The sequence below is a fragment of the Anopheles stephensi genome, unplaced genomic scaffold, assembly GCF_013141755.1.
Source record: "Anopheles stephensi strain Indian unplaced genomic scaffold, UCI_ANSTEP_V1.0 ucontig378, whole genome shotgun sequence".
Taxonomy (NCBI): Eukaryota; Metazoa; Arthropoda; class Insecta; order Diptera; family Culicidae; genus Anopheles; species Anopheles stephensi.
The window spans coordinates 1-106,343 of NW_023405322.1; the positions used below are offsets into that span (position 1 = coordinate 1).

General features: G+C 43.9%; 1 protein-coding gene across 1 annotated transcript; it reads right to left on the bottom strand.

Moving 5' to 3' along the window:
* Positions 1-49,578: 49,578 nt before the first annotated feature.
* On the bottom strand, positions 49,579-89,920 carry LOC118516700 (neural cell adhesion molecule 1-like). Its single transcript, XM_036062647.1, has 12 exons — positions 89,781-89,920; positions 87,283-87,491; positions 63,093-63,410; positions 62,871-63,022; positions 62,613-62,757; positions 62,340-62,470; positions 62,068-62,227; positions 61,766-61,936; positions 61,255-61,377; positions 54,286-54,597; positions 53,922-54,202; positions 49,579-53,220 (listed from the first exon to the last, which is right to left on the bottom strand). Exons 1-12 carry the CDS (start codon positions 89,897-89,899, stop codon positions 52,672-52,674), a joined length of 2,670 nt encoding a protein of 889 aa, XP_035918540.1. The 5' UTR covers positions 89,900-89,920; the 3' UTR covers positions 49,579-52,671.
* Between the last annotated feature and the right edge of the window lie 16,423 nt (positions 89,921-106,343).

A 106,343-nucleotide genomic window follows, 5' to 3' on the forward strand; every position in this document is an offset into this window, starting at 1 on the left:
TTTTAATTTAGAACCGAACTTTGTGCCACACAGTTTCGGATGTTCTGTATGAAATTGTGAGCTTGATTGATTAAATCAATTTATTGCCAGGCGTTCCCGACGTAATGAAAGGAACGCAAATGAGTGCAAGAGTTTTTAATTGAAGCTTAAACACCAGGCGCCTCCATCGAGTTTGTAAATATTCCGAGCTGTGCCGGATACAGCAGGATGAAAGCGCGTTTCGAATGATTCTATAATTATTGCGCGGTTTTATATTCGCGAAATTATTTTACGAGAATGAAATATTCCTATAAAAAAATATACCTGAGCGCTTCATTAAGCCCCTAAATGAATCCTTGGTGAGCAAATACTACGTAGGAAGCAATAAACACGTAAGTTATGATCAAATATATCTGCAATAAAGGATAATATTACCTTTCATATGAGATTTTGTTTTATTCACAGTGGATTCACTCCTCACTGATTTTGATTTATGCCAGATCCAAAAGAAGCATCCCCAGTCAACAACGGTCGGCTCGTTGCAGGCTGCAGAAGCTTCGCAAGGTTAGGTGCCGCTGCCACAGCTAAAGCACCCCTATTCAACACAATCCATCCACAACAACCAACTCGGCAGCATATGTTTACCTAACAATAATCCACCCATATGGCATCCAAAACTCGAGATTCGCGTACCACCCGCCTCAGAGGCAAACAGTAATACAACCTCTGTCGACTGTGCGCTACCTTTTGCTGCAGTATGTCACAGCACAGCACACTGCACGTCCAATCTGGAAAAGCGCACTAGTGCCAGTGCACACCTTATTGGAAGCCAGCCGCTTAAGCCCCTTTAATCCTCGCTCTCCCATCACATCTCGCGCGGGCTATCTCACTCATTCATAGTTAATTAAATTGCTGTACATATATAGATCATTTCCCATTTTTGGCTCCCGGATGTGGCTGGTCGTACCGCCCGTGATGAGCATCGGTGCAGTCGCGTAAATCGCGCCATGTTTAGGTAATTGTGTCACAGGACTAATTGGTTACAATTTAGATTTAATTAGCCAAAATGAAATGATTATCAGCAAAGTCATCGTCAGCCCGGTTGCACCGAATGCATGCAGGGTTGTAATTAACGTAATATTAGCATTTTTGTGTATTTTTGCACCAAACAACTCCACACACACACTCCATCAATTTGAGCGGTCACATATGTTAGGATATTTTATGGTTGAGTTCGTTCACTGTGTGCGTGTGTGTGTGCACGGTAACTAATTGATATTATTGTACGGTAACGGGGTAAGTTTTGATGAGCTACATAACTACCGGTTATGACTATCGTTAACGTAGCATTTTGAAATATAATTTTAGAAGTTTCAAATGTTAAAATTTTTCGAGATTTCTTATAAGATATTGATATCGCATAGTTGGATAGTCAGTTCTCATGGGGAACGACTCAGATGGACTTTATCCAGGTCCTGCCGTGTGAAGACTGGCGTCGCTGTCGCATCTAATACCGGTCATCTCCCTTTAATTAATAACACCCTTTAAAATGATTAGCATCGCATTTTTGCGCTGCCCATATTTCTTAAATCAAATAATGCCTCTTTCAACTAATTGATGAACATTAAAAGGTTTAATTTTCAGTTGTGCTAGTCTGCAGATTTTGGTACAGAACCCTAACTTATTTAAATAATTTTGTAATGAATTATTAAAACTCCAATGCTTTTTTTTCGTGTGAGACTAATCGTGAAGACCTGAAAAAAAAACCATAACCACTTTAATCAAATGTAGCAGCTGTTTTGCGTTGAGTTTTGTAGAGAATGAAAGCAAGATAGATCACAGATTTGTAAATACAGAGAGCCTAAAATGTGATAAGCACTCTTAAAATGGTCTATTATCGAGCTATAAACATTTTTAAGCAGTCGTGGATGGCATCTTGTATGGTTTGATTTTAATTAATTTTAATTAATAAGAGAACATTCCTTAATACATTCACGCCGAACGGTCAGTTTAAAACCGTGAACCGTTCTGCTTTTAATTCTGAAAAAAAAATTAAAATATCACAACGTAGAGCTCGGTCATGAACTAAATTATCATTCCCAATTTTATTTGTAAATGCATTTTAACAGCAACTAATCTCTTCCACATTCTCCAGTTTAACCATCGATAAGCATTCCCGCTATCAAAACCACGGACATTTATTTCAACATCATTCACAAAACATTTTCGTCACAAAATTGTACATTTTACAATCATTCCCAATTTATAGTAACAAAACTGTTGAAACTTTTAATGCAAACCCTACACGTATCGTTTCCAACATCTCTGCGAGCCTCCCGAAATCAATCAAAGCCAAACCCGCGTCTGCTTATCACATGTTCGATGCGCTCTTTGCTCCGTTACCAATCCACGTTAACAGCACATTTTATGAGTTCGTGTGACATTTTCGCCAAACACCGAACTCGCTGATGTGTGCAGTCACAAAACACAAACAGCAACTATTCTCATCAACCAAATGTAAAGGGCGCACCCAGATAAAAGCTGTGAATGGGTGGGACAGACCCAACCCAACCCCATCCAAAAAAAAAACGAAATCATACGAAAAAAACAATCCACCCAGCATCTCGCCGAAGAAAAAAGGGATAAAATTTGCCAATGCTCGACACGTCATAATGCAGGGACAATTTTAGTGCTGCATCGGGCACCGGCAAAGATCGCTCGCCTGGAAAGCTGAAGAAATCTTGCAAGTAGATTATCTTTGTTCGCGCTGTACGAGATTTGGGCCAAGTTGTCTCGCTGTTCTGCCGAAAACAAGCAGAACATAACATTTCCCAAAGTGGTGCATCCCAGATCCCCCTACTGGCTGTGTGTGTGTGTTTTTAGTTTACAATCATGAACCTTTTGTTGTTTTCTCTCTCTCTCTCTCTCTCTCTCTCTCGCTCGTCTTTCTAACATGGTATTTGAGAAGAGCTTAAGTGTGTGTTCGTTCGCGCGGTTGTTCCAAGGTTCTCCGATTATCGTGAGAAAAGATAAACGATTCGGTGAAGAACGGTCACGGTGCCCACCCACTCACATCGCTCTGGACTCCGGTGGTTGACAGTTGGTTCGGCGGTAGCCAAAGAAGCAGCAACACCGAGCGAATCATACACGGGCAAATGTCATCGCCAGCACCCATTTCGCCGCATGAAAAGCGTGTCCGGGCGAAATGTGTGGGAACGGATCGGCGGGGATTGAAAAGTGCATGGAATTTAAAAGCATTATTCACAAGTGAGTTAAGTGCTTTTCCAACTTTTTTCCTGAACCAGCGTGGTGGTGGTAATCGGTGACGGTCGGAACGGTGAAAATCGCGCGCCAAACCCCGTGTACGCGTGGCGTGCGGTTGCATTGTGAAACGTGACGTGAAAGGGAAAATGGGCGCAAACATGCTGGTTCCACTTTCAGGAACATGGTACCAAAGGGGGGGGGGGGAGAGGTGTGGTCTTCAAAATAAATTCCATCCCACTCACTCTTTCCATGTCTCTTTCTCTTTCTTGGAAAAGAGTGTTGTTTTGCTTGGTGAATTAATTCACTGGAAACAATTTTTGTGCGAGACTTTTGCTAAAATTTATGAAATTTCTAAAAAATATAGAATTATTGAACTGCAAAGGACTGAAAATTGAGCATCAAAAACTGTATAATTTTGCCAATTTTCCATAAGCTCATCATCTTCAAATGGAAAACTTTCTTTTGCTGATAATTTATTGAATTGAATTTGCTATCCATTGAACACGGGATGAATTGCACAATTTACTTATTTACTAGGCAACTGGTCGACAACCGCAGTCGACACAGTTCGGTTCGGACTCGATGCTCACTTCCGCTGCGTGCTGTTTCCATTTCCTTCAATTCCAGCGCCGGTCCATAAATTCCATCGCACTAGACTACCACAACTCGGCTCACTCAAAACAGGTCGGAACCCATTCGTCGTCACCGTTTGAGTGAGACTTTTTTCTCTCTCTCTCCCTCTCATCTCTCTCTCTCTGTTCTCCGCCGGTGTGTTCGATTGTTCGGGATGAAAATTCTCGGTTTAATTTTCAACATATTTTAAGCAAAAGTCCATAAATTGAGGCTTGATAATATTCGGCCTGCGGTGAAACGTTGGCATAGGGAGCGCGATCGCCCACCGTATTGGAAGGTGTTCCAACGCCCCAGGCAAATTGGGGACCGTACCGAAGCCTGGCTAAAGGTGGAACAGAAGTTGTGTGAGTCCATGCGTGTGGCGGGCCCCAAAAGCCCGTTGATCGGATTCATGTTTTCTTTTTCCATTTTGCTTACCGTTTTGCGTACTGTGTCAAAAGTTTAAACCCCAAATTTTCCAATTTTCCATCCATCCGCTGTGCAGAAGGAAAGCGGCAACATTTTGTGGCACCATCCCCCGCCGCTCGCGCACAAAGCCCTTTTTCGGGTCGTTCGGTTCACCTTACTCGCTTCGGTCGTCTCGCCTCGAACCGCCCCGCTGTAAACCTTTTAGATCCAGTCCGAAAAGGGGGAGAAGGGGGGGGGGAAGGGTCCCGCTATTCAGGTTGCCCGTGCGCGCCACCAGACCGTGGCGCTCGTTCCATTTGAATAGGTTTCCAATTGAATTGAAGATGAAATATGATTTTGCGGTTCTCAGGTATATGCATATTGAATTATGGCTTGTTATCGGTATTACCGGGAAAATGAGAACTTGTTGAAGGTTATTGATCATCGATGTACCGGTGTCGGGAGGGGGAGGGGGTGGGGTTTTTTTTTCGTTGGCCGTAAGTGTACGTACTGTTGGTGGGTCGATCGGTCGCCACCGCTTGGAAATCGCACTTCAGGAAGTTTAAAAGTCTGTTTTTCGATTTTATACGGAGCAGTGCTCGGTACTGCGGTTGGCTAGAGGGCTAGGGGATATCGAGTTCACGGAGAGGTGTTTTTTGTTTTAATATTGAAATTATATTATATCGCGTTAGAAATAATTCGGAAAACATATTCCATACGGCCTTGCAGTATTGCTTTGGATCACGATTTGATCTCGAGGTTAAAATTTAACTAAAGGTGAACGTTTAAACTAAAAAACGGATATACATTCTTTAAATGAGGGGGCTGAAGTTCATCGAAGAACAAAGGAAACGCTTGATATCAGTTAAAGCTTAGTTAATGATTTGCTTCATATTCTCATTTTATTAAATGGATTTTAAATGGGACTCCATTTGTTCGAAACCCCCGATTGGAAATCACTCTACGCCTGCAGTTACAGCAGTTCTGTAGCAAATTGCTGTTCTAGCGAGAGTAAAATTTCGTTGCTACACTAGCCTCTCCATGATCTGAGAGGAAATTCAAGTGTTTCAAGCGATGAAGTAACATCGAAACAAACAATCAAACAGTAATGAAGAGCTTGGGGAAGCAAATGTTCAAGATTTGGGAAGATTTTAACCTCACATTCTTGTATAAACTGGGTCAAAGTATGGCTTAAGGGAATTTTACCAGTTGCTGAACTTGCTGCTGGACTAGCTGATGAATGGACTGTAACGAACCAGGAACTTACAAATTCCTACCAAAAAGGATACAACAAGTTTGAGCTTAAAGACTCAGAATATTTCCATTTTTTTAGTAATGCCTTGCAATTCTTACATTCCATTTCATTTGTGAGAGTGACATGCATTTTGTTGATGCTTCTATAAGATTAGTTGAAGTTCCAGGCGTTCTAGGACTTACTTTCAATTTATCGGTCATTTAGTTTGTCCGGAATGCATTCCAGTGCTCAAATCCGATTTCTACTATATTTATAACTAACAATATAAATTATAAGGACACTAAAGTTAAGAAATGTTTGGAAAGCATTTCCAGTTATCAAGCTTAATTGCCTAAAGCATATAGCAGTTTAATAAATTGTCTATCCGCAAACTACTCCTAACCTCACAAAAGCACCTACGCATCCTGCACCAACCTGGAGCAGGAAGTTTCCGGGACGGGATCGCAGATCTCAGCAATATTTTGCACCACCACTTCGCACCGACGGCGCGTTACGCACGCAAACCGGAACACCGGTCACCAATAAATTCACACGTGCCATAGCAAACAGGACACTGAAAGAGGGAACTAGTAAGCGCGGTCCTAAACGTTGAAGGCGAGATGTGCTGCTAGAGCTTTAGCGCACCACCAACTGGCCAGTTCACCGAGCTCGAAAGTGTTTATCGAGTAACCGGGCAGAGTGTGAAGCAAAGAAATGCTCTGGTTCGCTCTGGTCCGGGGGTTGGCGAACCGACGCCGGGCACCATCGTTTTTCCTCGCGCGTGTGTGTGTGTGTGTGGGAAAACTATCGTGTTGAAGGGTGCAATTACCACTTACACGGGGCGCCAACTTCGGATCATCGGTGGCGCAAAAACCCTAACGTGGCGCACAAAGCGCATACGGTCGGTCAATTTGTTGATGTCGCCGGCAGGATCGGAAGCGAAAACGGGGAAGCGGAAACACATTTTTGCGGGAAATTGTTCCAAGAAGACAAGTGGTGGGATGGACGGGGGGGAAGTGTAACGTGGAGTAAAAAGCGACGAAAACAGTGATTCACTAGTGGACCTACTAGTGGACTGGTCTGAAGTGAAAAACAAATGAACGAGAGCAATTGATGGCTTCAGAGGGTGAAAAAGAAAAGAAAAACGAATGGCTCAAGCTTTACGTAAAAGCGTCATCCCAGCATATGATGGGGATAGTGCCTGACCTAAATTCTACAACGTTTTAGTTTGTTCTGGTGGTGTTTTTACGCTGCTGCTGCTCCTATGGTAAGAAAAGTTTTCAAATTTATTTGAACCATTTTTTTTCTCTTGTGCCCGCGTGTGCGATGTTGGTTTTGGGCTTTGTTTTGCTTCTGTTTTTCTAATGATTGTTTCCGCCCGTGAGTTATTTTTTCCGTGAGAAGGAAAATATTTCGCTTTAACCAGCCACCCGTCGTTGAAAGGGTCTACGATCGCGTGTTCCAACCAGTGATGGGAATATCCGCTCACTAATGTGAGATGAATCGGTGTCAATCAGAACCAGAGTTAAAAATGAGTTAAATTTTTTAATCACTATTTGAGAGTTAAATCTAGATGAATGAGTTAAATCTTCTTGTCGACTTTCAAATTACTGAACAAGATTTGATTCACTTTTTCATTACAACCTTCTCATTCGTTTTAAATCACTCACTTCGTTTTAACTCACTCTTTTCGGTTTAAAATCAGTTGTTAAATGAGTTTAAATGAAGTGAGTGAAGCTTAACGAATAAGTGAGTCACAACGTATCAGTAGATTAAAACGAATGAGTGAGTTATAACGAAATGAGTGACTTAAAACGGAGTGAGTGAGTTGAGACGAAGTAAGTGAGTTAAAACGTAGTGAGTGACTGGTTAGTCGCAAGGAGAGTCAAATATCATAAGTGAATCGAAATAGCTCTTCGTGATTATTCAAATTATCAAATTCATTGCTAAGATTTAACTCATACACTCACTTCAATTCAGTTAGCACATCACTAGTTACAACTTATGCGTTTAATAGAGGCTGTTTTTTGCTGTTGTTGTTCAACTTTCAAAACACTTTCAACCTCCTTAAGTTTAACCATTTTTAACGCCACCAGTTAGCGCAGAGCGAGCTTAAGTGTTATGGTGAAGAATATAAATTGTGTACGCAAATAATTTTCACGAGAACGTGCGCAAAGTGTGAACGAAATGTACCCCCAACACACGCACCAACGATTCGCAGTTAGTTATTGTCGGCGTTTGCGCTTAAAGCGTGTGTACACTTTAAATCTACATAATTTGCTTAACCGTAATCCTTAGCGACTTACTCCGGGCTTCAAAGTGAAACATTTGCAATTTAAGTCCATCGAAAATCCTGAACCGGCCCTTGTCCTTTCGACCGTTTGGTCCAGCGCATATTTGTTTCGGTGAGTTAGTTTTTGCTCTCCCCTTACCCGGTTGATGGTTTATACGCCCGGATCAAACAATTGTACCGAAATGGAGAAAAAGCACCCACAACACACCACCTTAACCTGCCAGGGATTGCTGTTGAAACAAAGATCTACTGCCAGCATTCCGTGCCGTGTACTGTGCCTAAAACCCGTGGAATGTGAGGCTGGTTTCACTGTGTTTGGGGTTAAAATTATTTTTTCAACTCTCTTCCCGTGAGTCCGCCCTCTATCCGCTTCCTCAGCCACTTTGCTTTACACTCGAGAAACCCTCCCGAACTGGGTTGCGTCTGTCACCCGACAGGCCTGCCGAAGGCCTTTTTCCCAAAACAAAAACAAAAAAACCCGGGGTAGCATGGAGACGTTTGAAGGCTTTTCGCAAAATGGTTTCTCGTGCCATAAATTTCTGAGAGAGCGTTGAAATATTAAAATGGGTTCGCCTACAAGCAATCTACGTGTACGGGTGGTGGCTGTCCCGGTTACCTAGGACCGATTGGCTAAGGGGTTGGAGTGTTGCCTGTGACTTACCGGGTCGGTCGGTCGGTCAGCTTGATCCTTTTGGCGCTAAACCTGCAGGGCTACTGTAACCGATGCGCTAAACCGGTCGAAGATTTTTGCACACACGCACGTACGCGTGACGTGGCGTTTGATCCGGAAAACTAGTTTCCATTTTCTAGAACAAGCAAACAACATTCATAGTTTCCATTGTTGAAGGAAAAGGGACCGGAAAAGGGGACGGGCAACCGAAGTAAGGGTGTTTGCCCGAGAAGGTAGACTGTGTTTTCACTGGTTTATGAAACAGCTAGAAGGGATGAGGAATCCAGCTCTACCCGATGGATTTAACAATTGAAAAGTATTCTTGTGCAAAAAGTGTTGTAATTTGTGTGCCGTTCATTGATTAAAAACTCCAGGATGTGGGTTTTATAGAAGGCAGGTCTAGGAAGTGATAGGCAATTTTTTTTCTTTGCTATGGTGAAATCTTTTCTGGTTTCTGTATAGGATATACGCTCCTGAACAAATTATATAGTTACAAAATCTCAGTTTAATAATAATAGTTAACCCTACAATAGAAAGTTAAATTAAAATAAGAAACTTTTTAACGATTTTTTTAAAGGCATTATAATAGCAAAGAAAAATATTTTCCCTATGTGTTTATTTAACAGTGTGTTACATGGAGAAATTTAGGTTGTGACAAAAAAAGTTAGTGTAAAAAAACTAAATGTCTCTTTGTTATTCTCTATAACTTACTCCAGCAACAATATTAGCAATCTTTTCTAGTGTTTTTTATTCAAAAAACCAGGCGCTCCTATAGTTCGGTCAAGGACTGTACTATTGTTGTGAGGGGGATATGAAAATATTCTTATAAAATTTTGTGAAAATAGTACGATTAAACTTAATACAACACAAAAATGTTTCTTCATCAAGGATATTTGTATTATTATTTTGATAGTTTTTTGCCTGGCAATGATAGCTGAAAGGTAATAGTTTTCAGGAAGTTCATTGAAAAATTATTAAAAGTTATCCATTTCATACTTGCGGCAAATTATTGTAGTTATAACATTATACGGCTTTCCTACTTTACTAAGCACACGGATCCGTTATCAAGGTTATTTATCGTGTTTATCAAGGTTATCAAGGGGCCTCGCGGCAAATATACCTCAAAAACGGTTTTTTTGAGTCTCTTAATGTTCTAAGAATAAAATGTCAAGAGGTGAGTGTGTTCCTTATACACGTTCTAGTCCTAATCCTAAATCAACTCCCAATAGTTCATTCCAAAAAATTCATCCCATTGTGATCGACTTGGGGAATGGTATGCGGATTGCCTACATATTAGGCGCAAACAGTTTTCAACCGGAAAAAAAGTCATTTGCAGGATGCCTACCATGGCCGGGCTCTTTATAACTGCATTGAACTGTTAAATATTATCTCTTTCTCACCTTTTCACAATCATATTTTCTGCAGAATCAAATTATGCAAAATACGTTGAAACATAAACCTTTTTGCAAACATTTTTTTAGAACCGTACGCAATAAGCGGAAGCATCCTAGGTTACGCGTTCTCCTCTCGGGTCCCCGTGTGCAGGAAGGATGAAGGATTTCCCTATTAAACATTAATTAATTAACATAGCAGTTTCTTGGAAAAAACCGTGCTGAGCCAAAGAAACTAGTTTTAATATTACCATACAAATGGCGGCACTATTCTAATTAACTGTACAGCGCCTTCTCGCAAACTCGTTGTAGCGGTAAGGTTTTATTTGCAGGTCGGATTTCTATGCATTCCCACCCCTTGCAGAACCTTGGTCCCTTGGATAAGCTTTCCTAACTGCTCCTCACTCGTTCGCACTCCCCCCCCCCCTGCATTCACCCTTGCCTTCCCTCCGCATCAATTCTTGTGGGAATAATTCAAACGGTTCGGTTTAAAAGTCAACGCCGGCAATGCTGCTGCAACATCGAGCAAGGCCTGGAAGCCATAGAAAGCATTCTCGCCATTCTCATCCACCCGGCTAACAAAATATTTGCGCGTAGTTTCGTTCGGCACACAGGTTGATACCATTGTTCCTGGAAAAACAATTCGAAAGAAAAGTACGTAATTAATTTAGCTAGAAAATTGCATTCCCGCCCAATCTCTACCCTACCCCGTGTTTTCGATGCAATGCAGCTCGAGTGCAGGGTGCGTTTTGTACAAAGATTTACGCAGCCAAACTCCACTGCTTACAGATCCTGCTAGCCTTATTTCCCATTTGTTTGGTCCCCTGTTCCATATCGGGCTGAACCACGTGCAAGCTCAGGCCACTTGCCAGAGAGTTCCGCTCGCATAAATAGTATCCGCGCGAGAAGTTATGCATCAACACCGAAAGGCAGGACACCTCCCGTTGTGTCCGATTACTACACCGCAAGGCCCCACGGTCAGAAAACGACTGGGCCAGTTTTATTTTTCCAGCGATTTCGTTTCCACCCAGCAACGGGACGGTGTGACCCATTCGCGAACCGCTTAGCCGGATGTTTTTGCCGTTGCCTTGAAGATGAAAGGGCTACTAAGGTCCCGGGCTACAGCTAGGACTCGCGGGCAAAGGATTGATGCTGATTGCATAAATTGTATTGTTCGTTGCTTCCATGCGGTGGGCACGGGGTTGAGCGTCACCAAGGCGGGAGCGAGGGCGTTAGGAACGGAACGGTGCTGCTGCTGTAACGTAACCACCCTGAAAAACGTGGCGCACTCACACACACACACACACAACGCAGCAGAGTCTTTCCCCGTGGCAGCGAACCGGGGGTTCTATGCGTTGGGGTGGATAGGACGACGGAAGTGAATTTAATTAACACTACCTTTCATTTCTCATTTCAATATTTTTCCGCTTACAGGTCACAACCGAGGAGGGGGGGGGGGATGGGAGAAGGGCGTGTTGGTGTAGCGGAAGCATGGCAAGAGTCGCACGTTGGTTGGCAGCTTCCCTGGCCGTGCAAGAAGCTTACAGAAGGCTACATGCTTACAAGGTTTGGTAAGAATGTTGGTAAGTATTGTGCTAACCTGGTTCGTTCACGAACCGACTGCTTCAAACAAGCGTTAATGTTGTTTGAAGTTTCCTATTTTCACGCTTTCCATACTAAGAAAAAGAAAAATTTGTTGCGTTGCATGAAAATTGAATTAAATTAATTAATAAGGTAGTATGTGGTGATGGCGAGTCTGAGCAATGTACGAGAGTGGGCTGATTCTTGGTTGTTGATTTTAAATGATTAATGTGCAAAATACGTAGAACTAATCGAAAAGGAATGAAAAGAGAGAGAGAGAGAGAGAGAGAGAGAGAGAGAGAAAATAAAATGATGAAATATTTTGTTGTATTTACAGTGTTTGTCAGTTCGTAGAGCAAGTGTCTCAATGATTAACACAATGTGCGATAGGAGACCCTGGAGAATTATTTAGATTGTAGTGCTGATCACGGCTCTCTAAAAGCCAAACTCTCATAAAAAAAAACCTTGTTTAATGAAATATCGAGTGGATCTGGAGGCAACTGAGGTCTGTTAGACCCAAAGCCTATTTAAATAAACTATCAAAAAGTTGGGGGACCGTAATGCGAATGCTAGAGTTAAAGCTTTCGTCAAGTTTCAAGCTTATTGCGCTGTCTGCGCTGTAGGTGAGGCAATAAGAGAACGATTGGAAGTATAATTAGGACACATGTAATTCTCGGGACAAAGTATCTTCTTGGGTAGCAAATCTCATTTAGATTTTTATTATTAAAGTGTTTGCAATCGTTCCCTTAAACGTACATCATTCGTTATTGCAGGTGGGACAAAAAATCAGCTTCAATGCGAAGGTAAAGGAAAGCAACAGAAATTTTTCTTTCTACTTGCTTTAAGACTGCAACTTTCATTTGCCTTTCCGTAGCTATAAATAGAAGAAAATGTAAAACAAAGTGCTCCATAATTGCAATTTTGATAATGGGTACTGCCTATTGATTTATTGCTTGCCAAATGTTCAAAGAAGCACATAAACGTGCGTAATGTGCATCATTACTCAAGCATGATTAAATACCTTAAGGTGCCTTTAGCGTTAAAGTGGAAAATATGGAAAATGTGGAGCTTGATAAAGAGCTTCAAGTGAGAACTCTGAGAAGAAATTTGAAGGGGCGCAGGGTCGCAATTCAACACTGAAATAAGTAAAGATTAACCGTTCATTGCTATAAAGAGGAAAAATTCCCGAAATTGATTGGTTCTTTGAAGCTGTTAGAAGTTTTTTTCTCTATAAGGTTATGGTGAGAAGTGCTTCTATAAAATAAAACATACTTTTGTTTTACATCGAGGTAACTATCCATAATAAAAAATATACGTCTACACCAACTAGAATGGATTGCAACAGCCGCAGAAAAAAAACCCGGTGCACTCACACCGCACCAGCTTGATTGAGTCATTGCGAAGAGCGACCACGTTTGAACGCTTATCCTAAAGACCAGACGAACGCGTCGCCACCGTATGCAGCTGCTGCTTTATGGGAGTAACATGGCGAGCAGCAAGTGTGCCACTGACAGCTTTCACCGATACGTCACGGAGAGTGCAGTAAATTCCCTACAAACCCGGCACCAACAGCGTCCATATGACGGCAGGATGAAACCAAGTATCGGACCCTGCCACCGTCCCAGTAGCGGTAGAAGTAGTGGTCCCCCCCACCAACGCTCTGGCCACCAACAACGACATCGGAGTCGTGAAGGACGCCCGTTAAGCTTGGCTCTCCTGTGTAGCTCAAAATGATAAATTGCTTCAGTGAGATTAAGAATGTGTGAAATTAGATATACATCGCGCAGATGGTACGAAGAGGAGGAGGAAGCCGTTGGAAGGGGAGGGAGAAAAAGCGTGGAAAAAACCCGGGCACTACAGCACTGGTAGCTGAAATCCGGAGTTTCCGTCAAAACCGCGTGCAACTTGCCACATACACACACACACACTTACTTTGACTCCCGTCCAAGGTCGCTTCCTGTTGCCGATTGCCAACATTCACAGGCGTGTTTGTCGAGTCGAAAATCCGTGTTGCTGGTGGGTGTCGCTTTTTCACGCCCTCGTGCAGGTTTTCCACCAAGTTTTTTTTGTTCTTTCGCTTTCCACTACTACGCTACTGCATTAGAAATGTAGAGAAGCTGCGTTCGGGGTGGTCCATTTTTTTGCTGTTGGTTGTATTTCATCATACCTCCACGCCATGGCCAATGTAGCATCCGTAGCCATCGGGTGGTTTTTTTTCCAGTGAACACAACACCGGGTGCCTCGGCGAGCAAACTGGGGAGAAGAAGTTTGCAGTTGTCTCGCGTGATACATACGCTGCCTGTTACCGCGCGGAGTGGCAACGCGATCGTGTGCTTATCGGTGAATGTGCTTACGCTCGCCCCTGCAACTCACTTGACTGAATGTGTGTGTGTGTGTAGGTGCACCCGCCCTTGACGGGAAAAATTCGGAAATTATTCCCAACCGAAGCGCGAATGCAAATGATGCCAAGTGCATGTGCGCAGCTAAAGAAGATAAAGTGTTTGGAAAAACGGATAGATTGAAGCTGCCAGGCGTGGTGAATATATTCGCGTCTGGTTTTTTTTTTCTCTTTCGTTTGCTATGTTTTGCCTCCCGTGTTTGTTCATTCGGTACGCTTTCCGCTGTACATTTGTGTACGGTGCTGCCTTCCGAAGCATCATCTAAGCACCGGGCCAGAGAATCGCCAGGAAATGGCAACCCACACGTGCTTTAGATAATGAAAGACACAAAACAAACAACCGGCAATCTATTGTCTTGCGTCGTCGGATATACGTATCGGCCCTGTTGGGGGGGTGTTTGTTGTGATATAGGCGGGAAAAAACCGGAGCAAATAGCATTCAAAAGCGGAAAATTAAGCGAAGCAGTACAAGAGCTAATCACAGCAATGATATTACGTTCAGTTTTATTTCATTTCAACCGTCTTTTTTATTTTCAATTTTAGCCTCTTTGTGAATGATACGATGATTTGTTTTATGGGGTTTCTTAACAATCTTGAACAGTTACTGGTATTGAGATTTTAAGCAAGTTTCGGAGAATTTGTTTCAAATCGACACTTCTTGAACAAGTTTTCTCTTCATTGGCACAACGATATCGGAAGGCCTTGGCCTACCATGAGAAAGCCTTGGTTATCTGTGTCTTTCTGTGGGTCGGCCTGAATGGGATTTGCTCCCTGGACTTGCCGTGTGAAGACTGGAGCCACAGTCACCTTGGTCTCCAGTTCGGCCCTAAATCAATATATTTTTTATGCTTCTCATTTGGCTTCCAGTGTACTATCCAGTGTAGATTTTTGCCTTTTGTAATATAAAAATGTTGAGCTTAACCTTCTACAGTGATGGACAAACAAATGCGACCACTTCTTTATCCGATTTTCATACTTTAAATTATACTTCCGTCATGATCCTGGTGGCGATTGGAATTAAAAATCACTTCACTCATTACCATAATAAAACAAAAATTGTATCGGGTCATGAACAATAGTTCGAGATTTTATTTTCTTCCCTCAGCTGAAAGTTGATCCTGTAATAACCATAAACAAGAAAAAAAATGAAAAAAGCTGATTCAATTGTTTGCTCTTCAGCGGAATTATTTACAAAACATCTAGATCCTACTTACGCTCCTTAGGCTGAATGCAACTTTAAGCGAACGAGCTTTCCACCTTCACTGCACACCCAACTTGGCAAACAGAACCTTTCAGCGTACAAATCAACTGCACTCACGGTTGACGAAAGAATGCGTTTGTGACGCGATGGGAACAAATATGTTCCGCATGCATACTCTCTCAACCGTCGACGGCAGCCATCGATTTCATCGATTGTGTATGTGTGTGTGTGTCGTATGATGGCTTTTCCTACCTTCAAGTCACCGTACGTCGCCGTCGTTACCACATTTTGCATTTTGCTTCTGACAGTTTCACTTTGACCTTCTGCAAGTTCTGAGCTTTAGTCATGCACCCATCCACTCTCGCCACGACGGTTCTGTCACAGCTTAACATACTCTGATGTGGGTTATGGAATTTCCTAGTTTTACAAATACCGCTCCACCAACCCTCCCTTCTTTACCACGCCCCGTCTAGCAGTTGGTTCAGGTTGGCGCCTCAAGAAGGCTACCACGGCAAATTCTTCGCTACGATGGTTTCCTTTTACAGTTTCCATTACCTGCGAAAAAGGTAAATACGGGACGGAAATTTACTCTAACCCAACGGAAGTGGAGCAGGGGGAGCTTGAAGCACAAACCCAACTTTCGTCACTAAGGCAGCCACCAACACGCCGTTATCCGTGCTGCCATCAGACGCACACACACACGGAAGGTAAAAGTGCTCCCCACATATACAAACTATGCTTCTTGCACGCCCCATTCGGTCTTGGGTAGCATTCTTTCCGAGAAAGCATACCTTTTCCCCAATCCAGCTGCCAGATCGCTCGCATCTCGGTTATGTGCTACTTCCTTACGGCGTACCCTTTCAACGAAACCCGGCTGGGGTTCCGAGGTTCCTTAGGTGCTGTTCCTGCACACCGTATAAAGGATTGTACAATTTGCTCGTCTTGAAGAGACAATAGGCAAACGAGACTACAGCATTCCACCTTGCACGTACTGGTGCCCTTCATTCAACAGTGCGCTACTTCATCATACGTTTTGCGGGATGACGGGAAAAGGTGGCCCAAAGAAAAGAAGATGCATCATCGTGACCCCAAGAAGATAAAAGCGTAAGACTGATGCTTGATCCACGAAACTACAGCAACCGAAGATGGAGCTAAGGATGGGTAGATTTACGCACCGTATCTACCGATGCTGTAGATGAAAAAATGCCAAATCAGTGCGCTAACCCCAGGTGAACCTTTCTGAGTGAGTGTGTATTTTTGTTCCAGGACTAGGACGGACGAATATTGTTGTACGATGCCAGAGTACAATTAAACGAAAGAAGCTTGCAACAATCAAGCTTTCAGTGGGCGTGCTGGTACCTTTTTTATGCTCTCGAGCTGCCGTCCTTTAAAGGTGAAAGGTTTTTTGATGCCAGTCAGAGCGTCCATTTCACACCAATATAGTTCTTATACGCAAAGGAATTGTCTGCACATGGGTCAATTCTCACACAAACTATGAGCAGAACGTTCGTATCAACCTACGTATGGCTATGCAAGTCTTTTTGCCACAGCTGGTGAACATAACCTTTAATTCTGCTCAGTCATCTGCTCTGGACAGTTGGTTGCAGTGTAATTTAGCTAGGAGCGGAATGGTTGTTGTAACCTCAATGAGGTGCACTTACATTATTCGATTTGTCACAGGCTTTGAAAAGGATTATTATTAGCCTTTATTGAATGTTGTAACTTTTCTGAGCTTTCGACAGGCTCTAGAAATCTAGATATTGGAGATCCTTTAGTTTCTGAACCAAGAATTCTAGAAAAACTGAGGCATTATTGTAAAGCAGTTATTAAGAAAATCAAATTATCATGATTCCAAAAATGTATAGAAATGAGACTCGTCCCATCCGCTGAGGCAAAGTTAAACTTGATAAATACATCTGCTTCGGATATTAACAGAGAAACCCGCAATATTTGGCTTTAAAAAGCAGATTAAGTTCAAACATCGGGGTATGATGCTTAAGACGCATATCTTGGACACCAAGCAATCTGAAGAATTTTTCCGTGCTGCATCTTCTTCTGCATAATTTATGCAAGCCATATGATGGCTTTAAAGTCTTCTGAAGCCTAGAGGACGTAGTCATAGATTTATAGATGTATATTGCTACCAAGGAATGCCCGGATGGGACTAGAATCGTGGTCATGGCGTGTGAAAGTTCGGCACTCTCTGTGTGGCTACTGCTTGATAGTCCGTCCGTATCACCTACGATTCTGAGAAGATCTTCTTACTGTTTTGGATTCTGTTTTTATTTCGTTCACCAACATCACAAGTAATAAAATATTTATAGTAGTTCTAGATAACATTTTATTGAACGTTGCAACGCATTAAAACATCATTCGTTGACGACGATCGTGTCTATCCCACAATCTCCTCCACACACATCTGTAACTGTTCTCAGAGCCCAACCGGCCTTATCATAGATTAAAGCTAGTTGCATAATACATCCACACATCCACACGTCCACTCAACCGAATTCACCCTAATCTCCCAGCCAAGAAAGCTTTACCCACGCCAGTCTCTAGCGAATGCTGACATAAAAATGCAACTTGTATCCCGCGAGACAAAATGGATCGCGTCTCGGCCCCCAATCCCACGTTCGGTGAACAAAACAATTTTCCGCACCCAACGCCCAACATCACAAGACAGCAGCACGCCCGTTTCGAGGAGCAGCTGAGTTTCGGTACATTCTCACCACATGATGCCACCGGACCGGTTTGCTTGTTTCGCGTTCTTCCCACAGAGCTTCCGTTACGGTTACGTACGCCGGCTGCCGCCCCACGGATGCTAATATATTCAAATTTAAAATAATGTGCTTCATTATAAATTTTTATGATTATGTCTGTTGGGATATATTTTCAACCGTAAATTTGAATAATTACAAAAGTCGTCTTTTGTGTGTGTGTGTGTGTGTGTGTGTGTGTGTGTGTGTGTGTGTGTGTGTGTGCGGCACCACTCGGAGAGATGCTTGTTACTTTCGCCTTTCGCGTTTTGGCGTACAGCATTCGTCTCGTGGATGGGGTCCGCCACTCCCTCCCCAGGCCGAAGCTTCCATCTGTTATCTATTTTGGGCAGGATGGTTTTTATAGCGTCACGCGATTTAATTTTAACTCTTTTCACAGCCGCCACGCCATTCAGCTGCTGCTGGAAGGAGTGCGTCGCTGGAAGCACGCTTCTCGGGCGCATAACGTTTGAAGGATCGTTCGCAGTCGATGTCCCTTAATGACTAGATTATGGCGAACGGGGTACGTGATTTGATTGCGGGAGCATGTGAGCCTTTTCCTGTGTGTGTGCGTGTCTTATGCTGCGAAAGAAAGCGCGACACAATGGCATGCATCGAACAAAACGTTCACCATGCCAATCATTAGCTCCGGCCCGGCAACATTACTTTATTTCTTCGACACCGAGCGAACACGCGACGGCCTGCCCGGGACTGAGCGTGAAGAAAATGTCCTTTTAATGACAGTTACGAGGGCGATAACGGATTTGATTCGGAATTAGCTAACAAACGTGTGATACCATCCACCGTCGTACGATTGGCGCTGCCGTAGTCACGCACATGATTCATTGCACGGATTTGTTGAAAAAGCTTATTCCTTAAATAGATGGCATTAGCGGTGTCAAATTGTATGGAACGAGAAGTGGAAATCCAAAATTGCACGAGAAAACACATGAAATAATTAATGCTGTAGAATATCTGTGTAAATATATTGTCATGCCACACTGAAGGGACATATTGTAGAACTTTTTGTTTAATTTACCGAATACAATTGGACATTTGAGTGCAGAAGTTATAGTTTTGCTTCATCCCTTAGAGGATTTCGAATCAAATTTCAGCGTTCAAGTTTTCGGTGTTATAAAAGTGTTAAAGTACATTAACTTTCAATGACAATAAATGCCTTGCTAGTGCTCGTCAGAGATTTCTATTTGCTTGCCTTGGACTGATTTCTCTTCATTGTATGTCCTTACCAAGGTGGAAACCGTAGCATAAAAATTGGCAGCTTACTGTATCCCCACCCAAAAAGCTTGAAACCCAAAAATACGCCAGCGCAAAACGTACGCCCATAAATCAACCAATCTTATGTGTACCAGTGGCACCGACTAATATCGCCCAAAAATTTATGATCTATTTCAACCAGCGCAACACAATAAATGGGTATGGTGAGTGTAAGGGGTAGCGGGTGTTCGCTTATTATTATTTCATACAGGTCAAAGCAGTAACGATCGGTGCACGTTGCTGCAATTTTGATTAATCGTTAAATTTGTCTGATAAACGCAAAAAAAAAACAGGCAAACAGGCGACCATCATCATTTTATAATCCAGCTTCGATCCACCGTCACGCTCTCGCAGTAGAACGCTGCCTTAACCGTTGTTAACGGTGAACCATGCTGTGTAAGGGACATTTTTAGACCGCACGCCGACGTGTCCCGGACAGAGCAGACGGAAAACACGCCTAAAGTGGTGCGTAACAAGCCACAACCAAATCGGAACGGCTATGGTCAATAAATACCGCATTGATTACAGCCGCCGGCAGTGCTCTGGACAAAGTCAAACCACACCGGCATGAAACGGTATGAACACACAGGCATGCACGCACTCCCGTGATTGGAATGGAAAACGGTTCATTCCCGAGGACATGGCAAACGCAACGCAACCAGCAACCGGCATCTGTATCTGGGAAAGCCATTTTTCCTCCTCCGGTATCTTCCGGTGGAAACGACACAAACATAATGCATGATATTTTATTGCAGTAGTTGTAAATTATTTTTGATTCCTATCAGGTATCCGCTTAAAATTATGTTCCACTCGATATAAACTGCCTAAAGATTGGAGCTGCCGTTGCTGTGCAAGTAACTTACCGGCACACGGCGAGCAGCTTTGGCGCACTCAAGCTCATTTACTGCCTGCTCGCACCAGTGTCTACCAGTCAAACACCGAGCCCGGCTAAATGGTACGGAACTAAAATGCAAAAGCAAAGGAACAGGCCAAAAGGAACTGGAAGTCCCATTCCCCGGGAGTAGGGTGTGAGTAGCTCGCAAAGGGCACAAGAGCACAAAAACTCTGCCCGGGCAAGGGACCGGGGACACGCTTCGGGAATGGGCCAGAGGTCATCGTGATGGCAAATTTTATGGATTGCGGACCGCTCCATCCAGTCGTCTGCTCCGTCGTCGTCGTTTTGTTCTCCTGCTTCAAGGAAAAGCTATGGAAAGGACACTGCAGTGCTGATAGACGGTAGTTGATGCGTTGTTGTACCGTTTTTCTCTGCAGTAGCAGCCGCATCAGCATCTTCCCTTAATCAGCTTCACCCAAGCAGCGAGACGGATGCATACACTTACCGAAACTTTGACTTCTTTAAAGAACACACAGAGTGCCACGCTTCCCTCGGTTCGGTAGGCTACCAAGCGCGATAAACCCATTTTCCCGAGTGGTAGTTAAAAGTGTTGCCCACCCACCGTACAATCCGTGTGATACACAATCCATCGTGGAAAACATAACCCTTCGGGACGGGACGGTGAGTCTGACGGTGGTCGCGGATGCCGGACCACCGTGCAGGAAACACTGAGGAAAGCGAAGGACATGCTCACTCACGTCGTAAAATATGTATAAATTTTCACTTTGTTTGCCATTGCTCTTATCCGCCACTGTCCTTCGCCGGGCGCTTTCCGGTTTGATGGGTGCTGGGAGGGTTTGTGCTTTGTACAAATGGGCGAAAGAAAGGGCGTGTTTCAACTCTTCATCTTAAGCCCTGCCGGATAACCGTTGGACCGTTAGGGAGAGTGGTACGCCACCCGTCCCAAACGCGGTGTCCGAAGAGGATCTGGAATGGAACGGGGAAGAGAATTTAGTACGAGTTGGGGTTCCGGTAAACGGAGCCGGTAGCCTACGGCGTCCCACGCGGGGAAAATGGAGAGTTTTTGGCGTACATGCACTATGGAGGAACCTTCAAAAAGCCTGAACCTGGATAAATTCAACTAGAAAATTTAGACTTCTATTCCAGATTCTGCCAAAGAAGCTCGAAAAATCTAATTTTTGGCGTCAATTGTGATGACGATGGCTTCTTGTAATAAACAGTTGAAATGGTTGTATTTCAGCTGCTAGGTTAAGTCATTTTGCACCCAAAGATTGTTCTTACATAAACTCATTTCAATAATCATATCAATCGGATATAATTTTTAATTGCCTGATCAAAGTACTGGGCGTCTCCACCAGTGAATATTATGAATGAATATTTATCACACATTTAACGGCTGGACGCGACTTCTTCTGATCGACTATACAGTTTTTGTCAGCATTTGAGCTGCTTGTTTATGTTTTTTTGAACCAATTATTATCGTTACCTAAACCCGTTTAAATAAGCAAATCATTCGGATATCATTTTTATTTGCATGAACAGAGTACTGGGCGCCTCCACCAGTAAACATGTTAAATCAATACTTACATATAAAAAAACTAATTACAGAACGATACTTGATCGAAAAAATTTAAAAATATTTTATTTGTAATAAGGAGAACAACAAAATAGTGAAGAATTTGTCATTGAAATCATAATCTAAACCGTAAAAAGATTGTGGCTAATTATTTTTCTTTATGTACATATGTCCTCATCTATGCGACAGTGCTCTTCTTCCAAGGATTGTGTCGATTAGGGTGTATCTGTGTGAGTGTATTGTTGGGCGAAAATTAATTTCCCTCTTGCGCACGCCAAGATCGGCTGTCCGGATAAGGACAGAGTTAGCTGGCGGGCATCTTTAGTGACAACCTTCCCGAGCGCAAGTGGTGGAACGTGGTGGCCACGCGGCGTGGAGGTTCACTTCTTCGGTTAAGAACCGATTGAAAAACAGAACACGCTTACAAACACACACCTGCCCAGTGATATGCATGTCCTGAAGCTGTCTTCTTCTTCTTCTGCAACACCCATACCGGATTTACAAGATTTGCTCCATCCCATCGCTGTCCAGGGATGAATGCTGTAGCATTATGCTTGCTTCGCATGGTTCGCTTGCTTCGGTGGGGTTCATTTTCCGCTTCAAGTGCCACTTCATGGCAAACGGCTTACCTACATGTGGAACGATCACTTAGAACGCTGGCCCAGAAGCAGTCTTACCGAAGGCAAGTTTGGCAACTGGCAGACGAAGTTCTTGTGTGCAAACCGCTCCAAACACCAAGGTAAGGCTGATGATCATTTTCTCAGGGCAAACAATACGCGTGGAGTCTGGTTTTTGTTTCCAGGGACAAGGGGGACCTGTATCTTGCGTTGTTCGAAGCAAACGCACCCATCCGTAGTGCAGTGTGTTGCAATGCCGTCGTAACACCACAAACGCTAAGCCTGCATTAATCGGTAAGTGCACCGACGGTAGAGTAAATAGCCCGGCTGCAAGAGGTTGATGCTCACGGTCGGTACGAAGTTGGGCTTGGCTTTTTCCATGTCCCGAACACACAGATCACAAAGCTCGCTTTCCGTAGCTTTACAGCCTACCATACTCCTTAAAGCAAAATTTTAACGTCGTAGCATCAGTGAGTGTGTTTGTCGCCATGCTGTGCCGCTGGCCAGAGAAGTGCCGGAGAATAATTAGCAAAACGCACCACACTTCTACACTGCGCTCTGCGGCAATCGCAAACAAAATGAAACTAATTTTAATAAATTAAACCCGAGACAAACAGCCCGGATGGATTTGCTCGGTTTGGTCTGGTAGGTTTAGGTAGGAAACAGTGTCCGCTTAGAGCGAACTCTTGAGCATCCGATGCGGAACTGAAGTCTTGTTCAAGCAGCACTATCTTGTAATGCCTTTTGCAATATTTTGCTTCAATGTTGCAGCAGACAGGCATCTCAAGCGCACTCTAACATTGTGTCGTAGCTTTCGATTTTGTTATTGAACGCTGTTGCAAACGTTACATGCGCAATAAAATCTGTTCCGCGGGTAACCATTCGATGAACGATCGGAAATCGCTGTAGGTCACGTAAAAGTCAGTAAGTGCTACGTTTTACAAGAGGTCCTGGTTGAATATTTTTGCATCGTTCCAACAGGAAACTTTTGAAAAAATTGTTGCATCTCTAGAGCTCTTGAAAAATATTTCTCTGTCGCTCTTTGGTACTGATGATAACAATAACCGGTAAGAAAGATGAGTTGAATAACACATTTTTCTATTTACATAGCACTTCTAGAATGGTTTAATCGATTGACACTCATAACGTTTTGGGATAAATGATGGGGGCATTGTTTCGGCATGTATTTTTCACCTTAATTTTCCTTCCTTCTGATCACCCCCGGTTCGAATAGCGCTGACATTGAAGCTTACCAACCGATCGCTCCGAGCATCACTTCCCGGCGCATTACAGCGCGCTCCATCATGGAAGTGAATTATTTTTCGAAACAATCTTCTGCAATATCCGTTATCAAAGAGAGTCGCGATGCCGTACGCGCACAGTACATTAGGGTAGGTTCCGGCCCCTATAGCCCACACCTCATTCCAAGCCATGCGGAGCGACACCAACAACAACAACAACAGGCATGAAAGAAAACCACAGCGACCGAGAAGCCGGCAGAGAATGGGAGTTTTCATGGGATGTCAAAGGATCTGACGAAAACTAATCATCAAATGAAACCACCATCCTACCAAGCCACATGCCCTCGTTGCCCGGGTGAAGAGTTCTTTTAACTTGGATGTTGTTTTCTTCCCCCCAAATTTCACCCTCTCCCTTCCCCGTCCACTCTTCCAAAACATCTGGCTGATCACCTGGGCCGTATCGTTGGGAGTGGGATGCTCGAAACGTATCATGACATTCGCCATCATATCAGCAACACCCATCCTCTATACCTGAGGAGTAAGCGTACGTGTGTGTGTGTGTGTGCGTGTTTGCCACACTTCTGGCCTTAGTCCTTCTCAACCCGGCGCCGGAGCTCATCTTGATGCGGTGACAAAGCACATTGCCGGCATCCCATTTCCGGTTCGCTCTTAATGCTGTGAAGCATTCTATTGGTTAGCGGGTGTAACGCGAGCTTACCGAAAACCCTCATTTTCATGCTATGGTCTTTGTTTTTGTTTTTTTTTTGCTGCTGGTTCTTGTTTCTTCTGTGTGTGTGTGTCATTGTCGCCTCAAAGACGGCCCCTTCCATCGGCAATCACAAACAATGTCTTGCCGTCTGTCAGCGGTACTCCGCCCAACCACTCCGAGCGCCGAGTGTCACTTCGACCCCGGACAAGAAGCTCAACAACTCCACGACAACCTGCTGCTGCTGCTGCTGCTGTTGTTTGTGGCCGTCATTTGAGCCCAGGCACAGGACAATAGGCTGTCATACGGGCGGCAAACCGAGCAGCCGGCCGAAAAGGTTCCCATCGAGTTGATAATTTGCTAACCCGGTCCCGTGCCACGGCATTTACGAGAAGGTGGAAGCAACAAATTTACACCAGTTTATGGGGCGGATGGGCATGGCCTACAACCGCCCCAAGATGGGCGCCAAACGTAACAGTATAACGCACCGTATAATGTGTGCGTATATAAAAGCAGTTCTTTGTTTCGGTAATGGTTGGCAGTATAAGAGGTTTCCCTAATGCTTGTCGTGACACATCTACGGGAGTAGCGAATGAAAAAAGGGATTCGATAAAATACAAAACATGGCTATGTCCACAAGCCATCAGTGTGAAGTGTGATAAATTACTGGTTGAAATACCTTCCAAGCATTTCCCATTTAGTTCCCATTCTTTTAAGGTACATTATCGTAATAATTAATCATTCGGTGTTCGGTTACTAAAGCAAACCTTTCGCTGATCTTTCACTCAATGATACTTTCCTCTTCCCTCGCCGTTTATCGTTAATCAAGTTCATCGAATAGCAATGCTAATTATATGCACTGCATATTTTAGAAAGTACCGCTCACTTCAAACTTCACCACATTCGATTGCCCCTCAACAATACCATTTACCTGGAACTTTAGTAAGCGCTTCGCAGCAACGCTCCTTCACGTACGCGAAGACTGAAAAACAGAGCACCGAATGAAAATTGCTCAATTGTAATCATTTTCACAAGACCGTTTCGTAACAGTGTGATTCTTTTTTTTGTGCGGGCAACAGTCTAACTTAATTTTTGAGATGTGAGAAGGTTCGGTGCAAGACCCAGCGCCAGGGATCCTTCGTCTGCGCTGATGGGTTTTATCGTCTTTTTATCCGCCGAACCGCAGACATGCCATTTTTATGAATGTTTTATATCTTTGGTTGGACGCTTTTTTTATTGTTTCTGTGGTGCTTTGTTTCTACCATTAACGGGGAAGTTTGGTTCGGCGGGTGGCGGGTTGAAGGTTTCGCAATTCTATCTCTGCCAACACTGGGTCCATATGCCCAGAATGATGCCCATTTTATGTGGTAGCTTCGTACGGTTTTGCCTTGTGAGTGGGCTTAAAGAGAGTTTGAGCGGAAGATTTCGAATTTCTTGTCCGTTTTGACTGTTTATTCTGTATTGTAGATTTAATAGGCAATTACTTAGCAATGGTAATTCTATTGCTCGTATGATTGCTAGCTCTACAATTTGATGCTTTCTATGTAAAGTTTGCTAATATCTTACACTTGCTGATGCAATTTTTGCTACAACATTATCGCAAAAGTTTGTTGTTCAAATTTAAATACAAATTTATTCCATCGATGCAGTTTTCTCTCTAATGCTAAGGTAAAGCTACTTAGATTCCCTTAAACCTCAAATATTCATAATTCTGCACAACATGTTGAACCGTCCGTGTAATGACACATACGAATTGGTTACAGTGACAGAATGTTTGAAGCATTTGCACTCTTCCCGATGCGCAATTATTTAAATCAATCATTAGTTTTAAATTTGCATGGCAACTATTGGGAGTGGACAAAGTACCATCGCGACGGCCATTCTTTTGAAGTGGTGTCTGGTTGCATTGTGGGCATTCTGTTAATTGTCATAATTCCAACAGCAAGTGCATACATGTGTCAAAAACCGCACCCATGCCACACGTACATTTTATTGAACTCGAAATTCTCGGAACCTGGAAGATATTTCTACTCTCAATGGACACCAATGGAGTTGCTCAATGTTTCCAAAAAATGTTGCAAATTCCTCAAACCAGCAGCAATGTTTACCACAAGGGGCACAACTACAGTCTCCAGCCTTCCTTACCCTAGATCTTAAACAAACCTGACTGGTACCACACAAATATTCACACACGGCTCTGGATGACACCAATTACTTTAAAAGTATTCCATTGGCTTTCCCAAACACTATCGAAGAGTGGCACAAAAAGTAGCTTGAAAGTTGTTTTTATTTCACCGCTTCATTTGGGAACTCAACCCAGTACGGGCAGCCGCTATTCTCTTTTCTTGCTTCACATTCCTAGCGAAGCCAACGATGGTTCGTGATTTTTCACCACGCTGCTGGATGGTGTTACAAATCGTGTTGCTGTGTGGGTAGGCGAACAAACAGGCGAACAATGCACGGCCGGAAAGGCTGGTTCACGCTTATTTATAAACATTTAATGGCAAGCAAACATGCAACTGCATACATGCTTTAAGCTAACTAGCAGTTTTGTTTCCATATCCTGTTTTTTTTGTCGGTTCGGTTGGTTTGCAAGCCTACGAGGTACGAAACACAACATCGGACATCAGCTGGCGTCTACGTGGCTGCATGGGAAGTAGGTTAACCGGTGCGTGGTACAGGTAAAGAGGGTAGAGCATGCAGATGAAATAATTTAAATAATTGCTTCATAAAAATCTAACTTTTGCATGTATGCAGGCAATTGCACGCTACGGGGTGAAAGTGTGTCAGTAATGTGCATGAGGTGTGCTATCGATATGGTTGCTATTTAGGGAAGAAAGGTAAATAACTCTTTAATGGGAATTTTGATAGAAATTGAAGTTAAATAAATAAAAATCTCCTCCTTGGAAGCTTTGTGTGTGATTCATACCAAACGCAACTCCTTATCCTTAAAATTTTACCTTAAAATCTCTCCATTTACAGGATCCAAAATTTAATAATTTATCTCATTCGGTTCGCATGATGAAATTTAATATATTTTCTCTAAGAAATCCATCCCCAGGACGTATCAAGCTGGTACGAGCCAATCTGCATTGGTTGCGATATTTGAAACTTTGTAAAGCTTCATGATTAGCATCGCATAAAGTTCGTCTACCAATCGTAGCTTTTCTTCACTGGCAACCTTTGCTTGGCTCTTTTAATTCTGTACCGCCGTGCTCGCTCACTGATTTGGATCTTTCGTCTGACGGCAGCGCGATTAAGATATGATCAACATTTTTCATCAACATTTGCTTCTCATGAAACGAGGAACATCTTCATTACTATTCTTGTACTAATATAAAATAATGTGTTTCAAAAATAAAAATAAATCATTTTCATTGGAAAAGTTATCAAAAAAAACTTTTATTAAAACACTAGTTAAAGCACAAAAAGATAAACCAAAAACTTAATAACGAAAGTTGAAACCATTCCAATCGGCCACATTTATACGTGTCGTCTTCGTTCAAGACAATAATTAATAAAGATGAGCTAACGCGTTGCCCTTTTTTGCTGGTCGCCCTGCACCCATTTTCTGCACACATCATGCACAGACGCTCGTCGCTACCACCGGCACTGCAGGATACTATATTCCTAATTAAAAGTTTCATCGCATCCGAAAGCAGTGCTGATGTTTGATCCCCGAGCCACACACACACAACTCGGGATGGTCGGTTGATACTCATTACTCTACGCTTCCAGCAGGCGGCCACGTTACCAAGGTGAGCGAAAGGTAACTAAACACACAAACACTTTTCCCACAGCACTGGGGAAAAAAGGATCAGAAAAGGGGAAGATGGGAAAAAGAAACAAAAAACAACCCCGCAGTAAGTAGTTGGGGATCGATCTTTACCATGACCGTACACTTCCGGGGTTTTTCTGTTGTGTGTATGCGACCGGCTTTTCCCACGGAAATCAGCAGGAGGCCTGATAATAAAAGGGCTACCCCACTAGACAGCTTTCGCCACGCATTAGGTGTTTGGTTTTCTTCCTTCCACTCTCTCTCTCTCTCTGTCTCCCCTAACACCTGAACACCTTCTCCTCTCGCTCGGCGCGGAAAACAACCACCCACTGGCGATAAAGCCGGGGGCAAAACGGATAATCCCCGAAGGGCGGCATTGATACCAATATAAACAACACCCATTCACAGAGAACCCACTTTCATTTTCTTTCCCAAAGGTTCATTTGCTCTTTTGCTTCCCGCTTGTTGTCACAACAATTATCTCCACTATCAGGCCAAGGTAATGGGCCTGCTTCCTGCCACCCAGTTTCGGTGGGCTGATGGGTTCGTCTTTGTCGTGCTATTCGCACTTCACAGATGACAAATGACTGCCACAAAATAACGTTTTATTAATTTTCCTTTGCACCAGTGAAGCCAAACAAACGTACCAACTCATTCCCGGTCGGTTGCTTCCTTTCGAGATGAGGCTTCGTTGCCGACCAACGGCACGGCAAACCAGCTGGGCCGAGTCATACCAAACCAGCACGGACGCGATGGGAAGGTGTGATCAACAGAATGGAGATTCGGTCACGAAGCATCCGGCGCCCAAAAGATGCTATACGTCATTGCAGAAGGCCGCTCTGTGTTGGTACCCGGGTAAGGTTTCCCTGGTCCACTGACCAGCCACAGCAGCTACTGCTTGACCAGGAAGGGTCTGCGTCACGTAGCTGTTTGCGGGTTTTGTTACAAAACTGAAAACCTTTTCGTGTTTCATTACGCTTCCGCATCCACAGTTCGTGCTTGTGTTAGCGAGACTACATCCCCCTGAATGGTGTATTGTTTTGTGCATTCGAAAAAAAGAGACAACCAAAACAAACTCCTGTCTATCCTTATTTTTTGGGGCAAAAGCAAGTGAAGCAACAGCGAACAAAAAACCAAGGCCTCATTCCCGAAACAGTTCGGCGTGACTGATAGACTCAATTCATCTCGATGCAAATGTGACAGCTGAACGACGAAAATCACCAGTTTTACCGTCGCTTTATGCTATTCATTATCCCACTTCCACTTCCAACACTGGCTTCCAACGTGGACGTTACACTGAAACATGGAAGGCATGGGAGTTATCGACGAGTTTCCGCCATTTTGGTCGCTCTTCTGTTGGGTGCCGCACCCCCTTTTTTTCTCTGGCTCTCTCTCTCTCTATCTCTCTCTCTATCTCTCTCTCTCTATCTCTCTCTCTCTCTGGGTGACAAAAGATCGATCGGGGTTTTTGCTCTCAATCAATACCCCGAAAATGGTTCGCTTTAGTAATTTTATGTGTCGAATTTCAGATGAAATTGGAATTGCATCACGAAAGTAGAAACCGGGGATGGTGTTTGGTGCTTTTTTTCTCTGTTTGGTATTATGACCTTTAGTTCGCCAATTTCAGTGGACAGCTGCGCTTTGAAACATTTTGGCAGGCTTTTCCTTTATTTTAGAAAATAACAAAAAGTTTAAGATTTTCCCTAGATGAATTCACAGTAAAATTTTCAAGCTCTCTTTTAATCATCTTCTTCAAACTCTTGGTCAAACAATAATGTAGCTACGCAGGTACCACAGCTCAGCTTTATCTTCTGATTAAGAAGTTCTAGGCCAAATATATCCTCACCCTTTCATAATAAATCAGAACCGTCTGATGAAGATCAGATTCCTACCAGAAGAACCAGAATGAACTACAGCAAAGGATGTTTAGGAATATCCTTGTCCTAAAGGCATTTTCGCTTGTATATCACTGGCTCGGCAGACAAACCCACCGCTTGAATTGTGAAGCAGATCTTGGACCAAATGAACAATGTTGCGCAGAAAGCCCATTCAAGGTCATCGGCAGCTTCACTCTGAGCATGCGGTTGAACCTAGAAAACCAGCATCTTTCCAGCGGTGGCACGTGCCGTTGTGGTTATCTTGGATATTGATTCCAGCTTGACGTTGGACTCGATTGAATATCATTGACTGATGGTAATAGTTGACAACAAACCAGGGTTTTGAAGAAGGTTCATTTGAGTGGCTTGGATTCCCTGGAGGCTGAAGTGAAGTTGATCTGGGGGCATGTAGAGAGCAAAATAGCTGTCACAAGTTGCCACCTTCATTAGGAAGTATCACGCGAGAGGAGTCTGACATTTTTGACTTCTTGGTCACGACTGGTCGCTAAACTTTCTATGACGTCCTCAATTAGTGGAAAACGGATGGAGCACCACAAAAAAGGGCTGCTGATCTCCAAGGTTTTGCAGTAGCTAGCACTGAAGCGAAACATGCAAACATTCATCATTACCATCTTGCAGTTTCTTCAGCAGACTAGAAAATCGTAACAATCAATGAAACATTAGTCCCGTCAAACTATTCAAAACTGTTATGAACGTTACTTTTTGAGATATTTGTGTATCTACCAATATATCTCCGTTTTGAAACCAATCTATATCTTCTCTCCAATCACTTTTTTTTTGCGGGCAGATGCACCGTACCATACCCATACCCTGGTCTAGTTGTTATGCAAAACAACTTCTCATGCGATCAATATCGAAGCTTTTTACCACCTTCGCCAGCTTCACACTGTCACAACCACATGGGAGCCACAACAACGCAGCGAAAGAATCAAAAATGTGCTTTCAATCGGCGTCTCTCGAACTAGCTGTCCTGTTGCTGTCCGTTCGTCTTGTAACACGAACACGGCGTGGTGATATAGACGCCACCAGCACAGAACGAACGAACGGCATCCGGGCGCTGGGGCGGTGTTGGTGGTGGGTGGTGAATTGGCAAAAAATAAACATTACCCTGCCATGCACATACATTCCGTCGGTGGGAAATGTTATGGGAAGTCGGCACGCAACGGCAACTTCAGTTCCTGTGCTGGAAAAACGATAGATTGGGTCGGGTTGGGTGAGAGTATGTGTGTTATGCTTCTGTTGAAAATTTCATTTCACGCTTCAAGTCAACTTATTCATCTCGTCTTCAGCATGATATGTATAGTCGAGATGTAACTTCTTTACCCGTCCTTACCCCGGGTTTTTCCCCATACTTTTGTACTGAGTTTTGTACACCGGTTACTGTATGGGTGGGAAAATATTCTCCCTTTAAAATGTTCAGCTTAAATCTCGTCAGAGTTAGTAGTAGATAATTCACAGGAGATATTGAAACAAGTATTGAAAGCAATTATCTTTATCGTTAGAAGCAATATTTAGTTTAACGGATAACTATGATAACTGATGGTGTAAAACCAATCGTCATGAAGGGGTACAACAATATTTAAAATACATTTTAGTGTGTAAAAATTACACAAAAACATTAAATTCGATGAAAATTTTAGAAATTTTGTCCAGTTCAATTTTGTAAAATAATCAAACAATTTTACTTCAGTTAAAAATCCTTTATTGCAGATTCAGGCGAATTCAGGTGGTTTAAGGATTAAGGCATGCTTTATATGCCTAAGGGACCTAGTAGGATACTACGACCCAGGACATTTTTAAAGACAGCTTTTCATTTATATGAAGCTGAAAGTTCAATTATGCTTCCTGGTCGTCATCATCGTCCAGCAAAGCTGCTGATTGCCAAGTACGTACACTGCAGCATTTCGTTCAGTAAAACTTTGTTCGGCTAATGAATCACCTTAACGATATTAATTGACCGATGAAAGAACGCTCAAGAGACGGTGTAAGTTATTTTCCTGGGATGCACAAACCTTCCAAACTCCTCCCGATGCTCTGACACAGCCAACACATAAACAGTTCCCAGAAGCTTGAGAAACTATTCGAAAGACACGAAAGGGAACAGTAAAGCGCTAGGGCCAAAAACAAAACCCTGCGAATCGGAAAGTGACTGTGTCACGAGCAAATATCTAGGTTTTGTGATCGCTATTTTTGGATTTGTTTGGTATTTTCCTTACATAAAACCGGACATAACTGGAACTACACGTTCAACTGGCTGGGTTAAGTTTTACGCTCGCATATCACCCGGGTAAGACGAGACGAAATTTGGTTCTCCCCATTGGGGGTTCAACCAAACGATTCTTCTACGACGATTCGTTGACATTCCGTACACACATCCTGCAAGCCCGGCATTCTTCAGGCAGAAACGCTCCCCCTCCGGCATTCCCGAAGGGTTCATCGTTTGTACTCACCGTTTGGGGTAGCTTCCGGTCAATTTTCGGGTCAGCACACGTTCACAACACGCCGTTCACCTAGTAACGACACGCACACGTTCTTCTCGTCGTGCGAAAAACTGACCACTCGTACGAAACGAGCTTTAACGTGCCATGATTAGCCGTTGTAGAGAATATCTTGAACGTTTTCCCGACCTTCCCCCTTCCCCCCAACTCGGCGAAACCCAGCGGGGGAGTCTGTCAGTAGCAGCGTAATAACAAACGCTTCTGACGGTCTTGCAACGTACAGTAACGGTTCAGCACTGCGAGCGAACGACCCCGGGAACGTGGTGTCCGTTCCGCCAGAGTGGAAGACAATTAGTACAACGACCATTTCAAATAAATGAGCCTTTAACGAAGCGAGTCAAGTGGGAGCCACCACGCTACCGACACATCCACAGGTTCAACACCTCACTCTCTCTCTCTCTCTCTCTCTCTCTCTCTCTCTGGCGGATGTCCGGAAAGCGTCCACGGTGTGATGTAGATACCGTACGAAGTACGACGATTTACACTGCCTAATTTCTTTCCGCCTTTGGTGAAGAGGCTAGAGACCGGTAAGGGTCTTCGGTTGGGCTCGAGAACAAATCCGAACCGCACTGCAACGCACTGTCTCTGAGTGTCTAGCAGGGAGAGTGGGAAAGCAACAGCAGAAAAAGCACTGCCGATCCATCTCGGAACTTTTTCGAAACGAAGGGAACTGCTGTAATGGATCCGATTCTGGGCAGCGAATGCCTGCACGGGACGGCAGATCTCCGAAAAACTCGGCATGAGCATCAGTCGGTCGGTGGTGGTGATTACTTTTGTTTGTCACGTCACGACTGGAAGTGACTAAAGCAAAGTTCGCTTCAGACCGTCGGTGGTCACCATCGCTGGTGCCGGGTCGAGCTCGATTGGCGTCGGTGCGGCCAATCCCGGCCGCAATGAAATCGAGATTGACGGATCTAATTTTCTGGTTGAAATTAAAATAAATTGATGCGTCCGAGGTTTGGGCGACAGAGTGATATTGATCGCCATAACATCCTGACGTCACTAATCTTATCTGCATCTATTATTGACTATTGGCTGGATCTGTTTTCACATCCAAGTAGTCAATTTAGAGCATTCGTGATGGCATTACAATTGATTCCAGAAATAAGGCTCGGAAACGTTACTTAGTTACTCAAAATTTGCCTAATTCTCGAATAAAATTTTGCTTTAACAAGAACCGCTCATATTTTGCCCATCCGGGACGGGAGCCCAAAACCCTCCCCCAGAAAGGATATCACATTCAGCTTGGGAGTTTCTTCTAACAAGGTGCTATCTTTTCTGACGGTTTTTCTCCATCCCCGAAACCGCTCCATAATCGTTGAGCACAGATGGGGTAAGCCGGTCCCGTTAGACACACACACACGTTCCCAGGCATAAGTGTAATTGTTTGCGCTCGGGCACATGTCACCCAGAGGCTTTCAAATTCAAAGCCATGACATTTCTCAATCTCTCTTGCTTCACACACACACACACACGTACGGTTCCTTTGTTGCGAAATGTCACCCAACTTTGTACCCGACACTACGCGCTACAGAACCCGATCTCAGGTGTGCGTATTTTCCGGACCAAAACGAAAAAAAATGTAAGAAATGGAAAATCATTCGCAAAACTTTTCCTTACACACAGTTTCTCTCCTTTTTCTTGTTGCCTTCTGTCGTTGAGCAGTGTACAAAAAAAACACGAACAAACTCGACGCCTCTCGATGGTGATGGGTAAAGAAATGTGTTTTCGTTTCGTTAACTTACGTCTTGCGTTTGTCCACACACGCGCGCGCGCGCCCGCTTGTCTTCAGTTTGTCAACAGCCCGATGCGGTGTACATGTGAACAAACTGTGACATTCGTAATGATAGGAAAAATGATAAATTATTCACAGTGGCAATTTTTTTCAATTGAACTTTTCCAACCAAACGCACCTGATGCCGGTGCGAGCCGGAACAGGGACGGAAATTGCCTAACAGCGGATGGAGGCGCCCGGTTGCTGGTGAAGCGTTGTGTTGCCTTTGTCGTTTTTTTTCTCGCTTTGCTTTTCGGGGTTGATTTGGATGGAATTGACAATTTCCTTCACATTCAGCTCAACCGACCACAGTGTAAAGAACTGCGTAACGACGGTTTCGGGCCCGATGATTGACACAGTTGGTGTACGTCAGAAGGCACACAAACACACGTGCGGGCACATGATTGGTATGCTAAACAGGAATGCTTGATTTGCCATTTAAATTGATATGACATTCGCACTACTGACCGGGTCACGCGTTACACAAACGACACCACGCACCGGGATCAATGCACGCCCGCGACAGTTCGTTGTGCTTGTTTGCTGTTTGGATGGGGAGATTGCGTATTTAAAGTTGAACGAGCGATTCTTTTGTAACAAAACGGACGTGCATATTCATGAAGCAGTCCATCTTGCTTATTTTGGTTAAAGTTTCAATACAATATCTTGAAAATAACAGAATCTGATAGAATCAATTATTAAAATGGCAATAATCGAACAATTCAGTGTAACTGTTCGCAAATCGTGGCATTCACATTTGGCAAAGGTCGAAGATAACGAAAGGGTTCAAGCATTACTTGGGGATAATTCAGCCAATTGCTGTAGCTTTTATTGTAATCTGTAGCATTTATTTATTGTCCACATGTTTGGATGAAGTCATATAAGTCCAAGTAAGTGAACTATTATCCATTGTCTATTTAAAATTTCCTTCCTTCAAAATACTGGAACCTTCGATGGTTGGATGAGCACCATGATACCAAAACTTTTGTCATACAAAATATAATATTGGATATTCGTTTTTTTTATCCGAAACACTTTCACCCGAAAAACAAGTTAGAAACGCTCGCACAACAACTCACTCATCTGTTCACCCACCAAACGGTCCAATACCAATATCGTCTAGTGAAATATTTAAACGCCAAACATCAAAGCAAAAATGCCTTCGCCAGTAAGTAATATAATCTCGACACGTAAACATCATGCTTTCTTTACGTACTGCAAAAACAACTTGACGTTCCTTGCCCTCCCCCCACGTGAACTTCCCACTTTTCCCTTTGGTTCTTTACCGTTTTCGGTTCTGTTGTTGAGCTTTGCGAAAACATCATTCTAACGATGGATTAAAGCTATTTATATCGGTTTTGGTCGTTGAATTTTTGTCCAAAACACTTTTTTCGTTCTACGGGCACCTGGGAGAAGGCGTGAAAAGGTGGGTAAACAATGTAGCTGATGGGGAAGGTTTGGGCGAAAAAAGTAAATTGCCTGTAAAAAGCTCGCCCGCAGTGTTCAAAAGCTCCTGCGTGAAGCGTAAACATCGCTAGAGACAATTTCTGTTAACATTAGCCACTGCTCGTCGAGTGGGTTGCTTCTTGTTGGAGAACCACAGTTTGGTTTAGGAAATGGTTTGAGCTTTTTAAGGTTTTTTTTTTGGGCTAGCAAATTTCTAGCAAAACTAAACGAACACCCATAGAAAATATTTTTATTCACTTTTGCAGTGGCATCTTATGACAACCTTTTTTTAAAATATTTTTGAAACATTTTTGTGTACGTTTTTGGCTCACTGCCTTGCAATTTTTATGGGGCATGTACGATTTGGTTAAATTGTTAATTTAATTATATTTTTGATATCGCTTGTAACGTGTATGGTGTCGCAAATGGTGTATTAAACAAGTTATTAAACAAGCCACACCTAAAAGCAGCGCGAGGAATTGATGAAGAAACCGATCAGTAGAAAAATATCGGACATACTTTGTTTTGCATGATAATCGATTTACCAAAGTCGGCTAGACACTTCTCTAGCAAAACAGCTAATATAATAATCAATTTTCTTTTATTCAAAAACCACAGGTATACGTAAAGTTGTGACAAGGACTAGCTGTATAAAACTGGATCCTTTGATGCATTTACCACAAGCAAGCAGGAGTACTGTTCACTAACATTTGCATTTTCTGCATTGTATTTACATCAACACTTGGCAAAAGATTTTTCTACCGTTGGCGAAGATGAACCATTACAGTCACCCCACAGTTCAGGTTGCATTAAACCACCCTTCCATCCCGTGATCTACCTTCCAACTCTCTTCGAATTAAAAAGCAATTGTGTTTGGAAGAGCTATTGCTTGTTCCCGGCCTCCATAATGAATGCGTTTCTGAAGGTGTTGATTGGATGGAAGAAAACAAAAACAAACATCGCTAAGAAAAAGAATATCCAACGTTGCAACTATTTCCTCAATTAGGGGCTTCGTGCACTGATGCAGCAGAAAAAACAAGGACAAACAAAACAGAAAAAGAACTCCTGGTTCGATTACTACAACGGTGGCGAATGGAGCAGTCCCGGTGGTTGGGAGGGAAAACGATTTTTCACACTTTCGCTCCAAGCCGAGTCTCGCGCCATCCCGGTGGGGGAGGTGGCTCTTAATTATACCGAATTAAGCGTGCAAACACGAAAAGGGGCTATAATATGCTGGCGGTTGTTGCACAATTTGTTAATTACATTTTAATGAATTTGAGAATTAATTTAAGCAACAAATATTAACATTCACACAAGAAAAAACTGTTCGTACATCTCTGCCGAGCAGTTCCCAATGCACTTAGGGGTCTAAGATCTAAGGGAATTAAGAAAAAATGGGGATTTGCTTTTGCTGGTAAGTGTAGCTAATGGAAAAAAGGGATAGGCCATCTAACCCTCATGAGAATACGGTGCAAAACGGAGTAGAGACAGTTGCTTTTGATTAAATATTGGAAGAGTTGGTCTTAGGAAGCAACATCAAGAAGCATTTAGGATTAAAGGCAAGTCCAGTGGCCTTTGAATATCGAAGTAAATCTTTCAGTAAACCATGCTCAAATAAATATTTTACGCTTCTTGAAGTTCGAAAATCATCAAATAAATGCTTCTTCACACTACAACTCTCCAGGAAAGAAAAAAGTTTTTCGAGCTGAACCTTCGGACAAAGTTTTTGCATCACCCCCCGAGAATGATCTCAATGCAGTAACGATACTTAATCCTATTTTTATGACCATAGGCAGATAGCACAAACTCTACTCCTTACACACACACACAAACAGTTTGCGCTATTGTTCCCTAGGAACGAATCACACCACAAACACCACATTCCTATCGAGTTTGGGCAAAAAACAAGCTTCCAAAAGGGCAACCGAGAAAAAAACCGCTGAAAATGAGGAAGACGCGGCTAGCAAATGGTAATGAAACAGTAGAAATAAAATTCTGCCTCAACACCAAACAACGGCCACATCCGGTGCTGGTTGGTTGGTTGGTTCGCTGTTTATTTGCTCATTTACCCTTGTGTCCCTCTTTTTTCTTCCTTTGGTTGTGTGTTGTGTCCTTGTGTCTATTCTATCCCGGTCGGTGTTCATTTCCTCACCAATTTGGGTCCCGATTTTCACGCGCGCCCAGAAACCAATTAAGAAACGCAAATAAATGTAGTTTTTGTTTCGTTCTTGGTGTTGTCCCTCCCTTCAGTATAGAGAGAAACTTTGAATATTTATGTTCCGTACGAGAAAAGCGAGTGTGTGTGATTCATTGGGCTAGAGTAAAAAAAGAAGCTCAGCATACTAGATCGGGAAACCTTTTCTTTTTTGTTGGGTGAGCCTCGTCCTGTTCGTAGGGCAAACATCATAACATCGGGCCGGGCCGTACATCCCATTGGCTTCCGATATTCGAACGGATGATGGGAACGCCAGTCAACGCATGGTTGTAAACGACCCATCAACTCGAAAAACAGTTGGATGGGAAGGAGGAATACGGTTGCAGACGAAGCAGTCCGGATGCAAGAAGCAGCCACCCGCCCTGTGCCTAGCCCATGGATCGTACATCGTTAGCGCGGTTTTATCAGTACCCGAAACTGTCAGTGGTTATTAACGAACTTTATGATGACATCGATAAAGTTCATCTTCCGCCACGGTTTCGCTTATCGAGCGGTGGCCCCGGCCCGGTCGACTGATAAGGGGCCAATGGAATGTTGTTCACAGTATGAGCAACTACTGCGGAAATGCCTTTTATGACGCTCGTTGGGCGCAGATTAATGGGATGCGAACGAATCGGTCGGGAGCACTTACGTATCGTGCATCGTGCAGCTTCTGGCTGTCGCCGTTGTTGTTGCCCGTCAAGGATTCATTTTTCATGTAATGAATCGTGGTGAAGTGGTTTTGCCTATTGCAAAACAAAATTGTGGTTGCAGTTATTAGGGATGCTGAAGAGCGCAGTGTTAAACGCTCCCATTGAGCACTCGATGATGGTGACTGGAGAAGCGCGGATGAGGACCCCAATCACGAATATCCGGGACTTTTCCCATAGTTTGCTGAAACCAAATTAAACTCTCATCTCCTGATGAGTTCCTTCTACCGAGCGAGTGAGTGAAAATATAGATTAATAAAACAAAATCGGAACAGCTTCTGCATTTCTCCCTGGTGGTTTCTTCTCTCATTTCATCTACGTACACCGGCGGTTTGTAATCCACTGTGACAAAGTATCATTTACGAATAGCTAATTCAACGCTCGCTTGCTTGCCTCGCTCGAGATTAATTTCTGAGAATTTTACCCATCTCGACGAGCAGCGCACCGTTGCAGCTAAAGCGGCAACTGCTAACCAACCCCCGTCCCTTAACGACTCCCGGCAACGATGTGCATGTGACCCGATTTCATCGGAGCGCTCCAGCGCTGAAACGTCAAATTACGCATGATTTACATATCGCTAGAGACATCAATATAATAAAGTTCGATTGGATATATTCGAAGATTGAGAGAGGAAAATTGAAAAAGTTTTCCCCCCCTACGAGCACTGTGCTGGAGCTGCACCATGTAACCGACATAGGGAAAGCAGGCAGAAGGTTTGGTTGGCAGGACGAGGGAACTGCAGCTTCACAACGCTGGAACACCCCGAGGTGTCTAACTTTTCAGCTTCCGTTCCGCATTGCCCGATGCAAATTTATGTACCGCAAGTTATGGCCGTTATTGGCTGTCCTTGTGTAGGGTGTGTGTGTGTGCGTGGTCATCGTGAGCCAAGCGAAACATATGACGATGCACTGGCACTGTGCAGCCATCCAGGTGGACAACAAGTGCTGGGATACGAGTGTGCATCGATCGGGAGCCTTTTTTCCCACAGGCGAGGCTAGTGATTGGAGCCGACTCGTGAGGATGCCGTTATGATTCTTCGATTAAGGACTTTAATATTTTCTAATGCCCAACGGGGAGCAAGGGCTTCAAATTGATAGATACATTTTACAGTTTTTCTGTATGGTAAAATCTGGATACAAATATTCCATATTTTGGGCTGAGTGCATGAATCGATTTTAGCAAGAGCAAATAAAATTTTTAGTACACAATTTATTTTCAAACCTTAAAGCCTTTTTTACAATTTCAGAATCAGCCCTCTCAACCATCCGTTATCGTTATCATGATAATTATCGCATTCGGTCTTGAGATGCATCTTCCGTCACCGCTTACACGACTAAGCATCTGGTGAATAGCTGCGAGCTACCGTTGGCACAGATCTCTTGAGACGAATCTATCCGTTCATTATACTCGTCTATATGCTTTTTGCCTCGTGCAGATCTTTTCCCAACCAACTTGCGAATCTCCGGTGGCCTCAGGCACGTTCGATGTTGCATTGCAGATAAACCATCCAACCATGGAGGATGGGTTTCTCCAGGGACACATACCCATTACAGTAGAGAATAGCTAGGAATGACGTTGTGTGGCCAATACGGCTAATATGTGATCATGCATTACTGATGCAAAATTACACTCTACTTTGTTAATTGCTTGGCGGTAAAAAGCACTCAACACGATAGAGTGTAGTTTTATTGGCGATGGTGAGCATTACTTCGATGGAGAATCTTTCAATCGGTTTCTTCGCTAATGTAGAGAGCTGATTACAACCCTAGAAACAGGAAAAGCAGTAAAATTTAAGTAAGGCTTTTTGATTCAATAAAAACATGCTCGAATAGGGCTGGTGATCAGTTCTTACACGGCACCCCATTACGACGTTTGATGATTCGCTTACACATTGCATGCTCGGAAATGTTGACCGCAAAAACACAAACGCTTTTGCCAAGAATCGGTGTCCCGGGCATCTTTTGCTCCTTTCTTTCTCCCATACACACTGCACCACCTACACATCCCTATAAATATTTTTTGTACGTACCTTTTCCGCCCCGAGCTCGAACCCCGTACACGGTGGTAATGAGAACAGACAGCACCGGCTTGTGCGACCATACCATGCAGAGCAGCACGTAAGATTAAGCCATAAAGTTTAAACCACCGTCGCCTACCCGTATGACAACGGGGCGGTCGATTGCGGTCGGCAATGGCAACCTTGCCGTCACCAGTCCACCTTCTCGCACAAGCACGTGCCACGAGAAAGACCAAGAAACGGGGACAAAATTAAGGACCAAGCAAAAGAAACGAAGGCGAACGGAGGGGAGCATGACGTGTCTCAAGGACGCGCGCAGCCAGCGGTAAGGGGACGCTGGGAATGTGAAACCGGATGAAAATGGATAATTCGAAATTCCCAGCAAGCTTTGCGGAAACCCAGCAGCGGATGGGGAGCACCCGGGAAAGTGAATCCTTCCCGCCCCTATAAGCCCGGTCAGGGAAACCGAAGAACCCCGCCCGGGTTGGGAAGAAAATTGAAAAGATAAAACACCACACTGAAGTGCGAAAAGACTCGTGCGCCAGTCGGGGAGCTCAAGATGGAGAAGGATTTACCTAGGTTTGGGAAGACGGTGGTGGTGGACGGGAAGGAGATGAAAGCGAATCTTGGCCGTGTGCTATGCAGGATTTCTGTATGTCAGTGCCACAAACCGGTCCCGCTCGCCGGATGGAGTGAGAATAAGCCGTGCTTCTTGAGGCTTATGTGCCTATGTCGCCTCGGCGATGTGTGCTGACACCGATGTTGATCTCTCCCGGGAAGCACCGGGCAAGAGAGGCAAAAAATGGAAAGCCACAAAAGACACAACGAGTCAGATCGAGTCTCCAGTCCAACGCAAGAAACGGTTTCGCATCCTTCGGCATCCCGGCACATCCTACGCCCGAAGGCGCCACGGAAAGCCAAACCAATACTGGGCAAATGTCCGGGTGGAACGCAAAACACCCGGGCATCAGTACAATCGGTATTATAAGAAGTCAGGCCAGTGTCAGAGTGAAAGGAGGAAGAAAAAAAAAACCGAACGAGGCCAGTTCGGCGCCAACATCCAGCCGCTTTCTGATGTATCCTTTTTCTGGCAATACCATGGCTACTGGGCACGATGAAAGAGCAAACCGAAGGTGACATTTTTAGTTTTCGTAATCCTCCCATCGTTAGGGGTTTTTGTCCGGTGGCTTTCCACAACCTTGGCCCTACCTTCTCTCCCTCTCCCTCTCTGTGTCTGGACTGAAAATCCTCCACCACCTTGGCTTCGTTCAAAGGTCCTTTTTTCGCGTTGGTGCTGGTCTGTACTTTGTTCATTTGTTTCGAGGTTTAGCTTTCGCGGTCGGTCCGGGAAGACTACACTCCCGGAGTGAAACTAGCGCCCAGCTCTCCCTGCACATGCATCTATCGAGTAGATTTTGCCCACTTGTATTGCGCTCGAGATGGAACGAGATGGTCGTCTGTCTCGGGGAGAATGTTTTTGCTTCACAAATTCGCTCCCATCTTGACGTCAGTACAGATTAGACAAGTTTCCTACGCTGTGGTTCATTTCGAGGTTGTTTATGCAATGCTTCTCGTGTTGCCAGGCCACCCGACCACTCGCCCGACTGACCACCCGGTCGACTGGATTGTGCTGGACGACCACAGAAAAGGAACAGAATAACACACCTTAAGGAGAAAGAACGGCAAAAACCCCCCCAGAGCCAGAGCACTTCAAATGCTCCGCTGAATGGTTGTTGTGCATCGCTTCACGGCACAAGAGGACAGAGGTTGTTTTGTAGAGGTTTGGTGGACCATCACAACAAACAACTAGCAATAAACAACAATTTTGATGTGAAAGTAATTGATCCGTAACCGTTTGTCATCCATACAACGGTTGGAACAGTTTGTACTTAGCTTACAATGCCACCGGCGAACCACTTGGCACGCTGTTGTTGATGGGAAATGTAACAGTGAAGTGCTTATCGATGGGTGTTGGAGAATGTATTTTTTGGTGTTCGATGCAGGACTCTATGCAAAATGTACTTCCTTGTTGCATACAAAAACTGTAAAATGCAAAGAATAATGTCTGAAATCTCGGAAATCCTTGATACCTTGGATCGGTATCTCGGGATTATTACCTTGGTCTATTTGCAAGTTGTTAAAATTTTATCTGAAAAGTTAATTAAGGAACTGAAAGTAGAAAAAAAGGCTAATATTTTCCGAGAATACTGTGAATAAGTCTGAGTAGGTTTGTATGAGAATATGTATATCAGTATAGTATTTAAGAGCATTAGCTAGTAGAAAGAATTATTTTAATATAATGTATTCATGTAAGCTGTAAGTATTAGGGTGAGCGATCCAGAAATTTGTTACATCTTTGTTACTTTACAATCTTTCTAAGTTACTATTCAATTACTTAGTGTATTTAATTTCTGATTGCTTGATGGGTCATTCATAATGAATGGGGCAATGTTCTCGTTATCCTTCATAGATAAATGATCAGAGAAATAATCCTGAACCAATCATATTCATGAATATTTAGTCATTTCATCAAATTGTCGAAAATGAAAACCAAGTATCAAAGAGTTAACATCATATTCTCCAAGAGCAAACATGCTTAGCAAACACAAAGCAACAATCGATTGTTTAATTACTTCATTCGCTTTATGTATGGCCTGTTCTTCAAAGACTTATTTTTCACTAGTGCAATAAAATCACACCGTACAATATAGCATCGAAGCTTGGGTTTTGTTTACCTTTTCTGCACATTTTAATTCCAGGTTTGTTTTTGTCTACGCTTTTGTTTTCTCTAATAGTTTTCATCAATGTCCATTTTCGTCGGCCCTTCGTTTGTCATCCCGTACACGTTACACGGTACGGGATGGATTGCGCAAGGGCAATAAATCAATCAGGTGTGACAGATTTATTGAACCATACGAACGGACCGGGAATTGGTCCGGGAAAATTAAACAAACGCACCCTCAAAACCTGTGCTAGTATGTGTGTGTGTGTGTGTGTGTGTGTGTGTGTGTCCCTCTCGCTCTCCAGGAAGCGTAACAACAGCGCGGCAACAAGAACAACCGAATTTCGTTTCTACAGAGCTGTACAATCAGTGTACGCTAAGAGTGAGGGCGAAGAAAAAGGTCCGCAAATGGCAACGAAAAAGAAAAGCAACGCAAAATTTTCACCATCCATCTGCGTCTCGTTTTGCTTTCCCGGATCCCCGTGACCGTCGATGGCCGCGATGGATGATGATGATAGAATAATGAAATTTACGAAATGGAGGCGCCTGGTGCGTTTCACCGTTCCACAACAACAACCAGTTTATCGAACAAAGAGCGCGTTGTGCTTGGCCACTCCGTCCCGATCAGGTGGAATAAAAAGTAATCCATCTAATGGTCACAATTCCGAGCAGCACAATCTGCAACCTCAGCTCAGTTGCTATGAGATTTCTAATGCTGTTTAGGTTTATAATTCGACCAATCCAAGCCCCTCGTTGCCACCGATTCTACCCCCACAAAATTCGTCGCACAATCGGAAAAAGTCTTCATTAAAAACGGTGATGTTTGGTTACATTTGGGATGATTTTTCCACTTTTGTTCAGTTCCACAAAACAAAGGAAACAAAAGTTCCTCATCCAGTGATAAGCATCATCATCGCTCCTAGCAACGAAGGGTGCACAGGTGAGTAGCAATCACTGATATTGGAAGTAAGCCGGGAGCCGGGATTCGCAAGCTGTGACAAAGGAAAAAAAAAGGTGGCTGTAATTCGGCATGGTGGCATACGAACGAAATCGGAACGCAAGCCCCAGCCTGTCCCAATCAAAGTGAAAAGTTCAGTCGCGATGACAAAGACACACCCACCGAGAACCGGTTTTCAGTTAGGTGACCTGCATTTTAATTTTGCCTTCCCCCCAGAGATCAAATTGTTTGAGATCAATGCTGGGGTAAATGTTTCGGTCCGGGTTTAAAGTGTTCCAGAAGAACTGATTAGTTGTAGAATATTTTGGAATGATGATCCGAGTTCAAACTTCGTGATTTTATTAATATCATCAGGGATTAAGTAAAGTAAAACACATTTACTAAATATTAAACAAACTGCCAAGACCAAAATCATTAATTATTCCACCGATGCAGCCGAACAACAAAGCCACTCATTGAACATTCATGTTGAATTTAACGTTCATAGGCACGCACCTTCCAGTCGGTTGTAATGTACGTGTTGATAATCTAAAATACATGTTCTCGTCCAAAAGGCAAACACATTTATTCTTGACCACAACCTGCTGACGAATCTACGCATCGTTTTTAATTCATTTTGGCTCGCACCGATTGTATGTCTGGTTTGTTAAAAGAATTCCAGGTTAAAAACACATTCAAAATATTTAGTGTGTTTAAATTAATAAAATGATCATTAATTATTCTTGGCGAATATAAGCCTCAGGTTGCTTTCATACCAATGCGTAGAAATAGATTAAAAATTCATCCATGACGCATTGTGGATTTGTTTAAACTTTTGCCATTAAAAGAAGTAAATGCTTTCCGGGAATAAATCTGGTTGGATTTTAAATCCCTTGTTCCATTTAAATCTGCTTTCCACGTGTTATCCTACAAATTAAAGGATTACTTATATACATTAAAGGATCACAGTCTTTTAAGTGCATCGTGTGCTTATTACGTTGAACATTGCGTCATAATATTGTCTTCAGCCGTTTGCAACTTCTATCAAAAGCATGGGATGAAACTGATTTAGGCATCGTATCATTTCATTATTATCACCGTTGAGTCTTCAAAAAATCGTCTTATAAAAAATTTAAACAAGAAGTTGGAATGAATTACAAAACTCAGATTTTGATTCACTAGTAAAATGGAGCGAAAATCGTTGTTTTATTTAGTAATTCAAAAACCAATCTGCTTTTCCTCACACATAACAGATTCATTAGTACTCAGGGTATCAAAAGTGAATTTGGACTGAAATTTTGATCTCGCTTCGAGATTGAGTGATTCGAGAGTCCGAGAGGCCGTATCATGCCTTTTTTAGGTTTTCTTGATTTAAATTTACAGGGAAGCGGTCCATACAATATTTTATTCCCGGTCTTGCCGTGTGAAGACTAGCGCTGTGTCCGTTTCTTCCACCGTATATTTTGTACATCTTGATTTCAAAATCCCTCCAAGAAGTTTGCCTCAAGTTACTGTGTATCAAAATGAAACTAAAATCAATAAAAGAAATCAAAAATATATAGGAGCGCATCAAAAAACTTCCGGATACTGTTTAATGTTCCAAAAACACTTTTCTCCCATTAAAGGGGAACCAAAGCTCAACAAAAACTAGTCCGTAACGACTTCCACGTGAATAAATTGTAATTGAAAATGAATCACAAAAAAGGTAACATCGATACCATTTTTGTTTTTTGGTTCAATCTTACAACGCTCTTTTTGACGATCGCCGGCCATACATTAACCGTTTCAAAAGAAATTTATCTATCCCGGTAACCTTTCACCGGAAAACCTTCTCCAATGGAGAGTGCTTCCTTACAAAATGGCGCCGGTTTTTTTTTCATTGTTGCCATTCATTGTTTTACCTTTTTCGCACCCGGGGGTGCGGGAAACCCCTTTTTTACGACCATCCGTACGAACACCTTTTTGCTCGGCGTTGCTGCTGCAAACAGAAATACGTGTCGTAAATACGGCTAATTAAATGAAATTCGATTTTTCACGTTTCATTTTACCGTTCCACGAGTTTTCATTTCGGCTGGGCCGCTTTTGAATTAATGTGTCATTAACGTTCGAAGTTTGGCTGCCCTTTTTGGTGGTGAAATTGAAAATCGCTACGCTACGAAAAGGAAGCACAAGAGCGGTGAGGAAATGAACGAAAGAAAGTACGTTTGGCGTGTAATGCAGCGTACAGGTGGTGGTGTGGAAAAATCAATTTCATCCAGTGCCGGAATTGGCTAGCAGATGGAACAACGGAGCAGCAAAAGCAAAGCAAAAGAGAGAGAGAGAGAGAGAGAGAGAGAGAGAAGAAAACGATAAACAATATTCGTGTGACGGGGCAAAGCTGGCAAATGAATGGCATCAATTGCGCTGATATATTAATGTAAAATTTGTTTTTAATATGCGACACGACGGCTTATTGGGGACAGAGCGAGAGAGAGAAAGGGAGAGCATATTGCTACAGTCAACCTGAAGAATCGGCCAATCCGTGTCAATGGTGGATGAAATGATTGTGCTTTTTTTGTCGGGACGCAAACAAAATAGAGAATGAATGGGATGAGATTGAATCGCGTCATTGATTTTGAGCACGTCACAACACAAAACGGCTCCTAATTGTAACAATGGATGTTCAATTAGTAATTTTTGTTCGTATGGTTGCGTTCTTTTCAGATTTTATGTATGTGTTTGCCAAATAGCCGAACTCATTTTTACCTTTCAAATAAAGGAAAATATTAAAATTTCAAGCACATAATCTCGAACGACCGGCATGGATTCTTACCAAATTGCATGCAGCAATCATAGAAATCAACCCTTTTATCTCTTCTGAACTCATGCAATCCGAAGCGTGGAACAAGTGGAAGTAATTTACACGGATGCTCTATAATATTGTTTCTTAAAATTAGATCACTAATTTGGTTCCAGATTTCACCAGTTCTTCGATCTAGCGTGGTTCGCGATCACACTTAACTGTTCACAGCAATGTTAAGGCGTGGTGACAACTTTGTGAGGGTTGCTGGGAGGCTTAGCTTCACGATCGCCGTTGTTCACCAAAAAGCTAATGAGATGGTGATCTACTGGCCACTGTTACAGTAGCATCATCTCCTACGAAGAATTAACCACCGCTACAGTTTAAGCCGGGCTCTCCATTAACGGTCTCCTGAACCAGTCTTGGGGCGGTCCGGTGGCCGAGGCGATAACGGCGCCGGTCTTCATACTGCAGGACCGGGGTTCACTCGCACCTCGAAAGCATCGCTGTTGCAGGCGAGCAAGGATCATCAATAATGCACCAGCTCACTGTGTCCAAAGTTAAGAACCCATAAAGCTTCAAATTTAGATGGTGGGCCATTGTTAGACGACACATGAATTCGCCAGTATTATATGGTCCAACTGTTGTTGGGGCAGCTCGGTGGTAGAGACCGGCGACAATGGTGCCGATAGTCATACGGCAGGACTGGAGCTCAAATCCCATATCGACCGTTCCCCCATAGAGGGGTCTGACTATCCAAGACCTAATGATGTCTAGTAAACCAGAAACGGCAGGCATGACCTAAAGGTCGTTAGGCCAAAGAAGAAGAAGATATGGTCCGGCTAGAATCAATTCAGAAAAAATACTCGTTATTATCTACTATCATGGTCCCGTGAGGCTTCATATCCTGCTGTACCGTTATACATAGATACCCTTTACATGGAGTAGAATTCCTCAACCATAGACGAATAATATAAAATCACATAGTTGCTTAGAAGCCAGTAACGAAATGATAAATTAAATGTCCAATAGGCGATGAAGAACCGGGGATCTAATCCCATCCGGACCGTCGCAGTACTGAATATATAGCGACTAGTAAATAAAGCCACGAAAAGTCCGAAATGGTGGGCCAAAACCATTCGAGATTGTATTGCCAAGAAAGAAAAAAAGATAAATAAGAAAAAGGTGTTGAACAGCAAGCTTGTTAGGGCTAATAAATCAATTATAACATAAATTCAAAACCAGATATTAAATTCCTATAGCATATCAGCTCTAGATCTGCATAATGTATGGAGTTTTCAACACCTTTGCGTAAAACGCACAATGTTTCCGTTGAAATTCGGACACCTGTCTACAGAAACCCCCTTGTCTCCAGTGTCCGCTAGGACGCCACTCATTCATCCAATCAATAACAATGAAAAACTTCACGCCGACCCTTTGATGTGGTCGCGTTTCCCCAATGCATCGGTGAATTTAATTGAATACTTTATCTATTGTACAACCAACTCGATTTGACTCATTTCAGGTCACACTCGTTAGCTCGATTTTCATTCGCATCGCTTTCGACCGCCGACCTACCTTATCGTGGTGTTCAGTCTTCGAACGGTGAGGGCGTTTTTTCCGCCATCGCCGTGTTTGTTTTTGCTCTTCCCGATGCATTTTTCCTTCAATAACACGCTAATAATGCTCACCTTTCAACCGTGTTACGATTACGGATCCCACTCGGGTCAACATTGTTTGCGTTCGGGAGGGGGAAGGGTTCGAATTTCCGTTTTCCTGTTTACCCCGTGCGAAGAAAGCGCTACAAATAAATTAATAATACATTCATTTTCACAAACACACAACCACACACCAACAGATGTATTGTATGTAGCGGTCGGTATCGCACAGCTCCACAGAACAACGTGTGATTTTATCCATTTATTTAAATTAATTTATTTAATTTAAGGTTTTAAACAGTTTTGTTCCGAGCTCCGGATGTGCGTGGGGGATTTCTGTGTGTGTGTGTGTGTGTGTGTGTGTGTGTGTGTGTGTGTGTGTTCGAATCCATCCTGACAGGTAATAAGTGGATTAAGTTCTTTCATTCCATATCCGGTAAAGCACACACCGGATTCAAAGCGATTCGCCATCATTGCTGGAATGGTACTGAGCCTCAATTTTCCCGTCGAGCGAAAAATTCGTCATCGAAACGAAGGAGGATAACACGAAATAAGAGCAGCACGGAATCATGTTTTATAAATTTATCTATTTTATTTACAACTGCAATTTTTATAATCATATTTTTGCGCCCAACACCGCAACCCACTCGAACCAACTGAGCTTAAATTTGCGTTTTTCTTTTGATTATCCCCCCATCCCAGGAACGGGGCATCGGTTCTCGAACCACCAGCGTTCAATCTCAACCACATAACATGCCGGCCCGTTTTTCTGTAACTAATCGATCGATGCTTTAACCTACGTATTAGGACCTTTCCATCGTACCATTCAGCTGTTCTCTTTTTCTCTCTCTCTCTCTTTCTCTCTGTTTTCCACCCACCGGTAGCCGCTGGCGTCCTACAATTGAATGTGACGCACTTGTGAGACCTCAGTTATTGATAGTAATATCTAGGTAAAGAATGCAACTTTTGATTTTGTGTTTGTTTGTTTGGTTTTTCTCTCTCTTCTCTCGGTTTATTTTAGCGTTGTTTTTGTATCTGTACGCTCTCGTTTCTTGCTGATGTATCATCATTCTTCGACTAATGTTTGTGATGTTTGTGGGTTTTTTGTGTGTGTGTATCGTTTTGGTACGGTATTATTTTACATATTTACAGTTCAGTGAGCGATAGTGATGTGTATGTGTTTGTGTGGTTTGGTTCAATGGACAACATAGCTGATTAAAGGCCTGGTTTAGATAGTCGCAAACGCTCGAAACTGACGGTAAAGGTAATTGAACCATTTGAAAGGAAGTCGGTGCTGACATTTGACCGGGACTGTGTGTTTGATGTGCTTTTCATGTAATGTGCTGCAAATCTATCTCATTCTGAAGAATTCACTCAGGTTAGAGCCATAAGATTGAGGAAGAAAGGAAAGGGCCAGGCAATTGAGTTATATTTCCATGCTTTGAAATGCATTGCGTTTGGTGCAGAGATCGCTCGCTGCTTGTTGCTTATAAGCTGTAAGGCATCGTGATATGGGAAAATAAATTTCAAATTGTCACTTTGTGCGGCTCGGGCGGGAAGTCATATACAGGGTGTTCAAGGCAAATTTGACAGCTGCTGTTCTGATTGGAAACCTTGATTGCCGTGAACACAGGTGAACAATTTTCAAGTGCGAATACATTGTTTAACGCGCTTGAATAGTAGAAACGACTCACGTATATCATGATAATCCGCGCCGGAAAGAAGACATTATGAAGGTAATGCAGTGTTCCTTGAGTACCAGCAAATTCAGTCAAAATGGGATGGAAAACATCTACGAGAGTTTCAGAATTTTTTTGAGAAAGAAGAAAGCCAGCAGATTGCTTTCGATCAACGCTTTTTAGTTGAAAATTCCGGATAAGGCTTTCTCACTCCTCGGACCTGAGCCCCTTGGACTATTTTGTTTAGGGCAAGGTTAAAAGAGATTCCAATAGCACATTCAGCAACACCAAAGAGGTATTAGTCACTGAAATGATATCCGTTTCAGCGTTCCTTCTCAGGGAGATGGTTGTCAGGGATTGCTCCAAGAAGTCCGTTAGCAAATGTCACAATTACCTTGAACACCCTGTTGTTGTAGAAGTGCCTATTGTTTTGGTGGGAGCTTAGCTCACGCGGTATCACTTGCCTAACGTTGGAAGTGTCTTTATTCACATTTACCATAAGTTTCCATCGAGTGGAAGTTTTCAAATGGCTGGAAATTTAATATCACGAATGAAACACAGGTTAAGTAGACTCTTGAGCATGCCAATATAGTATAAGTGGAGTCTTTCCTCTCCAGAGTAATATTTACGAATTTATCAGAAAATATCTGAAGGAGCTTTCACCAAAATAAATACATATAATGAAGGAACCTTTCTACTGACTTCACTTCTACAATGAAGTGGGTCCAGCCCACTTACTCAAACACTTTAATAAAAATTAAATTTGAAACAAGATTACAGGAAAATAATGAACAATTCTTCGGAAAAAAATTAAAATCAGGAATAAAATCATAAATAAATGGGAAGTTCACAACATCAACAATAAAACCCATCACTGCACTAACGATTTTCACACGTATCGCAAATAAAAATAAGAGTTACCATACCGACCATTCCGATAAACAGATGCCCCCCTACGCGAAAATCCAATTTCCCTCGACACCACACCCATCTCCCTGCTTGCGTTTCCCACCGTCAAAATCAGTACAACGAAAGGAAAAAAAGCTGGGAAGAAAACATCCATCATCGATTGTGTTGACAGCTGTAACGGGCGCAAGAAGCTAGAGCACAACACTCACACAAACACCGGAACATGTCCTACTACCGCCATAGCCAGCTTCGCGCCAAGATAGTGGCTTCCGAGGACCTTGGCGCACCTCGCGATTCCGATAGCAAACCTTTGTGGGGGGGGAGGGGTGGTGGTGGAAGAAAAATTCGCCATTTTTAACGTCATCAATCACTGTCGGGATGGAGGGCCCGTGCCACACACCGGCGATGCACTGCGTTGTGCCAAACCATCGTTATGCAACACTCAACAGCGACACATTCGCGAGGATGGGAAAGATACCTGATAAGCAGCATTCTGTAGGTGGGAATATGGGACTCGTAGAAAGCCACCCCCAAGGAACACACGGCCATCCCTGATCTAATCGAACGTGGGACAAGATGGCTGCAAGGAGCGAAAAAATCCTGGCGCAAATAAAACGTACGTCTTATCTCGGTCACATCGCCGTGCTCACTTGCCACATGTAGCAAGTGTGCCTTATCGCGATGGAGATCGATTCCCTTTCTCCGGACATTCTGGAACATCCTGGAATATCCTTAAGTTCATCTTGTGTGCAAGTCTTCAATGTGTTTGTGTGTGGTTGTTTTTAATTATTCGCTAGCTAGAGTGTTTTTGTTGCTTGGGTTTTGCTAATTCTTTTAATTGCATGTGAACTTTTGTGTCTTTGTGTTGCATTAATGGCGATGTTGTGTTCGGTTTGTGTACAGAATAATTTTGTCTCTTGGGTGTCTAAATTTATCTCAAACGTTTTTGCTTTCATTTGCTCCGATTTTGTTCTCTTAAATGATCATCTTTCGCTTATATTTTAAAGATCCCTATGGGCATTTTCACCGTTGCTGTTTTGTTTGGCTATTCTTAATCTGGGTCCGTGTCAGAAGATTGAAAACCCCGACGTTAAATTGTTCCTAGCGTGACTATGAGTTGAGCCAGTTGAGCTTACACTGCTATGTACACTATTTACAGACCAGCCGCTGGCCGGCTGGTCGATTGCATTATGTTGCATCGGGAAAAAAGCTCACTAGTGGTTGTTCTGTTTCTTCTTCTTGACTCTTCCCGGCTTTGCTGTCACGGTTTTGTCCATTTCGCCTCACCTGCGCATCACCGCTCACAACACACGGAAACGGTCTCACTACTACTTCACAGCGTACTCATATCACAAACTGATACACCGGTGCGTGGCGAACGTAAAGCGAACGAACGAGTCCTGCTTCGCAGCTGCGTGTTTGGTCGCGCCGTACCGGACCACGGGAGACAATCTGGTGGCTTCCATTGGAAGCAAACCCTGGATGGGCTGGACTTAATTAGGTTTTGCATTGCACTACCAAGGCCCGCAAAGCACGACACTCACGCACGGTTCCCGGGGTTTACGCGGCACACTCTCACAGGGCCGTATCACCGACCCTGTGAGACTCCTATAGTCATACGGTGCTTTCGCGTTTCATCATGAGCGGCGTATCGGCGGACACTTCGTCCTCGGGTAGCCCGATACATACCCGCGTCCGTGCCGTCGGTCCCAGATGCTGCATGGCGATCGCGGACGGTGGTGGCGGCGGCACCTGCCCACCCGGCGAACCCTGGTTGCTGGTCACGGAGATGGCCGTTATGTTGCGCACCCCAGCAATCGTACCACCGTACGATGGCCAATGGTGAGCGTTTGGGGCCAGCGGGCCCGGGCCGGTACCGCCCGTTACCGGGTGCCGGGGCAGTGTGCAGGTTGTGTGGGTTGCCGTCGTAAAGGTCGAGGGCATGTGGCACATCGACACGTTCGTGATGGAGTTGGAGGCTTGCGGGGTGCCGTTCCGCAGCGTACAGTAGCCGAGGGTGGAGGAATGGTTGTTGGCGTGCAGGGCGGCTGCCATTGACCCACCGATGAAGGTTTGATTGGGGGCGGTGGTCGTCAGCAGCAACCGGCTCGGACTGTTTGTGTCAATGGTCGATATGTGTTGTCTTCGTTTGATGTACTCCATCTGTGGAAGAAGATCCCCAAAACGATAAAAGAAAGCGGAAAGTGTTAATCGACTGTTTTTATACGAGATCATCAGATATTCTAAGGCTATGCACCGGAGTCCTGACAGGTCAGGTTTTATGTGCAGGATCGAGCATCAGTGAAAGTTTCTTCCACGATGCCTCTATAACCACGACAAATCTTGGAGTACGGCCTCTGGCTTTGTTGATTTGACTAATATACTCGTAGCTGAAAACTGATAATCCGTTTTGCTGCCCTGCGTGTCCCGGTTGTTCTGTGCAAAGTCTGACACCGCTACCTCCATGTCCACCATGAACACCAGACCAGAGATTGTGAGTCAAACGAATGAGAGACCATATTCGTCGAAAAATTGCATTGGCATCCGAGGTCATACGGGTAGTGGTAACGATAGAACCGATGTCTAACAGACCTTAATCTCGCCGAAAATGATTATTTCGCTACAGAACATTGAAGAATTAAGGAAGCCAAAATTCCCTAACAAACCCCTTTCTGAGCTCATTGTTAGAAAGACAGAGAACAGATATTTAGAGGTTCTAAGTAATGAGTAAAATCATTCCCAATTTACACCCGCTCTCAACGGGACTTCCAAAATCCATTTTGTATATCAAGTCCCCCATTGTTCACATTATCTATCGTTTCTTTGATGTGATTTAGAACAATCACGCGCCACACCCAACGCACCTGATCATCCGAATCGATGGTGTCCGGTATAACGTCCGGATTTTTCTCGTCACTCTCGTTGCCGTCGTACTCCTTGCTGGCGACACTTTTATCGCTCGGCCCGGGCGACGATGTCCGCACGGTCGTGCTCTGGCCCGTATCCTTGTTCCGTCTACCGCCGGCACCGCACGGGAACTTCAGCGCCAGCACAATGGCACAGCTGCCAATAAGTACGGCCGCCGCCAGCCCGATCGCTATCGACAGGGTGGGCGTTAGGGGTAATGGCGATCGGGGCCGTTCCACTGTAAGCCAGGGGAAAATATGTAAAGCAGAAGAAAATTAGTGATCCAACAGGTTGGTTCGACCGGGGATTCTTCATACGTACCCTTTTCCGAGTCCTTCATTTGCTTCTCCGGCAGCCGCTGGGTTGCGGCACTCATGACGTACGGTTCCGACCGTCCCTTCGAGTTGAACGCGTACACGGCCAGCTGGTAGATGGCGCTCGGGTGTAGATTGGGGACCGTGAACTGGGGCACCGGTGCGGTGTTGTTGAAGCGCATCTCCTGCGAATGGCTGTCACGCAGCTCGAGAAAGAAGGACTGGGCCAGTCCACCGTTGAATCCTTCGTAGCAACGGACGGCCAACGACGTCATGGACACGTTCGCTACCGTGCAGTTGTGTACTTGATCTGGCCGACCTGGAGAGAGCGAGAGAGAGATAGAGAGAGAAAGCGAAAAACAATGTAACCGATGAGATGGAAGATATTATCCTTGCACACCCGTCTGTATGCACCGACCGAAGAACCCAATATCCCGAACTTCAATGCTTGGTAAACGGGCGAGCGCTTATTGCTTGTTCCGTGCCACGTGGGACGCCCAGCTGGTAGAATAAAAATGGACGCTCGTACATCTGGATGGCTGGTCGGCAATAAAAAGCAGCTCTTCCAATTAGGACCTTCACCGGTCCGGACGATGCAACCCAGCCCGTCCGATCAACGTTCGATAAACCTCCTGGCCAGGTGATGAAATGGATGTTTCTTTGTAAGTGCAATAGAAGCAGCAACAACAAAAAAAACATCCTCCATTTATTCCCCAAATTCCCAGCCCGGGAGCAGGGGCGAATCCATGCCGTTCCTTGGAAAGGTGAAGAGTAATTGGTTGTTTGTTAGCTGCACAAATAAACTTTCCAAAGACGAATGGGTGACAGTGGACGGTCGGTTGGTGCGGGAAGATGCAGGTTTGGCCGACCATACGTGACGGTCTTGACAAGACGTGCATTTTTGCACTCGCCCTTACACAAAAGTAAGAAAAATAAGATTTACTTCCCACTAGCAGCTGCAAGCTTTCGTCTCTGCACAGCTGCAGCTGCACTTTCACGTGCACCAGGTCGAGGTTGATGAAAAGTGATTCCTAAATGGTACACTCTCGACACTTACTCGCCGTGGTGTGGAATTGTGTGCGATTTTCCTCCCGTTTTTTTGTTGGTCGTCTGCGTCACAAACAGCTTTCCAAAAAGGAGTGTGTGTGTGTGTGTGTTGAGCTGCACTTGCATTACGCCAAACTTGGGCGCAAAGGTCCAACTCTTAACGCGGGAGGGCGGCGGAAAAACACGGGGAAATAAGGTCCCACTCGAGAGTTTTCCACAAAACGTGGTGCCAAACAACAACTTCCAGTGCAAACAAACTAACATCAAACTTCAGTAAACTTGGGGCAAAAAGGGCGGCACACTTCACTGCGGATCGTCCAAAAGAGAGGGAGAGAGAGCGAGAGGGAGAGCGAATGTTTTCTCCGTGTCGGCGTGTGGGCACTTTTTTTCTTCTTTTCTTCTCCATTTTTTGGGTCGTTGTTTTGCTCCCTTTTCACCTACTAAAACGACCACAAACAAACCTCGAAATGAACCTCGCTTTGAAAATTTGCCAAAGTCACCACAAAAACATAATAGTGCTGACGATGCTGCTGCTAGTACTTCTACCGCTGCTTATTCGCAGTTTGCCAAGATTGGGTTTCTTCTGCTTTACGCCAGCCCGAATTAAACTCCATTCCCCGGTCTAGCTCAGCAATGGGTGGGTTGGATTGGACGGACTTTTGCTAAAATGTTTGTTTGTTTGTGTGTCCCGTATATGCCATTCTCTCCCGGCAGCTCCAGATGGGTTGGTTGAGTTTACAGTGTGTACAGGCTACTTTGCCCGGTTTCCATTTAAATGCGGTATTTAGCCAAGGTAATCTCGCAACGCTACACCGTTGGCTTGGTCGTCATTTGGGCTGGTGGTTGGGTGGCAAGCACGGCGAACCGGTCGGTCGGTGATGATAACATAATGATGTGATGCATTCTTTGGAGAGTTACTGGGCCCATTATTTGCAGCAGCCGGTGTGTTTGGGGTGTGTTTTGTTGTAAGCACACTTTATTGCTGCACTTATAACTGTATCAATCTAAGTGTCTTGAGAGATAAATTTAACAGATATCCTCAGGTCGATTTATCAACTGGTATGGATTAATTTCCCTGGATTGTGTCGGGGAATCGTCGATTGACAAGTTTACGCAAGCTTATCGGAAAAACGCACAGTGAAGTTTAATAATTAATCGGCTGAGGCGGCCTTAGCGATAGAAGCAATTGTGTCCTACATGAGTCATCATCCTCGGAAGGTATTGCTTGAATCTATTCGTTGGTATTAGTGGAACTGGTTCTTGGTAGGTTATGAAAATAATACCAAGAAATAGCATTGCTACGAAATGAGAGCCCTGGTGCAATCCATTCTCGGTAGTATTCCACTACTTACTCGTATCGTTTCTAAATTTACATTAATACCCAAATATTAGGGTAAGCATATCTTAAACATAATTCCGTCCTTCTCAAAACTTGTGTGGTACAATATGTCGGATTAATCATCATCATCAACGTTTCAGACTTCGACGATTGCATTGAGTGGCATTAATGATTGTCTTAGTTCTTCTACTAATGCTTGATTTTGTTCTTCGAACTATTCTGCTTTTACTTTATCGTCTATTTGCTACATTATTTGCTCTACTACTTCTAGTACGCAGACATGTCTATAACCTTGAAAGGTCACGTCCTTAAATTTCTTCTGTGACTTCATTTCATCCGTCTGGATGGATCTTGACCCACGGTTTGGCCATGTGAAGTCGGTTTTCGTTATCAGATATTCAAGATATAAATAAGTTATATGTGTGCGTCGGACGTTCATGTGCTTAAATACTGTCCACCATGTCATGTGGAATTATCTTAAAATTATTTCTCAATTGTCAATAGTGTCGCAAAATAACTTGATAATGGTTTATTTGTGAGTAAGAATTTAGGAAAGATTCACGGTAAGGAAAAATGAATAAATTTTAAGATTATTTCTATCCGAATTCATCCGATCTTCGCCTTCGCGGGAGTGTATGCGGATTGCCTTACTGTAAGGCGCAAACAGTTAACAGGCTCGAGAATCGTTCATCATAAGGCTCCTTAACTGTCCAGCGTTACTCACCACTAAGCTAAACTGGTACATGATTGCCAGATTTCAAAGCACTTGGGCAAAGCAGACCCGCTTCTTTGTATATGATAAAAATGTAACGCTTTATGTGATGTCTTTGAGCCTGATATTCCAGCTGCTGATTTCATTAGTCAAAGTCTAGCGTTTGACCAACACTACTCGTAAGCGTTGTTTTCGGTTGCGATGGCTAAGCAGTCCTTCGAATTATAAAAATAATAATAAAAGTTCAAAATTCTACTATCAATTAAGCTTTAAAATAAAGGAACACATAATTTTTTAAAACTTTAGATAGTTTGCGTTTCAATCGAAATCAATCAACTCAAGAAAATCTTGGCTCATCTGTGTCAGTTTATTAACAGGAATACATTTATGAAATACACAATGAAGCAGTTGGGATTGTTAAAGCACTTTCCTTTCGGTTTTACCAAAAAATAATATTCAAACTATCGATACATATTCAGCATCTACAAATGCAAATCCGTAATGTGTGATATGCAGCTATGGAACCTCCTTGCTCCAATATCAAGTCCGTCGTTGTGACCTTTCCTTTGAATTGCCTTTGTCTTCATTCTATTGTTGCCTTACAACATCCGGAATATTTTAGCAAGTGGAATTTTCGTAACACACTCACTGCTATCATCACACGCAAACACACAATGCATATTCCAAGCAATAGTCTCGAACTTTAGACTGCCCAATGGCACACAAACAGGTGTGCTACTCTACCTTTTCTTCACAGGTCGATGATTCTTTTGTTTTCAGCAGGTACGCAAGTACGCAACTACAAAAGGGTACACACCGGTCGATTCTGTCATATCTGTACCTAACCCTTTGGCTCATCACCCCTGACGTTTGGTTAACCGGACTCGGCGATGACGTTCGAAGCTGCCACACATTGAAGCTAACGTGTGGCTTCTTCTGTCCGTTCCTTCCTTAAACCACTGGACATGCAGTGATGTTACGAAGCGGTAGTTTAATTTTAAACCAGAAACCATCATTTCCATCTTTCGACCGGTGGTATCACCGTTCGCTCTAAACCATTCGTCCCTTTCTACCAAGGCAAGATCTCTGCGAGGGTTAGGAAAGCTTTCCCATGCACGAAACTCTACCATCAAACGCATGTCTTTCCGCTCATAAACACACAATGTGCAAACCGTTTTTACTGTGTGTGTTCGTCGTCGACTGGTTCATGGTTTCACGGCAATAAAACATTTGCCGGACAGGAACTTGAGGCTGGGTTAAAGGAAGATCTTTTTGCTTCTTTTTTCGGGTGGTTCATTCCGGTCACAACGGGCACTGTTTCTTGGGCTTTAATATTTAACTCTCCGTATGCTCTCGTGGACTCTCCTGGGGCTCGAGCTTCATTTCCTGTACATCCGGTTGGAAAACCCTTTTTTTCTGAGTGTGTGTGTGGAAGAACTACGAAATAATACCTCAGCGGAAGCACCCTTGGGTCGTTCTCACCTGCCAAAGAAGCAGCAGCAGCGGAGACGAAAGGCAAAACAATTTGCCTGACAAAAGATGAGCCAGGATTATGCTCGTTAATTTAGTAGGTACAGCGCTCGGTTTCGGAGCGGTGAAACAATTGAACGGAAAGCTTGAGTGGATTGGTGACGTGTATTTTATACCTTTCGGTGCTTACGGCCATTGTATGAGAAAGAAGGTACTATTTAATACAATATTCTCTAGTGTATGAGCTTTTAGTCAGCAGCAATGCAGTCCTCCGGAAGACCAAATTCAGAGTGGTTTTGTTTTAGAAGGCATTTCAACATGAAATAAATCTTCATGTATTCTCTTATTGAATAAAATTCTCTAGAAACCTATTTCGTTTCTACAAAACTCCTCCTTGAATTTACAGTCAACTCATTCGTATTTGCTTTATGATGCTTAGAGAATGCTGAGTACATATAGGTATCAGTTGCTGTAAACAAAGCTGTCAGGTGTCGTATCGCAAAAAAGAGATTCTCCGAAAGAAAACTTTGTACACCGCTTTACGCCCCAGATAGCCAAAGAATAAATGTCGTTAACTGCAAAAAGGTATTCTATTTAAATAAGCAAGCAAAATAGTTAATAAAACGAGAAGCACGGTAAAACAGGTTGATCGTTCATCAACGAAAATCCCCGATAGCATCTAATCAAGCATCCGACTTAAAGTCTGGACGAATAGCGCGATAAGTAAAATTGTGTTCCATAGTGCTTTCTCCTACATGCGCCGAACAAACGGCTGGGATGAGGGAGAAAAAAAATTTATTCAACGAATACCTGTTAATGAATTCCCTCCCGGAAGGATTTATTTTTGATCGGTTAGCCCAAACAGCTAAACCATAGCGAGCTATAGGCAGGGGTTCACTCGATCGTACCGAGTTTCATCAGCAGCTCAACGCTTGATTTAGCAATATTCACCGGGTGATTTCTCATCTTTTTCGATGGTATATACTAGCATATAATTAGATTCTACATCTCCGTTCCGTTGTTCGGCCTTTGATGTGAACATTAGATTTTCACCCGGTTGATTAATGCAATATGCTACGGTGGAAGCGTTCTGCAATAAATATGCTAATCTATTCTTGGGGTTTCCCGGAAGAATGTTAGTGACCCGGAAACAAATTTCCAAAGCGCAACGTGTAAAGGTTTCAATCTTCTTTTCCCGGACCAAAAAAAAAAAAACGAGGATACTTGCTTATGATTAATTTCATTAAATTTAGTTCCCTTACAGTGAACGTAGAAAACTAGCAAGGAAAAAGTTTTGTGATGAGGAACAACAACAACAAAAAAGAGCTTCACATTTCAATTTTAGTTTAGCGTAAACCAATTTAAAAAGCACAACTTATGTAAGCACACGTCGCTTTGCGCTACTTCCAATTAATTTTCCTCCATGGTAGATTACATTTTTCTCCTGCAAAAATACACAATTCATAAACCAGTTTGTAGAAGAAGAGAAAGTACACGGAAACACATCAACTTGCTTTCTGATAATCAAGTTGATTAGATGAAACACTCGGCTCTCGTCGCTCGGTCAGAATTTAATTTCGAACCAAACTCAACTCATCTCATCGCCAGCAAGCTGAAGTGATCGACAGGCGAGCTAGAAACGTTGGAAACCCGTGCTCGAAGAAGTACTAAAAACAGCTAATGGATCTCTCGTTCTCAGTAAATGTTCCGTTCCATGTTTTAGGTGAATTTTTCCGCTCATCATCAGCTTTCCAGAAGCCATTTTTACTATTTTAGATATGCTATGCCTGTTTTATGCTTGGCGTAGTCAACTCATTGCTCTATCTAACTCACTCCCAATTATTGAAGGCTTTGGAGGAAGGCGATCGATTGCAAAGTCGATTGGATTATTTTCCGAGAAGAATTTCTAGTTCCTGCTCAGTAACAAAGTCGCGACATAGATGAGACTTGCCTAACAAGCTTTTGATGAAGCAAGTACCATTTTGAACGCTTTCCCGTGGAAGTACCAACACTTGGCGCTTGATTAAAGCACCCTGACTTACTTCAACAAAATCTTCAAAGCTCCAGAGATGCAACCGCTATAATCTTGCTTATCAAATAATCTTTTTTAACACCCCCACACACCGCCAAACTTATCACAAACACGCATCAAAAGCTCCCTATTACTAGGATAAAAGCAATATCCTAGCCATACTTCACCAACACCAGAGAATACGACGAATTGAAACCGTGTACAGCATGAAACAAATCTTTCACCTGAAGGCGCCACACAAAAAACTTTCATCAAACCACACAACAAAAAAACCCCCGAGTGAAAGTTATTGCCAGCATCACCAGCATGCTCGATGGGTGGCTCGATTCGGTCGGTTCATCGTCTTCCACGGATGACCCGTTGACTTGCAACTTACCTGCAGCGATGATGTGAAACACGCACGGTTGCCGTTGCTTGCCGATCTTGTTGGTGGCCGAGCAGAGCAGCGTACCGTAGTCGAGCTCGGTCATTGGCGTGTACGATACGATCGATGACGTTCCTGCGTTGGGCACATCATTTATTTGGCCAGCACCGAACAAGCGAGCCAACATCGGACCGGCATTTCCATGGGGAAGAAAAAGAAGTGCAAGAAAGGGAGAGACAAGTTAGTGGAAGTTATGCAGCTAACTGGAATTAAAATGAACCTGAACGAACGACCGTAACGAACTACTGCAGGGTGTAGATTGGATGAATGGCCCGAAGGCAAATCTTCCCCACACCGTTTCGCTACATGATATTACGTTCTACAGTTACTTTAGGAAAATTCTCTATATCAGTAATGTGTAACAAAAAATTTAAGCCAGTTTCTATGAATTAGGCAACTTTACGGAACAATCGCTCAAGAACAAGGTGCATACAGTAGACGGTATCGGAAATATATACATTACCCAGTCTGGAGATGTGGCTCGCTTGCACATCGATGCTCTCGGCTGAATTATTGAACGTCCACTTGAACTCCACATCCGGTGGATTAGCATCGACGACGCACCGTATCTCGGCGTTTTCCTGCTTGGCCACGCCGTACACCCGCGGCTGGTTCGGTGCACAGGTCGGTGCATCTGCGAAAAGGGGCGAAATGCAAAACGACACAACACTCGTCACTGGCACTGGGGTAACTATGTGACAAACTCGGTCGCACAACACTGCCCACCGGTGGTAAGGAAAATGAAAAATTCAATTATTCACTTACACATCACGTTCAGCTCGAACGTCGGGCTGCTACCCTCACCCTCGGCATTGAACCCCACGCAGGTGTAGTTGCCGGCCGTCGTACGGGAGACACCCTGCAGCACCAGTGAATGCTTGCTGACGATGACGCCCTGCGATATGTTGCGCGTTAGCGTTTTGTTCTGCAGGATTTTTCCGATTCCATTGTTTGAGAGATAAAAGAGAGAGAGAGAGAGAAATAGGTGAAATCAGTCGAACTAGGAAAAACAATGATCCAGAACGCGGCCTACTCACATTGTGCTTCCATTCGACCTTGTAAACGGCCGGATGTGCTTTGACGATACAGTCGAAGTAAACGTCCGTACCCTCCCGGATGGCGTTCGGGTCCAAGGAGCTGCCAAGCCTCACGGAAGCGTCAGGAATGTCTGCAAGTGATGGGTGGAATCAGAGTTGACCGTAAACAGGGGGTGCGGTTTTACCCCAGCGGTGTGTGTGTGTGTGTGTGTGTGTGTGTGTGTGTGTGTGTGTGTGTGTGTGTTTGCTTGCTAGCCTTCCGCCCCTACTTACACTGAATGTCCAGCTGCCAACCATCCTCGAGGGCATCGGACTGTACGTAGGAATTGTACGCCTTGCAGGACAAATATTTGCCCGCATCGGTTCGGTTCAGCACGATGGATAGTGTGCTTGTGGTTTGGTTGCCGTCGGCCGATGTCTACGTTGCGTGCCCGGGGAAACGGAAAACCGGAAACCCAGAATTGTTAGTGTGATGCGATGGTGTTGTGCGATGGTGACACGCGTGGTAAACCACTGGTTCACATTACTTACGGTTTCCTTGCTTTTGTCAAGCCGCACACCGTCCAAAAACCAGGTGATGGAAGCGGCTGGCCGTGAACCAGCACTTTGGCACAGAAGGTCATATCTTCGGCCGGCCGACAAGGGCTGATGGGCGCCGATCAGTCTTATGTTTAGTGGAGCAACTGCGGGATTTAAGCGTTGGGCGGTGTTAGTGGTACAGAACTTCAAAACCGGGACCGGTCAGTCACTTACAGTTCATATCGATCTGGACGGACTGCTCCACTGGATTGGCCCGGGCATGGTTGGTCGCCCGGCAGACGAGCTTGGTGTGCAGGTCCTGACGGGTCAGCGGCCCAAGCGCTATCTCACTGCGAAGGTGCTTCCCGAGCGGCATGTACTTGGTGTCCGCTGTCATCGGCACCGTGTCCCGGTACCAGGTGACGGTTGGCGTTGGCCGTCCACCGTACACGTCACAGCGCAGCTTGATGTTGTCCCCTTCGCTGTACGGTCCGGCCACCGTCGTACGCTCCATGCCGAGCTGATCCCGTATCACCATCCGCTCTGGGGGAACTGCATACAATCAACGATCGTCACACGTCAGCCGAAATTCGCCGTGCAAAAGAAAAGGAAAAACAAAGAGAGAAAGAGAAAGAAAAAGTGTTAGAAAAGTAATAAAATTACTGATGTAATAAAACTTTGTTCCTCGTTTTACACGTGCAAACCGAATCATTTCCTGGAGCATGGTTGCAAGCGGGCAATTTCGCTCTCTCTATCTCTCTCTCTCTCTCTTTCTGTGGAAACTATCACAGTTCTCACGCCCTGGAACCCCGACACACCGAGCAGGATGTGTACTTAATGGAAAATCTTGGAAAACTTTCTCCCCGTTACCACCCGGAACGAGCAACCAAGCAATTTGCTTCCTTTTCATGGCACAATTCTTATGCTTCCTGGTCTGGCTGTGTGTTGACCAAAAACTTTGCCAAACGCTTGTCGTCTGCAATGGGGTTGCTCTCTCTCTTTCTCGCTCTCGCCTTCTCGTGTCCCTTGGATGCAGTGTCTCATTTTCTTGTGCACTAATTTTAATGATCTGCAGTTTAATTACGTTTCCCCAGCCCTACGCCACCACGAGTTCTCCATCCGCCTCTCCTACTTGCTTGCGGCATCTTGGCTGTAGCTACACCTGTCCCAACGTGCGAAAAGAAAAGGGAAACTTCAGATCTCCTTCTCGAAAAACACGCTTGACCCAATCGTAGCACTTTCTGGAGCATAATGAGTGGAACGTTTTTGGGACGGGACGAGAATCAAATGGTCGGGGTAAATTAAAACACGAAATTGACACTCACGAATGAGTACTTTGACTATGGCTAAGTAACGCTGGCTGGGAGCTCTAACCCCAGACCCCCTCGGACCAGTGTAATGGAGTTGCTGGAGCGTATTCTGTCGCTTAATTATGCACTGCAGTGAATCTGAAGACAGCATAGTTAAGCATCTGCTTTGAGGAGCTCCAATACTGGAGATTGTGAACTTGGATTGGTTGCGTTATCCCCTCTATCCCTTTTTTTGGCAGTTGCATGGTTTATTGAAATTTCCGTAATGAGGGTGCATCCGTTTCGAGGGATTCAGACACATATGCTACCGAGGAACAAAATGACACTCATTACCGGGTTTTGTACCAGCGTCGGGCTTTGATGTGTTGCGGTGAAAGGAAATTAGCATTGTACAAGGAAAATGTGTATATGACTGTTATTGGAAGTGACTTCAAATTCGCATAAAATTAGCTCAAGATGGTCGAATGTTTATCTCAAATACTTGTTACTGTTTTACCTTGCCTGAGGGTTAGATGAGGACGAATTCTAAAACAAATTTGGTTTGGTAAGCAAAAGGTTGATCGAAATGCTGTCTTATAATGTCTTCGAGTCAGTCTAGACATTAGGCACTTGACGGTCAACTGACATGTTCTTGAACTCAGACGAAACGATTTTAACTCAAAGATTAAAAGAATAAACTAGTGTTCATTAAGAAAACTGCAAGCAGAAGGGTGTGTTCACCCATCTGCTTGCAGTATTTTTCGTTATCATTTCTGTAAGCTATTAAAACATTTGAACCTACACCGACTTTCCTAAAATAATTTAATCCTCTGTGTTTGCTGAAGCTAATTATGCGAAATATAATAAAATGATACAGAGAAATCGCACACACACATTCGTCATCTCGAACCAATTACATCAGAGCTTAGCTTGTTAGCTTAACGAGCTGCCCCGCAAAAGCATCAGCCGTGCAAGACAATGGCAAATGCCAACTGTATGCTAATAAATGAAGCGAACTCATAAATGTACCGTGCGATGGTTTGTCACTCAGCTGTCCCCATAACGAAAAGCGCTTCCGTACAGTGCAATTCGCCGTACGTCAGATTATGCTCAAAATTTAACAGCAAGGGGTAGTTTGCGGTTCCACAAACTCTACCGAACGCAACCCCGAACTCGACTAACTTTTATACGGTTCGTCATACCCACACACACACATGCAAACCCACAGTTGTACAGTTAAAATTGCCAATAAAAAAAATGACAAAATATAACACATAAATGAGAAAAATGTCCATCAAGGGAATGAGATGGTGCTTTTGGGGAGCTGTCCACCTCCCGGCTGCAATCATTGGGCAGCTGGAGAACAGAGACAGAAAAAAAAAACACACACACACACAGACACACACAGGTTTTAGCATACCGAACAGGGAAACCCGGACCATGGTATGCCATTGAGTTGTGTATGTTTTCAACGAGTTAGCGCAATTCTTTTTGGCCGGTTAGCTCCCTCAAAACTGCTGGCGGTTATTGTTGCTGGAGTGGTACAGCAGCAGCAGCAGAAGGAAAACAAAAATGCGGACGACTCAATTTCGCACATACACACCCACCGCACGCACATGTACTTCCTCAACCCAGGCCACGCATAATGCATGAGCCATCCATAAATATATTTTCGGTCCTCGGTGTGGGCGAGTTTTGCGGAATTTTGGAATGCGCAGAACCAGAATCCGACTATTGTTCTACATATTTCATATTTTATTCGCGCGAAGCGTACCACATTGTCGGGAAGGGCTGACTGAGTGCGGGACGGCACACGCAGGATCGGAGGGAAAGCGGTCGCGAGTGACTCGTTGAATATCAAAGCACTCCCTCGTGGCTAATTTTCACCGTAAAAAAAAGTGAAGTTAGAATAAGGGTAGCGTGGAAAGGGAGCGGTTTCGGGAGGTTGGGTTGAGCATGTGCGACTGCTGAATGTGATGTGGATGAAATATGGACACATGGAGATTGTAGATCCGGGACACCATCCCTCAGCTCGATCCTTCTCCTCGGAGCTATGGATGGGAATCCTGGCAAACGTAAAACAAATACAGTTTAATGCTCGTTCTTTGCAGTTTGCTCTTATTCGTCGTGCAGCTATTGCTGCTGCTGCTGCGGTGCACCCAGATGGGTAAGAAATTGTTTGAAAAGAAGGATATAGTAGTCAAACAGAAGAACGAAATAACGGTGCAGCAAGGCGCAGTGGATTGAAACACACACACAAAAAAAAACTGTCTATTACAAACCGCTCATCATCCATTGGCTCATTGGGATGGGGCACGGTACCGAGTAGTGATGGGTTCTTTGGAATACACCCACGGTTCGGCTTTAAACCCGACCGGTTTGACTCCGAGTCTGATTCCAAGGAAGGAAAAACGTCGGTTTCAAGCGGAACTGCATCATCCAGAACCGTCTGGAATCATCCAGAACCGTCAGAATCGTCCACCTTTGAAAAATGGTGTACCCAACAATTTTTAAAAGTTTCTTGAGGTTGATAGTTTTAATGATGCATGACGTTGAGGACGACGCAGGATTGTATTGCTTGCGCGGTTCATTAAATTATAGTAGAATTATAGAATAATACATATGTTTTTCTATTCGTATGTTATTTTGTTTTTATTCGTTGACAAACATTTTCCTATCTTTATCTTTTGAATGCAAAATAATTTAATAATATTTAGATAATTTAAAACAATGATCATGGTTACGATCCTGAACGGATTATGAGGTACTAGGCGTCTCCATCAGCTTTTTTATTGCGCCTATTTCGGACAGTTTCTCCGATTTTCACAGATCCGGATAATTTAGACGATTCCGGATGGCTCATCGGCACCTAATATTCAAAACTGGTTCCAATTTATTTTTCAGAATCATCCGAAACCAGTTCCACTCCTTTGCCAATTACGCCCATCTCTAGCACCAACGAACTATGATCGGAGACAACGGCAGCAAAAGATGTGTACTAATGCTGCATTGTTGAGTATCCGGTACCACTTGCTAGGGAAATTCTTCTCCGCTTTTGGTGCAAATAAAGTAAAACATGCCAACCCCGGGAGATCATTGTCGGTGTATTGTACTGCACACAGTGTTCAGACTCTATAAAATTTTCCGAACTACCCGCAAGCGGATTATCGGTAGCGTTGCTATGCACAAAATGTACCCACTGTAAGAGTTTATTTTAAAGTTCATGTCTTTTGAGCCAAGCCTGTGTGTGTGTGTGTGTGTGTGTGTGTGCGATTTTTTGCGAAAGGCATAACTCCGTACACCACATTAATGCTACAAATGAAATGCTAATGGGGAGTTCATTTCGAGCTGATTAAAAAAATAAAATGTTGTTCAAATAGTTTTAAACATTCACTTTAAATCTCCTTTTCGTGGAACATCAATTTCCTAAGCTTTGGCTGCTTTTAATTTCCCCAAAAATCTTACCGCACAAGATTATTGATTTTCCATTGTTCTACCATCACACACACCGCCGACGACAACCCGTAGGACCATTAATGGAAAGGGCTTGAGATACGCTTAGGATTAATCTTCTTATGAAAATAAATAAGTGCTGGGGCTAACGCACTGAAAACCAACGCAAAAAAAAACACCAACCAAAAGACGAATGAAGTTTTCCTCCCAAATTAGAACCTTCCGACATCATATTCCGCCGGTCTCGCCGCCATTTGCCGGAGGATTATACTTTCGATTGTTAAATAACTTATTTCATCTCCTGGCGAACGTTTCTAAGCTTCTCCTTCTTACTTCCGTTTACATTATCCCGCCCCCCCCCCCCTCGTTCACGCTCCCACACCCGCCACCTGCGCTTCCAACGAAGCCTAATGCCCCGAACTCATCAGTCATCGTTCTCACATTGACAACGGACGCACCTCAGAAAGCAATTATCCACCCATGGCACATCCATTCTGGGATGTGGTCGGGAATGGGGAGGATTCTGTTATGCTTTGGGCCTTCAGGATTTTTTGTTGTTTGTCCTTCCTTACTTACTCAGCGACGATGAAACACAGCAGGAAAAACCCTACTGGCAGCATGGTAAAAACTCTTCTCGCTGCTTCCACAGTGCAAAGGGGGTGTGCGAAAAACGATCCATCCCAGCTTGGATCCCGCTGGACAATCCGTTGCCGGTCAACGGACGGCCTAATGGCTGCCGTTGTTTGTCCAAATCTCCCATCATTATTCCCTGCTTAAACCATTTAAACATAATTAATTTACAGCTTTCTGGTGAAGTTTGCCAGCGTGCAAATGGTGGCGGTGAAAGAGACGATAGCTGGGCCCATGGTGGCCACCCGACAGAAAGCTTTCCATCAGCCGGTTTTTTTTTCTGTGTGTGCTTCTCCTTTATCCTCTTGCTGTTTCCGCAAAGCATACACTAGGCTCGGTAGGCAACGGTTAACGGTTCGGTGTACTAACGAACGGATTAGTGACAGCGACAAAATCAGCTAGAAGAAAAGACACGCTTAAACAGGGCGGGGGCTGGAACGGTTGACCGTGGACACAGCAACAGAGACAGTGTGGGTGGTTAATTTTCCCACTAACCTGAGCAATATGCAGGGAAGGAATGGGGGCCATTTTGGGGGTGGAGTGAAGGGTTGGATTCATCTTGTGGCTTCAACTTTGGTGCGATTCTCGCAGCAGGCAGCACACAGACACTGATGATGATCCTTTTGCCGCTAACAAAAGCGGGATATTTGACGTGAAAGAGTGATTTATTTCCCGTTTTTATCCGGCCAAACTAACTGTGGGCTTTTTGGTTCGGAGAAAAGTCGTAAAATCAACTGCGTGTCAAGCAATGAGTAAATGTTTTATGCCAATGTTAGAGGTGCAAACAGCAGAAAAATTATATTTGTTATAAAAACGAAAAGCTCCTTATACTTTACAATAAATGAGAACAGTAAATGTTTTAATTCAAAATATTTAAAACGCATTTAGACAATCATCATCATGATCGTGAACACGATCTTTAACGGATTGTGAAGTACTAGGCGCCTCCATCCGTCTTTTTTCTGGATCTACCCGTTGAAGAACTCAAGTTATTGACATTTTAAAATACAAAAATTCTTTACAAAAACAATTCACAACTTCACAACTTTATGTTGGTGTAATGTTTGTCACACAATATTTAAATAATTCTCATCATGATCACGATCTTGACAGTATTTTAAAGTACCGGGCGCCTCCATTGGTATTTTTATTCCGAAAATTATGAATAATCAGTAAAATTTGCAGTAGTTTTTATTAACATTTTCCTGAATGTGTTTTTTTTACAAATTAATTTTTTTTCAAATGATGACATGAGTTTTTTTATTCCTTTTAAGTACAAAGATAAAAACAAAAAGCAATTTTTACCTTTATTCGATAAATGGTGCCCACTGTGCAAATGTGAGTTTGTCAATAATTTGGTACAGCCAGCAGCATTGAAAGCATTGAAATAATTGTTTTTTATTGTTTATCGAAATACAGCAACAGAATCACATTCTTCATGGGAGACACTAATGATTTGCTAGGTGAGAAAGTGACTCAGAGAATAATACAGTACATTAGTAAAACAACCAAGCCTCTCCTTATTAGTAATACATTTTATCTTTCCTTCTCCCGGTTTTCTTACTTTAGATGGAATAATTGCAGCAGTGGTACGCAGACACAACACTAGCACGCTCGTAAATCATTTCGTTGTTCGCGATTTGTACTATTAAAGCTTTCCCAGCTCTATAGAAGAAACCCCAGAGGCTTCCTGCATTGATTCTGAGAACAACCAACGCACCAGATAAAAACCTCCCGCCTATGGGATGGGGCAGGGAAAGGTATGCGTCACGGAAACAACCATCCGCCAAGAAGGGGCAGACAGACGCTGCGAATCAGAAGCAGGCATTAAACACACATTAGAGGAAAGTGAATAAATCTCCCTTGTGCAAAAATAAACCTTTCTCGGCGGATCTGGTCCCGTGCCGGTGGTTTTTACTTAACTTCCCACCCCGGTTGCCACCGACTCTCGTGCTCGATCGGTTTCAGCTGTTCGTGATGGGTTTTTTCCTCCCTCTAACTCCTTCACTCGCTCTCACACCCTCTTTTCCCTCTTTCCTCTAACCCGTAGGCGATTCTTGTGGTTTTTCACACGAAACTAAGAAGAAAACATTGATTGTTCGGTTTGCTAAGCTGAATGGACCTCCTTACCGCATGTAAGAAGGGGCATCCCGGGGACGCATGCAGGACGAGAAGAACCTTTCAAACGGTGCTTCTTACTGGGAGCCAAAGTCTCGCCCGGCTGAACACCACACAGCAGCACAGCCGCATTAACGGCCATCGGGTAAAGCGACCGAGAGCTGCAAAGGATTTGCCCACAGGCTTTAACGCACGGGGTGCTGGATGATGGGGGAAATGGTTGGAAAGGGTGGAAAAGGATGCTGGGAAGGCGATTCCACTTAACGGTGTAGCCAACAGTCAGCCATGCGAAACGTGAACCGGGACGGCAACTGGGCTCTTGCAACTGAGAACTCGCACTCCGCCTCTTACTTGGAGAAGGTTTCCCGGGGATTGTAAAGCAACGAAGGCGGGATGAATAAAATGTCTAAAGGGAAAGAATTAGCGCCAAAATTTCACCTCGAATCGCTTGAATCGCTTGAATCGCAAACAAAGAAAGAAGAGCGACTTAACGCGGTAGGACAAGCAGATATTCACCCATGCTCGAAAGGAAAGCCGCTTCTGGACTGTTCTCTCTCTCCCTCTTCCCTTTTCTTCTTCACAGCAAGAATTGTGCCGTACCATACCGAATCCTAATTGCCGATTCACTTTTACCATCTCTATATCGAAGAAACAAAAAAACTCCACTATATGGTGCTTCTGTAAACCAGCTCAACCTTGTTACATGAGATGGCGCAAGGAAAAACCACACGATGGGTGCACTGAACCGAAAATAATACTGGACCGGCACCAGCGCCTTTTTGGGAGCAGAACGAAACTCGAACGAGTACCGTTCGGTAAGTTTGTCGAGCAATAATTCTTGCATCGTTCATTCCACAGCAACCTCATGCCGACCCCAACGGTTTCCCCCCTTTTCCAGCGTTCACTGAGAATTGAGCTGAGTTACGCCGGTCGGAAACAAGTTCCTGATTTCTTAAAGTGCACCGTTTTTTTGTTGCCGATCGGTGTCCTTGGAATTCGAAAGGTTTTTTTATTCAACCCTTATTCGAACGGCAATTGCAGTCGCTTAATATTTGCTACCGATAATTTAACACAGCTGCAGCTGGAAACGCGCGTTCTCGGGTTTCTTCATTGGCAAATTTAGTGCCTCATGAAGCCCAGGTATTGGAGGGTTTGTGTGTGCGTGTGTGTGCTGAATTCTTCTGTGTGTTCTGTGTGTCGATGGCGAAAGCGCACCGAAATTAACCTCTGCCAGCTGTTCCGAGCTGTTCCTAGTGGGCTGAGCTGGTGGTGGGTCGAACCCCGTTTTCGGTTGAGCGAACGAGCGCACACGGTCAAGATTGATGTAGTTTCCGCCAGTTTCCAGCACGGGATTGAATTCGTGGTCGAGTTGGGCACAGTTTTACACAGTATTTTAACGTCTGCTGCAGTTTCGATTTCGAACGCGAACGATGCCATTTTTCTCGAGCGATTTTTTGGTGGGAAAAGGCAAGAAAAAATAGTGTTTGGAACATTCAAGCAATTCTACTAGCTAATAGATTAATATCTTTCAGCTAGAAGCGTTTGCTGGGCAAAATGTTGTACATCCAGCTTGAAGCATAATTTAGATTGACTTTAAAGCCACAAACAGAGCACAAATTTAGCATTTTCAGTTGGCCGGAAACGATTCACGTTTTAGGTACTTTTGCACAAATCATCTATCGCTCAATTCGCTTTCCCGCTTTTCAAAAAGGAAAACTGCTCCACGGTATGCCACTTGCTCGCCAAAGAACATGAGGACGCGAAGAATGATATCGTTCTTTTTTTTTCCTTTGCCCTACCGAAAAGCCCAGTTTCCGCTGTTTTGATAGCACTTTACGACACCATTGCACGCGCCTTATCAAATCCCGGAAATGAGAACGATGAATGACAAAACGCGCAGCCGACGGGAAGGAAGGATCAAACAGCTTTTTTTCTTCCCTCCAACAGCACAACCGTGTGATGGCTTCGCATTGATGCGCGCCCGGCCGATGGTGTCCCCTTTACGGTCAGCAATATTTCCGGCTACTTTCACTAGTGTTCCGGTGCCGACCGGATGTGACTGTGTGTGTGAGTTCAGCGCCTGGTAGCATAGTCAACCCGACAGACATCCCCGTCCGCCGTAAAATGGCAACCGCTGATGAGCAGGTTGAAATTTGAATGGCGCTACAGAATCTACGACCAAACTGACTGCTACAGCTATCCTTTTCATTCTCAGCGTTATTCTTCAACCCTCCATTTTGATTCTATCGGGATAGCGCGTATCCGATCGGGGTGGATGGTTTTTATGTTTATTTCGTTCCATTCCATTTGACGTGTCCCTTTTTTTCTCGCTTGCTTAGCGAGACGGATGTTTTTAGAGCTCGTCTGCACCGATGAGGTTCGGTTCGCGTTCGTTTGGTCGTCATCGTTTTCGGGTATGGATCATTATTGACTGCTACCCAGCGATGGGGCATTTAGATTTTAACGGCTACCTTTACTACCCGGGCAAAACAGCAAAGAGATGCGCACCTTATGTTGGGTAGCACAAACGTGTCCTATCCAAACATCCACCCGGTGAAAATCGATCGCGAACGTGGGCTGTAAATCCATTTCCACAGTCGATTTCATTAACATTTGAAGCTTGGCTTCATTAAATACACCGAAGCGCTTGCGGTGGAAGGCTACCCTCGTGAGTCATTAGCTTGCTTTACATGTTGGGCCCGCGACCTGGTTTCCACGAATCATGTAGAGTTCCAATTTCAAGCGATGGTCGCGTGAAAAATCGAGCTTATTAATGGAATAAATAAAAACGATAAGAGTATTTTAATCGTGCACCAAGAGCAAACAATCATCTGTGTGCTCGAGTCAATATGTGGCTGGCAATGAATCAATAATAAATGAATGATCTTTTAACAAACATTGGCAAGCGGGCTGGGTGGTTTTTTTCTGATGCGTTGGGTAACGTGTTAAGTGATACGCAATGCACAGGAATTGCACTCTTGGAGCAACAGTAAACATTGGTCGAATGGGTACCTCAGGCAATGGGCATCTAGGCATCATCTGATTATTAGCAGCACGGCCAGGTCATTGTATTACAACGAAAGAACAGATAAATTTGAATGATTTTTCCTGACAGGTGAGGTTAAGCGTATTGATTGGAAGGGCCATAGTTTGAAAGTTATTGTTATTCAATGCAAAAAGCACATCAAAAACATTACTGAAATTTGTGTATGTTTCATGATTGTGCTCGAATTCTTTAACATGTCTAATTCCCTTTCTTTTCTCATACTTGAAAGCCAGAAGGGATTACTAAAATTGATGTAACTCTAGTGAATGGAGCGAATAAAAATATACAATATTTGGTACAAAGTTATAATTAAATTCACTCAACAGTTAACACCACACTTATTTGAATTAAATTAATAAATAAATTGTTTGGTGCAATCCCTCTCAAACGGTCCTGAATTAAAAGAAATCGTTGAGCAAATAAACATTTACATTACTGTCGAACGAACTACGTAAATGAGCGATTAGAACTTTTCTGAATTGGCTTTTGATGAACTTGTCTGTACATAAATCTTTTAAAAAGTTGTTAAAAAATACAAAAATCAACATGTGTTCGTAAAAACACTTTGGCAGGAAGACGAAAACTTAAAGCCAACAATAAAATAGACAATTATATTATCATAGGTGTTTCTACAGGCCACCTACCTTGGCCACCGTAACGCCCCAACTGTATACATTTAAAGCACCTCAACCAGGATGAGCTATTTATTAAATTTAAAATGGCCACTTTTAATAATATTTTACCAACAAAAATTGACCCACTGTGCAAAGTGATGGAAAGCATTATCGCTTATGTGATGAACTAGTGGCAATTCATGTGAATAGTACTGAAATTTCTGTTTAATACTTCAAAAAGCATAACACTAGCAAGCAACATTTACACAGAGGCCACTTCATTCATTCGCAAAGTACCTCTTCACTGCATGCTCATAAAGTTCCAGCTTAATTTTAATTAAACGAATGTGTTCCAGCAGGATCAGCGATCCGTTCGAGAACCTTTGGGAAAGATTCTCCGCCACCGTTCCCAACAAAAGAGAGCCGCTTTCATCTTCGGTTTTCATAACGAAATTAAAATTTCTTCTTGTCACCGTACACGCGCATCGCCGTGCCAGGACGTGAAGGTCTTCCATCGTGTGATAATATAGCCGATGACAAGGCGTTCGTATCGCGCATCGATTACATCGAGCCCGATGGGAGGAGCTCATAAAAATGGCATCGTTATTGTCACTTTCACTCAACGATGCAGGTTGCGCGACACGAGGTAGCTTTTCACCATCCGCGCACTCACACACTGGTCCACGGGTGAAATCTAATCTTTCGCTGGTCTTACGTGCGGCAAGCAAACGCGCCATTCACACTTGACTAGCATCGGTAGCAGCAACATAATAAAAGAAACGGCTAAGATCATAAATGCGTCATCGTGAGGCAAAATCGAAAACAAAAAAGCGGTCGCGCGTTATTTTGAGTCTTGAAACTGCTCAGTTTGATGGGTGAATGGCCCGGGGTGGAAAGCACCGGTAATGGAGAGAAGGTTGAAGATGGAGAAATAATGGCCTCGTGGAAAGGCATAAAAGTTCGATTTCATTTCCCGTCCGGTGCTCGGGGCACGTCCGCACGGCTCCACAAACGCGACCGCATCCGGATCAGCGGCAAAAGTTCGCCACACCAGCCCCGGCGAATCGATGCGTTTTTCAATACACCAAAGTTATGCGGCCATAAAAGTTATACATTTCTATCGGTGATCGCGCATCGCGCTTTTCCTTTGCCCCGTACGCGAAGATGGTTTTACTCATCTTTGTTGCCCATGCAATGCCAACCATCGGGGCTCAAGATCGTCCCAAGGACGGCAGGCGCACCGAGATGGCACCATTATACCGGGCCACTTCAACTCTCGAGATATTTATTGTGGTTTTCAAGACCCGTCGCGCAAAACTAGCGAACAGCTCGGAACGAGTTGGCCATCGCCGGTGGAACGGTGGTTCGAGTGGCCAATTCCGATGGGTGGGACAGAGCCGGGGATTCCATGCTTGAATAGGATATTGAAAATTATGCAACATGGAAGGGAAAAAGTTTTCCATAACTTCTTGTCTGTGAAGCGTGCGACAATCGAACCCGCTATCCGGGGTTGCTTGTTTGGATCGCGGCGATAAAAAAATCTGGGAAAGGAAAGGTTGCGAGACAGCTGCTGCTGCTGCTGGTGCTGCTGCCGTACACGCAGGAAGAAGCGATTTTCCAATAGAAAAATTCGTACGAAACATCTTTCCGATCTGTCGGCGTCGCCGAAGTGTCGAAGTCGATTCCGGTTGCGCTTCACGGGTCTGGTACATCCTTGAGAGAAGTTTCCGTGTGCGTCAAGGTTGACAAACTCAAGAATATGGTAACAGCTTTGGAGAAGTTTTTGAATATTTGTTGCTGTTTGAGATGATTTCGTAAGCAAAAAATGGACGGTTGTTGTAAATCATGTAGCAGGAAGTGTTGTTTTTTTTCGCCACTCGCCTGCTGTTTGATAGGGGGAATGGTAAACCTATCGTGATAAGCTAGGGTAGGGTCTTATTTTTTCAATATCGAGTTAGTTTCCAAACAGTTTATTTTGGGTGCCATCTTGAAGATTTAGAAGACTTAAAAATGGAGTTCAAACCTGTTTTAAAAAAAGTGGACCTTAGTCAATACTTTTACAATAATTAAAATAAAACTTAAGGAAATTTCATCACAGATTAAAATGATTTTAGTTATGGTTTGAGGCAGTCCGGTGGTAGAGACGATAGTGGCGCTGGTTTTCACTTGGCAGGACCGGGTAGCAAATCCCATCCGGTCTACATGGCAATGAAAGATCCAGAAATGGCAGACCTGGACCATTCGAACCACTGAGCTAATCAGGAGAAAAATCGATGTTTAATAACATTGAAGCATTTTAACTATAGCATTCTACGTCAAAGAACAACACGAAGTTTCAGACGCAGTTTCTGAACACGATGCTTATATGTCAATGAGGCGTAAGCCTTGGTAGCATCAAGCGACACGAAATTGACGCTACTTGGGACAAAGTCTCTAAATTTGTGTGATTCGGTCAAATATCGAACAAAACAAGATCGATGCGGCGCTCTAGCAGTCAGATTGTCTGTTGTTTTTTGAAAATAGCATCAGATTGTCTATAGATTCTTTACTCAAGATTTAAGATTATCACCGTAAAAAATCCAAATAATCTTCTATGCCTCGTTCTAAACCCTTTCACCGTCCCTTACCAAGAAACAAATCAAGAATCATTTACCGTTTGATTGTTCCGTTTTCAGTTCAAAGTGGCACAGCTGTTATCTGGAACCGTATTTCTTCCTCTGTGAAAAGAATCCTCCAAGAAAAGATTCGAAACAAACAATAGAAGATAACATTCATCACGTCCGACTAGAACCGGGCCCGCTCGATTCGATCGATTTCAAACGGGTACTTTCCAGCAGAACTAGAACTCTCCTGACATCTTCCAGCAAAACACACGGCAGAAGAAACATGAGTTTGACCGCTGATCCCGAATTCGGTCCGGTACGCATTCGCCCGGTCGACCTCGATCCGCAAATTGTTTTCCCGGGTTTCCCTTCTGCCCCACGATTCGAGCGACACGCGTCGTCATCAGTTAGCTTGTCAAACGCCACCCGAACGTGGCATTGTGTGACCATCCATCGATTTGGGGCATCTACACGCATTACACGGTTTCCTGCCACGGACCTGCCTGCCTACCAGTCTGCCTACCGTTCGTCAGCCCTCGATCTACACTAATGGTGACCCTGGGTTGCTGGGATGAGGTCAATCGATGGAATGATGTTCGATGGAATGTCTGCCAGCCAGTTGCCAGCCTCCCCCAGTTAGGGGTGGTAAATGGAGAGACTTTTATTTCATTTTTGTTTCGTTCGTGAACCCTTCCCGTGCGTCAGTGAGAATGAGTCAAGTCAAGAAGGGTGCAATCGTTGACAAACAATCGTACGAGACATGCTGCCATACCGAGTCAACGAGTGTGTTCCCTATCCTTTTTGCATTCAATCAGCCGGAAAGAGGTGATCTTAACATTGCCTGTTCCTAATGTCTGTGTGTGTGTGTGTGTGTGTGTAGTTTGTTGCAAAAGCAAAAGGCGATAGGAGGGAAAAAACCGAACGGCACGACGAAACCTTTTCCCATGGAACAGGATCAATCAATCCTGCCAACGGTTCAATGTTTTCCTTCCATTAAGCTGTCCGCCACCAGGACCATCGCTACTGCAAGCAATACAAAAGGGGAAGCATAAGAGAAGCCAAGGATGAAGAAAAACAAATCGTTTTCTCAATGGAAGTCCCGTCCCGACCTGTGCTCCCAAGCCTTGCCGATTCACGCACCGGAATTGTTCGCCCGGGACGGTGATGGTCAAATGGCGCTGCTGCCTTGGTTCCATTACTATTCTCGGCTGCATCGTATTTCATGGCCTTCCTCCCGAGTGGATGACGACCGATTGCAAAAGGGGTCGGACCGGTGGAAAACCCCGGAACGGATGGGAAAATAATCAATTTAACATAAATCGATCTGTTGAATGAGATGATTATTTGCAGCGCGCGGACCCGCTCGCTCTGTTCCCAATCACCTTTGGCATTGGGATTGTTGTAGATGATGGCTGTTCAATAGCGCATTGCACGGGCAGCCGAGAAAGAATAGGTAGTCCCCATCGGTCCGTGTGGCCAAAGGGGGGGCTCACAAACGCTGGGAAAATGCAACAACGACGGAAATGAATCGGGTCAGATCTCGTTAGCAGAAAAGTTTGAGGTCAGGACGATTAGTGCACCCGGCAGCAGTACCTCCCATTGGACCTCGAGAAGTTGTGACAAACAGCTTGACAGCGGGCAGCTTGACGACAGGCTCGAGAATAATGCGACGGGATGGCAAACAACCGTTTCGCTTCATCCTTCTTCATCGATGTTTGTTACTGTCGCTTTTACTGTTACCGTCAACTTCTTGCAGCTCAGCTGCTGGGCAGGACTCGTCGTTCCGTCCGTACGATATTTACGAGAACCGGGAACCCATACCATACCGCTCATTTAGGAGCAATCGTTCGACAGAATTATTCCTCCCGGAGCAATAGCAGTGCCGGTGGAGTGCACGGAAAACTTTTACCACGCCGTCTCGCTGCTGATTACATTCTGTGTAGTTTCGCAGTTTGAAGCAGTGTTGAGGAACAATCGACACTAGTCCTCCGGGAAGCCTGACAGCATAATCAAGGGCGCAAAATTTAACCAAACCAATTGGTATCTTTGGCAGTGTGAAAATCTACTTATCGGCAGTAATACTTAATAAAAAAAGGCAACGGAAAAGTGTGGCTTTAAATTATGATTTGGATATTGCTTAGTTTGGTACAAACTTTGGACGACGAAATTATCAACAAAAAAATAAAGGCAAGAAGAATTCATCGAAAATGATAAATTATTTGCGCAATTCGTAAAAAAAATCATCTTTATTAACAATTGTATATTAACCTTAAAGGTGCATCAATCTTAGATTTTAGAACTAACAAGACATCCTCGGGACTCAGAAGAGGGAAAAATCACAGGAAGGTTATTGGATGGCTGTAAGGGAGACTAGCCAAAGGAAGCAAAAGGAGTGAAAACCGACGAACTGCAAGAAGTAGTTGATGCTACGAGGGCTGAAAAGAAACGGCTCGTTAGAGCAATGATGAGTGCGTCTAGAGAGATCTGCAACAAAATTGGGTAGACGAAGACATCGTGAAGGAGCATAGAAAGAAACGCAGGAAAGAGGGCAGAAACGTTAAGAACTCCGAGAAGCCGTAGCTCCGAGACTTCATCTACTTTATAATGAACTAATAACTAATAACTTCAAACCAAGCATTTGGCTACGCACTTCGGAAGAGGGAGCGAGATTCCGATCAAGAAATCTCAGGAAAACAATCCTAGTTAAGCAACGTTGCTTTTGGTCAAGTTAAGTAGTCCTGATCGCAGTAGAGAAGTTCCAAAAAACACAGAAATAATCCAGAGAACTTCATAAAAAAGTAGTTTGCATTCGAGAGGAACAATCTGGTCGCAGATAATGTGAATACGGTGCAGCTGGATAGAGTTGAGGAAATAGTGATAGAGGCTAGGCCGATGAGTACGGTAGAAGGAAATATGGACATCGTTCGAGAAATTTAACAAATAGCGGGTAGACGGACTGGATGAGATTTGAACCTCGAAACCTCCTTCCGTGTGAAGATCGACACCGTTATCACTTCGGCCACACGACCGCCCCAGAATATTAAAAAAAATCTGGTAAAGGAGAAGACAGACAGAACAGTCCTTTACTTGATTAGCTTCTGCCAACAAGGGACGGTTCAAGCCATTTTAGAGTCATCGAAGAAAACCCCAACTTGCGATAATGTTGGGCTCTATCGAAAGCAGCAACTGAGATAAAATAATCAAAACAGAATTCTTCAAGGCGTTAGGGTCCACTGAATATTTTTCCGGTTGAATATCCTAAAAAAGCGTCACAAAAACAAACGCCTCATAATAGAGCGATAAAAACAAGTCTTCGGTCACACTCTTGAACGGACGTCTTATACCTGCGGCGAGCCACCCAAGATCAGGAAGCCCCCACAACCTTAAGAGGTTTTAAAGCTAGTAAAAAGAGTAAATAAAACTCACTACTTTATGGTACATAGATTGTTACGTCGAGAGCAACTCCACATGATGACTGGTCGTGTGGCCGCATGTGTAACTGGCACTGCGTTCTGCCGGCTTAAAAGCTCAATGACAAAGATGAGTCAAAGCGGGCGAAGCGGCGTGGGTTCGTTTAATAAAATCAAAACCATTCTCCCCCAAGCAGCAATGTGCAGCAAGCAACTCTTATCATACACCCGGGTGAGCTTTGCTTTACGCCAGCCACGGACCAGATGACGGCCAAGAGTGGAAAATAACAAAACTCACATTATTACGTTATAAATTTCCACTTTAAAAGGTTATCTAAGACTACCACCGCCTTCGATCACAAGTACCGGGGCCCGCCTACCCGGTGTGTGTATGAGCCCACATTGTCACTCCACATTGGGATGGTACTCCAAGGAACTCTACCACACCTACGACATTCACGCTCGCGTTTGGTGGATGCTGGCAGCAACCGTGGTTTAACCACTGCCTGAAGAACTTCTTCCCAGGCGCCATATGGATTGTGGGAAGTTGGGGTAGATTGGGTTCGAGTATGCTCCTCTGTAAACGGTTTTGGTTATTTTTATTCCATCAACTTTTCTCACTCACAGCAAGGGGGAACGCCTCAAACGTCTTGTGCTAAGTATTAAGAATGGTGGTAGGTTTTCTTTTCCTGAGAAGAGTTTAAGCTACCGTGTGTCGTTTTTTTTTTCGTAAGAGTAACTGGTTAGCTGGACGGGTTGTAAGCGCAGTGTCGCAAAATGTCTCCCTAGATACGATATACAATTTTATGTCCGTGTGCCACGGGTGCCAGTGCAGCAATCGATTTAGATCGGTTTAGTGTTCGTCGAGGAGGAAATGTTACTTTGTATGGCTTCCTAGAATTTTGCTGGCCATTCTGCTGTTAAGTGTTTCTTACGAATTGATTTGTTTTTCGAGTAATTGGTCTCTTGCGGAAAATTATTATTTTTGACACCAATGTCGTTGAAGTTGCTTTACAGCCATAAAACCGATCCAATTGATTCAGTCTGGATCTCTGGTTTGTAAAGGCTTCACAGTACGCCCATTCAGGACTGTAACATGAAGACTTTCCTAACGAATCGTTCCCTGACACTGCTTTTAATGATTTTCAAGGTTGGTTCCAACAGATCATTGGTTTGAGAGTCTGTATCATTGAAGACTCGAAGAGAGACTCCATCTCGTCGAGACTCATCGATTTTCTGATCATCAGGGGACCCTTTGTTGAGTTAAATACATACGTAGAACATGACATTAGGTTTGAAATTGGCTGCTGAGTCCAGACTCGGGATTAGCAGAGACCCTGCTGTTACGGGATAATATTCACTCAGTTCTGTGCTGGCCCTGTCGCGCTTTCACTGTAGGGCTGCTTATAGAACATTGTAGGCATATATTTATGCTGTTCTGATTTCTGTTTTTACGGCAATAGAACCGTACCAAAATCTCGTACATCTTCCCAAACAACTTCAACACAACAACTACCGTGAACCTAGATAACAACTGAAAATATAGATAAATATGTGAAAAGTACTTCCCATTGTCATCAATCTCTATGCAACTGTTGGTTCCAATCTCCATCCCCGGCTATTTGTGTGCCTTGCAAACCCTTGTTTTTCTTATAACTCACAGCATTGTTTCCTCTTCCTAGGATCTGCTTATTTAAGTAATAAAAATGTATGACGTACTTGTAAGAACTCAATAGTTTATAACATGTTGACTGTTTTGAAACTATTGTGTGCACGCTATTGTGTTTTATTGCAAACATTTCTATGTATTTTGTACTGTTGCTAAAACATACAAAACAAAATAATCAGAAGAAAAAAATTCAACTAGAACAAACATCACTTCACTATTCACATTCATAGAATTAACTGTTAGATAAATTCAAGTGAAAGTGTACCAAAGCATTGTGTTTTCAACATACTTGTAGTAAAACAATACGCTGCCTAGCTTTCTCAAATTCCTATTCCAAATACTCGTAGATAAACAAAATGACGTTAGCGATAAAATTTAATATAATAGAAATTGTTTCATTATTTCTATCGTTTGCCACCACCAAGGTTTGTAAATTTATTTAATGGAGGTTGATTTCCTGAAATCAAGCAACGGGCGGAAAACATAATCATCCGATGTAAACGTAGTTCCAAACTTTTTTTAAATAAAGTAGCTAAATATTTATAGAAGTTGTGCCCACTGATTTTGGCATTTTTTGCTTCATGCTCCATTGGCATTATGACGATTTATAAATTCAAATAATCAGTGGGAAAATTATTTGTTGCTTTATGAAGAGCGATTTTAATATATTTGCAAAGGCCTACCAAGTTAATGTATCAAAGTACAACCATGAGCGTTGAGCTAAATGCTAATTGACAGGCTCTATTTCTGCCATGAGCTCTAGTATACTGTCGCTTGATGGTGGGCAGAAATCCTCTCCAGTATAAGGTGTTATCGTCTCAATATTCTAAATGCTGGACATAAGCCATAACCTGTACTTCTGGGTTAGAAATCCAGCTTGCCATCGTCTAAATGCTCCGCAGTAATAATTGGATGGAGAATGACTTAGATTTTTGGTAGCTTCTGTGGCATTCGACCCACCTTTCCTTCCACACCCCATCGCCCCTGACGCCGCCTTGTCAATAAAACCTGTTCAAGAACTCATGTCAAACATGTATTTATTTACTTACCGTATCGGGGACAGCAAAAAAACCAGGAATCAGTTCCCCTGCCCGAGGACCGTCCCAAGGTGCACGGTTTGTACACAAATATCAATTTATTATCCCACTACAGCAGCGAATGGTGAGCATAACGAGTCGTTGTCAATATTATCCACCCGCCTCAACGGGAGGACAAAAAAAGTGTGTCCTCATGGGAATTTCATAAAGCTGCTCCTTTGGTACCGATGCCGATCAATCCGGGCATGGGTGATGCCCTCCCTTTTGCGCCAAACAACGGTTCGCGTTCCCTTCCCATTGTTGGCCTTTTTCATCGATACTTCTGAGTGAAACTCAAACTCAAACCCAACTAGGGTCGGCCAAAGTGGTAGCATACCGTCTGACGGAATGACATAACGTGGGACCGGGCCACTGCTTACGAGCAATCTTGACGACACTAATCCATCTGGAGCAGCCGAATCGAGTGGCATTCGGATCGTCAAGATGTCAATTTGGGGGAAGTTTTGTGACCTGCCATGTGCCATGTCATGTACGTTTCTGCAACGGTCCCGTACACGCGCACACTCTCCCGACCGTTGCCCGATTATGATTGCTCTATCAATTTCGGCTGGTTCGGGTTGGCGGGGAAAACGGGACCGAAGCCCATCGAGTTTTCGATAACGACCATACTGCCACCACCCCACTGATGCTCATAAAGATGTGTCATCAGCATTCGGTAGAGCATTGCGATTCGATGAGCTGCTGCTTTATGATTCGCTGTAGCTCTTTAACCTCGCGACAGGAAGTGCTTTTAAAGCGAGTGTTGTAGCGTCTTTTTCCCACGGAAGCATTATTGATGTGCACACACACACACACCGATTGCCATATTTCATACCGTGGATGGTTGTAGATGTAAGTAAGAGCAGCAGGAATCGTGATTCTGGCGAGCGCAACCCGAACCGAACGGGCCTGGCACAACAAATTGGTCCCCTGTGGAGCGTAAAAGAGAATCGCTGGGCAACGAGTTTTAATGCCGTACAAGCAGCGCTATTGATTCTGATTTATATTTAATCATTGCAACGATTCGGCGCAATCATCATCGGTACAGGAATCCCCCAACCGATCATACCAGAAATATATGGGTTGGCCCTCTTACGAGATAATTCCGATGATGAGTGATGCAGCAAAGGGATTCCGATCGGAAAATGGGGCAAATTGTCTGGGGAGTACTATACCACTCGCGAGTGATTTGTTACTGTTTTGTGTGGTGATTACTTTGAAGTTGCAGTTTGTCATCGGAGATTCCTCCCAAGCGATGGACGAACGCCAGATAGTTATACTGAGCCGTTTAGATTTTAAAAGCAGCTCCTTAAATGCAGTTTGAAGAAGATCCACACATTTGCTTTCGAAGAATAACTGAAAAATCAAGAGATTCTTGGTGATACTGAATGCTGTTTAGTCTTGAGTTCTTCTCCTTGTTTAAAAGAAGGTTTCGCACGTTGCTTATATAGAGACCATCTCTTGCTGGTATAACCAGTAACGAGAACGCGGATGAAGGAGACTTCTTCGAGAGACATATTGTCTTCTAAGACTACGACCGCACTCCACGAGGAGTTCTGAATATCATGACCGGAATTCCTGTGTTCTTGTAAACAGTTTGATCATGCCAGAGGGCTCATACTTTGAATGGGAACGATTTATCCCAATCAGAGACATCTGATCAACAAAAGACCTGCAATACTAAAAGATCATCTTCGAAGTCTTTTCCTAACACCTAGTTGAGAGTCGTCTCGACAACACGACTTCACCGGAACAACGATTATAAATTGATAAGCGCATCTCATTAACCGTGACTAGCTAGATTATTGAAGCAGCAATGCTGACCAACGTTTATTAACACATGTTTTACTAAACCTATGTTCATACATATCTCCGCGCATCACTGGTGTAACTAAAGCCTACAGAATCCGTTCCCAGTCCCACATGTACATCTAAGCGTGGCACTTTTTAATCCACTTTTCTTTCTGCGACGAACTTTTTAGTCCGCTCCTCGTAAATGACCAGCCAATCCTTCAGGTCAACAATGGAGTAAAGCTTGCCGCCATCCACACCCTGCAATTCCATCTTCTCTTCGGCCCAATCGTACTGTAATTCAATCGGTAGCCGTTTGATGAGATCATGCAGCAGCCGCTGGTCGTCCAAACATCTGGTCTCATCGGTGGTATAATCCCCTTGCAGCATGTTTTCAACGAGGTTGTGCAAGGCGGTGCAAAATTTCAGGAAGGGTTTAGGACTTTCCGTCGTTATTTCCTCTACCGCTAGCAGCTCCTGAAGAAAGGCACTCAACACGTTCTCCGCATTGCCAAACTTTGTGTTGAGCGTGTACAGTATGGGCGGAACGTTTGCGGGATCGTGCATCATCTCGTGCACTGCAGCAAGCGCTTCACCTTTGATACATTTTCGCAACCGTTTCAGATTTTCTACCTGGGACAGTTGACCGGTGCGCGTGGTTTCTTCAAACAGTTGCTTGAAGCTTGGCCAGTCCTTGGCCATGTTTGCCGTCGATGTAGACGGTCCAGCTTGAACCAGCTTTGCCATGCTTTCTATTATGTGAGACATTTCGCCATCGGTAGATACGGTCGTCTCGTCTAACAATTCGATGTCTGAGGAATCGTCCTGCTCCATTTTCAGCTTTGCTTTCTCGATAGTTCGTTTAGATATCTCAATATTTCTCGCCGTTATTTCAAGTATCTTGCGAACATTTTCCTCCTGCTTCTTCGATGATATCGCCAACTGTTCTGATAGCTCTTTCAGCTGTTTTGATTTGGCCTCCGTTTCCGCTACAACTGCTTTGCATGTGCTGCAGACGTACTGCTTCGGTGCCCTCCTCACTTTCAAACACCTTAGGTGTGTCCATTTGTTGCAGTTGGTACACACGACAAACTTGCCCCGAGGATCGTCATTTACACAGAACATGCAATTTCCGTTCCGTTTGTTCTCCATTCCTGTGATGCGTAACGTGGCTTGCTTCGGTTGTTCTAGCTGCACACCAGGGTTCTAATGACTGTTGAGTTTTTTCTTTACTTCCACTGTTGTATGTTTCTATCACTTTCGATTTCACTTTCTTCAAGGCCTCCTCAATCCTTTCCGAAGGAATCCGATTCACTTATAACTGGTCAAGAGATTCCTTTGCAGTACTGCACGCGTCACTGGCAATTTTACGACTGGTGTGTGGGTTGCAAACGCTGTTGGCTTATATACCCTTTTTTTGGTAGCTGAATCATCCTAAAAGCTACCTGTACGTGGGTACGTTGCTGGGAAGTGACTTTTTTTCAACACCTGCTACAAGTGAACACCCTGGGTCTGGAACGCACACTTTGATGGTATGGAAGCAACGCAGAAAGAAAGGGGTAAACTAAAAACAATCCAGCAAAATTCCTAACAAATGCATGGTAAAAAAGGGGGATGTATTTCTACCCTGCACACACGTCTCAACATCCTTCGTTGCTACCTAGAGCGATACCTGTAGCTGCACCTTACTGTTCCACATTTGCATCTAGTCCTGAGCTCTACCCTGCATTGCTCGAAGCCACACGTGTTGGAGTCATATTTCTGTAGCCTGCATTTTGCTATAGTTGATGGGCAAAAAAGTTATTCTAGCTTTATTTCCAAAGTTAGAAGTCGATTTAGATATGACGAAGAACTTACACTTCCATAAATTCCATAAGAGTTTGGATTTCTAACAGAATATATTTAAATTCTGCCGAACGAGCCCGCTTGAATGGGTCGTTCTTGCCGTTGAGTGAATAAAACGAAGGAATAAGAAGATGAGGTCTATCACTCAAATGACGTGAGGAAGAATAGATAGGAATCTAGGATAGAAGGAAAGGAACATCCAGATCCTGATGGAAAGGAGGCAGGCGACAAAATATGACTGAATGTGTGAGTTTCCATCATCGATTTGGATACGAAGGAATTTCTTCAGACCGACCTTCCAGAAAACGGTGGACAGCAACTCGGATGAATTAACGCTGAGTCCGTCCGATCCTATCCAGCAGTGTTAAGTCGGAAGACCACCAAACTTCCGACGCAATTTCCAGTGTAGAACGGACCCAGAAACAGTACAGGGAATTTAAACACAAGGGATCCTAGATTCTCGTAGAAGGGAGGGTAGAACATTGACAGCAGTCGTCGACAAACAGTATGAAGAGTAGAGGACTGTGTACAAAATTCCGTGGGACACTCTCAATTTGGTGACAAAAGACTCGGAAAAATCCTTATCGACTCTGAACTTATATGATCTACCGTAACCAAGCCGATGGTCCCCAAAAGCAAATATCTCAATTTTCGAGAGTAAGCGAGCTAAGGAGATCGAGTCAAAAGCTGCATTAAAGCTGGTATATAATCTGTAAACTTGGCTGCCGAGTTCCATGTAGTTAAAGGTCCAGGATACTGGGCACATTAAGCTTTTAGAAGAGGTTAAGAGCATTTTGGCTTGAATCTGTGCTGATGCTCCGAAACAACTTGTTGCACACGAGCAAGAATATAGGAGTAAACAATACCTTCGATCACTTACCTATTATTGTAAGATTGACGACACTATTTCTAGTTTGTGCTACGATGAAATCGACCCGACACCGGTACATGCCGCTGTCAGTTTCCCGAACATGCTGGACCGCTAGCTCTCCCGGTTCCTTCTCGAACTGGAAGTACGCTCGATCGCCGAACATGGCATCGTCCGACCAGCGCTTGGGCGATCCGACCTCACGCCCCCGTGTATCGGCACTGTGAAGAAACGAAAGTAAACCATTTTAGCACGCAACACATTGGGCAAGCAAATCATCCTAGCGCCTAACATTCATTTATTTAATTTGCTTTCTAAAGCTAAATAATCCACTGTAGCGTATTCCCGTCATGCGGCCACCGTTTGCGCAGGCCCAAATCACAGTATTAACAAATTGTGTGTGTGAGCGTCGTCCATTTTTAGTGACACCCCAGCTCACCAACTAATCCACTCCAGCCCGGTACGGTGACAAGTTCTCGTGGGAGTGGGACGCATTTCTTCACGGCCGTTAAGGTCACTTACCACCACGGACAATGTCCATGGACCGTGTACGAACAGCGAAGGACGAAAAATGGGCCTTCCAAAGTACACCAAAGATGAATTATTTATTCACACCTTCAGCAGCGCCAACGGAGGACGCCTTCGAGAAAACGAGGCCCAAAAAAAAAAGACAAAATCATCGCCATCTTATCGTCACGAAGCCTTTGGCACCGCACCGCTGCAGCTTCCCCGGCGAGGCCGCGAAGGACAGCAAAAAACCGGAACGCAGAAAACATGATCTACATAATTGATGAAGAATTGATTGAAGTGTTGCGAAATTGAAGCGGAGCGAGAAAACTTTTGTGTCGACACCCGCCGATGTGGAATGTCGTTTCCGATTCCGTGGCATTTCGATCAGCTTATCTGGCCGGATGGTGGGTCCAAGTACGGTCGTGTCGTGCTGTTTTTTTTCCGATATGCCAGATTTCAAATCCCAAAACGGTCGTAGAAACAATACGCAGTTGTGTTTGCTCCCATTGATTGATCTTTGCTGTCGCTTGCTGTCGTTAAGTGTGAGGATACAAACAAATAAAGGTCCTTTCATTAATCGGAAGGCAAAGAAGATGAACAGCATTTCTTTTATGTTCTCGAATTCGTCAATGTCAATATTCTTTACGAGAAGCAGATTAATGGGAAGTAGTTGAAGGATGAGATAGGCATAGCAAGGGGTCGTTCTTTAATTTTAATCAACCCTTAATTAATTCATTATCTGATCACTGTTCGACAAATTACTACAAGCTTTTGCTTTGACATTTTTTAGTAAAGCTTCTTTAAATTATTTTTTCACCGATTTTCAAATAATGATTTTCATCAAATAAAACATGGTTTCCTAAGTGGCATTATACTTATGACACATAAGGCATTTTTCTACCCAATCAAAAAAATTATAAAAGTTTGCTTAAAAATATGCTAAAACCATGAAAATTGAGTCCTTTTACTCTATATATAACTATACAGAAAATATGGTTAAGCCGTTCTTGATTAATAAAAAACAAACCTTGCAAAACATCATTTTCAATCGTGGCCCAAATTTTCTATTTTAAATTGAATAAAGTTTGAAAAGAGACGAGACAATTTCCAAATAAACAAAAGCTGTTCAAACTCCGATGCATTTATAAGGAATTTTATAAATTAAAACTTGTTCCAGCAAATTTAATATAAAGTATAAATTGGGAATAACTTAAGAATAAAATTACGAATCACATTTGTAAGTCAAGAAAAGGAATTAGACGCAAGAGACAACGTTTTGTAACTATTATTATATTGGCATACTAATTGTAGTGATAAAGACGGTTCCAATCTCTTTCACGTGCTTCAATGAGGAGTAATATCAAAATTTAAAAGATGATCTTATTAGTGAAGTTACACTAGGACCATCTTCTCCTCGCTGCATAGCTCTACAACCTGTAGCCGTGTTCGATTTTGTTTCTTCAAAGTACACAATGCACGTCCGTAGCTCATGAATTTACCTTATCAAATATCGGACCAACCGTTGCCTGTAGAAGACCAGCCAAATTCTTGCTAATTAAAACAAAAGTGCCTAGAATCAGACTCCCGGCTAGCAGCATTACAACCCAGTAAGCCCGTCGACTGCAATCTCAATGATTAGTTGCATAATCAAATGAGATCCTTTTGTCAGCAGTGCAGGCTGTAAGCATGGCCAGCTATGTTCCAGCCGGCTCGAAACATGGAAGCCCCACAAACAAAAGACTGGCTGGCTGGGTGAATCTGCAGACCGGTATCCATTCCATTCGGGCAGTTGCTATGTAACAACGCGTCGCTGGCTTTCGTCCGCTGTGCTGACTGCGTTTCGATCGCGAGACTTTTGATAGCGCTTTTAATGCACACTCTTTTTCGTTGTTGCTGTTGTTATAAATCCATTTGAGGTTTTTTTTTTCGTTCGTTCGTTTCCATCCCATCGCGGCTCAGTTTTCGTCTGTGGGTTGGTTGGTGGCGCGTAATCGGCTTACCTGTAGATGGGCGATCCTTTATCTTCCCGGTACCAGAGCACCAGCACGACATTGTCACCCGGCTCGTGTGTGCTGACGTTGCACGGCAGATAGATTGTCTCGCCAACCAGTGCCTCCATCGTCACGACAGGAACTGTGAAAGGAATTCGAAAAGGGAACCAGAGAAAAACAAAACGTCACACGTTAGAAAGAGAATGAAACATGTCAATACGGCGACCATTTTTGTCATGGCGTGTCGTGTTCCGTGTGTCGCTCAATAACTGACTGACTGACTGGGTGGTGGGAAATGGAGGAGTGTATGTGAGGGGAAGGAAGGGTGGTTGGTATCCAGGATTTATGTCAATATTTTTGTCAACTGTTTGCCAATATATCCCGGGATGCGCGTCGGAAATGAACGGGCCACCATCATCAGCACGGCGCAACGAGCATGAAATGTTCATTTTTTATTTTCCCAGAGCCCCGTTTTCCCAGACCGTTTTCGGTGCGTCGCCAAACGGACCGTGGGCGTGCTTTATGCATATTACATTCGATTGTTGTTCCCGTTTCGAAGTCGTGCCGCTATTTTTTGCTGGATCCGGAGTTTTTGTCCCAGTAGAATCCCTGGCGTCGTGTGTGCTTGGGTGGAGTTTCCGCGTGTGTGTGTATGTTTTTTTCCTTCGCTTTTATTTTGGACATGCAGTCAGTCAGTCCTCCAATATCGCCGATTGGATACCCAATCATGCTTTTGCAGGTCATCCAGGAAGTAAATGGTAGAATGGGAATGGTGGGCAAGATAAAAGATTCATACAACAAAACTCAAATGAATATTCAGAATACAGCATACACCCCGAAAAACCCGGTGTAGCCTGTCGAACGTCCGCAATGGGATGGGAACTGCTGCAATAACATCACCACGGCAAAAAATACACACCGACACACACACACATTGATGAACTTCATCTCAGTTCAGTCCCGGTCATCGTTTACTGCCACCAAATCGTCGGACGACTACTGCAAACGTCGCGGGATCGGTTTCCGGTGGCCAGACCACGTCTCGAACACACGTCGTCGTTTGGTGGTGAGAGTGCCCTGTGTATGTGTGTGTTTGAAATCATGAAAATGGACCCATGAACCCGTACCATCGTACCTATCGATGAGACGCAGCACCCAGCCTTCCCACAACAAGGCACAAAAAAAGGTTCATTGGGTGCCGAATGAAGCTACACGGATTCGGCAAAACCACCTCACCGAACGGCAAAGAACGGCGAAAACTGTGGGTCCACCATCTCCGAGCGGAACGTGATCCTTGTTACTCGGCTTATCCCGTGCTAGCACGGTGTTGGCCGTGAGCTAACCAGTGGCTCCTTCGGTCCGGTTTGGGACGGAAAAAAAAAACCCCGACACACAACCGGTAACGGTGATCCGAGGCTGCGTCACGTTGTGAACCCGGCCCAGCGTAACGGGGATAACATCAGCTTGGATTCAGACAACATCAGCCCGGACAGCACACAACCCCATGTGCTCCCCGGGTGGTCGTTGGTCGAATTGCGAGTTTTGAGCGTGGTAACGCGTGGAAGGTTTGTTTTTTGCTTTCCTTTTTCGCGTCCGTAATATGATCCGCTCGCAGGGAATGGGGTTGTTTTGGGATTTTTATCATAACGATAGAAAGGAGTAAATGACTGAATTTCAAACATTCGGTTGTCTCGCCTTCAACCCTTTTTTTTTTGCTACGCCGGGCAGTGCCTATTGTTTGCATGCTGGGGTTCGGGGATTAAGTGCGGGGCTAATTTTGTGGTTCCTACCCGGCACGTTTACGGAGGCGATGAGCGCTTAACGATTCTATGCGGCTGAATGCGCACCGGTTGGATTGGGTTCGCTAGACGCCTAGGTTTGATCCTATGAAGCGGGCTGATGTGTGTTGGTGTTTGTATATTTTGAGCTACTATTTGTTTTCTATGTCCCATAAAAAAACAACCGTAGTCTAGGGGCGGCTAATGAGTCTTCAATTTATTTCGTTTTGGATCACTCAAATGGTGGAACAGGAAAACAATTTCCGTTCTGGATTTGGGAATTCGTACAATTTATTTGAATTTAAAAATTGCTTCACTTTAAATCGAAACAACTGACTGATCTTGACTACGGCTCTAAAATCTTGAGAGGTTATAGCCTGTATTATCTTACTTCTTTGACTTGAATATACCATTTGCCTGTGTGATGATGAGGCTGGCATATTTATGTCTATAAGAATGATAATAGCCAACATCACATGGCCAGGTAAGGGTGCATGGAAAATTCTCCCGAGATCTCTACTGTCACCGGGGGTCTGCACCAGGGATATGGGATTGCCTGTCTTATTTTTAATCCGGCGCTAGAGGAAGCCATCCGTAACTGGAGGATGGAATAAGTAGAAGTCAATCAAAATGCTGACATACGCTAATAACATGATTGATTTGAGGCTCTCCAAAGATCGAGCAAGCCGCACTAAACCTCGGGTTGAAAGATAACGACGTGAAACCCAAATTAATGACCGCACCTTTGAAGGTGGTTCAACACCACTGATAACGAAATTGACATTGAGTCACGTGCAAGGGTGCTAGCTACCAGCCGGTAATACTATAACCTGAGGAAACTTCTCTACTCTAAATACCTATCGCAACAGACCAAGCTAAGACTATATAGAACATTCATTGTCCCAGTACTCACATATGCCTCTGAAACCTGAACTCTGTCCAAAACACAACAATCTGGGACTGTACAGAAGATTTATAGTCCCAGTAGTCACATAAGCCTCCGAGACATAGTTGACGAAACCATCCTAGCCGCGTTCGAGAGGAAGAAGCTCAGCAGGATTTTAAGCCCCGTATGTGTGGAAGGACAATGGAGAGCCGCGGTACAATGATCTCACCATCGTGCAGCAAACTAAACTCGCCAGGCTCCAGTGGGCTGATCACGTCATGCGAATGACACCGGACGACTCAGTCTGTAAAATCCTTTTAAGCGGTCCATATGGAGGGATGTAGTGAAGCCTTTGATGCGTCCACCGGACAGCCAGGATAATCGTCTGACAGACGACGGTATTAAGCTGTGAGCGGTATGGAGGATTGTTGCAACAGACCTTACTTACAGAGATGTAAGTAAGTAATTGTTTTCCGATTCTGGAACTGGCTTGAAATTTACTAGTTTACCTCAGTAACTTATCTCAGAATCCGTGAAAATTGCATTTCCATTACATTTAAATAATAATTACCCTATCAGATAACATTATTAGCACAAAAGAAGCATATGAGTAAATAGAGAAGAATAAATTAAACCCCTCATTCGTAGTTCAGCCTTTTCAAGCTGCATAGCACACGCACATTATTTACAATTAATTGCATTAAATCCAATGAAAAATATAAACAAATTTAAAGTCTTTTTTACTCTTGTTCGCGAAAAATTGTGAGCTTTTGGAGAAGAAGCTAAACTGAGCTGGCACACTGATCATAACTATGTGCTAACCCATTTTATTTCTAAATGAAAATGAATTGTTTTATTAGGAGCAAGGTAAACAAATTATTCCAACCCGCTCATTCACCAAACACACGGACATTTTCAACCGAAACCGACCAAAAACCCAATCATAAACAGCTGTATTTGTAAGCTGTCCATTACGAGGAAACAAAACCAATCAGTCACAATCGCACCGGGTCTGCAGTGATCCATCACCAATCAGCACTGTTGTTGTTGTTGTTGTTGTGTGATTCACGGTAGCAATTTCATTTACATCTGCACACCACCTAATTTCCTCTCCACAGTTGCCACAGTTGTGGCTCGTCTCATTCGTCACCAAAGCGAACCGGGCGGGCAGCCTGTTCGGTTATTGTTTTTCATTCGCAAAAGAAAATCACAACTCCCGTCCAGGCCAGCCCATTTCCCCCTTTTCCGTCCCGGCAAAAGTGAAGTACAATTTGAATATCGATATGAAAACGGGTTCCCGAAAAAGCGATTGCCTGAATCGGACACAATTTCCGGAGCTTTGTTCAACCGTGCATAGTCAGGTTTGAAGCCTTTTTGATGGCTTCATGAGGCCGGTATTTCCCACCCATTCCCGGGAATAAAATGGGAAGCGAGCGGTTTTTTTTCACTCGCGTCGTTTTGTTTTCCCCTCAAATTGCCTCACGGCACAGAAGATACTTTCTATCGTGAATGATTGAGTTCCCTCCGATTGGAACGGGCGCAAAAATCCTTCCGAGCCGAGCCCGTATCTAGCCTCGGACTCGGTCCAACCGTTTGGAAATGGAAATGTGAAACTAAGCGGCGATAAAACAAATTCCGGTAACGTGAGCTGGGGGAATAACAAATTTATCCTACCGTGCACAGCCAGCAGCGGCCCGGGGTTTGACCGTATGTGTTGGCCCGCAGTCCGGTATCACTCACGGTATCACGATGATCGATGGAGTGGCGGGTTGGAGTGTAAGACTTTCTCGGCTGGATGGTGTGCCGCCGGGAAAATGGGGCTCCCTCAATGGGGATAAGGACGCGGGTGCAAGGAAAAACAAGCGAGCTCCCATCCCCCCCCCAAAATGGACAGTTGTCGGGGTGGATGAATGCATAAACGGATGGACGGATCTTTTCGTTGAATCATATGTTTAGTTATGCTGACGTCATCGGCACAATAAAAGCCGGCTTTTGCACGGTTCGGTTTGCTTCATCAACTTTTCGCTCGAGCCTTTATATACATTTTTTATCCGTACCCACACAGCCGGACGGCTTCCACGAGACAAGTTTTGACCGAATACAGCTGGCGCGTGTGGTGGTCAGTTGGTTGGTTTACGATGGGCGGGCAGCATCCGCAAAAAAAACAACAACGAATCCGGCCCTCCACAATCAAAGCATATTACACAAATTACAGTGATTTTTATGACGCCTGCTAACCCACGACAGATGACGGAGCAGATCCCGGTTCCACAAAAGGATCTGCCAAGCAAAAGTAAACCAACAATACGGTAAACGAGAACGACGATGAAAGCTTGCATTTTAGTAGAATTTGTGCTTCGGCCCCGGGAGCACCGGTAATTTCATATGCAGCCATGATATATATTGGACTGTGTTGCTGTGGCTATGGCATAAAACAATTTGCCCCTTCACATAAGCTTACACTGCAATAAAGCAGGGGCATAAATATGGAAAAGATTGACATGCTGATGTGTAGTTTATTTATTGCAGGAATTACGATGACCTATGGAATGAGCGAGCAAGTACAAGGGGACAGTTCCAGAGAAAAGGGTTCAATAAATCATTGGCTTTTGAGTGTAGTAAAGGTAGAAGGCTACTGTAATTGCACTGAATGACTATAAAGATCACTTACTGACTGGAGTTGCGATACCAGAGCAAGACCTTTCGATGAGATTGTAAGGCCAAAGGAGAAGAAATCTTCATAATACAACGAAGACTAATGATTAGAACCTATTGAGACTGTTATCTATTCCTTGTGACCATGTTCACCATTGTCTTCACCTGTATAATCATAATTTGTCACCGTCTACATCTGAACAACTCTGTAGTCCGTAGCCATTAGATGAAATGGCAAACAAAGCTAGTTGAGCTAGTTGAAAGTCCTCAGTTTAAATACAAGTAAAGCTTGAGAAAGCAGATATGAGAATAACGTTTGGGTTGCTATGAAACTCTACTTTGTGTTATTCTGGATAGAAATGATGTTATAAACAGCATTTTAAGATCATTGATAATAACTTACAAATGTTTGAATAATTAAAGTGATAGCGCTGTCGTTCTCCATTCGGCAGGACCGGAGTTTAATTGAGGACTGACTATCAAACTACGTGGTATCATTAAGTCTAGTAAGCCAGAAATGGTAAGCATGCCCCAAAGAGGTCGTTAGGCTTAGAAAGAAGAAGAAACTAGAGAGAAAAAGAGAGTAGTAGAGAAGTAGAGAAGACGATGTGATAACATCTATCGCATTATATTGCTACAATTATTTGTGGATACTCCTTAAGAGATTGTCTTATAATATCATTGAGCGTTGCCAAACGCCTGTAGAAGGCTTTAGACAACAGTAAATCATGAGATTTTTTCTCAGAAATGAGAATGTAGCATCCCGTTTGCTCTTACCAGTATCAGTCGAAAGTTCTTTCAAATTATAACCAAGGCCACACATCCCTGTCCACAAACGGTCCCCCCCAATAAACCCTCACAAATGCTTCACACAACTAGACCAACAAAAGACTCCGCTCATGCCAGTGCACGAACAATTGACAAAACTGATTTCCATTGATAATGTCAAATAAATGCCGATAATACCGAAATCATGCCAGGGAGACAAATCTAATTTATATCATTATACGCCCTGCCAACGGGCGCACGTGTGAGCGCACCGGAAAAGGTAGCCATGTTTCGGTGTAGCCATATGCCTGTGTGTGTATGTATTTTTGAAGCGTTCCTCAACCCACAAGCTTCCGCTTACACAGAACTTGTACGCTGATGTTCAATTTGGATTTTCAATTTGCCCCCCCGACTTTTCTGTTTTTTTGTTGTGTGGCTTAAGCCTGTATGTGCCACGTATTATACGTCTGACACGTATGAAGCGATTGGTCGATTGCGAATGGCTGATGGCTTTCTGGTGGCTGTCACTAATTAAAATTATCACCACCGCAAACGATCGATTATTAACGACGGGCGAACGACATTTAAGCGCAGTGCCGAATCCCCCCCCCCCCCCCCCCCGAAAATGATCGGTGGTGAATTGTGATGGGTTGTGAAATGTCACAAACTGGTCTGGACTAGCGTTGGCACGAACGCGTTCGAAGCTCAGCTCCCCGTTCAACATTTAGCTAGCTCGTGCCTGAGGTTGAGAATTCCTTTCCATTTCATTTGACAATCGTATCGGGGGGGAATGAATTTTATGCGCCCCGTTTAATAGCGTTTCGAAAGGGAAGAAGAACTGAAGGGGATTTTTTTCTAGCTCTCTTTTTCCAGAAATTTACTCACCCGTTTTTAAAGCGAAAGCAATCGTTGCTAAGTTGCAAACATCAGGGTTACCCTCCCGCTTCCCATCCAGAACTGGTAATGAACGGAAATATGTTTCTTTATGGCGAGGCGAACGATGACAAGCTTCCAATGAAACGCTTATCTGTTCTTCAATACTTCTTTTGGCGTCCCCCATCCAGCAAACAAGCTGTTGGAAAACATCGAGATGGGAAAAGCGTGAAGCAAAAGATGCTTTCCGGCACCTAAAAGCAGACAAACGCACACACGCGCACAGGCATACATTTTCCCCTTCATTCGACTTATTTTCTGCGTTCCCTACGTTATCCGATTGGTTCTGCTCGGAGCGGTGACTTGAGTTTGGTAGACAAATTACAAATAAGATTACGATTATTATTTCCCAAACGTCGATTCCATTGCTGTGCTACAGGAGTATCTTTTTCTGTACGCCAAGTAGAAAAAAAGGGAACGTGGGAATGCTTCACTGAAGCACGACATTGTGGCACATTCACTGTCTTTCCGGGACGTTCGTTTTTTGTTTGTGTGCCATCATTCGCCTCGCTTTTGACTTCCCGACAAAGCCACCGAGAAGCAGCGCCACCGGAATGAAATTGGAAGAGATGTTATTGATTTAGCAAATAATCTCAAGGCACGACGGCGACAGGTGGAACGAAGCGAACGAGGGCCACAGTGTCGACAGTCTGTCTTGCAGAGCGACCCGCGAAAGCTTCACCACGCGGAAGTCGCTGGAAAGACAATCGACCAATGCTCGTTAATGGTGAACGATAGAGCGTACGAACCGGGCCTTCCGCATGCGCTCACTCACTCGTGAGCACAAATTGCGTTCCGAGCCGAAACGTTTGATGATCGTTCCGCGCAAATCTAATGGAACGAAACGATAATCTGGTGGTTCTCGCTGCCGACGATGGAAACCCCAGGCCCATTGCTGTGTGGGATGATCCCGAACCGGATTATGCTGACGCGGGAGGCAGTGTTTCACTTTGTTACTGTAATGGTGTTCGACACTCCACCACAATCGAGGCCTATCAGTGAGCAGTACATGGGCAAGTGAGTTGTTTTTCGGGCCGCACACCAACGGAAACTAATCTTCCTGTACTTGGTCGTGATTTTTGGTACAGATTTTTGTGTTTGTTTTTTTGATGTACTGGGAGGGATCTCAGCACTGGTCAAGTTCCGGAAGAGATTCCATTAGGATGCCGTTTTGTCGGTTCACTGGACCGGATGCTTTTGGTGCTGCCCTGTCTATGGGACGCGTTATGTAGATTAGAGAGAAGGACTGTGAAAAGCTTTAGGAAAACTTTTCGGTGTGTAAAGTATCTTACATTATTCTCGTTACGATGCACAATCTCAAAACATATAAAGTTTAGGCGTTTAGTTGGGGGTTAGCGATATCAGTGGATGCCGCGATTAGTCCAATGCCTTGACGATAAGCTATGTATCGCTTTTTTCTATAACTGAGCACAGAGCAAGAAGGAAAACTAAAGACATTGCAACCAAGTTTTCCTTACACATCAAGCGCTTCAGCCACTTGGAGATTTTGGCCAAAATCTCTCTCAAAGGTTGTAGCTGCTCCTGGGGAGTCTATTTAAATTTCCATTTGTTCGTTCAGTTGGCAGATCTTACATTGTCCAGGCACATATTCAGGTGCACGTATTCCAAAGGTCCATCTGAGAATTTTACTCGTGAGAGCGACTAAGAAGCAATCCTCAGTATTGGACAAAGTCGTTATTTTAAATAAGTAGGTGATTACTTGGACTTTAAAAGTTCTATGGTTTGTATATAAACATATATCAAAGCAGTCCGAAATCAACAGATAATAGTGCCAGAAGAAGACTTGGGCTCCAAATATGCCGTCAAGATACTTACCAGACAACCTGCCAACTTTTCCAATCAAGCTTAACATTAACCAGTTTCATTAATCGGTTAATTAAATTACCCATAATCCTTAAACTACCCTTCTGACGATTAACCATAAACAGAAAGCACAGCTTAAAACACTACAACCTGACCAGTTGACCTCAATCACTGGCCGGGTCCGGTTGGCACCTGCACATTTTCCCTGCTCGCTCGCCCTTTTTCCCGCTTAATCTGACCGAAACCGGGTGGTGGGCAAACCGAGCCCTTTTTTCCCAACCGGCTTTTCGTTTGAAGTTCATCTATCCTTTTAACCGTTTGACTTCGTTTTACCTCATCCAAAGCGTTCCGAGTCCGATTGTTAAGATTTATCCCTCGCTCGTTCCCTGGGAAACGTACCGTGAAACGATGGGGTGGAGGGATCGGCCATTTTCCAAAACCCGTATGGCCTGTTTTGACTCCCCCTCCTTCCAACCGGCTTGTGGCCATATTTCAATCGATTTCCGGTCAGATGATGAGAGGGGGGGGATGGGGTGGGGTGGTAAAGGGTAAGGTTCGAGGAGCTTGTGTTAAGATGCTGTGAAATTGAGGACACAAATCGTTTGAAGCGAACCACAGCACCCCCGATGGTTCACCCACCCGCTCAACCTCCACCCTGCCTCACCCACCCATCTCCCCTACCCATCGGTAAGGTCAATTAAACTTGTATTTCTCGATTTGATTGGTTCTTTGATTTCTTTCCATTTGGGTTTTGAGTTGCCCGCTTTTTCTCTGTGTATGTGTATGTGTTTGTCCATCACGAATGTAATGTCCCTGCTGTTTTTCATTTTCCGATACGACCTTCTCACTTCCTAGAAGCTTTACAAAATCAGGGCTCCTGACACAAAAAGGTTCCAGGTGGTCAGTGTGACTTGTTTGCCTGATTTGCTTTGATTGTGTCAGCCACTCGATCCGACGACACCCAGCGCCGCGTATCGGAAAAAACCGCATCGCACTGGTTGTCATCGGTTGTTTTTCACCACCGAATAGAAACCTTCCCAACATCGGAATCGATTCGCAAAAGAAAACAAACCAAAAACAAAATGCGCACACAAACGGAAAAACAAACTCCCTCGAGAGGAACGGGGCGAATGAAGCTTTTTTTTGTTGTTGTTGCAAAAAACCGAAAAATAATACGATCCAATTAAAATATAATTAGGCCAATTTTAAAAGGATCCCTTGAGACCCGGTAGAACTGGCATCGAGGTTTCTCCCATGGGAAAACGCACACGGACAGGACAGGAAACGATATTAAACTGCTGAACCTCACCCAGCACCAGCAGCCGGTGAGTGAGCAGGTGGAACATTTGAACCTAGGGAAAACGGTAGCTAACGAAGCATATCTCCACCCTGGCCTTCTCATCGTTTGACGTCAGAATATCAATCAAAAAGGTGTGTTGGTCAGTAGGGGGCAGAGTTATCGGGTTTGGGTTTCATGCCTTATTTAAAGCGGGTGGTATAACAAAAAAAAACTGACTTGGAAACTCGGTATCCTGATTCGGAAAACGAGTGATTCATTGTGCGTTCGCTAGGGAATCCGAACCTTGGTGGAGTGATCCTTGGAAAGCGGCATGTTGCCTGTCATTTTTCCCCAGAAAACGAGAGAAAATCCGAGCATGATTGTTGCGTTACAAATATATTTTACCATTCGGGGTGTAATATTTTCATTTCGCTAGAAGCTGTGCATCCGACATTCGGATTCAAAGGACGGGTACGAGCTTGCAGAAACTCTTTTATGGAACATAATCCAGTTGGGGTTCCGGAGTCTGATAAAGCTCTTTAACAGTTGGATTTCTCAGGAATTTTAAGCGGGAGGTACATTGTGGCCATTTCTCGATCGAAACTCAACACAGCACAGGCGTTGTTTATTAAATATAATCCTTGCAAAATAATAACCTGCTGTATTTTTGTTTTAAATTTCATAAAGAGCAATGAGAGTCCCCCAACCAAAAAGCAAAATCAATTTCAACTCTCAGCCGTACCTGCACACGTGGCCTTTAAGTCAGGTTCCGAGAAGGACCCAAAAAAAACTTTCTCCTCATCTCCAGCACCTTTTCCCAGTGCAGGAAAAATGTATCGAACGGAGTATTTGGGCATTGTTTCGAAACACCAATAGGTAGAATAAATACGAACATGACATGATTGCGTTGATTTTTAGGATCCTTTCACAGAAAATAAAACTGGAACAAGAGAAGCAACAACAACAACAGTCATTGAAACTTTTCCTCTTTGCTTGCATAATATAGGCAGCAGCACAGCAAAACAACGGCATCCGATTTTGTGTTTCTGGTGGTGCTTCGCGGGGAAACGATTCCGCCACGGTGCGAAACGAGCTGATACGGAAAACATTGTCTCGATAGCACATCGGCATCTCGTTAAAATAAGATTTGTTTTCAAGCAGTCTGTTTGTGTTTCAGATTCAAAATAATTTTCCGTAAACGCCTCAACCACCCCTTCCCCCCCCTCTTCCGTCGAGCGAATGAAAATGGAAACGATGTTGGTGGATGATTGAAATAAATATCTTTGGAAGAGAAAAACATCACTTCTTGGGAGATTCTCGTCCTAAAGAATGTCTTAAGAATCCTCCTGGAGGGAACAGTTTCGGAGGAATTTTGCTGACTGAAACTCCCGAATATTTACCTCTAAAAACATTTAACCTTTGAGCTCAGCTATATTTTTGTGATAATTATTTGCCACGATCCTTCCTACTGTCGCTGCTCTAAACAAGCCATTCGAAACAATGCAGTGTGGTACACTGCACCATGAATTTATTATCACCACATGCAATGCAAAATTTTGCCGTTTTGTTTGCAGCCGCGTTTGATGTCGAGCGAGCCCCACCGCCATAGATCAAAATCAAAATTAATTAAATGGAAATATGCTCCCTTGGTGAAGGAGCACGGCCAGCCTTTATTCCGGCGCACTATTGGCATTATGTAGTCTAAATGTTGCCGGTCGCCGCCATTCGCCGCGGGATCCCGTTTTGAGTTCATGCGTGCGGCAGAATGGAGCGAGATCGCCTCAAATTGGGGGTTGATCTAATTAAATTAATTAGCACTTCGTTTAAGGGATCACTGAAAGGTATGTGCTGCATAATTTGAAGCGTGTCTGTGTGTGTGTGTATGTGTTCGGGTAAGCAGCGTATTTGTGTGTTCTAATCATTGAAAATACTTTTTAGCTATTGGCTTGCAAAGCAATTGTGGAATAAACTCTCAACAGTGGTGAGCTTAGAAACTGTATTTCGATTCTTCGAAGCTAATTTTTCTTGGGATTTGTTTTGGGAAGCAAAACTTACATCGCCTCCTTATTTCTAGTTGTTTTACTTTTAACTTTAATTTTATTTTATCTCACCAAACACAGTGACAGACAATAGAATAAAAACACTCAATATTTGTTCGCGCCTAATATGTAGGCAATCCGCATGCCATTCCCGAAGGTGGTCACGGATGAATTATAGGTAAGAATTGTTAGGAGTAAATCAACAAGGGTTTAGAGTTTAGAATATGAATAAACTTACTCACAAAACAAGAATCAAGCAGTACACCCTTTTTCTACCAACACCTCTTCACCAAATCATAATAGATTTCTCTGCGACTCAACATTTTTTTCAAAATTATAATTTTCGGTTATTAAATCGAAAATTAACGAAAAGACTTATTTATTTTTTAGTAAATGAGTCGTAAATTATACGGTCTGGCCACTATAGGAGAATACAAAAAAATGAATTTTACTGAAAACTAAACAAAACATTTTTTATCCTCTTTTTCGGGTTTTCTGCTCTAACTCAGAGTCACTTTCGGGTGATGCTTTTACCCAATTTTAGCTTGATTGAGCTCAGCACAAGAATCGCAAGCAGGAGTTTGATTATTGGATATAACAGTGGTCCCCTTCTACTATCGATCATTAAGAATTACCAAAAATTGTAACATTTGTTGAATTATCTGCAAAAGTAAGATTGGTTTTGTTCATCTAACTCAAAGAAGCCTGACTTTGTCTAATCACGAACTGTCACTCAAGCCAAGTGCTTAGGCATGCCACCATGAGCCATAAAAGAGAGCTAAATCATCCGGACGCCATAAGCTGCCAGCTTTGAAGACTTTGAACACACCTGAAGCCTATGCCCTATGTTCAATGTTCTATAGCAATTCTTCGCTTACTGGGTCGTGCGGTAGAAAGACTTTGGAGGCAACTTTAACTAAAGCTTCAAGATTGCTCTTCCTAATTTCAATTGATTTATGGCCAGTGTGATTAGGTGGTTTGCAAATAATGTTTCTAAACACTCATTGAATCATTGGAAAGTCTGAAGAGTCCTTTTTTAAACGTAACAAAGGACTAATTAGCCTTCTTTTTAAAATGTCGCCTAAAAAGAATAAAAAATCAAGCAACTCTTTTAAACTATGCGTCGTTTAATGAATTAATTATTTAATCAAAAAACATTTCTATTTGTTGAACACACCCTGCCAGTGAACGACAGGACCTCCGGAATCAGATAAGTCAAAATGGGCTTTGTGTCCTTCGGGCCGCCTCGTGCTCCAGGCTCAGCAGTATTAAACCATTAATTTTGTTCAACATTTTGTCAATTTTTTCCTCTCTTTCTCTCTCATTCTCTCTCTGTGTGTCTCCTTCTCAATCAATTTTCTTTTTTGTTCACCTCCCACTTTGTAACGGCTTGTCAGTCATGCGTAATTTGAAGTGTCCAGCCCAACATGCTCCAACCATCAACCGCGTCACGAGATGTTATCGAACGCGTCAGCAAAACTGTTCGGTAAGGGCGAACAAAGTTAAGCGATCGTATGTGTGCGTGAGTGTGTCCTTCACCGAGCAGAGCGTCCGTTTGAGTCCCTTTGGTCCCATGATCCGGGATAGTGGCGATGAGTGTTACTGATTGCACCCTGTCCTCTCCCGATGGGTTGGAACTTGGCAAAACCCTTGACAGAAAAAAGAAGGTCATCACCACTAACACGATACACAATTGAGGCAGCAACAACAACAACAACAAAAAAACCGTTCACTCACTCGAAAGAAACAAGTATGACATTGTACGGGTGTTGTGCGGTGCGGTGCGATGGGAAAAGTTTCCAGCTTCATGGCTCATCGGAACAGTGATTAGAAGTGTCATTTTTGTGTTGTAGGGGAAAGTTTTTTTCCTACTTACGTGGACAAGGGTTTAACGTTCGAGCTTGGGAAACTTCTGGTGTTCCAGAATCTGATAATAATGTAGAAATGGGCCGATCGTTTAGTAATTGCGATGTGTTGGTTACGGCTAACGATAAAAGCATTTGGCCTGTCATTGTTATCATTTTCTTCTGCTAAGTTTTCGTTACTTCTCATGAAGGTGGACGCTTTTTTCTCACATTATGTTTACAAAAATATTTTTAAATAATTTTTAAGAGTGAAAAACCCTTACAAAAATATATTATATTTAGCACAAAAAAATCCTTCCAAGAAGATAACCACATCGGATTAACACTACGATCATAACACCCAGCTCTAGCCCCACATAAAACTGTCTCAAGCTACAAAACAGCCCACACAAGAAAAAACCTCCCTTAAAACCACGGCTAAAAAAGAAGGCCTCTTCTATTGGCCCATTAAGATTTCTTCCATTCCTCTCGTTCTTCTTCATCGTCCTATTCTTGAATCCTCCTCCCCCCTGAAGCCATCACACTTTAGCAGCCATCAATATGACGAACCAAACACGAGGCAAAGAATTGTGATGAAAATGCCACCGGCTTCCGCCACCACCGTAGGAACTGAATGACACAATCACGCACATAAAAGGCTTGAGTCGCTCATAAAAGCAGAAGAGCAGAGGCAGAAGCAAACAAAAAACTCGCAACCCGCCGGGGATACTGCTTCACGTGCGGCTGTTCGGATGGGCCCCACCATTTGCCACCATTTGCCGCCAGCACCCGGTTCGGCATCCGTTGAACCAGAAATAGAAGACACCCGATAACACATAACCCCCCCCCCCCCCCCCGCCATCCCGTTACCACTTCCCCAATATCCCATCGCGCACCGTCGGCAAAGGGCCGAGCGAAAAACAAGCCTTCGCCTGATGGAAAAGCCCTTACGGAACACATAATATGATGAAGATTAAGATATTACGTATTCATCTTGTGTGGATAATTTATTTGTGCTTTGGCTTTACGTTTATGTTCCGACGCCCCGGAGGCATCGATCTCCGGGCTCCAGGGCTGTGGTTTCTTCCGCTGTGAGCTTATGTATTTCTTGATGTCCTCGGGAGAAGCGAAGAGAAGCGGGGCGTAAAGCTTTACCTCACGGTGGACATTGTTGAGTGCTGCTGTGGTAGACCGCACGTTTTCACGTAACGTGCACTACTACTCCCATCACGGTAGAAGCCGATACCATCCAACCACCAGCATCACCGTTATACCTGTGCTTTTTTTCAGAGCTGCACGTAATTCGTGCCAGGTTTTATGGCACAAATCGCCCTGGCTGAAACGATGCATAAAAGCTTTAAGAAGAGAAAACAAGCACACACCACACACAAAGGGAGTGGAATATGCAACGGGTGTATAATGGCACCGAACCGACCGAGGTACACCTTGGGTGCTTGGGCGGGACAATCCCGAGCGTAGTGGCAGTCCGGAGTTTTTGCGTTGGTGGTAGGTCGTTATCAGTGGGCACACAATCATGCCCCGGTAAGCAAACGGCCACCACGGTATCGCCTCAAGTGTTTCTTTTCTCATTAAAGGATGGATAAAACCGCGACTTTCTTTTGTGTGTGTGTGTGAGTGCTTTGAGGGAGTAGAAGTAGTAGGGTGCTGCTCCTCAATTTCCCAACTTCCCATACTCCGGTCCACTTGAGTCCACCCGCTCTCTCTCTCTCTCCTCTCTTGGTCAACACAGTTCACAGAACAGCATAGAATGGAGTCGTTAAGTTATTGAAAGAAATATGTTGTTCGAGGACCTCGAGGGTGAAGTCCTTTGCTGGTGTGCTGGAGAAGCGTCTGAGGTGTAGAGTGCAGTAGGGAACCGCTTCGCAACTGGCACCATGCGAGCGGTGTGACATTCATGATGATGTGCTACCAAGAGCTGTTTGTATAAAACGTGAAACATCACCGTAGAACCTGGTGGAAACGCTCAAACAGCATTCCAAAAACCGGACATGCTCTCACCGCAAGGTGATGAAAGCAATCGATTTTATCAGCATGCTTATGCGCTGGGAAAACATTTTTCCTCGACCGCACCGTACACACTCTCTACTTCGAGCTGTGGAACGTCTAGCATATGTGTAGCAGCTTTTTCCCTGTCGGTGAGTGAGCGTACCCGCCCAGTTTGCTGATTACGGAGAACACGTTGGTGTACGCGAAAGGGTCTCTATTTACCCGGGCACCGGTTGATTTTTATCAAACAAACGAAAACACATAAAATGCCTGTTGATGTTCGCCGAGCAGTGGTGGTGGGTGGGCAGATATTATCCCAGCTCTACCACACGGGACACGGCAGGCCTCTTGGTATATAACCGATTCAATAAGCAAAGCCGTTGGGGATAGAAAAAAGCGCCTCACAGCATCCCAGACTCAACGAAACGCAGTTGAACGAAAAAAAAAGCAACGATATCGAGCAATATGCAGACGTTCCGTTCATACTGTGGGTTGGGGAGTTTTCCACCCGCCTTTTTCTAGTGGATCAACCACACACACACACCTTCGCAGAGGTGTC

Coding starts and splice junctions, on each gene's coding strand:
- LOC118516700 (XM_036062647.1), bottom strand. CDS start 89,899: ATGGAGGCACTGGTTGGCGAGACAATCTATCTGCCGTGCAACGTCAGC. Junction 62,228..62,339: donor AGGTCGAATGGAAGCACAAT/GTGAGTAGGCCG, acceptor AAAATCCTGCAG/AACAAAACGCTAACGCGCAA. Junction 54,598..61,254: donor GTTTCACATCATCGCTGCAG/GTAAGTTGCAAG, acceptor CGCTCTCTCCAG/GTCGGCCAGATCAAGTACAC.